At 37.5% G+C, this 127,371-nt stretch overlaps 5 protein-coding genes and 3 long non-coding RNA genes across 16 annotated transcripts; 4 read left to right on the top strand and 4 right to left on the bottom strand.

Annotated features, from left to right (window-relative positions):
* The first annotated feature begins 10,894 nt into the window (after positions 1–10,894).
* LOC108264836 (uncharacterized) lies at positions 10,895–17,017 on the top strand. Its single transcript, XR_008393842.1, has 3 exons — positions 10,895–11,431; positions 12,046–12,115; positions 16,989–17,017. It is a non-coding gene; the product is annotated as an uncharacterized LOC108264836 (long non-coding RNA).
* Positions 17,018–29,988: 12,971 nt separating this feature from the next.
* Positions 29,989–46,070, top strand: si:ch211-136a13.1 (HHIP-like protein 1). 2 transcript variants are annotated; one of them, XM_017466745.3, is made up of 9 exons: positions 29,989–30,267; positions 34,322–34,968; positions 36,337–36,480; positions 40,056–40,384; positions 40,795–40,921; positions 41,633–41,778; positions 42,699–42,780; positions 43,465–43,547; positions 44,403–46,070. In XM_017466745.3, exons 1-9 carry the CDS (start codon positions 29,989–29,991, stop codon positions 45,326–45,328), a joined length of 2,763 nt encoding a protein of 920 aa, XP_017322234.2. In that variant the 3' UTR covers positions 45,329–46,070. The 2 variants fall into 2 exon arrangements, with proteins under 2 accessions (XP_017322234.2, XP_053533849.1); XM_053677874.1 differs by lacking the exon at positions 29,989–30,267 and adding an exon at positions 30,280–30,520.
* On the bottom strand, positions 30,005–47,468 carry LOC124626752 (uncharacterized). Of its 2 annotated transcripts, XR_008393841.1 has the most exons (6): positions 47,187–47,468; positions 43,825–43,938; positions 43,393–43,538; positions 34,730–34,961; positions 34,346–34,621; positions 30,005–30,125 (listed from the first exon to the last, which is right to left on the bottom strand). It is a non-coding gene; the product is annotated as an uncharacterized LOC124626752 (long non-coding RNA). The 2 variants fall into 2 exon arrangements; XR_008393840.1 differs by having other exon boundaries at positions 34,346–34,961.
* A 909-nt stretch (positions 47,469–48,377) lies between these two features.
* On the top strand, positions 48,378–58,895 carry yif1b (Yip1 interacting factor homolog B (S. cerevisiae)). 2 transcript variants are annotated; one of them, XM_017465069.3, is made up of 8 exons: positions 48,378–48,579; positions 50,750–50,970; positions 51,973–52,077; positions 53,355–53,433; positions 54,285–54,342; positions 55,691–55,846; positions 56,588–56,681; positions 58,136–58,895. In XM_017465069.3, exons 1-8 carry the CDS (start codon positions 48,546–48,548, stop codon positions 58,289–58,291), a joined length of 903 nt encoding a protein of 300 aa, XP_017320558.1. In that variant the 5' UTR covers positions 48,378–48,545; the 3' UTR covers positions 58,292–58,895.
* A 3,330-nt stretch (positions 58,896–62,225) lies between these two features.
* Positions 62,226–77,019, bottom strand: LOC108264630 (uncharacterized). 3 transcript variants are annotated; one of them, XM_053677873.1, is made up of 4 exons: positions 76,885–77,019; positions 76,616–76,692; positions 64,432–68,899; positions 62,226–64,120 (listed from the first exon to the last, which is right to left on the bottom strand). In XM_053677873.1, the coding sequence occupies exons 3-4, from the start codon at positions 64,458–64,460 to the stop codon at positions 62,788–62,790; spliced, it is 1,362 nt and encodes a 453-aa protein (XP_053533848.1). In that variant the 5' UTR covers positions 64,461–68,899; positions 76,616–76,692; positions 76,885–77,019; the 3' UTR covers positions 62,226–62,787. The 3 variants fall into 3 exon arrangements, with proteins under 3 accessions (XP_053533848.1, XP_017321843.1, XP_017321844.1); XM_017466354.3 differs by lacking the exon at positions 62,226–64,120 and adding an exon at positions 72,655–72,735 and having other exon boundaries at positions 67,301–68,899; XM_017466355.3 differs by lacking the exon at positions 62,226–64,120 and having other exon boundaries at positions 67,301–68,899.
* A 2,202-nt stretch (positions 77,020–79,221) lies between these two features.
* On the top strand, positions 79,222–80,125 carry LOC108264632 (uncharacterized). The gene is made up of 2 exons (XR_001812480.3): positions 79,222–79,354; positions 79,908–80,125. It is a non-coding gene; the product is annotated as an uncharacterized LOC108264632 (long non-coding RNA).
* Positions 80,126–81,955: 1,830 nt separating this feature from the next.
* Positions 81,956–95,140, bottom strand: LOC124625995 (glycosyltransferase family 92 protein F13G3.3). Of its 4 annotated transcripts, none has more exons than XR_006982359.2 (3): positions 93,516–95,140; positions 92,828–92,945; positions 81,956–83,189 (listed from the first exon to the last, which is right to left on the bottom strand). XR_006982359.2 is itself a non-coding variant. In XM_047152676.2 (3 exons), the coding sequence occupies exons 2-3, from the start codon at positions 92,833–92,835 to the stop codon at positions 84,531–84,533; spliced, it is 1,362 nt and encodes a 453-aa protein (XP_047008632.1). In that variant the 5' UTR covers positions 92,836–92,945; positions 93,516–94,213; the 3' UTR covers positions 81,956–84,530. The 4 variants fall into 4 exon arrangements, 3 of the variants coding, with proteins under 3 accessions (XP_047008632.1, XP_047008633.1, XP_047008631.1); XM_047152676.2 differs by having other exon boundaries at positions 81,956–85,884; positions 93,516–94,213; XM_047152677.2 differs by lacking the exon at positions 92,828–92,945 and having other exon boundaries at positions 81,956–85,884; positions 93,516–93,601.
* Positions 95,141–113,388: 18,248 nt separating this feature from the next.
* On the bottom strand, positions 113,389–118,060 carry LOC124627908 (mRNA decay activator protein ZFP36L1). Its single transcript, XM_047154729.2, has 2 exons — positions 116,121–118,060; positions 113,389–115,669 (listed from the first exon to the last, which is right to left on the bottom strand). Exons 1-2 carry the CDS (start codon positions 116,172–116,174, stop codon positions 114,674–114,676), a joined length of 1,050 nt encoding a protein of 349 aa, XP_047010685.1. The 5' UTR covers positions 116,175–118,060; the 3' UTR covers positions 113,389–114,673.
* Between the last annotated feature and the right edge of the window lie 9,311 nt (positions 118,061–127,371).

Here is a 127,371-nt window from a genome sequence, read left to right as displayed (position 1 = left end):
ACACACTACACACTGACTCTTCAATTTTTTAAATGATTAAAAACTGGCTGTATTCCTGTCAGGTATTTAAAAATCCCCAGCCACAGCAGTAAATTTCCATTGAGGCTGTAGGTGTTACATGTTTGCAGTTTCAGTTGCATGATTGTGAGTCTTATTCAGCAGTTTGCAGAGTGTAGACTTCATGCAACAGTTTTCATTAATCTGGTCTTCTTGCACCATCTTGTTGTTGCTTATATAAATTTCATAAAAATGTTCCCTAAATTCAAATGGAGTAGGCGATAAACAGTAAAACTATACAATGCCAACATCAAACTAAGTCAAATGATGGTTTTACTAAATGTACACAACCAGACATTTTTTTTAATTAATGTACAGTACCCTCCATTAATATTGGCACCCTTGGTAAATATGAGCAAAGAAGGCTGTGAAAAATTGCCTTTATTTTATAACCTTTTGTACTTTTGTTTAAAAAAATCACAAACAATCTCTGTTCTCAAACAATTCAAATACAACATAGGTTTATCCAAAAAATATCTTTGTTAAATATAGGTCTGCAACAATTATTGTCACCCCTATGAATTCATGTGAGGAAAATATATTTAAAGTATATTCCCATTGACGTTTACATTTTTTTAGTACACCTGGGTGACTTGGAACAGGAAATTGTTCAATCATGACTTCCACAGGGGTATAAATATGAGGTCAAATATGGGCCACATTTCCTTAGTCATGGTTGTTGAGCTTCACAAAATGGGAAGTGGTTATAAGAAAATAGCACAAGCATTGAAAATGCCCATATCCACCATCAGGGCAATAATTAAGAAGTTCCAGTCAAAGGGAAATGCTATGAATCAACCTGGAATCGGACGTGTGTCTATATCGTCTCAATGCATTGTGAAGAGGACGGTTCGAGTGGCCAAAAAATCTCCAAGGATCACAGCTGGAGAAGTTAGCTGTGTCTTGGGGTCAGAAAGTCTCCAAAATTACAATCCGAAGTCACCTACATCACCACAATTGTTTGGAAGGTTTTCAGAAAAAAGCCTCTACTCTCATCCAAACACAAACTCGAGCGTCTTCAGTTTGCCAGACACTACTGGACCTTCAAATGGGATTGGGATTGGCAGTGGTTAGATCTTCCAGCAGGACAATGATCTAAAACATATATCAAAATCAATGTAAAAATGGTTTACTGACCACAAAATCAAGGTCCTGCCATGGCCATCCCAGTCCCCTGACTTGAAACCCATAGAAAACCTGTCGGATGTACTGAAGAGGAGAGTCCACCAGCGTGGACCTCGAAATTTGAAGGATCTGGAGAGATTCTGTATGGAGGAATGATCTCACTAAACCTGTGTTATGTATTTTTGTGATTTTTTTTTTTTTAACAAAAGATCAAAATGTTAAACAATAAAGACAAATTTTCACAGCCTTCTTTGCTCATGATTACCAAGGGTGCCAATAGGCACTTAGTGGAGGGCACTGTATATACAGTATTAGCATTTCAATGTAAATTCAGGCAATGAGCTAACTTTAAACTTTAAAGATTTGTTACTATTTCCTTGGAAACACAATGTCAAGTCAAGTACGTCTTCGTCTTCACAGCCATATACAATGTAAAGTACACAGCGAGCTGAAATAATGTTTCTCCTGGACCCAAGGTGCAAGATACATATATGATATACACAGTGCTGACAGGACATAAATAAAGTGCCACAGGAATAAAAAGCATGCATGGAGGATTATGGGACTGAAATCAGTGCAGCAATGCTTGTAACGGAAACCTCAGATGAATGACATTTAAAATGCAGTGCAAATGATAGTGCAGTACAATACAGTAATGAGTCAGTACAATCAAAGTGCTCCCCTATATACAAAGGATATACAGTATATAGCACAATATTTAAGTAATATCGCACAAGCAGGAGTGCGGTTATACTAAATATCTGCACGTCTGTGATTCGGCCATAGGTAATCACAGCCATGGTGATGTTCGGTACAACAGCAGGATTTTGATTGTGATGGTACTCTTATACAACAGGTTTAAAAATAAGAAATTCTTATCGAGTAACTGACATTCCAGACATGATATGGCCAAATAATTTATTGATTTTTGCTCCACACACAGAAATAGATCCCGAAAAAGCCACACTCAGTGATAGCCTATCTATCTATCTATCTATCTATCTATCTATCTATCTATCTATCTATCTAGCTCGCTCACAATGATTTGTACATTCCTGTTAAGTTGTGAAATTGGCTTCCCTTATTCCTTTCCAACTTCACCTAATGAGCTTTTATATTTTAAATCAGAAGTTATATTCGTTTGGCATGTCCCTTGATGATGTCGCTTACTCTACTGTAGTAATGGTTTCACTGGGACTGTTGCTAGAACTGGAATTTTACGTGGCGAACACAGACGAGCGCAGTGATACAAAGAGTGAAATGTTATACTAAATATAAGCACAGTTGGAACGCCGCTCGTCCAATCAAATGAGTGGACCGGAACTAACTGTTGTATAAACAAAGGATGTTCAGTAAATTTCACTTTTCAATCCAATTCGATTTTATTTGCATAGCGCTTTTTACAACAGTCATTGTCTCAAAGCAGCTTTACAGGAATATATAAACAGGATAAAAATCCTGTATGTTTACTTGTGTATTAGTATAGTGTTTTTAACAATAGGTACTGTCACAAAGCAGCTTTACAGAAATCAGGATGTAGAAGCTTTAGATCACTAGTAAGCAACATGAGGAAGAAAAAAGGAAAGGAAACTCAAACGGGAACCAATCCTCTTCTCGGTGACACCAGAAGGTACAGTTATAAGTAATTACTCTTCCACAGATGTATGCTATAAACTCAAACAGTACTCAGTGTGTTGAAAGGATGTTCTGTAAGAGTATCAGGGATTTTAATGATTACAGATGATGTTTTATTTTTAAATCTACATTAACCGAGTGAAATTATCCATTGAATTAGAACAGGTGAAACTTGGGTAACATTGGTAATGATGCATTTCTAAAAATCCTCAGAATGTTTGCTATGTACATGTGAAGGAAAATCGTTTACGTCATAGTGTAAAGAAGCATGGCGTACCCTTTTGTTCGTTAAAATTTGGGACACATTTTCATTGGTTTAAACTTTTACTTTCATCCTGTTTAAAAAGTTACTTATTTATAGCATATGTATTTATGGATACCCACGTGCCCACAGATGTGGGTCAGAACAAGGAAATAAAACTTAACAAAATGCATGATTATGATAACTTTATACCGGGACTAAGATACAAGAGGGTGTAAATAGAAAAAACTAATCAAGGCTGACTTAAGAACAGCTGAGTATAGTTTGGGAAAATACCAGTCAAAGGACAGGGGTGGAAACATGATTCAAAATTAAAACAAAACACACATGTTCACATGCTTGGAACCATGCTACATGCTGAGAGAGGGAATTCATGACAAGTGTATTGTGATGTTGAATAAACACATTACAGTAAGTGAAAATGGCTAAGATAAAAATGACATTAAGATGATGGCCAAAGTAACATTGTGTAATTTACTTCTTACAGACAATTTTTTAAAGATAATATTTTCCAAATTCATAGTCAATCTTTTCTAGAAATTCAATTTGAACAAATGACTTTAAAAAAGATAATAATAATAATAATAATAATAATAATAATAATAATAATAATAATAATAATAATAATAATAAGTTCACTCCTAACTTGATCAAGGTTCTCTAACACAGGTCGATTTAACAATGACTCAATTGGAGTTGTGTTTGTGTGCCATCTAGTGTTAAAAGTAATTTAACGCAAGGAAAATATTGCCTAACAAGCTGGGAAAAGACAATGGAATTAAAAAAAAATCAGTTTTACAATGTTGTGGCTTTTAAGATATCGAGGTACAATGAATCAGATACACGTTTTATACTTTAAAGAGATTTTTTATGTAAAACTCACATGCGTGGTATCTAAATCTGCGGCGCTCAAACTGGGCTCCATAATTTTTTAAACATCTTACACAGGAGGAAATAGCAACCTAACAGTTGCAACGCTATTATGTTTATTAATCAGTTCTTATAGTCATTACCCTATTAGGTCACTTCTGAATTAATCCAAGCCTCAAGAGAATGCTGCCATTTTTTTGTGTTCATTTCATTTATAATACATTTTGTACTAGAAGCCTTGTTATCTGCACAGGTCACCAGTGCATCAGGTGACACTGCCAGCAAGCATTGTCACACCTCCCACACTGCTGCCTGCTGAATTCGCTGTGTCTCCTGGGCAATGCCAACTTCGTCAATGCTGAAATCCATCCATCCATCTTCTGGATCCCATCATCCAAACCTGGAGCCTATCCCAGGGAGCATCGGGCACATGGTGGGTATGTACACCCTGGACAGGGTACCAATCCATCACAGGGCACAATCACATACACATTCATACACTACGGACACTTTGGACATGCCAATCAGCCTACCATGCATGTCTTTGGACTGGGGGAGGAAACCGAGTACCTGGAGGAAACCCCCTCATGAAAACATGAAAACTCCGCACACACAGGGCCACGGTGGGAATCGAACTCACAACCCTGGAGGTATGAGGCGAACGTGCCACCGTGCACCCATGCTGAAAGGTATATACAGATTTAACATATGCTTCAGTCTACACTAACTCTGAAGTGTGCGACATGCATCTGTCAAAACACAAAGCACACACGACTAAAGTATAAACTCCATAGAGATCCATTCAAATCACGTGCATCTAAAGTAGATTTCTTGATTTAATAAAATAAATAAATAAATATTGAGCGGCTGTGGCTCAGGTAGTAGCGTGGGTTACCCACTAATTGTAGGGTTGGCGGTTCGATTCCCGGCCCACATGACTCCACATACCGAAGTGTCCTTGGGCAAGACACAGAACCCCAAGTTGCTCCCGATGGGAAGTTAGCGCCTTGCATGGCAGCTCTGCTACTGTGTGTGTGGGTGAATGAGACAAAGTTTAAAGCACTTTGGATAAAAGCGCTATATAAGTGCACCAGATTCCATCCCTTCTTTACTGAAAGACTCTCCAGGATCCTCTTTTTTACATCCAATCATGTTACTGACCTGTTTCCAGTTAACCTCCAGCTGTTTCTTTTTAGTAACACTTACTTTTCCAGCCTTTTGTTTTCCAACTTTTGTGCTGCAGCCATGTTCCTTTTTTTTGTTTGTTTGGTTTTTTTTTATCTTAAAATGGTACATTTCCTCAATTTAAACATTTGATATATTTTCTATGTTCTGTTATGAATAACGTGTTTATGAGATTTGCAAATCATTGCATTGTGTTTTTATTTACATTTAGTTACATTTTACACAGCGTCCCAACTTTTTTAGAAGTGAGGTTGTAGGTACATAAAGATCTTAGTGAGTGAGTGTGAGAAGGTATGGAAATAAGTCAGGAAGGAAGGAATTAAATCAGTAAATGAATAAAGTAAGTAGGTATTTTAAATAAATAGCCTATAAATATGTGTGAGTGAGTGAGTAAGTGAGTAAACAAATAGGTGCATATGAAAGGGAAGAAAGCAAATAAATAAATAAATAAATAAAGTAAATAAGTAAGGAAGGAATCAATTAAGTCAGTAGCTAAGTTAATACGGCAATGTGTAATCTCGTGTAACACCCGCACGCGCCGGCAGAGGGCGGCGCAGACCTCCTTGCGGTAATAGTGTAGTCCCATGAGAACTACAACATCCATAGCTCACTCCAGTCATTACCGCAACCGATTCTACCTGAGAGTACTCTATTTCAGGGGTTCCCAAACTTTTCCAGGGCAAGGCCCCCCAAATGGCATTAACATTTGACCGAGGCCATCCTTTTGCAAAATGTCTTTAAAACACATTAAAAATACAGACTTCTGAATATGTTCCCCCTTTTTTTATTAACAATAATTACATCTTAACATTACATTACATTAGGAATTTATTGTGTGTGTGTGTGTGTGTGTGTGTGTGTGTGTGTGTGTGTGTGTGTGTGTGTGTTTGTTGTCTGAGAGTGAGAATTTATTTTTCACCCCAAATTGTTGAGGCCCCCCGGGCGCCCCCTGGCGGTCCCCACTTTGAAAAGCACTGCTTTATTTAAGCACACGTGTGACACACTCTGCCGCCGAGTCTTTTAATTAGATGGGGTCGGGAAACAGTATACTTTTTGCTTCGGTGGCTGCAGCAATTTCTAAAAAAAAATACTTACCTCTAATTTAAATTTAATATAAATAATTAAATACAATTCCTTTCTGAGTCGAGATCGGTTGGTGGACTGAGCAGCTGACCATCGCACACTCTTCCTCTCTCTGTATCGCTGAAGTTTTGCCCTCTGTGATTTATTTTTCGCTGAGGGCAAAAATTCCCTGAACAAGAATTTGGACATTTCCCTCTGTCCACAGAAATGACCAGAACTCCCTTATAAGGGAAGCTGAAGTTGTTGAACTCCATCAATGGATGTTTAAAATATTACAGTTACACTGGAACAATGAGACTGTTCTTGTGTGTTTATTGTTTTATCCAATTAATCAACATGTAGGAAAGTTATTCCAGCTTCTCTCCGTCTTGCTCTGTGTATGTATGTGTGTGTGTGTGTATGTGTGCACGCGTGTGTGTGTGTGTTAAACAAAACGTGCAGCTTACGTTACCCTGAAAACCCAACGCACAAAGTCTGTCCTGAAGACTTTCTTGCATCTGAAAACTTAAAAGCGCATCTCTACTTCAAACTATTACAAAGTTCTGACACTGGAGAGTCATTCTAAAAATCTTTTCACAGAAAGCTTCACCATATCAACAATTACATGTTTGAGATGTTACTACCCTGCTGTAAAACAAACAAAAAATCAGTCACAGAAATTCTAATGGTTTGTAATGGTTTCTAATGGTTTCTTCCGTGAACATGTAACTAGCCCCTAAAAAAAAAAACACCTTAGTCTGGCTCTTACACCTCTACTCTGCGCACTTGCTTCTTCTATAACTCAATTAAAGATCCTGTAAAGTAGCACAACTTGTATTGTCCTCTGCTTGAATATCGCTTTGCTTGTATTTCCTCATTTTTAAGTCGTGTTAGATAAAAGCGTCTGCTAAATGAATAAATGTAAATGTAATGGTATTTGTAGTGGAAACCATCAGTTAACCATTAAAACCATTACCATTATTTGTCGTTAAAGGCATCCACTAGACATAACATGCCACCAATAGAAGGCAACAAATTCTGAGTTTCTTTTTTTTTTTATCAGCAGGTTATAGAAACAATAACGCATTACAACAAGCGCAAAGACTGACATTTGGGCATCTGTTCCTTACCTAGCTGATGGAAATGGGCAGCCAACAGATAAGTATAGCTAAAAAGTATCACACTCTTCTAAAAAGCTACACTCCTGCTCTCAGAGAGCCACACTTGATGTTCAATTAACCTTTATCACTGAGAGCTGACAGAGTGAGAAATAACGGGGAGAAAGGCAAGGGCCACTTTCCATCCATCAAACATGCTGTGACTGATAGCAGTGGGACACACATGAGGATTTGCTTTTACTTTAGTGGAAGACTTTGATGGAAATGTTCTTATCTCTCTTAAGAGGTTAATGAAATCTATTGTGTTCTTGAGCTTAGTGGGCTGGAGTTTGGTACGCTACCTACAGCACGAGTGAACAAGTGTGTAGACTAGTTCACATTGAAAGTGTTTGAGAGTTTTTTTTTTTTTTTTAGTTATTCATGTTATAGTCAACACTAACTCTGAAGTGTGCGACATGCATCTGTCAAAACACAAAGCACACACGACTGAAGTATAAACTCCATAGAGATCCATTCAAATCACGTGCATCTAAAGTAGATTTCTTGATTTAAAAAAATAAATAAATAAAGCGCTTGCTCTATTTCATAATAGAAAGTCATTTACAAGAATTTATCTTCCTTGAAATTGAATATTTTGATACACCTTGTTCTGGTTGGTAATCACATTTTAATAATAGGTAGAAGCACATAGTTCCAGATATCACCCAGTCAAAAGTTGGATCAGAATTATGCCACATTGTTCAATCATTTATTTTGTAGGCTTCATCCTGAAACTACATACCGAGAAGAGGTCTGCGGCATCATTCGGTCTGACAGATGTACAGGACGTTTTAAAGATAGGACTGACAAACATGTCAGCTGAGCACATTGCCTGTTTGGTGTCCTTGATGGAGCACTGCTTTTAGTAACACAGATGTCCGTCATTTGGCAGCTACATCAGCACATCAGGAGCTCAGATGCTATTCCGTATTCTTTGGTTTGCAGATGAAATCAAAAACCAAATGAAACTAGATGAAACTGGTTTGCAGATGAAATCATGATTCACAGCATGACTGCTGGGACTTATGAAGCCAAAATTCTTTTAATACGCAAAAGGTTCAACAGTGGGGGCACGGTGGCTTAGTGGTTAGCACGTTTGCTTCGCTTCTGGGTTGGGGGTTCGAATCTCACCTCCGCCCTGTGTGTGTGGAATTTGCATATTTTCTCCCTGTTTCGGGGGTTTCCTTCGGGTACTCAGGTTTCCTCCTGCAGTCCAAAGATATGCACTGTAGGCTGAGTGGTATTTCCAAATTGTCTGTAGTTTGTGAATCGGTGTGTAAATGTGTGTGATTGTTCCCTGTCCCAAGTCCACAGGGATAGGCTCCAGGCTCCCCTGTGTAGGATAAGTTGTAAGGAAAAATGATGCATGAATGTTACAGCAGTGATATACTAACATACTTGTCCCTCACTATAAATCATTACAAACATTCTTCTGACTGATCATTTTTATCTTTCTGATGAAACATTTCTATCCTGATGGGATGTGGTCTCTTCCAGGATGATCCTGCCCCCGTCAATGAGGAAAGAGGACTCACTGAATGGTTTGAAGGGCATAAACATTACTTAAATCATATGCAGTGCTTCATAGTCACCAGATCTCAACCCAATTGAACACCTTTGGGAAATCTATGACCTCTTCAACATCATCAAAACACCAATCAAAGGAATATTCTTTGAGATGAATGGTGATCATGCCTCCAGTACAGGTCCAGAGACTTGTAGCAGCTGTGACAAGACACTTGTGCACTGAAGCAGTTTGGTGGCTTGCGCTGACCCAACACTTTGGTTTAACATTTAATATATCACCAGTCTATATCTATCACATGACACTGCGCTACCATTTAGTGATTACACGGAATATTTTGAAGGAAAATACATCTTAACACAGCTGAATTGTTTTCATAAAACCTGTAGTACTAATCAGAGCAGGTCACAAATGTACAATATAACAGTTAATTCAACACTTGATAAAAGTATGCCAAAGGTGTCATGCTACTGTTTAGTTGACTTTTAGACAGTTAGGATGAATTAGCTATGGTCAGTCCATTGGTCATGTCCTGGCTGTTTACAGGCAGTTGAGAAATTCTTGATTTTGGTGAGTTGGCAGAGTTGCCAGTTCTGCATGACAGAAGCAGCAGTGAAATGACCAAAGGAAACCAGCCCCAAACCAACCAATACCTATATATATATATATATATATATATATATATATATATATATATATATACAACCTGACTCGTGTGTTGTAATACTGTAATATTGTAATATTTAACAAAATATTATTAAAACAAGTCTAACATTCAATCATTACAGTTCATTACAAAGCATCAAATCAATTTCATCGAAAAGAATTGTGCAATCATCTGTGGTGACCTTCTTTTTAAACACAATGTATTTAATGCTATAGCTTTCTGTGTGCCTCTGAATATGGATAAGCCTGAACTGCAGTGTGGAACTTGAGGATGAACATCCCTGGCCCTAACTGTGTAAAATGTTTCAATATGCTGGACTAAACAAAGCTGGACTTTTCCTTTACCTGCTTAGAAGGCATGGTAAGTGAAAGTTTAATTCCTTCCATTGCTAATGCCAGGTTAGACTAGCACTGAGTCCACTAGCTGGCATAATTGGCTAAGCAGTAAGTTCAATTCTAGCTGATGCAAAATATTTACAGGATATTTTATTTCATTGGCAAACTGTGTCGAATTAGTCATACAAACAACCGGCAAACATAACGAGATTGAATGATGTTTTTAGGCAAAGCATACCGTGTAGTTGCTTTATTTATTTATTTTCCAAAAATAAAAAATAAAAAATGAAAATGGCAGTTTTAGATAAGTAATTAAAGTTATTTTTCACATGAAAACATAGCACTTGATTTCATTTTCAACATATAAGAATATATATATTTTTAAATTATTTTTCACATTTTAATGTGGGGGGGAGGGGGGGGATATGTATTTTATATTTGTATAAATTATATGCCATTATATGCCACAGTTACAAACAAACTTTGCAATACAATATTTTTGCCTGAATGACAATTCAGATAGTCCTAATGGATTTTATATATATATATATATATATATATATATATATATATATATATATATATATATATATATATATATATATATATATATATATATTTAAAAAATACACACATTTAGTACTCATGTTGTATACACACATTTAGTAGTCATGTTGTAATAATTACAGTGCCCTTAATATTATTAACTGTGTTTGCTACAGCAGGGCTTCTGATGTCCAATTCAGGAAATGCTTTTGAGAAGTTGTCATGTTTATTTATTGTCCTCACCTAAACTGAAATTAACTTTTCGCGTTTAGGTCCTGGGTGTGAAATAGACATTATTCGTACATGCATGTTTGTTTGCTTTTAAAACATTAGTTTACCTACTTGCAGTCGATTTGTGTAATTAATCTTATGTGTACCCCCCCCCCCAAAAAAAAATTAAATAAATAAATAAATAAATAAATAAATAAATAAATAAAATTAAAAGATCAACCTGCAGCACGAGTTCAGATGCCATTTATTTCCCGCTATACAAATAGGCGGGGAAACGCGCGTGTGCCTGGTCATGAATAAAACGTTGATTGGTTAAAAAGAAAAAGTGGGTGTGGCCACGAACATGACGTTTAGTGTTTATGTCGCTGGTGCTGTGGAGAGGCTGTTCATTCACACTCACTAAAGCACACTTCAGCTTCACTGCTTAAACTCATTGGCTTCAGGCTGTCAAGTCAAAGTTAACTTTTTTTTTCAACGTAAAGGCAAACGAATAGCTTGTTTAGATGTAGGAAGACTAACACAAGACGTGCTGACAAGAAAAACTTGAACGTGTCGTTAACCAGCTGAAACAACAACAACAACAACGTTTGTTTGCTTAAAATTGATAGACGTCGCGAAGGAACGCAAACTTTTCCTGTGCGGTCTTCAAGGAGTAAAAGTTACTCTTCAGCTGAAGTGCAGAAAAGAAAGGAACGGGAGAGAAACGGAGAATAATCAGTGTATCTGTAAAAACATCCAGTATAGGAGATGGAGTTCTCTCTGATCCCAGCGCAGGTAAGAGCACCTGCTATACTGTAATTGCTATTTACATGTAAAGTAGGTTATATTTACGTTTATAACATTTTAAAGTTGCAATAGTATTTTTTTTAAATGTCTGTCTTGTATAAAGAACCTGAAAGATATGTAAAACATGATAAATATATAGAGGTCACACTCGTGGCCTCAGCAGAAAAGTGTGTTAAGTGGCTGAGAAAACCCGTTTAGGAAACTGAACCGGTCCGGAATGCTTGTTTGTGTGTGGATGTGCCTGCTGTCAATCATTTTACAGACACTCTACAGGCCACCTTAGATTCTGTGGGCGGGACTTGGCCTGAGTCCCAATTCGCCTACTTATACAATGCATTAAAACTATGTATGCATTAGCCTACTTGGATATGCTAATAAGTCTGTAATGGAAGAGAAGGTTGTTGACTAATTACACACACTGTCGCTGTAAATTCCTGTCACATTTAATCTTTTCTTCATTCATTATTCCTTATGTAATTTATACTGTCTGATTTAATTTACCATTCCCTTGATTTATTTTTCTGCATTTTATTTACATCTCTCTAAAATGCGTCCTTGAATTCGACCAAGTAAACAGTCACAAAACTCCTTCCTCATTCAAGGATTTGTGGGCGATAGTAGCTGAAAAAGTGTCCTTGGATCCAAATTTACTGCAAATACTAGGCAATCCAGGTACGTTTGGGATACTCATTTACATCACAACATACTATGATTTGGGACACGCTCATTCTAATCTCCGATACTATTTAGGACGGAAATTTGGATGCAGCATAAAGCTTGAAATTGATTTATGATATCTGTCCAGGGCCTAATGAATCCTTTTCATTTGAAGGGTCGTATTAGCTGATGGTACATTAAAACTTACTAGGCTGATTGGGAAGGTGTGTGTGTGTGAGGGGGTTGGTGATGCTGAGAAATACACTTATTAAAAGTTTGTGTCTGCATTAAATATTCTTTAAAAGAGTGACGAGCTCATTTACACCAGCAGTTACACATTCATACTAAGTGCTTTATGCCGGTTAGGGTTGTGGTAGATCTGGAGTCTATCCCAGGATCACTCGGCTTCAGGTGGGAATGCACTCTGAGGAGATGCCAGTCCATTTCCGGACACCATTAACACCTATTGACAGTTTATAGTCACCAATCCATTTACTGGCATGTTTTTGAGAGGTGGGAGGACACCGTAGAACCTGGACGAAACCCACACAGACATGGGGAGGACATGCACAGAAACTCCACACAGATAACCTCGTTACCTTGTCATTTGCATTTATAAAACAAATATCAGCACAAGTCTTTGTTCAGTATTAATATCATAAAACAGTTTTTGAACCGATGTGTTATTAGTGATGTAACAAAAGAACATCTGTAATACCAAACTCACCGAACTCTTGAGTTCGGGTTTATTTATTTATTTGTTTATTTATTTATTTTTTAAGTAAGAATTTGAAATATTTTATAACCTGCTGAACTATGTAAAAATTGTGCTTGTAAAACCTACTGTCAAGTCAGATAGCTTATAATTCTAGCCAAGTCAAAATCTCCTGCCTCATGCCAATATAACGTGCAGTAATTATGTCTAGAACAGAATAATATTAAAATTGTGTTGTACAGTTTACTGACCTTTTTTAAACAAACCATTTATTTAGGTGTTTGAGTTGCTTCTTTTGTGTGGGGGGGAACTTGACTGTGCTTATACTGGGTACATCATTTTACACTGAGGTAGATATTGGCTTTATTTCTTGGTTGTTAATGTATTTTTTCATAATAGTAGTTCTTTTGGCTGAGTAAAGCAGATTGGATTTTATAGGTATAAACAGATGGGAAAAGCTATTTAGTCAAGCTTCTGTTTTTTTTGTACATTATAGCAAAGTCACAGTAATATCAAGAAGAGTGTCAAAATCGGGCACTAGCTCACATCTGTTCCCTTCCCTCCTGGACTGTAATTATAAATGTAATTAAGAGGGTACTGACACCAGTGTGTGATGTAGCTTTGAAAGCCTTGTCCATTCAGGTTTTGAAAATTTAATATGGCTAATTTTGTCACCTCAAGCATTTTACTATACTTAATTGACATAAGATTGACATAAGTGAACCATTTAAATATCTCCTGTACTAAGTGAAGCATCTATCCTACTTAGTCCAATGCAAAGTTAAAATTTGATCCATTCAAGCTGACTGTATCCTGGCATGGCTTTTTGGCACAGCAGGGATCAGAGATGATAGTTTGTGAAGCAGGTGTTCAGTTAGCTGATGAGTGATGAAACTATGGAAAAATATGCTGTCATTGTATTGAATGTGTTCCAAATTGAGTGGGTGGTTGATCCTCAACACTAATATTAATGCTCAAGTTATAATACATTATTTCTATAGTAACCGCTCATTCACAGGGACTTCTATGGTATATGTGCAACATAATCTAAGTCAAATAATAAATGGATTAAAATCAAATGTGTTATTTATCAAGGACAAATGTATAATTGTTGATATGGTAATCTTTTCTGTAAGGAGACATTTTTACATTAATGGAAGAGTTATCTCCAGTGTCAGCCCTTTGAAAGAGTCAGTAAGTTTTCTGACACTGGAAAGTCTCAGGGTGGAGGACTTTGCATTTTCCGGTTTGTCTGTGACATGACAAGTTGTCACTTGTCAAGGAACTAACAGGAACTCACAAACTTCTCAACCTTACATGTAACTATAAATGGTTAAAAATCATGACCTGTCATTAATTAGTAAATTACAAACTGCAGTGGAAAATAGCTGTGGTATAAATTGAATAATAAAAGGTGTTGTCTAACACATCACCCGTGTGAAAAACTAATTGCCCCCTTAAACTTAAAATCTAGTTGTGCCAATTTTAGCAGCAATAACTGCAACCAAATGCTTCTGATAACTGGAGATCAGTCTTTCACTTACTTCTAAGACTGGGATTTATTCATATGCTTTGGATCAATGTCTTGCTGCATAATCCAGTTGCACTTGAGTTCCAAGTTATGGACTGAAGACCGGATATTCTCCTTTAGGATTTTCTGTTAGAGAGCAGAATTCAAGTTTCCCTCAATTATTGCAAACTGCCCAGGCCCTGAATCAGCAAAGCATCCCCAGACCATCACATTTCCACCACCATGCTTGACCGTAGGTATGATGTTCTTTTTGTGGAATGCTGTGTTTGGTTTACACCAGATGTAACAGGACCCCTGTCTTCCAAACAGTTCTACTTTCAACTCATCAATCCACAGAACATTCTCCCATAAGGTTTGAGGATCATCAAGGTGTGTTTTGGAAAAATTCAGACAAGCCTTAATGTTCTTCTGGGTTAGTAATGATTGAACAGGGTTTGCAGTGATCAGGCCTGGTTGTGTGTAGTCCAGCTGAACACCATAATGAATGCAGTTTCACAGATTTGGGGAATTAGTAAAAATGTGGGCAATTTGGTATTGGATAATACCAATTTTTTTCTTCAATAAATAACATTATCATTTAAACCAGAGGACTGATCTTTCTGCAGTCAATTACACTCAAAAACTGAAGCCTGCGGCCAACTCAATCTCCCTTTAAACTTTGAATCCACATACTCTGATCTATCTCTAACACACTCCAGTCCTTTACTATAGTTCAAATAATTATTATTATTTTTATTCCTTACTTGGAAAAATAACCTGCAAAATATGTAGAACGTGATTTTTAAAAACCCAATGGATTATGCAGTGGCCTTAGCAAAAGTTTATAAAGTTGCTGAGAAAACCGACTTCTGGTCCAGAATGCTTGTTTGTGTTTGAATGGAAGATCAAATGTTTGATGAACCCACCTAACTGTTACTAAGCTAATCCTTGAAGAAGATTGGGTCTTGAATCCTTGGTCTTATCTAGTGCACCTTTAATGTGTATATCTCTTAAAGTATATTTCCTGTACTTTTCCTGTGTCTCCATTAACTTTAGTGTCCCTTCAGCTTTACTATCTGACTTCTTTACCAGCTCCGGTACATTTATGTACAAGTTCACATTATTTTGAGTTTTACTGTCTCTGGGGATCTTTCCTTGTCCATGTGGCTTGCCTCTGGGATTCCTGGTTTCCTCCCACCTGCTATTAAAAATGCTAGTACAGTTGGTGGATTGGCTAATCTAAATTGCCCCTAGGTGTGAATGAGTATGTGAATGTGTGAGTGTACTTGGTGCTCTGTGATGGACTGGCAGGGCAGCTCCCACCCCAGGTGTATTCTCACCTCACACCTCACTCCTCACGCACAGTGTTTGGCCCGGGATCCACAGTGACCCAGACTACATGCACCAGCAACACAAAAAAAACAACCCAACTACTCATTAAAAACATTCTTCATCTGCTGTAGGCCTGTATTCTGCATGTAAATGTATTGTGTTTTCATTTGCCATCTTATTGTTGTTTGGTATCCGCGTCCCTACATATCAACATCGACCACTACCATTTACTTATTCTGACCCAAAAATCTTTATTTTAGCAAGAACTTTATTTGTTAACACATTATCTTCATTACTGAAGTTGCATTTCTTCCTTTATTTCAAGCTTTTTGGCAGTTTACATTTTCACCACTTCAAGGCAGATTTTACACAGCAGTTTGTGCTTCACTCATAGTGTGTTTAGTAGGCGATTCCACTCACCGGTTCCGTGATGCGCTACTGCCTTAGTAAATTCAAACTTAATTTTAGACAGATTGCGAGAGCATTTTGAAGCTGAGTTGCAATGTAATGAACTCTCACATTTCGGTTCAGATGGACAGAATTACGAAAACTTTGGTTTACTCACACGTGTCCACTTACATTTAACAAACATTCGGTCACTTCTGCTGAGGTCTGTCCTATTACCAAGACAGCTTAAGAGTCCATCTTTGTACTTTACTGCGTTGCTGTCAGTGCTGTGAGAGCGATGAGTGTGTCTGTGTGTGATGAATGAAGCCTCTTGCAATGGGGAAGGCAGAGTCAATGAGGTAGAAAGCAGCAGGGAAGTGAATCGGACCACGCTGCTGAGGGCGCACCTGTGCTAGCAGACTGGTGTCACCATATGTCAGGCTCAGATGGAAGCTATCAGACATTTGCATGATGAATGGGAATACATGAGGCGTAAACTAAGTTAGTTTTTCCGGTCTGGAACCTGTCTGATGGCTGACTTTCAAAGTCTTTAGCGTCAAGGTGAAGGATGTTGGAATTATTAGTGTGAATGATGATATTGCTTTAGCTGAAAGCATTCAAGCTTTACAGTGAGCAGTTTGCTATGCAAGTACTACAGGATGCTGTGCAGGTGTGGGTTTTTTTTGTGTGTGTGTGTGTGATTTTATTTTATTTTTTTGTTTTTTTATTTCTAACCCATCAGATTTGAGAATTTAAAAGGATTTAAGATGACATGTTGGTTTTTAGATCCTGGATTTTTGAACAAATATTAATGATATAAAAAAACACGAATCTAGCATTAAGGTTATTAATGCTAAGCTTCACAATAGGGCAAAATTAATCAGAACTGTACATTTGGAGATTGCTTTGATTTTATATAATAATCGCATTCTATCTCTTGACAGCATTATCCAGTCACCTTCATGGACTCCCCATTGAATGGCAATACGTCCCTGCAGACATCTGTGTCTAACCTAAACGCCAGCTTTTCCCGGCCTGACGAGCAGGAGGACGAGGGCAAACTCTCTAGCGATGCCATCTGGTTGTGGGTGGCCATCATTGCAACTGTCTGCAACATTGTAGTCGTGGCAGTGGTGTGTGCCTGTGCCTTTTAGACTCCGTAATGTGCAAGGGCACAGCCTGACCTCCTGATTATCCCCCTCATTAAGCCCAAATAGAGCTTTAGAATACGTTCTTACTTTCTTCCAAAGATTAAGTCGTTGGAAAAGAAATCCAGGATTCTGGACTAATCCAGATAAAATAATATTTATGTGTTTTAGATTAGAATGAATTAAGGTCCTGAAAACCGTGAATGCTTTCTACAAATAGGTTATTTTTAGCGAGAAAGTCTATAGCAGGTCGATCAGCAAATTAGGAATTGTTTCAGATGCGGTGTTATGCACCCTTCTCCAAATAAGCCAAAGCTCAAACACATAATTAGATATAGCTTTATAACCAGTTTGGCTGTGTGTGTATGAGGGTGTAATAAATTGGTGACAGATGTTGCTTGTTCAGAAGAGGCTATACAGTCATACAGGGTCAGCTGGCTTTATCTGAAATCGCCCACAGCCATTATGCCTGATGTAACCCTACAGAACATGCATCTGTTGATTGTATTGTATGTATCCAATTATAGTCACATTTAAAGTTGTTGAATATCCACAAACCAAGTTAGATTCTCTTATCACTTATGTTATAGCAGGTATAATCAGTCATTCCCTCACCAGCCTCTCTTCTCTCTCTCTCTCTCTCTCTCTCTCTCTCTCTCTCTCTCTCCCTCTCTCTCTCTCCCCCTCTCTCTCTCTCTCTCGATCAAAGTTAATAAGACAAAAATGCAGCTTGTCATGTTACAGAGAAACCGCAAAGCTCCCTGCTCTGACTGCTTTTCTGTAAGGGAACAATTAAAGTTACAGCTTTACCTTTACCAGATTATTACAAAACGCTGACACTGGAGACCCCTTACAAAAATTGTTAAATAAATAAATGTTAAATAATGTCCTCACTTTAAACTTCATATCACTAATTACACATTGTTTAAAAATCGTGTATGTGTATTCTACAATGATCAAGTAGGGTAAGTACTTTAATATAAACTTTGCTGTCCGATCCATGCAGTTATAGAAAATTAATCAACATTTTTGTCCAATAGGATCAACTAAATAAATAATACTGTTGGTCATGTACAATAAATACACAGTGAGGTTGGTTTCAATGAGTGCATTGCAAGCAGTGCAGTAATATTTGAGGTCTAGTGTGATTACTCCTCGGAAAAACACTCCTTAATTGCTGACATTGAACATGAAGTTGAACTATAAACTAAATACATTTTATGTGCAAAATCATTAAAACATTTCCTCGAGATTACCTCAACTAACTTATAACTCAGTTTAATCTTATATTAAGTACTATTTTTACACAATCAGGAAAGCGTTTTGTGTGTTCTGATATCCCAGATCAGTCAGGCCACAGTCACTGCGCTAATTTGATCATATCAGATCTTAGTTCCAAATCAAAGCACTTCTATTTCCTGTCAGAATTGGTGTTCAAAGCAGATATGAACAAAGCTTGTTCTGTCATTTCGTGAGCTGCTGCTCTGTGTGTCAAAGCAGGAGGATGAAAAGAAGCCAAAGCAGATTAATACTGTATAATCTAACCAGTAGTCATTTTGCATTACCTCAGCCTCTTTTCTTTTTTTTTTTTTATCATTTGTCTTCTTGTTTTAAAAGACAGACAACACAGAGTTCATTCTGACAATCTGACACAAAGAGTTTGTTTAAGAGAAATGGATCTAGGGTGGTAATTGTTAGTGTGTGTGTGTGTGTACTGTGTCTCATCACTACAGCCAACCATACTGCTAGATTTTTAGTGCTTTAAACTGGTAATTAAAGTAAAAAGACACCGTTTTGCATGTGTTTTTCTTTTGAAATGTATAGACTCATGCTACGGCTAGTGATACGGCTAATTAAATGTATGTTACATTTTACCACTCTTCCACATGTTCTTTAGTGGAATGGAAGCTTGGTTATTTTTCTTGACATGATTTGGTCTTAGCCAGTGTGCCAGAGCACACTGCTGCCATGCTGCAGTCAGGCTGTGTGCTTGAATCCAGAGTCAATGGAGGCATAGGTTTTGATCACTGACACACCCCTATATATAGCTTGAAAAGTGCCTTGAGACTCTATGCACAGGAGGAGGTTCAGACCCAGACCTATGCAGGTAAGATTTTCAGCCCAGCCTTCCCTTCTTCACTGATGTATAGCTGTGTGTGTGCGGTCATACTGCTGCATTGCCCATAGGAAAAGACACTCTGATAAAATGCATTGACAACCACCACCTCTTAAGGCCACTGTGACTTTGCTGAAGGCAGGTTAGGGTCTCATGTTTCTCTACCATGATTCTTATTGAAACAAGGTGTGATGGAGAAACAACAAGGCTTTAAGGGCCTGTGTGAGAGCAGGTTTTCATTCTAACCAAGAAACCACACCTGAGGCTATTGAAAGCCAAGATTAACTGATTAAGCAGGTAGAATCTGGTGTGGCTCCTGATCGATTGAATGAAATGAAATGAAAACCTGCACCCACATCAGTTAGACTAAAAATAAACTGAACTATGTAATGTGAAATTGCATCAGAACTTGCTTTCCAAAAATGTGCCTACCCTCAATTAGAGTTATCTGATACCATTCAGTAATCTGTGTTTACAGAAATTCTCTTCAAAGTACAGAAATTGTTTCCTCACGGAGTAGAAACTGAGATGTTCAGAAGATGTGGCTTAACAAGTTATTTAAGGAGTTTAATTAAATTATTCTCTTTGAAGAGTGGTTAATGCTGCTTTCTCCAGAAACAAGGCAGAAGAACCTTTTGTGTTGATGTAAAAAGAAGCTCACATGCCACCAGTAGATTAGGTTAGCCATCTAGATTAGATATATTAAGTACTATAAGTAATGCATCATGCATCATGTATTTTGCAAACCTCCTGCATTTGGGATTTTCTGACATTTCATCGATGTTGATTAACAACAAGGAAGAATTTTTTTTACACTGTATGGCCAAAAGTTTGTGTACACCTGACCATCACACCCATAAGTGATTGTTGAACATCCCGTTCCAGATTTAGCCCTTCATTGCTGTTACAATAACCTCCACTCTTCAGGGAAGGCTTTCCACTAGATTTTGGAACGTGGCTGTGGGGATTTGCCAATTCAGTCACAAGAGCATTAGTGAGGTCAGGTCGGAAAACCTTGTCAAACCACGTCTTCATGGACCTTGCCTTGTGCACAGAGGCATTGTCATGCTGGAACAGGTTCAAGCTTGACCTCTTAGTTCCAGTGAAGGGAAATTGTAAAGCTACAGCATACAAAGACATTCTATACAATTGTGTGCTTTTTGGCAACTTTGTGGCAACAGATTGGGGAAGACCCACATATGGACGTGATTGTCATATGTCCACAAACATATAATCTATCATAAGTACCTGTTTATCCTGTGACATCACTGTTGGTCAGCATTGAATATGTGCGTGGGCAGTAAACATGCAGTGTGCCTTCTATTGCTTTTGTCTTTTAGAGTGTGAGGAGCTTGCACATCAGGACGAGTGGATTCAGCTGAGCTGATGGTGTGACACTCAAAGAATTCTGACACTGAGGATTTTGCCTGCAGATATGGCTTTGGGTAATATATTGTCTCATGACAAGGAACTAAGAAAAATGATAGAGAGTTTGGAGTTTATGACTCGAGACAAAAGCAAGACATCCCTAATTATGTTAGTGGCTTTCAACAGTTATGACAAAACAGGACTGAGTGTGGGTTATCTTCATAAAGTAGGATTCTCACAGTGAAGGATTCAAAAATACCAACACACTTTAATCCTATACACACAGATGGGCTTTTTTTTGGATGCTGGCTGGAGATGCAAAATGAAGATATGGACATTTTATTTAGATTTTTAAAAAGAAATGTAAAGCATGCAGCAGGACCACTGAGCCAGCAATGAATAATTTGTTTTTCTATCAGCCAAAGGAAAATGTCATTCAAAAGTACTAACAAATAAGTACCCTGAATAAAAAGTGCTATAATGACAAACTATAATTGCACCAAATATTAAAAAAAAAATAATAATAATAATAAAATAAATACAATACTGTTGTTTTGTTTTATTCCTTTATGGGTTTTTTTTTTTGTTGTTGTTTTGATAGGAGTCCACAGTCCATCCATTTTACAGACCGTTTATCCTACAAAGGGTCGCATGGGATCCTATAGCCTATCCTAGGGCGCTCGGGGCACAAGAACCCCCAACCCCAGAGTTGCGAGCAAACATGCTAACCACTAAGCTGTCATACCCCTTGTAAGTGGAACAGTTGGTATTTATTTCAATTGGCATTTATTTGGGCTCCACATTTACAAATATTTTACTGTATACTTCACCTCCCGTGTGTTAGTTTAAAGAGCATCAGTTCCAGAAATCCATATGTCTTTCAAAGATGCTTTCTATTCTTCTTCTTTCTTAAGCCTTGTTTATAATACACGACTGCTTCCAGGAATGTTTTGGTATGTGGACCTGATGTTTCCAAAGATGCTTTCTGTTGTTCTTCTCTCTTAAGCCTTGTTTATAATACACAATTGCTTCCACGAATGTTTTTTTATGTGGCGTTGATGTTTCCTATATATTTAAGATAATTCAGGGGTGGAATATTGGGGAAATGTAGTAAATACTGCGTGATTACATAATAGGAATTCATTCCTTGAGAGTGAGAGTAGTGCACAGTGTGTAAAAATGTAAAATGTCATCTTGACTAGAATTATTCTTTTTCATGCCTCTATTAGAAATATTACCTTGGCACTACGCGCATGCTTTAACACCCTGTACAGTAGTACCACTGTAGCGACCATATATTTACATGAAATATTAGCAAGTACATTTAACTAAGGGATGAGATGTTACAACAAATGCAGCTGGTGAGAGACCACAATTGTACTGTTTTAATATTAACAATGATGATCCTTTTTCTAATTAAATAACAGCATGCTTTTTGATTCTTTCATTAGTTTTAGATTATGTGAAGCATCCATCTTACAAGTACCTGTGAATTGCTTGTTACTACAGAAACAGATAATGCATAATATTTCAGTGTGGATGTGTTAATGCAGATGCTTGTTTGCATTTGTGCTTATATTCATCCATTAGGCTACAGTACTATAGATTACTGGTCATTAACATGTAATAAATAAGTGACATCCTTTAAAATTCCCACGATGCTACACATATTAGAATTTTGTCCTTTACAATACTTTCACTAGTTGACATGCCATTAAAAAGTGCTGCATAAATTACAGACAGGGATACCAGAGTATGTTTTTCCCCCACACATGTCCGCGTCAACATGGTGGCAAGACCGCTGTATGCAGAGTGTGTAAATGCTCTTCTCTGTTTTGATGATTGTGTGGTGATTTTTGTCTTTTTTTTTTTTTTTTGGCTGTTTTTCAGAATCCAGAATTTTTGCAGCTAACCACACAATTACTGTATTGTTTCTTTAAGTGCAGCTTTAGTTCATTTCAAAACATTTAATTACTATTCTTTCAATTAAAAAAAATCCCTTGTACCCTTGTTCTCACTTATATTCTTTTCTTTGTTATTTTCTTGCCTATATTCAGATTTGGAGTCAAAAGAGTTTATGAAGATATCCTTGCTTTATAATACTTTATAAATACTAGAGATGCACCAATACTAAATTAGACTCGACGCCGCTTCACTGCTGCTCACTTCCGGTGTAAAATTTTAGCAGTGCAGAGCTTACAAACTGCAGTTTTTTTCGTAATTCCACACAAGAGACATCATCTTTACACACAGCACGAAATCGATGTGTTTACCCGCCCTCTTTTGACTGACAGGATATAATCGGCCCTGGTTTTTAAACTATCAGCCAATAGCCAATAGCGGGAAAAATAGCCTTTATCGGCCGATACATCGGTGCATCTCTAATAAATACTGATTGTTCTTAGCATTGTGCAAAAAGTTCCACCCAAACATATGCCATGACCCTATATTTTACAATGCAGGATCAGTTTCCACGGATCCATCCCCCAGTGTGAATGATAACAGCAAGGCTAAACTCATACCTTTCTTCTGAGTCACCTAGAGAACTCGGCTGTCTCTTTGGAGTCAGATTAATGACTGAGTGGTTAGTGTTTGCCTTTTTGTCTAAGACCTTAAAATTCTTAGTTATCTGTAGCACCAAGAAAGTAACACAAAAAACAGTCAAGGACATTAAATATCTTGACAGTAGCTTAACATTTTTAATAGTCCTCTAACTAGACCACCGGCAATATTGCAAGAACTCTATCAGTAAAGATCTTTCTCTTAGAAGTTTTTGTTTGAGCTTCTGCTAAAATACACAAACACTATTTTTGGGTCACTGTATCAAGTATTTAAAGTCTTCTGGGCCACATTCTCAAGTCATTAAATCACCCATAAGGCCACGTTTCCCAGAAATTCTTGAGTTACTAGGTTTACTGTATTTCCTCCCACAAATTACCCAGAACAATCTCTTCATTCCACAAGGCTATAATAAGTACAGCACAATGACATAATGAGTTTTTGACTAATGGTTCAAGCTAAAGCAGAACAGTAGAAGTTATTTATACTGTTGTGCAGTGGTGGCTCTGCAGCTTCAGCTAGTGATCAGCTCAACAGTGTCGTTATGGATGAAAGCATCTGCTAGATGAATAAGTGTCAAATAAAAGAACTGTAATTATATTCAATTCCATTTTTATAGCACCTTTTAACAACAGACACTCACAACGCAGCTTTATAGAAAGTTCAGATTTAAAATCATTAATGATATGACAGTGACCAGAGAAGACCCTGAGAAGTCATAAGGAAGAAATCTTGAGAGGAACCAGACTCAAAAGGGTCTTCTGGGTGATGCTGGACAGTGGACAGTGTTGTTCCATTATTACAATGCTGGACAGTGTTGTTACAAATCATTCCACTCTACAGGTAAAGAAGAGTAAAGACAGACAGTACTAAGTGTGTTGTTAGAATATGAGAAGTTATTATAGTAATATAGTAATTATAGCTACATGGGTTTTAATTTCGCTTGGCAAATTATTTTGCTCCAAAATTTTAAATGCCCTTTTATTGCACACCACGGCATATCTAAAGACACGTCACTGGTGCATGAAAATGTGATTATTAGTCTTCTTAATGTCTGTAACAAACCACCAGATTTCTGATTAAGCTATATAGTACTCTTATAGCCATATAACCACAACCTAATTAAAAAAACCTCATAATGTAATTATATACAGTAAATAATATATATAGTAATTTATTCTTCAATGATTTTTTATCAATGCTGTATAGCTTTCTAAGTGGATTTGGCATCATGAAAACTGGCAACATTTAGAAAAAAAGGTTCCATAAAAGGTTCCATTTAGCAGCCTAAAGAGTACTTCAGCACTCTTAAAAGTTAAAAGGGTTTTTTATGTAAAATCTTACAACAGAAGGTTTCCCTTTCAGAAAACCATTCAACTCCTGTAAGGCACTAAAACCCAACCAAAGAGCTGTAATTCCTACACGGTTAATGCAATATTTTTGTTAAACCCCTTGTATTAATGCTGAAAGTCTACACTTCAATCACATCTTGATTGCTTCATTTCAAATCCATTGTGGTGGTGTACAGAGGCAAAAATACGAAAAGTGTGTCACTGTCCGAATACTTATGGACCTGACTGGACGTATATAGGATGCTGTAACAATATCATTTCCCTTCACTTGCCCCTGTGCACAAAGCAAGGTCCATGAAGACATGGTCTGCCAAGGTTGGTATGGAAGAACTCGAGTGGCCTGCACACAGCCCTGACTTCAATCCCACTGGACAAGTTTGGGATGAACTTGGAACACTGACTGTGCCCCAGGCCTCTTCACCTGACATCAGTGGCTGACCTCACTAACGCTCTTGTGGCTGAATGGACAAATCTCTACAGCCACGCTCCAAAATCTAGTGGAAACCTTTCCAGAAAAGCAGAGGTTATTTAAGCAATATAGCACGAGCATTAGCACAGATATACTGGTATATGTAATCACAGCCGTGTCAATTGATTGCGAGTGCGATATTTTGTAACGGACGAGGATGTATGTTTAATTATAGCGGCGTGTTTATGTATTTTTGTGTACTCCGTGTTGTATTTGGATGTGTGTTTTGTTCTCTGCACTCTTTCTCTCTCCCTCCACCGTAATGCAGTTACTCTGATTGACCAGCTGTATTCAATTAGTGGATGTTTGAGGTGATTGGATGGCATACGGGAGGAGCAGATATATAAGCAGCATTGGATTTGTGGATAGAGGGGAGAGACTTCCTTGGACGAGGATGAAGCCTTTCCTCTGTTTTCCAGAATTGTGTGTCGAGTTATAATGTTGAGTTGTTTTTGAGTAAGTGAGCTCAGGAGGTTGTGATGAAGTGTTTCATAACAGAAAGAGAACTAAATTTGTTGATTTTGTTTTGATTTTCCTTTATGATCCACTTCTGCTGTAAGTAGTTTGTTTGCTCAGTATCTTTATTTTGTTTTTGTTTGGGGAATGTAGGGGGAGGGTGCCATTTTTGTTTGTAATCCTGATTTTTCTGAGTTTATGGTTGGACAGGAAGAGAGGGAAGGGTTTTGTAATTTCTTTTCTTTATTTTCCTGATCTTTTTCTAGGTAATTTTAAAGAGGTTTCTTGGGTAGCTATTTGTTTTGTTTGTTATTTTGGTTATGCCCTCCCCTAAAGCTATTGTATCCTATTATTATTATTATTATTATTATTATTATTATTATTATTAATAGTAGTAGTAGTAGTAGTAGTAGTAGTTCTGTTATGGTCATTATTACTTCTGTGATTTGTTACCATTCTTTATAACTTTAAGTTAAAAGTTATTTTCATTGAATTAGTGCTTGTGGTGTTTCTGGGACAGGAGGATATCCTGGCTCTCTCTCCAAGGTGGTTTTTGTTTTTGGCTTTTTGTTTTTTTTGTTACTGGCTCTCCAACCCTAGACTGGTAGTCATGTAACAAAAGTTACATATGTAGTAATACAAAACAAGTTAAGTTAATATCGAGTAAGTGACATTTCGGCCACAATATGGCCAAATGCCCTGTTTATTTTTGCTCTGCTAATGTAAATAGATCCTGAAGAAGCCACACTCACTTTACAGCACGTTTGATTTTTACATTGCCATTTAAGGTGCTTCCAGTGAAATTGGCATTCCTTATTCATTTTCATCTACATCTGAGAGTTTTCATATCTTAAGTCAAAATTTCTATTCCTGAAAGGTATTGTTTGCCATGTTGGCTGATGATGTCTCTAACACTACTGTAGTAAAGGTTTTGAACTAAGCAGTGGAATTGTACATGGCGAATACAGATGAGTGGAATGATTCATACAGTGCAATGTCTCAGTGCAGTTATAGGAAATACAGTATAATACTCTTGGAACACTGCACGACCAATCAAATTAGCGGAACTGGGGCAGTGGTGGCTTGGCAGTTAAGGCTCTGGGTTACTGATCGGAAGGTTGGGGGTTCAAGCCCCCTCACTGCCAAACTGCCACCGTTGGGCCCTTGAGCAAGAACCCTGTCTGCTCCAGGGGCACCGTATCATGGCTGACCCTGTGCTGTGACCCCAACCTCCTAACATGCTGGGATATGTGGAAAAAAAAGGAATTTCACTGTGCTGTAATGTATATGTGACCAATAAAGACTCATTATCATTAACTAACTGTTGTATAATATAACACCAAAGGGGCACTAAATCTGGAATGGATGTTCAAAAAGCACACATGGGTGTAATGGTCAGGTGTCCACAAACTTTTGGCCATAATAATGCATCTGTATCCAGATACTGATTGTATAACATTTTAACTGTTTTATTCTGACCCGTTAAGTGGTAGTGTAGGTGTATTCAGTGACTGCATAGCAAATGCAGACAAACATTGTTCTGACATTACCCACAGGTTGTGATTATGTTCACCCACGCCATCAAAGCTTGAATAGGAATCTCCCACATGAAGCAAATTCCTGGTTTTCAAAATGTTTTAACTGCCAATAACTATTATTGTCCCAGGCAGATTCAATGAGGACAGCAATGAAACCATGAAACCCAACAGCTGTAAGCTAACTAAATATAGCAACAACAAACAACCAAGGCTACTAAGGAGGACATCATAAAGCTTGTTTTGACATTAGCCACTGTTTGTTCTTTTAAAGTGACTAGGCTATGCCTTCGAGCTAGATCTAGTAATTCTGACACCACATGAAGCAAATCCCCAAATTTCACGCTCCTTTAACTGCATACCAATGGCACAATATAGTGCAGAATTCAAGAATGAGTGCAAATAAACTAAAAAGAAGTGCAGTAACGATTTTTGGCAAGACACCTGCATCCTCATATGAGCCGTTATAAAGAAACCCCTTCTGTTTGAAACATTTGAACTAAACTTAATTTTTCTAGCTATGCGACCAATTTTATACAGCTTGGAGCAGTTACCAAAAAAAAAAAGCAAACATCTCAAGGATCTATGGTATAGCTCTTTGAATTTACTGCCTTTAGTATATGGCTGAACAGTGAGGAGCATATCATTTTTGTTGACTTCAATGAAGCAGATGGTTCCCTTTAAATCCTTAAATCACTGCATATATTAGAGAATTAGAATGTCACCGTAAGTAAGTGGGTAGTGGGTGGACTAAAGCCTTCAGCTTTAAAAATGTCGCCTGTATAATCTATCCACAACATCATGTTCTTAAACTGTGTTTGATTCAATTCAGGTGACAGTGGCAATAAAAAACTTGTTTGAGACAACCTCAAGGTCTCAAAATGTAAACACTAGAACTAGATCGCGAAACTTTGATGAATATAGTAATATAAAGCATATAAACCAAGTTAATTTACAGAGTCATGTCAGTAAACTCAACAGACTGTATTGTGGGTTATAGTTTTGCATGAAAATGATTAAACTCAACAGTCAAAATAAATAAATAAATAAATACTACCATGTGTCACTTCTTTCCTAATACTTGGTTATGCTTCCCCTAGCCAATTCCAAGACTGCTCCAGAGTTCCTGTCAATCTTGCTAACAAGACTTTGTGGCCTATTTTTGTTATTTCACCTGCTATTCCTTAGTGGGGGTGTTTGTGGTTTTTTGGTAATGTGCAAAGCTGCAATTTTTGTCTTATTTACTTCAAGAATAAGAAAAAAGAGAGGCTGGTGAAGGAATTGTTTCTAACAAGAGGAACTAACTTTATTCTGACTTGTTCTACAACATGAAATGTAACACGTCATGGGAAAAACTGCAACATCATGCTTTAATAAACAAAAAATTTGTTAGCTTTCGCAAGCTTTAGCTGTGGTATAAGAGGAATAAAACACTTTGGGATGTGCTGTTATTGTAAAATAATGAACTTTGAGGTGCTAAGAAATAACTCGTTACACCACGCAGTCAGTGATTTATTTTCCTACAAGGGAACACCCGAGTGTTTTATTCTTTATGTATATCACATTCAGATACAAACTTTCAAAGTGATATAATTCTGATTGTTTCATTATTAACACTTTAATATACACCATTATTTGACCATTTCTGTGGAACGTGTGTGAAACAATAAAATAAATCTCTTAATATGAATTTAATTTCTTTTTCATTTTGTCCTGGGGTACACAGACCTTTGCACACAACTACATTGTCTGTAAAGTGGTGTATGTAATATATTAAGTGAAAGATGAAACATTAGATTAAGACTGCTGGGGAGTAGGGGTGTAATGATGCTTCGTGAAAAAAATGTGATGATGTGCATCATGGAAATCAGTATTCTATTCAATTTTTTTTTAAATCCCTTGTAATAATGCTATTGCACTGTTTGAACAGCAGAAGTCCCAATCTGCACAACCCATAGAGTTAAAATATATAGAGCATGCGCCGGGCCTGATAGCTCCATATCACAATGACCGACACACAATATAGGATATATGGTTACACAACCATGTTGAAAAAGAGCTTTTCAGTAGCTTTCAAGCAACCCCAGCCCCATGCCGCTGTGATCTATCCTGCCCAAGAAAAAAATTGTGGAACTCAGGCATTTTAACCGACTTTGGAGCTCTATTTGTAGTTAAAATGATGCCTCAGGCACTGCTCCAGTGCTCATTATGTTTCAACCAATCATTTTTTTCCCCAGGTCAGAGACTGTGTTTGTTCAAAATTTGGTGAGGATTTATTAATATCTTTATTAAGATATGTTGAACCTGTAATATATTTTGATTACAATATTAATCTGCTGTTTGCAGCAACTTGATTTATTTAGTTTTATACAGACTTTTTGCATTGTTTACACTTCAGAAATAATTTTAAAAAATGGTCACTATTTTTCAGTCATGATTTTCCTTCATTCAAATTTTGTTCAAAATATTCTGAGAATTGAATTGAATCAAATAATGACAAGAGTGTATCATTACATCCCTAATGGGAAGAGATTCAGCATATGGGGGAAGGGTGACTACAAGTTTGTTACAGAGGCCAGCCACAAAGGGTAGGAATGCCTTGAGAATGCTTGAGAAAAGGGAGAAAGAGTAAGAAGGCGGGAATGAGAGGAGGAGACATTGGTAGAGACGAGGAGGAGGGAGTGAAGTGTATGTGTGTGTGTACATGTGGCTGGAGCACAGACTGTTGAATGAGACGGCCTTGTGCGACTTCAATCTGTTCATTCTCTCTCCACTAGAGCACAAGTCCAATGAAAGTGTGTGTGCATATGTGAGAGTGCTGACAGGCATCCAAGTTAGCCCACAAATAATTGAGCATCTGGAGCAGAACACACAAAAAAGGCATTCCTTATAATTCGTACCTTTGTCTGCCGGGACTCCTTCTCTCGTTTTCTTCACTGCCATGAGATTAGTAAGACTCTGGAGAGCTGGGCTTCTCCACTTTCTGCTTTGGCTCCTCCTGAGCTTCTTGCATACAGATGCCCACCCGCAATGCCTGGACTACAAGCCTCCTTTCCAACCTCAGGAGCCGCTGCGCTTCTGCAAAGAGTATTCCAAGTTTGGCTGCTGTGATTTGGAACAAGACAAACAGATTTCATACAGATTTGACCAAATTATGGACTACTTTGATCACTCTGGTTTCATGGCCTGCGGGAAGTACATCCGCAGCATCCTGTGCCAGGTAAGACTCAGACTTAGGCCTGTCATCACTGTGGGGCATCATCTAACAAAAATCCAGAGATATTTATGGGAAAAAACAAATCTGACACGTGTAAGATTTAAAAATACTTCTGTTCAAATAGTGTACAGGAATCAGTCATGTGTTGATCAAATTCAAATGTTTTTGAAACAGTGTCTCACACGAAGTGATGTTTACAGTGAAGACCTTACGTGACTCAGTTTGAATGGAAGTCCTCATGTGTTCTGAATGAATGGTAGGTTTTACGCTTGAGAATGGAAGTTGTTATATATCTTATCTTTATCTGATAAAGTCACTATTATATTAAAATCTTCCACTTGCTCCAAGAAATACAGAATGCTGATAAAGGACATGATCAACAAAAAATTATAACAGCTGGGTACACTTCTTAAGTCCTTCAAGCAAAAAGATAAACACACTTCATAAGGACATTAAATGTTTAAATATAAAGTTATGCATGGTTGATTACAGCCGTCTTTATCTCATGATGGGCAAATAAATGCACATAGATTTAGAACAGCACAGAAACATATCATTATGCAAAACCAAGTCTGACTCATGGCTGTTTTGTGCCTACTTCGCCTTGGTCTATTTGGATCCAAATCATATAGGATAAAACCAGCCATTCCAGCGATGTCTTTAACAGATAAGAAAAAATACTGCTTTGCAGCACCTCAAGCTCATTTGGTTTCAACCCACTTCGATATGGTGTTTTATTTTACCACACTGATGCTACATAGATAGGTAATGTGGTTTTTTGAGGAAAGGTCTCATTCACTTGACCACTTAGAGAGGAAGCTTTGCTCAATGACAGTCTTTGTTGGGACGTTTATCTCAGTTACAGGGAGTTGCTTGTGTGGCAGTGAGACTTGGGGAGAGCCAAAACATCAACTTCCTTTCAAATCTGGATCAAGATCTCTCATATTCTCAGACAGTGGTTGGGGATGTTAAGTAAGTAAGAAAAACAACACATCAAAGGAAGGATGAGGACAGTGAAGAGAAAGAATGGTAAGAGGATGAAGACAGTTGAAGATTAGTGATATGACACAGATGCAGAATTTATGGTCGCTAAGAAAAGTTCAGCCAAAGCAAGAAGATTGGAGTAAGGATTTATTATTTATAGATCCCTTAAGTGCTATCCTATCCTCCTGTTTGTGCATTGTGGCCTGATTCAGTAATGGAGAAAAAAAAATGATCTGTAACTGTATTTAAAAAAAAAAAAAAAAAAAAAAGTAGTGACGAATTAATAAAGTAGCTCACCATCCACTTTAGATAGCTGTTTTCCAAATTTAGTAACCATTCAGCATGTTTACTAGCTGACATTGCTACAACAAACATAACTAGCCGCGACTACATTAAATATAGGTTAATGGGGGCAGCACAGTGGTGAAGCTCCAGGGACCCTGGTTTGATCCTGAACTGGGGTTACTGTCTGTGTGGAGTTTTCCCTGTGCCCATGTGTGTTTCTTCCAGGATCTTAGGTTGGTGGATTGGCTATGCTAGGTGTAAATGAATGTGTGATTGTGTGTTTGCATGGTGCACTGCAATAGCCTGACATCACATCCAGGGTGTGTTCTGGACCTGTGCCAAGTGATTCCAGGATAGGCTCTAGATCCACCACAACCCAGACCAGGATAAAGCGCTAACCAAAAATCAATCCATTCCATCCATTTTCTGTACTGCTTATATTACACAGGGTCATGTGGGACCTGGAGCCTATCCCAGTGACCTCTGGGCACAAGGCATGGAACTCCCAGGATGGGGGCCAGCCCATCGCACACACATTCACACCCTATGGACAATTTAGAAATGCCAATAAACCTATAGTACGAGTCTTTGGACTGAGGAGGAAACCAAAGTACCCAGAGAAAGCCTCCAAGGCACTGGGAGAACATGCAGGCTCTGCGCACACAGAGCAGAGGTGCTAGGCAAGCATGCTGACCACTAAGCCACCATGAACCCCTAGATAACCTATATAGATATCACACTTTGCATATCACGCTATATGGTACACCAGGGTGGAATGACTAATGTAAGCAAATAATCTGTTTAAAGAAATATTCTACAAGTGATACAAGTATAGACAATATACGTAATTGAGTAGGACCAGAGTGGCTTGTAAACCTGCCAGTATCAAACTATAACCTGATTAATAATAACCCTGACTATGAAACAATGTTATCTGAAGGAAGCTGTATTTTAAATCTTTCATTCAGAACAAAGGTTCACAGACTACAACATATATTTCAAAATCAAACCTTGCGTCTATGATTATCATATTTCAATTCAAGAGAAAACAGTCCACAATTGGGTTATGCACACCTCATAGTGGCAGACAGATTCCCACTGACTCACCATATAGAAAGTAACTCATTGGTTTTAAAGGCCTAGTGGAATGCACCAAATGTGGCAGCTGTGAGTTTGGGACTGGGGGACCATGTGTTTTCAATCTCAACAAAAACCCAGTGGAGTTCAACAGACCTGAAATCCCAATCACCTCCAGAGCTTCCCAATTATTGAATGTCAATGAAATGTAAACATAAAAATGGAAAGAGTAGGCCAGTGTGCATATGGCTGTGCTGAGATGACAAACATTGATGAAGACTGGGTTGGCCTGCTGGTTGTAGTAAGGGCAATCATTTCACCATTTTTGTTTTTCTTCCTGAATTTCAAAAAGTAGAAGAGAAAGTGGAGGTCTGGAAAGCATGACAAGGTTTTGGTGACATTCTAGGTGGATAATTGTATATAGTAGTTTAAATAAATGCTTTTAGATGTTCCACATGTAATCAAACACTGTCAACTTTAGGAGTGAGGTAAAGCAGGACGTCATCAACTCTAGTTTTCTCTTCAAGATTTTCACCCAAATATACTAAGGCAGTGACATTACATAATCCACCATATGTGTGGTTTAACACGCACCAGACATTTAGGTTTACCATAAATAACCCTTAAATAGGCTTAAATTCAGTTTCAATTCTAATCAAATAAAGGACTCTTCTATATCTTGGAAATATATAAAACTCTACAATTCTGCCAGCTTGTGAAGCAATAAATCCCAGCCACTTTCATTTAGTTTTATTGTTGTAAAGCCATTAAAGTCATTTGGGATGATGATTTGCTTGGGTGTAGATGTAAGACAATGTTGTTGAGGCCGACCCAGTGATGGGTGTGGAGTTGTGGCCGAAAGGTAATAAGGGCTTGGACTAGCCAAAGTGCCCATGAGCTGCTGTATTTATATCCCAAGTATCCATCACCAGACACTGAACTGAATTCTGGGTACTCAACAAAGACGACGTGCAGAGCAGCACGTTTCAGGAATAAGTTGAGAGAGAGAGAGAGAGAGAGAGAGAGAGAGAGAGAGAGAGAGAGAGAGAGAGAGTGATATAAATATCAAGCTGTATATCATTATGTGATCAGTTTCTTTTATAATCCTTATGAAGTTACAAATGAGGAAATACATGAAATCATATTCATACCAAATATCTGTTTCTATATAACATGCATTCATTTTTTTTAACATGTTTAATGATTTTATTAGATTTTTACTAAAAATGGCATTAAATTATTATTTTTAAAAAAAAATAATTTTTATAACAATGCATGGTATTTTCTTCATTAATTGATAGTAAATGATATTTCAAAGTATTCTGTAAAAGACTTTCCTTTTTTAAATTTAACTCTAGCATCATCCAAAGGCTTTTTTTGTTTTGTTTTATCCAGCAAATTTGCACATTTAATTAGATGAAGCATCATTTATAAAAAGAAGAAAAAAGCCAATACACATTAATTATTTTTAATAAAATTTCCAATACAAAAAATTACAACCCAAAAATTGACATTTGTGTTGTGATATTAATTCTTTTTAATAATTACCCTGCTCAACTGTAGACTCTACACTGGGTATTTTAAGGTAAAATTTTTACAAATCATATTGCTGTTTGATTAAAAGTGCTTGTTTTGATCAGTGTGATATCTGTTGCTAAGTAGTAAACAGAAAATGATGGTTAAAAGGAAATGAATATGTTCTGTCCTGTAGGAATGTTCTCCTTATGCAGCTCACCTGTATGATGCTGAGGATGCGAATACTCCCATGCGTGAGCTCCCCGGCCTTTGCCGTGACTACTGCTCTGATTTCTGGCATCACTGCCGTTACACACTTAGTCTGCTGACAGACAACAACATCACTGCCATCATTGAGGAGGATCGGGAAAAATTCTGTGACCATTTGGAGCTGAAGGATCCAGAGTATTGCTATCCCAACGTTCTCACCAGCGACGAGTTAAATGCTAATCTGGGCAACGTTCAAGCTGATCCCAAGGGCTGCATTCAGCTTTGCCTACAGGAAGTAGCAAATGGCCTGCGTAATCCAGTGGCAATGGTGCATGCAAATGACGGCACACACAGATTCTTCATAGCTGAGCAGCTGGGATATGTATGGACTTACCTCCCAAATGGTTCAAGGATTGACAGGCCCTTCCTAAATCTCACCAAAGCAGTGTTGACCTCCCCGTGGGCTGGGGATGAACGTGGATTTCTCTGTATTGCCCTGCACCCTAGGTTCAGCATGGTCAAGAAGGCATATGTCTATTACTCTGTATCTGTGAGCAAGCAGGAGAGGATAAGGATCAGCGAGTTCCTTTTGTCAGACACGGATATGAACATGCTGGATCACTCATCTGAAAGGTGAGCAGAATGGAGATGATAATGAATATTGATGAATATGATCAAGAAAATCAAATTTGCTAAATATTTCTTCTCCATTTTAGAGTTAAATCTAATTAACGCAGTGCAGTCAGCTAACATGCTTTGTATCTATATATCTCAGCTACAGTAACTAAAAAGGAACGAAAGTTTCAGACCATCAACATAAAAACTGAACACTAAATCATGTAATTTTATAAACAGCAATTTATATATTAGTAGGTATATGATATAAGTAAGGAACACAACATGACAGGGTGTCCTGTCATAGGAAAGTATGCAATGACAAAGTGGTCTGATGCAGCCTAATGTAATGTTGTGTAACAGCCGTGAAACAAGTGAAACAAGCACAGCAGTTATAAACATTCATTCCCTTGCCAGCCTCTCTTTTTTCCTCTCTAAATAAAACAAATAAAGCTTGACATGTTACCTTAAAGCACAACATCCTGAAGAGTTTTCAATGTCCAAAAAACAAACAAAAAACATGTTGCAGCTTTACCTCTGAGAGTTACAAATACTGACACTGGAGACTCCTTCCAAAAACACCATATAAACCTCTCCTCACCTATGAGGAGTGTCCACCATACAAGTCCCTGTGTAAGCTGTTACTAGAAAAATGACAATACAGTACAATGATGTATACAGGGAACACACTCCAGACTGTGCAGTTATATGAAAATTACATACATACACAAACACACATTATATATATATATATATATATATATATATATATATATATATATATATATATATATATATATATATATATATATATATATATATATATATATATATATACACACACACATACACCTCAGCAGTGCCACAGGCTGATTGCCTCCATGCCACGGCGCATCAATGCAGTAATTCGTGCAAGAGGAGCCCTGACCAAGTATTGAGTGCATAAATTAACATACTTTTCAAAACGTTGACATTTCATTATAAATTCTTTATTCTAATATGTTGAGATACTGGACTTTTGATTTCCATGAGCTGTAAGCCGTAATCATCAAGACTAAAAGAAAAAAAGGCTTGAAATATTTCACTTTATGTGTAATGAATCTTAGAATATATGAAAGTTCCACTTTTTTCATTACATTACTGGAAAAAATGAACTTTTCCACAATATTCTAATTTTGTGAGATGCACCTGTATATTATGTTCATATAACTGTACAGTCTGGAGTGTGTAATTCCCTGTATACATCACTGTATTTGAATAAGTTCAAATTCATAACTAATGAAAAAAAGCTACTACAGTGCCATACAAGGTTAATAATTCCAATTGAAACTAAACTGCATGACCATATTGTGGTTTTTTATTATAGAGATTGTTTTCTGTTAACAGAACCCTTTTGGAACTTGTGGAACCGGCATCAAACCACAACGGAGGCCAGCTTCTGTTTGGTTTGGACGGCTACCTTTATATCTTCATAGGAGATGGAGGAAAAGCAGGAGACCCTTTTGGCAAGTTTGGGAATTCCCAAAACAAGTATGTGAACATTTGTCAGACCACAGCTTTTTTATTTTTATTTTAAACGTTTCAAGTATAATAAACCAATGGTCCTTATAACAGGGCAGCACTATTACAACAAAGCTGCTAAATCGTACCTTCCTACTAAATTGACTGACAAAAGTTTGCCAAAGTATTCCTGAGCCCATGTCAGGATATCCATTACAGACTCATGACGGTTTTTAAGACAGTGACATCTGAGGGATCAGAGATCACATGCATTCAGAAGTGGTTTTCGGCCTTGCCTTTACATACCGAGATTCGACCGGATTCCTTTAATCTTAATTATATTGTGCACTGCAGAAGGTGCAATGCCCAAAATCCTACTGATTTGTCTTTGGGGAATGTTGTTCTCAAAGTGTTGGATTATTCACTGACACATCTGTTGACAGATTGGTGAGTCTCGACCCATCCTTGCTCTTGAAGGACTAGGCCTTTTTGGGAGACTCCTTATATACTATGATTAGATGATTGCCTCACCTGTTTCACATCACCTTCTTATTTCAAAGAGAATTTGTGTGAACAAGAAAAAGTTGTATGAATGAAAGTTGCATTTACTTTCGTGCAGGCTGAGTGAGCAGCCAGTTATAAAAACTTGTGGGACAAAGAAAGACCATGTTAATTTGTTAATTCATCCTTAGTAACTGCCTGGTCAGGGTCACTGTGATTTAAATTATACTGGTGGTTAGTTTAATTTATGGGAAAATGGGCCAGATAAAAAAAACAAAACAAAAAAACAGTGATGCTCACGCCTCAAGTTGAGACCAATTATGAACTCAAGTGGTGTAGTTGAGGCTGAGGAACTGTCAGAGCTAGAATTCACAAACCATGTTGACTGTGCTACCTAATCTACCTTTGGCTTTTTTTTCTAGTGTTTTCTAGTGTTCATGGAGGCATAGAGGTAGGGCTAATATTTATGAATGAAAGAAAGAAAGAAAGAAAGAAAGAAAGAAAGAAAGAAAGAAAGAAAGAAAATCCCTTTTCCAGTTTAGGTCACACCCACCTTGAGTTTAAATCTAGATACAGATATGGGTATTTAGATACACAAGGATACAGAAACAAATGGCTTTTCTGTGGCATTTCATTACAGCCCAACCACCCATTCCCGGCCATATTAGGTAAAAAACACCTCTCATGACTTTTTGTTCAGTCCTGCAGGCTCTCAGTCCCAATGCACCCCTCTTAGTCAAGGGTACATCTGTTGTACCTTTAGTATGTATCTTTTTTCCTGACAAGATACATGCAGTATACCTTTTAAATCTTCTGAGAATGCAGAGTGGTGTAAATTTTCTTACAGCCATCAGTACATTGGTAGGCATTAAATTAACTAGTCTCATTTCTCAAATCTGTATAAGTAGATAGGATTCAATAGAATGGACAGAAATGTCTTGTTACTGTTGTACTCAGCGTCAGTATTAGTATCCTTCAGTGATTTCCATATGACCCATTTAATCTATAAACATCTCTACATATTCAAAGCAAGAAAGCCATAACTTACTTTTGGGAAGGAAAATTAGCCATGTGTTACCTCAGCTGGTTACTGTCCAGGGTGTTTGGCAAACATTTACCCGTAGGCACCAATGTACATTCATTCAGATGGAGACATAGCCTCAAAATATTAGTGTTGGCTCTGGCAGCTTGACTTCCCTAGCAATGACCAGTGAATTTACAGAGAGTGGCACAGGGCCACTCTAAAAAAACAGTGTACTCTTAGAAAAAAGGCCCTGCCATATTCACACAGTGTAGACTATGGCTTTAGAACCTGGGTGCCAAGATGAAGACGTCAACGGCCAGCACTTTGGATAAAGTGCAGAGTGGTAATATGGAGACTACATGTTAAATGTCTCATTGTGGCGCACAGCAACTGCTTCAAGGGCTACAACACAAGGCATTGAAATCGCAGTAACTACCTATGGCAGACTACAGCTGCAATATATAGTGAATATAAAAAAATCTACCCTCTCCAGTAGAAATTGCAGGTTTTTATGATGTAAAAGCAATAACAAACCAAAATAAATCAATGTGAGATCTTTTTCTAAAAAATTCAAGTGAAAAACAAATGGAAACACAAGAAAAAGAAAAACAGTAACAGTAACATTAACCAAACACATTCAAACTCATGTTCAAAAGTAATTATCATACGCATGTCATCAAGAATGTGATTCTGATTAACCTCAAATAAGGGCCAGAATTTCCTAAACATTAGCTGTACCATGGAACACCATGAAGGTCATCATCAACGAGTGTAGAAAGTGTAACTTTGTGCGCATAATTTTAAAAGATGACAGCTTATCACCTTAAGAACATACCCATGGTGAAGCATGGTGGTGGCAGCATCGTGCTATGGGGCTGCTTCTCTTCAGCTGGGACTGGGGCACTAGTCAAGAAAGAGGCTCCAAATGGATAGCTCCAAATACCAATCTATTTTGACAGAAAACCTGCAGGCCTCTGTTAGACAGCTGAAGAAGAAAAACTTCACCTTCCTGTGCAATAATGATCCAAAGCATAAATCCAAGTCAACAATGGAATGGCTTCAGAAGAAGACGATCAATGTTTTGGAATGGCCCAGTTAGAGCCTAGATCTAAAGCCTAATGAAAACCTGTGGGACGACTTGAAGAGGGCTGTGCACAGCAGATCCCCTCACAATGTGATAGCTCTGGAGCATTTTTACAAAGAAGAGTGGAATAAAATTGCCAAATCAACGCCGAATGCTGTATTACAAACAAAAGGTGCTTTAATAATTCAGGGGTGTGCACACTTGTGTAACCAGGTTAATGGAAGTTTTTTCTTTTTCTTTTATCCTTAAAACATTTGTTCTTTTTTTTCACTTGAATATTTTATTGGTTGCTATATTACAGTACAGTTGGAAAAATCTCTGACATGATTTATCTTCGTTAAATTTATTTTTTTTACAACCCAAATAGCTGCAATTTTAACAGGTGTGTACAGACATTCTATATACACTGTATGATAGGCATTGTCTCTCAAATTAGTTTTAGCATGATAAAGGAAATTCCATTATTGATATGCAATAATTATCGAAATTTACCCTAGTCTGTGAAATTCTTCCATGTAACACTTTTAGTCATGTCAGCTGTGTTTACTTGCTGTTATACACAACACAAATAAAGCTTCAAACAAAATTAGAGATCTAACTATTTTGTAAAGAGAATATCTTTGGACTCCCTTTATGTTTACCATACATTTACTTAGCAATCTGTAAGTGGTTAAAGACTGACACAATAGTTTTTTGGCTCTGTATTCACTGAATTTAAATTTAAACAATGAATGAGCAGGAAGCCTTATTTGGTTACAAATAAAATGCACACAAATATCCCTCAACTGCCCATCTCACTGTGTACTGCACACCGTGCAAGCATGTCATCTGGATTTATTCATGACATTGATAATACTCGCACAGGCTATAATAAAATAATAAAGTATGTTAGATAAGAGAGATCTGAAAATGTAATTTAACCAACAGGTTCATACACTTTAAAAAAGACTTTATCTTGAGGATCAATGTTCATGAAGCTTTGTTCATGTTTTACAGATCTACTTTACTAGGCAAAGCTCTACGAATTGATGTGGACAACAACGATGATGGTGCCCCATACAGTATTCCCTCTGATAACCCTTTTATTGGGGAGAAAGAAACAAAGCCAGAGATCTACGCCTACGGAGTCAGGAACATGTGGCGCTGTTCCATTGACAGAGGAGACCCGATCACGGGCCAAGGACAGGGCCGCATGTTCTGTGGAGATGTTGGCCAGAACAAGTATGAAGAAGTGGATATGATTGAAAAAGGGGGCAACTATGGATGGAGGGCAAAGGAAGGGTTCTCCTGTTATGACAATAAACTCTGTTTAAACTCCTCTTTGGGTAAGACAAACATTCCAGCTCTGCCTTGTTTTAAATAAGTTTTTGATTCTTCAAAATTTTGTTGCATCAACTCATCCAGGGTTCTGGGTTTAACACCCACGCCATGTACCTTCATTTAACAGCAATTCAATTATAATAGGGAATGGGAAAGCCACTAAACTTGTCTTTTATATTGCCTATTAAAACTGGTCAATCTGTGGATTTATTAGGAACCTTGTACCTAAAATTGATGGTGAAAAAAAAAAAACATTACTGTTGGTCCACTTTTAACACTGTTTAAAAGTGTAAATATGGATTAATCTGGCATGGAATTGTACCTGGAGAGATATTAAAAAAAAGTATTTCTCCTGTACAGTGCATGTATCTTGATCTATACTAATTTGTTTGCCATTTTTGATCTGTTTTTCCAGATGACATCCTACCAATTTTTGCTTATCCACATAAAATTGGGAGGTCAGTGACTGGTGGTTATATCTACAGGGGCTGTGAGATGCCAAACCTCAATGGTCTCTACATCTTTGGGGATTTCATGAGCGGGTACAGTGGCCATACTGTTTGTTTACATAATGTTTGCTGTTTATGTTTCTCATATAATAAGCAAATGCGAGTAAATAGTTGTTGAAACAGTCATGATGCCATGTTCTCATTTTAAAACATTACAATTTTTATAGTAACCACTCCTTTCAGGGACTGTATAGTATAGTACTGTATATGTACTGTATAGCAGACACTTCACACAGAGTTAATTGATTAAAAATATGTGTAATTGTTGATATGGTGAGGTTTCCTGTTACGAGATCATTATGTAGCATTTTTGGAAGTTTCCAGTGTGAGTGCTATGTAACTTTCAGAGATAAAGCTCGATTGTGTTTTCCAACATGGCAAAGTTTTCAGGATATGAGTTTCTCTGTAGATTTTTTTTGTCTTATTAGTGACTCCATGTCACACATCAACTGTTGTTGATTGTATTTAAGTTTCACTTGTCTTAAAAGGTTAACGTCAATGTTTCTTTTCACAACTACAACACAGTCAAGCTAATTCTGTAGAAAACAAACACTTAGCAAATGTAAAGTCAAGTAAAATAATGTAAATTCAGTCAGTCATTAACCATTAATGCATGTGATTTAATTGAACTATCTTGTTTATTCGTTAATAAAACATTTAACCTAGATCAGCAGGGTCAGAGTTTAAAATATGCATGGTCAATTCCCTACGATTAAATAATATTTTGTTTCTGTTTGAACCCAGACGACTCATGTCACTTAACGAGAACCCAGACACTGGAAAATGGGACTACACCGAAATATGCATGGGCAAGGACAAGACATGCCGCTTTCCAAGACTGATCAACAGCTACTACAAGTACATCATATCATTTGGTGAAGATGAGGCAGGTAACCTTGAGGAGTAGGTGTGTGTGTGTGTGTGTCTGTGTGTGCGTGCGTGCGTGCATGTGTATGTGTGTAGGAATCAACAAAAGTTGCTTCTCCCCTCTTTGATGAGAGCAGGGAGAAACATACATCTCATACATAAATGCAGCCATCCAGAGACGCCATGCATTGTTAATTATTTTGGTTTGTCTTGTTATGTAAAGATTCCAAGTACTTATTATAAAAATTAACAATACATTAAGGATAAACTGAATATTTAGGGTTGAAGATACAAGTAGGTGTCCATAAATATGATATACTTTAATCGTCCAGTAATACAGGAGAAAGAGATAACAGCTGTTAAAGAATCTTTGTTCAACCAGTTACTAGAAACTATGCTAGGTATCCAGGTAACATTAACCCTATAGCTAGACCTTTAGCCTTACACATCCATGTGGCATGCAACAAGCTTAGGCTTCCCAACCTTTATTATCCCAAGATCCCAAGAAAAATAAACCATGCTCTCAAGATGACATACTGTTTTCTTATGATTTCGCCTTGAGATAACAAAACTGAAAGAAAAAAAAAATGCATATTGGGCTTTCTTACTTTGCATTCATAATATTAGCCAGATATCTAATGTCTAATTCAATATTCAATCTATTTTTAATATCTAATATCAAATTCCACCATTGGCATTGTTTGCACTGGTTACTGTTTTAATTGTGTTGAAATTTGTCATAGTTTTTTTTGCATCTTGTGTGAAATTGTGCAATCCGTTTTCTGTTCCTTTTACTGTATTTTCTTTGTTAGGAAATTCTTTATATAATAACTTGAATAAATCAAGTGCCATATAATATTTCATCTTTTCAAGAATGAGACAACTTAATTACACAATCTCTTCATTGTCTGCTTGTATTGATATGTACTTCCCTCTGGTTTAGGTGAGCTATATTTCCTAGCCACAGGAACGCCGAGTGCAGCTTCCAGAGCCGGAGTGGTGTACAAGATAGTGGATCCATCCAGGTACTTGCAAAGCAACAGTTCCATGATTCGGTTGTAGATTGCAATAACAGTAAGATCCCCTGACAAAAATTATCTACATACACCAAGAGTGTCATGTCCATGCCACCGCCTGACAAAGAGCAGTATGTTATTTTACAATGGCAACAGTTTGTTCACCTTGATGAAAGGAATTCACTATAAAAGCAGATGGTCCATTTGTTGGCCCATTTCTAACCAAGTAGAACACTGTTTCAGGATGATGACTGTAGTGTATATATGAGCAAATCTGGGACACTTTGATTGGACTGCAAAATCAACTGCTTTCAATCCTACAGACAATTTGTGGGATTATTTGGAACAGTAGAAGGAACACCAAGATAGGTCTAACTGAATTGCACCCAGTCGGTGGAATAATAGGCTAAAATGAACAGGAATTAATGTTAGGACATTTGTCTGAGGAGCTTAAATGGTAAAAGAAATAAAGTATGGAATGGTAAACCTACAAACTAAGTGTAACACATGTATGATAATCTCGACAAGTATACTCCAGATGGTGTGACTCAGATACATAGATGTTAGAGCAAAGAAACTTATAGAACTTCCAAAATTCTTGGGGATGCCAGCATTACTGACCTGCAAGCAGTTTACTATTCCGTGATTATTTTGGTGAAGCTAAGCATGATGCCACGTCTTTATATCTTTTAGGCGAGCACCTCCAGGCAAGTGCAGCATCAAACCCATTCCTGTTCAGATAAAGGGCAAACTGATTCACTTCCATCCTAGAGCAGGTAAGAAGGAGAAGAAGAACAGTCTTTATTTGTCAAATATACTGTACATTACAACACAATGAAATTCTTTTCTTCACATATCCCAGCTTGTTAGAAAGGGTTAGCCATGATACAGCTCCCCTGGAGCAGAGAAGGTTAAGGGCCAAACAGTGTCAGCTTGGCAGTGCTGGGGCTTGAACCCGTTTTTATGTACCACAAAATGGATACAAACTGATGCATAAGGGTTTTCCAACCTCCCATAAACATAAAGTAGTTGAATTGAATACTCTAAATTTACCCGGTGGTGTGAATGTATGTGTGTGGTGCTCTGCGATGAACTGGCATCCCATCCAAGGTGCATTCCTGTCTCACGTCCAGTGTTCCTGGGATAGACTCAGGATCCACCATGACCCTGACCAGGATAAAGGATAAAGCGGTTACTGAAGATGGATGAATTAAAAAATAATATTTGTACCAATCACAGAAACCACAAGAGCACACTCATTCTTTTGGCAAATCTTGCTCCCACCAGCACCGACCTCACCTCACCTTGCTTCCAAACACCCCAAACCTGACCTGTTCAAACACCATAACGAAAAAACTACTGCTTTAGAATTTTACAACAGTAAATATATGGTAAATCCCCCAAATTAAAAACAAGCAAGTTTTTCTAACAGAAACTGGGTTTAATCTGGGTTTATATCAATCTGGGAAATTGGTTAAGGCTTAGGGCTACTATAAGTAGTGAGGTCAAATTGCTAAGTTGTATCCAGTCTCAGTTATCAATCAGTTTGGATAAAAGCATCAGCCAAATCAGCCGATGCAATAAAAATTGTGGGTTTGAATTTGAAATCATCTCTTGGTGTTCTTTTACAGAGTTTGTGATCAACAAAAAACCTACAACCACTGCCTCCCCCAAGACCAAAGCAACTACTAAACCCAGCACAACCATGGTTCAGGCCACACCAAGAAAACATACCACTGCCTCTCCAAGGATCCTTACCCAAAAGCCGAAATTAAGTGCACCAACTCAGAAATCAAGGAAACCTACACAAAAACCACAGATTCCTGCACCGAAGCCAACTTTCAAACCACTAATGACAAACCCTACTGTTCTTAGGAGACATCAGTCACCAACTGGGACTGTGCACCCACTCCAGAGCACTACACTGAGGCCACAGTATATCACCACTTTGAAAGTGAGATCAGAAACTACACCTCGTAGGACTCCTCAACCAACCACATTACGTCCATCTACCAAACAACCACACATTTCCAGCAATACCCATTCATATTGGCCTGCCTCTATAAGCACCACCACCAGACCTGTATACTGGACTTCAGCCTCCCTGAAAACATCCCTACCAACAGAGAGGCCTAACAAAAGAGGCAGGGGGCAAGGCAGAAAAAATGGCCAAAGAAGAGGTAAAGGGGGTGGCAGAAGGTCTCGCAGTGGGAAGGTGAGACTTGTTAGTCCTGATCCGAAATGGTCAGATCGTGGACGAGTGGAGATCTTCGTGAGGGGTGAGTGGGGGACGGTGTGTGATGACCTATTTGACATTAAGGCAGCAACAGTGGTGTGCAAGCAGCTGGGATTTGCTAGAGCACTGAGGGTAGCGAAGCCTGGCGAAATGGGACGTGTGGCCACTAACCTCCGGATCCTACTGGATGATGTGGAATGTGAGGGAACGGAGAGGACACTGCTGCACTGTCAACACGCTACAGTCGGCAATCACAACTGCTCACATGCGGAGGATGTAGGGGTGGTGTGTAGCTCCGAAGAGGAGAATGCTGTCAAGTGATGACCATTTCCCAGTCCACTCTTGAATGACTGAAAACATTGGTCTTGCTCTTGATTTGTTTGTTTGTAAAATGGTTATGAAATACTTCAGCACCATCAATCTCAGCCTAATTTTAAATATGTGCAGAGAATTACTTTTTAAATGAATATTGACAGGTAGTGATAAAGTATGATAATGCTGTTGCTAGGTCACAGTTTTAAATGGAGGTGTTGATCATCTCAGACAAAGACAAGGCTAAGATAGCTAATGTTTTTAAATGTTTAATAAGATTAAAACAATTCACAAATTCAGAAGGGAAACACTTCTTAGACCTTTATATACAAAATCACACACACACACACACACACAAATTAGGACAGATTTTCATGTTATAGATTTCAAACCTATAAAACCCTTATACGAATATCATTTGAGTTTTTTAAAAATATATATATTTCTGTATAATTTTACATTTTATCTAATATCGATACACAAATCAAGTTAACACCCAAATCATGCAGAATTTTCAACAATTGGGACAGGATCCAAAATTAAGATCATCTCCACACCTTATGTCACTAAAATTAAGTTGAGTGTAGTGGCTATCTGAAAAAACATGCATTTATATGGAAGATCATAAAATTAGAAATGACATGGCCAAAAGTTTGTGGACACCTGATCATCACACCCATATGTGGGTCTTCGCTTTGCGCACAGGGGCATAGTCATGCTAGAACAGGTTTGGGCTTCTTAGTTTCTATGACGGGAGATTGTATTTTTTACAATTTCCCTTCATAGAAACTAAGAAGCCCAAACCTGTTGTAGCATGATTATGCCCCTGTGCACAAAGCGAGGTTCATGAACACATAGTTTGCCGAAGTTGGAGTAGAAGAACTCGAGTGACCCATACAGAGCCCTGACCTCAACCCCTCTGAACACCTTTGAGATGAACTGAAACACTGACTGCACCCCAGACCTCCTCACATGACATTACTAATGCTCCTATGCATGAATAATCACAAATCCCCACAGCCATGCTCCAAAATCTAGTGGAAAGCCATCCCAGAAGAGTGAAGGCTATTAAAACAGTAAAGAGGGGACAAAATCTGGGATGGGATGTTAAAAAAGTGTGATTGTCAGATGTCCACAAACAGTTGACCATATAGTGTAACAAGTTCTTTGTATAATGCTGCCATCTTCTGTTCCTGACTACACCACAAACACACACATGCAGTCAAGTAGAGCTGCAGGTCAGATAACTTGCTTCCTTTTCCACCTTACAAAGTTTGTTTAATGTTTAGCTTAACCTTTCTTAACACTTAATAGTACTTTTCATTCATTTTTAATGCTTTTGGTCAGTGATTACTATCTATTATATTTAGGTGTTGGTTGGCTTTACATCAAATGAAAATAATGAGACTAAAATGCTGGACATTCTTTGTTATTCTGAAAAAATATAACTAAAAGAGAAGGATTTAATTATGAAAAGGTTACTTGTGTAAACACTTTGAATAAAAAGACTTGGAAAAGCAGAGGAAGATTTTTTCAGTTCTGTTTATTTGGTCAAATCAATTGTAATAGACTCAAAACACATGACTCATGAACTCGCAGCTCCTACGTTTTGTCCGTCAAGACATATATTTATATAAATTAACACAACACGTTTGAAGCCTAAATACGCCAGAAGTAAATAAATAAATAAATAATTCTAACCGTATGCTACAAACGAACTACACCACAGTCGCATGACTTCAACATCACCATCAACAAGCTTCCGACAACTTTTCCAAACTTGATTGAAAAATATTTTCCATAGCACGGATTTACTCTGTGGATGAATCTTCATACATAATTTTGGGGGGAATTTTGCACAGCATACCTGAACCAGTTTATCTGTGAAGTTTAGTCCTGTTCGGCGTGAAGACGTTTAATGTCCCCGACAATGGCTGTAGTCCCATTTAGCAACTTGTTAGCAACAACCTTTTTCAAATCATAATTTTTTTTTATTATTATTATTATTTTTTTAAATCATTAGTGGGGTATTACTGGTGTATTTTATGTCGTAGGATAAAACGTGAAAATATTCTGAGCTTGTGTTCACCAGAGACCTTATTTCAGGCTCTTAACCAAAATCCCATTTAAAACAAACAAACAAACAAACAAACAAAAAACCCCATTGAATTATGGACGATGGAACCGGAAAGGCTAATATGCTAACTCGTTTCCAGGATTTGGCATACAAAATGACGTAATCCCTGCACCACTATTAGAGTACCTTTACATTGTGTACAATATTTATGCTTTTTTTTAATTATGTACAATTGATTGTGTGTTGCACATAAAAGGAATTGAGGGAGCTCAATTTTCATTTATTGTAAATTATATATTACCCCTGGCCACATGTTTTGTTTCTTTTGCTTTTGTTTTACCTGGTTCTTTGTTTATTTGTTTTATATATATATAAATATTGTTGTTAATATATGGTGTGAGTTGTAAACGTGTATGTGTATTTACTTTTGTATATGCTCAATAAAAAAAAAATATTTCATATGTCCTTCCAGGTGGTTGACGTCGATCAATTTCCGGGTTACGGGGTGGAGGACGGAAGAGAGAGGAAACGAGGAAGCATCAATTTAATGCAAACAAGACAGTCATAAGTGAACTATTTACAAACAAGGACTGAGATTACACTCAATTCTCTTATTACATTCTACACAGCTTACCAAACAATAAAATAAACAAGGACAATCAACAAATAAATAAATAAAGTAGGGTGTAGGAGAACTTTACATTATAAAGCCAAAATTCTCCAATAAAGAATACCAATATTTTGGTTTAGAACTTTTCATCCCTCTCATTGTCTCCAACTATATAAAAAATTCCTCTTTAAAAACAAATAACCTATGAGGGAGGTATTTTGAAAATTGTTACATATCTCATTAAAACTCATCATACGCATACGCCAAACTGTTGGTTCCACCTATACCGTTAGAGGAGTACTTGATTGGTTATGATTTTTCTATGGACCCCCCCTTTTGGTGATTCTTTGCGCTGTGATTGGCTTTGTTAACTGCGTCATATGGGTAAGAAAACGTCACTCGGGTGGAAGGGAAACGAAGCCGGTGTTTTTGGAGATGAATTGAAACTGATCTCATATAAACTCGCTTTATGAAAATAGCATTTTTAACATTTACTAATCGCAGAGAAGTTTAATATATAATATTTATTTTTTGTGAGGATGGATTACACGAATCAGAGTGGGTTCAGACAGCGTAAGTTACGTACGTCATGCTATTTGTGTTGTGATTTCTATAGACAGTTTGTTTTTATTTTTTTGCGCTTGTGAATAGCTAATTCAAATATAGCTTTAGTAAATTAACAATACGTGTATTTATATAACATGAGTAATATTTGTATTTAACCCAGCTGGTAGTTTGTAATGGTAGGCCAGAAAGCAAGATTAGTTAGCTCGGTTTAGCTACGGTTCAATCCGAAATATTTCTCTCCGCCCTATATAGGTGCACTAAATTGGATATGACGTAATGATTTTAACGCCCTTTCACGAAGAGCACTACATTTTCAACAGAAAGCCGTTTGGGATTAGGCCTATTTTTAGCTCCAGTACAGAGAACGTGACACTTCCATACTTCGCTAACGCTAGCTTATTGAATCTGTTAGTTGGCTCACTAATATTATCGAGTATTATAACTTACATAATATAAGTGCAGTGTTACGTGTATCACGTAATAACAAGCTAATTGTCCTGAATGTTTTGTGCAACTCGGTGTTTAGATAAGCTAACGGCTAACACATAAGTGGCTAGGTTAGCGTTAGTTCTTTCGTCCATTCATTCATTCATTCATTTAGTCATTAATCTGAGCCTTGTGGTCTGTTCGAGCTAAAAATTAATTCTGACCATATAATTCTTCCCCTAACATGTCACTTTATGTACTTAGGTGATTTCCTGTAAGATGGAACAGAATTTATTTGCTTTATATCACAGTGCTGCTGAATTCTCGCTTCTGATTGGTCAGAAGGTATTGACAAGTTTTCTATGACAATACTTCCGGCTCCAAGGCAGGATGGTTATATATACTACCCATCAAAAGTTTAGACATTCTTCATTTTTATTAACCAAGTCATCAAAACTCTGGAGTAACACAAATGGAATTATGTTGTGATAAAAAAAATAAAAAAATCCTAAATAAATCAAAATAATTTAGTATTTTAGTATCTTCAAAGTTTACACCTTTTTTTGCCTAGAATTTCCAGAAATATATTCTTGGCATTTTCTCAACCGATTTCTTGAGGGATTTCCCTGAGATGCTTTTTAAACAGTATTAAAGGAGTTCACACCTATGCTGGACACTTAACGGCTGCTTTTCAGAATATTTCGCTCCGAGTCGTCCGATTAAAAAAATATTTTTTTGTAAATAAAATGCTCCCTGGGATAGGCTCCAGGTTCCCCTGCAACCCTGAAAAGGAGTAAGCGGTAGAAGATGGATGGATGTAAATAAACAGTCTTCTAACGAAAGAAATGAATATGTTAGCACAATATTTTTGTCTACAACACAGATTTAAAATCATTTAATCATACACCTTCAGATCAAAAGGTTTTTAAGATCATGAGAAACATTTCAGTCGAGTGTCTCTGAACTTTTGATATATATATATAATATAATATAATATAATATAATATAATATAATATAATCAATCACATGGATAAAATGTGCTGTTACTTACCAAAACAAATTAAATTTGGGGCGGCTTTGCATTAGTTTAAATCTCAACTGACCTGCAATACAGTCTAGCTATATTAATACACTACGTGGACATCTGATATAAACACTCATGTGCTTTTTGAACATTCCATTCTAGATTAATTCCCTTTGCTGTTATAATAAGCTGCACTCTTCTGCGAAGGCTTTCCACTAGATTTTTGAGTTGTGGCTGTGGGGATTTCTGCTAATTCATCTACAAGAGAGCTGAGGAGCTTTTTTAATTTGTTATAACATGGTCATGTAACCATATAACTTACAATGCGAGTTGGTTTGTTGTGATCCTGCGCTATCGGGCTCAACATACGGGTGCAATTCTGTGCTTTTAACTTTGTGGCAGCAGTTTGGAGAAGGCCCACAAAATTTGTGGACACCTGATAAACCACACCCATGCTGTAGTATGGGTGTGGTTTATCAGGTGTCCACAAATTTTTGGCCATATAGTGTATCTGCCTTCTGTTCAGATCTTCTAGACTAAGTCTATACTAACATAGACTTATTTGATGCACTAAATGACTGAGGATGCTTTCCGGAGAGCTTCCTGTGGGACGCATTCATGTCTTACGTAACCTGTAGAATCCATTATTTCATCCGCAGTGTAATGAGCCATTCGGGATTGGATTCAGCCTGTCTCTCACTCCGAGATGTGCGTTTGTGTTTCAGAATCCAGGCCAAGGATGAGGAGTCCTGGCTCAGATTCTCATGAACCCCGTCAGCTTTTTGATGACACCAGTGCTGGTCAACACAACTCTGGACCTGGCAGCATGGACAAAGGAGGGATGGACTACGCAGGACATGCCATCCTCTCAGATCCTATGTCCAATCTCGCTATGGCCTATGGGAGCAGCCTTGCAAGCCAGGGCAAACAAATGATGGATAAAAACGTAAGGGCTCTTTGTTCTAATTTGCTTTTGTGTCCAGAAGTGAATGCACCCATGTGGAGCAAAAGGTGCTATTTGAAATCTCCAGGCAGGGTGGCATTTTTATATCTGTCTTGATCCATAATTGAGCTTAGGCTGCTGTCTCTTGATACCCGCCTTTAGCATAGTCAAAAGGCAAAAACAATATTTTTCTTGTTAGAGTCCACAAATCAGCTTCTGGATGTATGGCTACTTCACCCAACCACTAACTAAACACAACAGACTGAATTGTGTGAACTGAACTGTGTAATGACCTAAGAAAATAGTCCTGGGAGCATCATGCTGTCATGTGCTTGGGAGCAGGCAGTCAGACGCAAAGTTTGCGTGACAAAGAAAGGCCACATTGATTAACATGGGATCATATTGGATGCAGCAAGAGGCTTTTAACGCATTCATTCACTCCTCTTCAATAACTAAAAAACTGTCAGATTAATTTATATTACTTCATAGATTTAATATTAAATACTGCCACAAAAAACTAACACTAGCAGTAGAAATATATTATAAATGTGTTGTGTGAATCTCACAAGGTGAAAGTTGTCTCTTTCTTAATCAAAGCATGTATTGTGTTAATATATTTTAATAAATAATGTTCTTACTTTTAACTTAAACTTTAATTCTACAGATTCATCTTTATTTATTTACCCAGAGTAACATATCCTTGACAATTTATTTAGCTTGATTTTTATTTCTTTTTTTATTTATTTATCTTGAAAGAGTTTTAATATTTAGAAAGAGTAACTTTTATAATTGTATGTGGAACTGATTTAAGAATTGCTCTCGTGGTATAGAAGTATTTTACGATTTAAAAAAAAGTAGGGTCCTAAAGTTGGATCAGAAATACACAACAAAAATAACTTTGGCTTATTGGAAGTGTTTAACTTCATATAAGAGTATTGCAGAACTGAAATTCATGTGATTTTTATTTATTTTTGCTTGGCATTTAAACTCTCTCCAAATTCACAGCTTGACCGCTTTATCCCCATCTCCAAACTGAAATATTACTTTGCTGTGGACACCGTTTATGTTGGCAAGAAGCTGGGACTGCTGGTATTCCCCTATATGCATGAGGTATGACTGATGTGTTCTTTATGTAGCACATAAATTTGTGCATACTTGCACCTGCCACCTGGCAGACGAATGGTCTAAGTTAACAGAAATTCTCCTAGGAAGTGAGTTGTATACCGTGCTAACCCTGCTCCACTTCACACAGGCACCTAGTTTGCTGCTTATTTGCTTTTTTTTCCCATGTTTGTGCAAGTTGAGCAAATTTTAATACATCTAAATATGTTGTTCAAATAGTTACAGGTGAAATAACACTCCTGTAGCACTGCAAGTATGAGCTTATTTGGTTAGGGAAATAATGCAAGGATTAAAAAAAAAAACCCTTTAATACGATTTCTCTTGCAAGCAGTAGTAGTGTACTACAAAAAATACCAGTTCATTCTGCTCTTTAAAAGGGATTTGCTGTTTTCTATTTATTTTAAAATTCATTATATGGAGAACAACATATATTCCTATAATTCAAGAGAGAAATTTATACATTTAAAATTTATATCCGGAATTGATATATTTCTGTAAAGCTGCTCTGTGACAATGTCCATTGTTAAAAGCTCTATACAAACTGAATTGAATTGAATTGAATCATTTTACCCTTAACCTACACATTAGTGCAGGGTTTATTTTTTCTGGACCTCCATCCAGAGTAAAATAATTTCCATAGTCCTCCTTATAATCACTGTACAGATTTAATTTTAAGACTAGGACTAATTTGTACCATCATAATAATTAATTTGATCCATTAGAGATTTTTATTCCTGAACTTTCCGTTCATCAAGTTGTAGATTTGAAAAACTCTCATATTAACACCAGTCAAATCTGTGGACCAGAACTAACAGTTGTATAATATATATAACCGCAAAGGGAGACTAAGTCTGGAATGGGATGTTCAAAAAACTTTGACCATACGTTCGGCCATATGATGTTTCACCAGAGACATAAACTTAACATTTCAGGTTGTCTTTACTTATAATCTTTATATTAATTAATGTTTATATTTCATACGAGAGTATGCCATCATAGTGGTACACCGATAGACCCCTAGACATGAATCTTCTTTGTTTGTGTCTATGCACAACTGCTTTTTCTTTTTCACTCTACTGGCTCTCATTTGTTTTCTGCTGTTTTAATGTCATCTTAACGAGTTGCATTTCAGATTGTTTTAATGTTCATCTCTTAACAAATGCACTAAACTCTGCTTGATGTGCCGTAATCAGGTTAGATTCCAGTTATCTGTGTGTATTCGGAGAATGTGGGTGTTTGGTGTCTCATCAGTGCTTTTGTTACAGAACTGGGAGGTTAGTTACCAACAGGATACTCCAGTAGCTCCACGCTTTGATATCAATGCTCCGGACCTGTACATTCCCTGTAAGTTATTTATATATTTCATAACAAATCGCCCAACAGTATATGAAATGACATCCTTTAAAAAAGAGGAATGATTAATAAGTCCTTGTTTTAGTAAGTATAGATCCCAAAGAAACTGTGGATTTAGGTGTATTCAGCATGGTTTATTTATCATGAGTTATAGCATGAGAGGACACAGGCTGTGTTTACATTAAAAGATTTTCATTGATCCAAATAAATTGGATTGTTCATTTTGAAAGAACTTTGTGTCTCTCTTTCATGTAATCTCCATTTTTTTTTTTTTTTTTTTTTTTTTTTTTTTTTTTTAACAAGTACATTTATATGCAAACTGAACCTGATTTTAACCTCTCAGAGAGAAAAAAAATTGTTCACCAGTTATTGCACAAAAATGAATAGTCAGTTGACTAGACTCAGAGGTCATCTGTTTTGACACTTTCATCTTATAGGATGACGACTGTAGGGTTTCAGACAATCAAAACACGCGATCCTTTACTGTTCGGTCTCATAGGAGATTTAGGATTATTGGGAATGATGGATGGAGCACCAAAATGTCTCAGACTCTAGCTGAATTGCACCCAGTCAATGGAAGAGAGGGTTCAAATTGTCAGGAACTCAATACACTGGTTGCAGCCTTATGGGTGCTTGTATTAAGCCGAGGAGTAATCGGTCACTCTGCTTGTTTTGCTTTGTCAATCTCAACCGAGTATACTCAAAATCTGATCCAGTTTAGTCAGTTTAAACCACCAGTCAGATTATTACCCAATTATTAGGCTGCATGCAAAAGTACATACTTTATATATGGTATGCATGCCGTGTTCTGATTGTCTAATCTTATCCCCTTCTCATTTCAGCGATGGCTTTTATCACGTATGTCCTGGTTGCAGGCCTGGCCCTTGGCACACAAAACAGGTAAGCATAGTTTTCTGCACACTTCTACATTCTTGTGATGGATCCTCATGCACTAGGGAAGTGGTGGTTCTGGATAACTGATCAGAAGGTCGAGAGTTCATTTCCAAGCTGACACTGTTGGGTCCTTGAGCAAGGTCCTTAAAGGGCTGTTTCACCCAAAATTGAAAATTCTCTAATCAATTACTCACGCTCATGTCGTTCCAAACCCATAAGACTTGCGTTCATCTTCTGAACACCAATGAAGATATCTTGAATGAAACCTGTGAGATTTCTGTCCCTCCATTGACCGTCCATGTAACCAAAACTTTCAAGCTCCAAAAAGTTCATAAAGGCATCGTAAGAAGAATCCATGTATCTCCAGTGGTCTAATCCCAATTTTATGAAGCGATACAAATGCTTTGTGTGTGCAAAAAAAGCTAAAATGAAGTCTTTATATCTTCACTTCCACGTAGATCTACGATGCGCGTTCACGAGAAAGCATTTGTATCGCTTCGTAAAAGTGGGATTAAACCACTGGAGTCACATGGATTACTTTTACGATGCCTTTATGAACTTTTTTTGAGCTCGAAAGGCGAGTAATTGATGACGGTTCACCCAAAAATGACAATTCTAACACTTTAACTCTCTCACCTGCACGTGTGCCATATCATTGCTGACCCTGCACTCTGATCCCAACATCCTAAGAAATTCACTGTGCCATAATGCATCTGTGACCAAAAAAGGCTTCTATTTCGGGGCTTCAGAGGAACCACTCTATTTAAAGACACAACCCGAGCATACTCTCTCTTCTATGGGACTCTGTCAGACAGCGTGTTAAATATTTTCTGTTCAAAAGCTGTTGAAACATAAAACCAGTTAAAGTTCTGAAATTGAAATGAAACATATTGGGTTTCTTAGGCTCTGAAAACATCCGAGTGTACAGTGTCAATACAGCTACATTTTACTTTTGTGCTACATTTTACATTCAGGTTTTGTTTAATTGTTGATAATACACACACATCCAGAGCGACTTATAATTAAGGAATAAAACATAACAGGGTGTGCTGTTAATGTAAAAAAAAAAAATAATAATAATAATCAATGGCACGGTGTTATGATGCGAAGCATATTTGTTCTTACCTTGTAGTTGATTTATTTTATAACACAGAGTTTTATTTCCTTTATACCACAGCAATTTGCCAATGTAAACATTTTCTTTAATGACTCGTCATAAATTTGATTTGTTTATATTTTTTATGTTGTGGGATGTTTGGTTTAATATTGTATAATGGAAAATATTCACAAGATTTCCACAGATCTGTTTGTTTACATTATTGACTCTTGCCTTTGTGTGTATCTCTATATTCAGCTTTTCCCCTGAGATCTTGGGGATGCAGGCTAGCTCAGCCCTGGTGTGGCTCATTATTGAAGTTCTTGCCATTCTCCTCAGCCTTTACCTGGTCACAGTGAACACAGACCTCACTACCATCGATCTGGTGGCCTTTTCTGGATACAAATATGTTGGGTAAGGTGGCTTATTAAAGACTGAACAAAATGATCTACTCTACCTCGTGACAGGTTTAGTGCTTTGTTGGGTTTTTTTTGGTGTTTAACGGGGGGGGTGGGGTCACAAGAGATAACGCTTAGGTTGCACTGCTGGCAAGAAACAAGACCTTTTTCACTCAACATTTAATTTCATATTCATGAGAAATACAGTGTAAAAGTTGCAGAGTGAACACACTTTCGACTGAAAGTTCCAGAATTCAGTGCAGCAGTGCGACACTGTTGCACTGAGTTACGGTATAGACTCGGCTCGGCTAGTCTACGAGACGATGACGATGATGATGACGATGACGTGATGACGCATTAGTGTTGACAGTGGTATTAGAATGAATGTTGAAGTTTGGAAGCTAATCTCTTTGAGCAGAGTGCAAAAACGACATGAGAAATTTGGACAGAGTAAAGGACTAAAGTGCTGCTGCACTGCTCTTTTTAAGTACAGATGAAGCGAGGGCTAATTCTGACTGGTGCCATTACAAAATAAATCTTGGGTGACCTTGAGGTTGGCAGTTTTAAAGACTAAGTCATTTGAGGTGGTTTTATTCTTTAAGCCTAAGTTAAAGTGTAAAACATAATGGTCTCGTATAATATAATGTTGTTAAATTATATAATCTAATAGATCATGGAGATATCTCCAAAACTAGTAATATTGCTGCACCTAGAAGTAATTACTGTAATCATTTCTCATCTTGTCTTTTTTCCACAGGATGATAGTCGGAGTGTTAGCCGGGCTCCTGTTTGGAAAGACAGGGTATTATCTCTCATTATTCTGGTGCTGTGCTTCAATCTTTGTCTTTACGGTGAGTGGAAGGTAATTGTTTCATTGTATTTGCTGATGAGATCAGGATTTGTTCCTTGTATTTTATTGCGCACATTTTTTTGATCATTGATGATGCCTTACATTGTGGAAAATCACACTGTTATGTTGTTTTTAGTCTTGCTAGCAAGGAAATTACCTTGCAAGTCTGGCTATAAAATTTAGGTTATGAATAATTTGAAAGGGTATGAATAATTTATGGCTATAGAATTTAGGTAACGGTGACTTATATAAGTTTTATAAGTATATAGTTAACTATGGGTGCGTCTCAGTCAGCTCCCTAGCTCCCTAGGTGGTGAATTAGTATATGGTGTACACGAGTTCGGGCACTAGTAAAGAACCCTGGCTCACTGCACATTGGGACACTGATGACTCAATTTGTCTGTATACTCCCTTTCAAAAAAACGCCATCACTGGCATTTATGAACAGCAGGCAGGACCGATATCTTTCTGACATTATATATCATATACATTTGTTAGTTTAATCACATGCGTTTCTGTCTTGGTACTTCAAGTAGGATCATAGGTTTGTTATTGACTTATTATATTATTATTATTTTTTTATTTTATTTTTTTTATTTATTTATTTTTTTAAATCATTGAACACTTAACAGTTGTAGACTCAAAGAAACCACATATAGAGCGTCAAAACAAAGTTAAGTCGCTAACGGAAGTAATCATTTGAGAGCTACAACAATGATAATAAGCTACTTACATTTTTAGACAAAGGTCTGAGAGTTTGTCTGCCTTTAAAAAAAAAATATTATTGCTCATTTAAATTTGCTTAATCAGTTGCGATTGCAGTCTTGCCAAAAAGCAAATACAATGTCATATGTTTCACTAGTCACAACAGAGAAGGCAGCTGATCATATCCTTGAAGTAAAAACTCCTAAACACTCTGTTATGCTCCTCAGTGCATAGGGTTTCATTCTTGGCCAACTTTTTGTTATGACCCTAAATATGGCCTTGCTGGTATTTTCAACTGCCTATTCATTATTTTTTTCATATCCATGACCTGATTTGTCCAGGTCAACAACCATCTCCTTTGTGTTGAAAGGCGTTCATTATTTTTTTTCCATGTCAATGGATGACCATGTATTTTACATGTGTGCACATTTATACCCCAGGGGAAATAGGACATGGTTAAAGGCATGGTTAAAGAGTTCCTGGGGAATGAGGAATGTGCTTAAAAACAAGCACACTTTTGCATCTGATGATATTATTTATTGTAAACTAATTTTTGCCTAACGTAATCACTAAGTTAGCTGTTACAGGCAATGCTGAAAACAATAGTACAGGGATTGCATTTTCTCACAGACAGTAATGAACTTGAAGTAATATTCCACAAATGAGCTACTTCATATGACTGCAATAATGTTTATTTTGGGCTCAGAGACAACCTTGTGCTTGATGCGTGCTTATCTGTGTGCGCTGTAGATCCGAACACTGAGGTTAAAGATTCTATCCGAGGTGGCTGCGGAGGGCGTCCTTGTCCGAGGAGCCAAGAATCAGCTGCGCATGTACTTAACCATGGCCATTGCTGCAGCACAGCCTGTGTTCATGTACTGGCTAACTTTCCACTTGATAAGGTAAATATGTGGAGATGCATGGCGCCAGCAGTGAAAATGAAGGACACTACCACTACAGCCATGACTGAAGCACTCTCAGTCCTCCTCAGTAGAGACTTGAAGCACAGAGAGTCCATTTGCACAGATGCAAACAAATGAACACGCATTGTGAAAGCTTACAGTACAACAGGAGCTGTGATAATTCAGCTTCTTTCCACTTGTGCATTTATAAGAAGGACTATATGCTTTTTATGTTGGGTTTTTTTTTGTTTGTTTGTTGTTGTTTTTGTATGATGTAGAGTACAATTATTTGATTCATATTTTTTAAAGCAATGTGAACACTTGAAATACAGGCTGAAAAGGTATATTTGAGCCAGTCGGCACAGTTTACTCCAACACCCAGGTACCTGTTAACACCAAATGCCTGTCATGTCTTTGTTTTCAACTGTGTACATTTGTATCGTTGTATGTATGTGCATTTCTCTTCACCTGATTTAAAAAACAAACAAACATAATAGTAAGTCTGTATGTAACTACTGTAAAGTACTTTAAAGGACTGATTCTGAAATTTGGCAAACAAAAACTTGACTCTCTTTTTTTTTTTGTAATTAAAACAATGATAGAATTTCTACTCTTGTTTTCCTTAAAATATCATGAAATGAGATGCTATAACAGATTTTAATTAAGGGTAAAAAGTGCTTGTCTTCATATTTGCATGTACCATGATCGTGTTCCAGAAGACATAAAAGAGCAGAGACAAAAAGCTTCAAAGAACAGGCTGAGAGACGAAAACAAAGAAGAGTTTGATGTTTCGTGTAAGGAATAAAACAACTTGGATGTGCTGTTCTACGAAAATAATCAATGATTCCGTGGTGTGTTGACTGAAGCAAAGTGCAATTATTGTTACAACCCCAAAGTTGATTGTTTTCCAATAACAGGTGGTGCAGAAGTGTTTAATACTTTAATTCCTCATATGCCATGGCAACAATTTTTAAAAATCCATCTATACATGTGTTCACTGTTATTGAACTGCTGCAAAGTTGTTAACAGTTCTTCACAAGAAAGTAAAGTATGCAATCCTGCAGGCTAATTAAATTGGCTGTTATAATTTTATACTCACTTATACACTTTATACTCCGAATATCACGAGTGCAGATTTCTGTAAATATCAATGCAACAATTGTCACCATATTTCTAAAAGTGACCCAATATAAACTTGCTCTGGCTAGTTTAGCTGCCAAATGAAAGAGTCTGATCACTGAGGAGTCATTTTGATACAGACACCACCCTCACTACCATCATGAGTTATTTCTTAAAATAGATTATACTTCCGTAAGTGGTTGGTGGGGGATTTTACTCTTGATAAAACCAGTGGAGGATGTGTTTAATTTCCTGTTAAGCTATAAATGGTTGATGCCTAGCATAACATGACAATGTGAATAGGATAAATACAAAAAAGCGAGTATAATCACTGCAACATGGAGAGTTTGTAAGTGAATTCAGAGCACAGTTTTGAACAGCTGTTTTTGTTGCACTCATGGAAGTATATTTTGGAAAGCACTTGTGAACTTCATACTTTTTCTCATCGAAAACTCAAACGGTCATTATTTCCATAAAAATGACAGAAACATGCTCAGAGAAAACATTTAATTAGAAAATGTGAAGAAATCACCCATCCAGTGACGTTTTACTTACAGTGCAATGGATAAAATCATGCAAGAACAGGTCATGAACTTCAGTTAATGTTTATGTGAATCAACCCTCGAACTTTTGATTGTGGCACGGTGGTTGGTGCCAGACGGGCTGGTTTGAGTATTTCAGAAACCGCTGATCTGGGATTTCCATGTATAATATTCTATAGAGTTCACACAGAATGGTGAGAAAATAAAAACAAATAAATAAAAAAAACATCTAGTAAGCAGCAGTTAATGTAGATGGAATCTCGTCTTGATGAGAGCGGTCAGAGGAAAGTGGCTGAACTGGTCCATGCTGACAAAGCCTACAGTTACAGTTAATCATTCATAGAAACTGCAAAAACATTTGGAAAAGACCAGACAATGTTTTTCCGATCTTCAACTGTCCAGTTTCTGTGATACTGTTTCCACTGTAGCCTAGGATTCCTGTTCTTGGCTGACAGGAGTGGACCCCAGTATGATCTGCTGTTGTAGCCCATCTCATAGTTCCATGTATTGTGCAGTCTAAGATGATTTTCTGCCCAGCACAATTGTAAAGAGTTATTATTTCAGTTATGTTAGCCTTCCTGTCACCTTGAACCAATCTGGCCATTTTCCTCTGACCTCTCATTCCACCCCGTGAACCTGGATGTCGTTTTTGTTGGTTTGTTTGTTCGTTTCAGACACCATTCTGTTAACTTTGGTGAGTGCATACACTCGTGGGCAAAAAAGAAAAATGGGTCAAGCTGAAAATGGTAAAATATTAAACAACAAATCTTTGGTCAGGAAATTACCAAGAATTAAACAAATGCAGTAGGTAAAGTAACTTAAGAAGGGATGGCTTTTCCCTTTGATTTCTTTAAATGTTTAAGCATTGTGGTTAAACATGCAGACAGCTTTTTATTTTTGTTTTATTTCATTTTTTACTATATTTTAATTCTGTACACCCGGACATGTGCTAGTTAGAATTTTGCATCAAACATAATCATTATCATGATATTACCTTTGTGCACAAAAAGACTATATAAGTGAATCTTTTTCTCCAAACAGTTCACTGCAGCTAAATTAAACGAGCAAATGGTGGCACAGGAGGTCTCCAGAGTGTGTTTGTTTAATTCTTGCTAATTTTCTGAACAATGATTTGTTGTTAAGACCATTAAAAGTGTCAATATGTAGATGGTTATCATTTATACAATTAGTCTATAGGAAATTCTCTAACTAACATATAATCCAACAGTATAATTCAAATCAGATGATTTGGTATCAATCTGGATGCCCTCTTATGTTTATTTTTACAGACATACAGTTCATACACCATGAACAACATTTGTTTACATTACACTTGGCAGATGCCCTTATCCAGAGTGACTTACATTTATCTCATTTACACATCTGAGTAGTTGAGGGTCATTTATACATTTGAGTTGCTCAAGGGCCCAACAGTGTTGGGGTTTGAACTCATGACCTTCTCATCAGTAGCCCAACGTCTTACCCACTGAGCTAGCACTGCTATTTGTTTAATAAAAACGTGAACTCGGTGCTGGTTGAGTCAAGAGCCGTGATTTGAACATGAAGTTTGCATTGTGCATGATGGCTCAAGTTTCCTATTTGCATGATGCAAAAAGCTTGAGAGCCTAAATAAGCAATCTTTACATTCCAAATGTAGAACTGATTCAGTGTTGCAATGTTAAAGGAAAACGTGCACTTCTGGTGAACTGGTAGACATTAGAACGTTTTCTTCCATTCACATTTTTTTCTCAATTTTTCATGAAAGATTTGCTAGTACATCCATCACCGATGCGTCCTGAATCTTGACTTCAGTCATAAGATTTGCTCACCTGATCAAAACATGACATTTCATGCCAGGTCTATTGCTTTCAGATCTTACATATATTACAAACATAATCCTTACTCCAAATTACGCAACCTATTATGTACAATTCACACACGGCATTGACAAGCAGAATGGGAAGATCAAATGAAGCACTACATTCTGTATTGTCCAGGCTAATATAAAGTTTAGATTTCAGCATTTGTTTCAGTATTCACTGATAACTGAGGCTCTGTGAAACTGAGTACTGTATATGTGGGGAATAAAACACTTGTGGGTGTGCTGTTAGAGGAAAATAATCATGTAATGCAGCCTGACATGATGCATAGTTAGCATTATAACTCAAACGTGATTATTTTCCAAATCACAGCACATCCCGAGGTATTTTGTTCCTCGTATAATTATATATATATATATATATATATATATATATATATATATATAAAAAACACGAAGCGATTAAAAACTTTTTATTAAATAAAGAACACATCCATGAAAAGTTCATTCCTGATATCCCTTACATTGTAAACAGTTATTTTCTCAACATCCCCTCTTTTTCTCTCCCTTGAAGTTAGTAAGACAAAAAAAAAAATGCAGTTTGTCATGCTACTGAAAAACCAGAACATCCTCTGACAAAAGCACTGACACCAGAGACTCGATCCTCCTTATAGAAGACTTCATATCAACAGTGCTGGTTATCTTTGTTAAATAACAACACATTTCAAATCCATCTTAGATTAGGTGGAGTGTCCATCATACAAGTCCTACAAGTCCATACAAGTTAAATGTGAATTAACTTTTATTATAGAAATTATAAAGTATCTGAGGAGCACATTATTATAAACCTTTTGCCTAGGAGTCAGCACTATTGTTGAAGAAAATAAATCAACAACTGTTGACCAGTCAGAATCGAGAATTCAACATCACTGTGCCTTAAGTAAATATGCTAAATACAGATACAAATTGCCCCACTGACAACAATTCTGATTAAGCACAGATCATACATGTACATAGACTTCAGTAGACGTCCAGTGCCTGCTGAAGCACTTTAGAAACAGCAGGGATCAGCCTGTCTGCGAAGTCTCTGAGACGTGTGTCTCGTACGATGGAACGTTTTGTTAAGATTTCACCCGAAATGTTCCTCACGTGGTAAAGGTGTGCGATCGCAGGGTCCACCCTGATGCTATCATTCACAGACTGCAGAAATCCATGCACTGTAGTACTAAAGACTAAGCGAGGATTTACGATCACTTTAAAATTATTGAACTCTTTGGGGTCATTGCTTAACCTATAGACATGTTCTAAGATGTTGACTCCCGTAACCTTCTTCCATGAGGCTGGTGAATACTCTGGCTTCAAATCCATGATAGAGAGTGGGAAAAAATATGCCTCAAATTCAAAGCCCAGCTTGCGATTGTATTTCCTCTCCAATTCAGGTAGGAGTTCTGGCCAGGTTTTGTTGTTAATAGGCAGAATTAATTCATCCAAGTCTTGCAGAGCTACATAGCGACTCTGGTACATGTAACGATACACACAATCATTGAGTGCCGCAATCTGCCCAAAGTAATGCAGCTCTCCTGATGACAGCGTCTTATTCCAGCCTCTGGACACATTAACGTAGGACGCTACATGCCAGGGGATGAGTTCCACAAAGTTCTGCCTGACGTAGTAATCCAGGACCTTCTGCGTATCAGGATGGCAGCTGGTTTTGTAAATAGCTACCTTCTGGACTCCGAGTATCTTGAACATCTCCATGGCCTGCACAAGCTCCAGGACATTATCATAATCATACATGACAGAAATGCAGACTGTAAAATTATAAGGAAAGACTTCCTGCTTCTGCTGATTCCTGACAGGTTGGAAGGTGTGGATGTCTTGAGAGTATCTATCCTTTTTATGTGATTGAGAAGTGATAGCCAGATGTGTCGGTGTTGTACATAATTCTGGTAATTGGCAGGTAATATCAGCCGTGCCGTATTCAAACCCAAAGTGGTCAGAGTGAATGCTGTAATTCGCAGGTATGGACACATTTTTACCGTTGCAGCACAGAAAGCAGTGATACTTTGTGCTTTCATTGCGAAGTACTATAGCAATCGTACGTATATTTTTCTCCTCTTGACGGTGCTCTACGTAGGAGCCAACCAGATATGTTTTAAGATTGCTGACTTTAATGATAGGATCATTTTGCACTGGCACGCCACATGCCATCAGCCTTCTTCTCCAGTGAGGGTAAGAAACAATAGGCTTGTAATTCTTGATGTTAATTACTCCAGTGAGGAAGATGGGCAGAATAAGGATGAGAGGGAATACAAGGATCCTTGGAAAAACAAACAGCTTTGAAAATACTGCCCTGTAAAGTATCAACAAGAAATTCAGTAATTGGAACTGAGTAGAACCGGTGCACTTTATTTGCAGCATGGTTAAAAAAAAAAAAATCTCTCCTAATTAATCCCATGCTAAAACATGTTTTTCCCGCCTTTTTCATGTATTTTCACACATATGAACTTCGGTTCATTTCAAGCCAGCAATTAACTAGAAGAATTTAAAATGTCTAGAAATGGATTAAGTACATAAGACAATAAATAAATATATACATTTTGGCATTAATGTACATTTGGATTTAAATATAAGCAATTATAAATAGCTTTTTTAGCCCAATACCTGTGACAAGCTGCAGTCAGATTGCCCATCTGTCCAGTGTCAACCTCCCACAGTACTCACACGCATACGCACACGTACACTCTGTTTCTGTGTCTCCGAGGGCGGATCTTAAACAATGTGACAAATTCTTCCACACACACACACACACACCTTTACTCAGCTTCTTGATTTTCATTGACAGGGGCTGAGACAATGGGCCTCATTTATCAAGCTGGATACAAATGGATTTGTTTGCTCGCAAGAACCTTTACCCAAGAAATTTTGTGTTCTTTAAAATCCTGTAACTTCAGAAAAACATCCATATTCTACTCATGCACCGGAGTGTGTTGAAATTTACACATGAAAAGACAAACCTCTATTGACTCTTATCGACTTCAAATCATGTAACTTGCAAAGATTACTGTGTGTGTGTATATATGTGTGTGTGTGTGCAAAAGTTTGTATCGCTGTGTAGTGGGGAAGTCGGTTATCTTCCCTAATAATTGTATTGTGGTTGTAAGCCAATTAGCTGTCACCCTTATGATATAAAAGCGGAAGGATCTGTCTCTCAGACGTGCGTCATCATCAATGTCACGATTACGTCACAAACGCAGTATTGCTGCCCCTTCCGGCATCAGATGTGGATCATTCTACATGACAAGATATATGCGTTAGAACATGGATGGGATTTGGAATGGATTTTAGGGATTCACTCAGGAAACAGAGGCCACGGCCAAAGAGCTGCAGTCCAGCTCCGGTCACCATTGAACATATAGTGAATGACACCCTGATGGTGTGTTTCATTATTATTATTATTATTATTATTATTATTATTATTATTATTATTATTATTATTATTATGCTTTAAAAGCACTAAGGCCATAAACTAAGCTTGTGCTTTTGCGACAGGTAGATTGCCGAGCACACACTGCTTCTCCTTCATCTCGTAGGATAGGATGCATATATACACTGGTGAGTTTGACAGAAGATCGCTCTCCGTCCAGAATGTTTCATTTTAGAAGCAAGAAAACTGTTCTGTTGTAAAAAGTAGAATGTCAGTTGCGCAACCCATGGTACTTTGGCAGCGCAAGGTAAAACGGAAGTACGTATACATTGCTTTGCGGAAAGGCAGAGGTTTTCTGACGTCATCTGATGTCATCGGCCTACGATGAATAATTTGCTACATATTCCTTTTTAAACGCTAGCTATTTACATTGATGAATAATTAGTTAGATTTGATGGTAATATTAGGCTACACAGTACAGCTTACAATATTAGTCCAGCACAAACGTGCACTTATTTTCAAACTCTTTTGTAAAGTGTAACCCTGCCATTTTATACATAACTATATATCATTCAATAGAAAAGTGAGAGAACTTCTAAAAATCTTCCACAGTATCATGGATATGTAGTATTTAAAAATATTAACAGTTATTAACTGGTATGCATTAATGCTCTGATATAGGTTTTAATTTATAGGGTTCTTTTTCATTATAGATCTAACTTTTTACTGTATTGGCAATAGATTGAACAAGAAACAGGCAGGTTGGCAAGGCAGGACAGGAACATACCAATAACAACAGAATAGAATAGAATAGAATAAAGTAGTGTGTGATTATACAAATATATATTATATAAAGTGTGCTATGTATATGCAATACAATGTACACTGAATACAATTTCCATCCATCCACCCTCTACCAGGGAAACCTGGAGCCTATCCCAGGGAGCATCAGGCACAAGGCAAGGCAGGGCACACAAACACATACACACATTCACACAATACGGACACTTTGGACATGCCAATCAGCCTACCATGCATTTCTTTGGACTGGGGGAGGAAACCGGAGTACCCGGAGGAAACCCCCGCAGCACAGGGAGAACATGCAAACTCCGCACACAGGGCCACGGTGGGAATCAAACCCCTGAACCTGGAGGTGTGAGGTGAACGTGAGGTGAACATGCTAACCACTAAGCCACCGTGCGCCTAAATACAATTTGCAAAATTTAAATAATACAGTGCAATATACAATATAACATGCAAGTACAGAATCTTAAATTGCATATTAAACCAATTAAGAGCAAGAAGAGATGAAATCCACCAATTAGGCCAAGGTCAGAAACAATGAATACCCTTGATATTCTGTCCCCCCCATCTGAAATGATGGCTACGCCCCTGTCTTCTCCCTTGTACTTCCTCCAAGATTTAAATAGACCCATCACAGGACTAAAACTGACCAGACATCCAAATAATAGGTGGTCAGCCAATAAAAGGGCAAAAGCTTCAGCAGAAATGTTTAGTACAGCAGAAATGTTCTGCAGAAATGTTCAACAGATATACTCAGCAGAAATGTTTAGTTCAGCAGAAATGTTCAGCAGAAATGTTCAGTAGAAATGTTTAGTTCAGCAGAAATGTCCAGCAGAAATGTTTTGTTCAGCAGAAATGTCCAGCATAAATGTTCAGCAGAAATGTTTAGTTCAGCAGAAATGTTATGTTCAACAGATATGTTCAGCAGAAATGTTTAGTTCAGCAGAAATGTACAGCAAAAATGTTCAATAAAAATGAAACTGGAAAAAAATAGGGCAAAAGCTGGGGGTGCCTAATAAACTGGCAATTAAGTTTATGTACTGTTTATGTATTGTTTATGCATCTTACTGTCATGGGTTGTTCTTACCTTCTACATTGCTGAATAGTTGCGTAAATCTTTGCATTTTAATCATCTTACCATTCAATGACAGAATTTCTGTCAGATACTGAATTAGTATATAGCTTAATAGTGTTTTACACTTCACAGGAAGTTGTGTGCATATCATGCTTTATGTACAGGCATCACAGGATTCAAGAAGACTACAAACTGAACAGAGTTTCACATATTTAACTGATAATTCATATATTTAAAAGCATTTTATTTGTCTATAAAAACTGCAGTAAATGTTACAAGAAAGTCCTGTCTTATGACATTCAGCTAATCATTGTTCCAGCTAAATTTATTAGAATGCATTTGGAATTTTTAGACAGTGGCATGAAATGTTTATATAAAATTTATTGATCATATATATATATATATATATATATATATATATTAATTATTTTCACACATTTTCTGGTTTAATACAGATTAGTTATGCATTTTATTAAATGCCCAGTGCTTGTCGAAGAACTTCAGAAACAGCCGGGATCAGACTGTCCGCATAGTCCCTCAGATGTGTGTCCTGTATTTGGGAACGTGTTACCCAGATTTCTCTTGGAATGGATCTCATGTGATACATACGGGCAATGTGAGGGTCCACTCTGACACTATTCCTCACAGTCTGCAAAAGTCCGTGGACTGTAGTCTGAAACACTAAGCGAGGATTAACAATCACTTTGAAGTTATTGAATTTCGTCGGATCATTGCTTATTCTAATGATATGTTGTAAAATGTTTACTCCCGTAACCTTCTTCCAGGAGTCTGGAGAATACTTAGGGCTTGAATCCGTGATTGAAAGAGGAAAATAATTATTCTCAAATTCAAAGCCACCAATCTGATTGTATTTCCTCTCCAGTTCAGGCAGGAGCTCTGTCCAGTTTTTTAAATTCATAGGTAGAATAATTTCATCCAAGTCTTGCAGAGCTACATAGCGAGTCTGGTACATGTAACGATACACACAGTCGTTGAGTGCCGCAATTTGGCCGTAGTAATGCAGCTCTCCTGATGAAACCGATTTCTGCCAGCCTCTGGACACCTTGATGTAAGAATTCACTTTCCAGGGGATAAGTTCCACAAAGTTCTGCTTGATGTAGTAATCCAGGACCTTCTGTGTTTTGGGAAGGCAACTGGTTTTGTAAATAGCTACCTTCTGGACTCCGAGTATCTTGAACATCTCCATGGCCTGCACAAGCTCCAGGACATTGTCATAATCATACATGACAGAAATGCAGACTGTAAACTCATAAGGAAAGACTTCCTGCTTCTGCTGATTCCTGACAGGTTGGAAGGTGTGAATGTCCTGTGAGGATCCATCCTTATTAGATGATCGGGAAGTGATTGCCACATGTGTCGGTGTTTCACAGTTTTCTGGTAATTGGCAGGTAATATCAGCCGTACCGTATTCAAACCCAAAGTGGTCAGAGTGAATGTTGTACATAGCGGGTACGGATGTCGTCTGTCCGCTGCAGCACAGCAAGCAGTTATACTTTGTGGTTTCACTACGAAGCACTATAGCGATCGTCTTTATCATTTTCACCTCCTGACGGTGCTCTACGTAGGAGCCGACCAGATATGTTTTAAGATTGTTGACTTTAATGATTGGATCATTTTGCACTGGCACGCCACATGGCATCGAGGGTGACGGCTTCTTTTTTGGGAGAGGGTACAAAACAATAGGCTTGTAATTATTACCATTTTCTCTAGTGAGCCACTGGATGAAGTAGAGAAACACAAAAATAATGAGTGGGATGAAGAGTGTCCTTAAAAAAGCAAACTGCTTTGAAGAAACTGGTTCTGACCTGTGAAGTATGGAAATGAAAACAATTATCAAACTATCGAGCTCAAATGATTGGCTTCAGACTGAAAGGGAAAAAAAAAAAATTTCTTTTTCAATCAGATTTTAAACACACTGGCATTTGCAATTTCATTATTAGGGGTACCTCTCGATTTGCAAAAACAAAAATTTGACCAAAACCAATCAATCAGAGTCAGATTATTGAAGGAGAGTACCTAGGACTGGAGTAATGACAGGGTGGCTAGCTCCTTTCTTTATTTACATTTTCTTAAGTTTTTGTTGTTGCCATTGCCAAATATGTTCATCCATATTAACTGTAGACTATATTAATATTAAAACTTTCACTATTCAGTGGATGTCAAGAGGTTCAGGTCAACAGGTTCAAACATCAAAGTGGGGGAAAAATATGGGCTGGTTGGAGTATGTCAGAACATGTTGGGATCTCCTGGGATTTTCACATACAACAGCCTCTAGAACATAGAATGGTGCGAAAGCAAAAAAAAAAAAAAAGTGGAAGTGGAAATATTTGATGTGAACACCTGGGATTTTCTTTTATTAATACCATGACTAAGTATTCTACAAATAAGTAACGTTTTAAAGATGTTTAAAAATAAAAGTAAAGGTCGAAACCAATGAAAATATGTATTGCAAATAGCAAACGTGTCATTAAAATGATTTTCGGTCAGTTCTGGCAAAAGGGTAAGTTACAACCCATGACAAAAATTATGGAATCACCGCAGTTAGAGGATGCTCGCCCGGGTTTTTTGCGTCGTGGCGGAACATTCTGGCATTGTGAAACAAGTTAAATGAAATAATTTTAATTAATGGCATACTTTTTTCCCCATATCAAGTAGAGGGAAAAAATTATGGATTCACTCAGTGTGGAGAAAAAAAAATGGAATCACCTTGCAATTTGCCTACAAATTACAAATACTAAAACAAATGATTAAACAAATACCAGCACATGTATAAAAATGCAAATTAGTCAGACTTAAAAGGGAGTGCATACAGACCTTAACCTTGGACTTTTTGAAAGGAAACATAGCCCCACGTGAGTCATCAATTGAAACAATGGAAAGGATTATAAAACTCCTACAGGAAGCAAATCTGCCACAGAGTGTGGCAAAAGATGTTGCTTGTTCCCGTCAACTGTGTTTAAAATTTGGTGCAAGTATAAACAAAATGGGAAGATTATAAAAGGAATACGTACGGGAATACCGAGGAAGACGTCAAAGCATCAGGATAGAAAACTCAAAGCAATATGCCTTGAAAATAGAAAATGCACAACAAAACAAATGAAAAACAAATGGGAAGAAAAAGGAGAAATAGGCTGAAAGACATGGGATTTACGTATAGAAAATCCAAACAAAAACCAGCACTAATACCTAAACAGAAGAAAACCAGGTTACAGTGGGTTAATGAGAAGCATTCATGGAGTGTGGATGATTGGATGAAAGTGAGATTCAGTGATAAATCTGCATTGACCAAGGAGATGATGCTGGAACTTTTGTCTGGTGTCGTTCTAATGAAACATATAAAGATGACTGCCTGAAGAACATGATCAAATTTCCCCACTCATTTATGATATGGTGCTGCATGTCAGGTAAAGGACCACTGGACACCTCAACAGTGGCACGTTGAAATTTTGGACACTTCTCTCATTCCATGGATAGAAAACAGGTTTGGTGGTGATGAAGTCATTGTTCAGGATGATAATGCATCTTGCCACAGGGCAAAAAGTGTTAAAGCTTTTCGTTAGGAAAGGCAGGTGAACTCAGTGACATGGCCAGGAAACAGTCCGGATCTCAATCTGAAAATTTATGGAGGAAATGTAAAAAAAAAAAAAAACTGGTCCATGGCAAGGCTCCATCCTGCAAAGTTGATCTGTCGACCCCTAATCGAGAAAGTTGGAACCAGCTTGATGGAGAATGTTTTTCATTAGTGAAGTCTATGCCTCAAAAAATTCAGGCCGTCATAAAAGCCAGAGGAGGAGCAACTAAGTGCTAACTCTGATTTTTTTGTTGTTGATGATTCCATAATTTTTTTCCTCTACTTGATCTGGAAAAAAATATGCTATTAATTACAACAATTTAACTAAATTTGATTGAGGGTATGTTTCATGAAGGCAGAATGTTCAGCTATTAAACAAAAATATTTTTGTGTCATATCTGTGATTTGTTACGAAGTAAAAAACCCGGGTGAATGTCCTCTACATGTGGTGATTCCATAACTTTTGCCAGGGGTTGTTTTTTTGCCAGGGGTTCTTTTTTTTTTTATAATACAGTCCCCTCTGAAACTATTGGAATGGTAAAGTCAATTCATTTGCTTTTGATGTAGACTAAAGATATTTGCGTTTGAGATCAAAAGATGAATATGAGAAGAGAGTTAAGAGGTTCAGATTTTATATGTAGATGTGTTAAATGACATAGTACTTAGCACATTGTAGGTGAGCAAAAATAATGGATCATGTGACTCACGTGTTTCTTGTCACCCAGGTGTGTCCTGTTAGATTGATTGTTTAAACAATAAATAGCTCTGAATATCTACTCTCGGTTTTAGCCTTCAGTTTGGCATGGCAAAGCATCTCAAGGGAGTAAACCTAGCATTTGGTGATGTTCATGGGTTCCAGACTTCAGGATGTATTAAGTATTAAAAATAAGCCTTATATTTATAATTGTTAGTTTTTCCAATTACGTTTGAGCCTGTGAAAATGGAGGAACTCTGTAAAAAAAAATGGCTGTAATTCCTAAAGAGTTAATGCATTTTTGAATACTTTGAATTAAAGCTGAAAGTCTACACTTCAATCGCATCCTGACTGCTTCATTTCAAACCCATTGCAACATGTTTTAGGTCATTATCCATCTGTACTGTGAAGTGCCATCCTATGGGTTTTGCAGCATTAGACTGAATCTGTGCAGAAATTATAGCTCTATATGCTTCAGAATTCATCCTGATACACTTCTATCAGCAGCCACTCAACTCCAGACCTTTTATCTCCTTAATTTTTCATGAAATAAAGAGGAAATAGGCCGCAACTGACCTTGTAACTGCTAATCAGTCAATTGTCCAGCTACTTTTGAGCCTGTGAAAATGTAGGGACTGTAATTCCTGAACGGTTAATGCAATATTTTCGTCACACCCCTTGAATTAAAGCTGAAACTCTACACTTCAGTCACATCCTGATTGCTTCATTTCAAATCCATTTCGGTGGTATACAGAGACAAAAATATGAAAATTGTGTCACTGTCCAAATACTTATGGACCTGGCCGTATAGCATGTGTTAGGTATTTTGGATTATTTATGGTAAGAAATATCCCAATATATCAGAATTCACCCTACATAACCAGTCCATACAGGATTTCTCAGGGTTTGCTTTTTGTGTTTCAGTCAAAAATGCTTGACTGTGCTGTGGCTTTTTTCAAAATTTGTGATTTAATTTGCATGTTTTTGTGATTTTTTTTTGTAGAAAACCACTTGAATTGGAGAAATTGCAATTGCACAAAACTGTTTTGCATGGTCTATATTTATATATATATATATTTTTTTTGTTCACACACACACCTCATATATATATATATATATATATATATATATATATATAAACTTGAAACAAAAACAAAACTATATCATAGATGGATAGAAACTTGCACATAAACCAATACATGCACAGAAATGTATATAAATATTAGTTTGTTAGTAAGCTGATCAAATAGAAAACTTGGAGATAGCAATCTTAAAATGCGTCAAAAGCCCAATACCTGCTGAGAGCATCCGCGTGTGTGCCCGTCTTTTCCTGTTCTAGCCTGTGAATGGGCGCGATACATAGATGTGTCCAATCACTATTTTATAAGAAAAAAAATGATAAAAATATAGAAGCTGACCCAAACAATTTACAAAAATACCTTAGTCATATATATATATATTTTATATATAGCTGATAATATAAAATTATACATAATTGTGGCATTAATTTAAATAAAGTAAATATTAGGCACCTGTTATCCAGCAGCTTGCAAGACCTCGTGTCTTGGCTTCTTTTACTTATAACGGTAACCAACCATATCAGCTATACCAAACTGTGCAAGCTGCAATATGAGCTGCAATTTTCTCATGTAATAAGACAATACTCACAGCCCACGATTACCAATTTTAACGCTAAGTAGAAACTTAATATTAGCTAGACGTAGATAAACCTTTTTTTTTTTTTTTTAGCTTAAATGTTGTACATCCATTCATCCATTTTCTGTGCCGCTTAACCTACACAGGGTTGTGGGGAGCCTGGAGCCTATCCCAGGAGACTTGGGGCACAAGGCAGGGGACACTCTGGGCGGGCATCGCAGGGCACAATCTCTCACACACACACACACACACACACACACACACACACTCTATGGACAATTTGGAAATCCCAATCATCCTACAATTCGTGTCTGTGGACTGGGGGAAGAAACCAGAATACCTGGAGGAAACCCCTGAAGCACAGGGAGAACATGCAAACTCGACGCAAGGTGACAATCGATCCTCCAACCCTGGAGGTGCGTGGCAAACGTGCTAACCACTAAACTAATCCTCATCATTGCACAGAGACAGCCTCTGATCAGGGTTGCTTGTATTACTTGACCCTAGTGCAGCTTTTGATACTATAGATCATACTATTCTCCTTGATAGACTAGAAAACATTGCTGGCATTAAGGGAACAGTCCTCACCTGGCTCACGTCTTATTTGACTGATCGTTATAAATTCATAGATGTAACTGGCGACTTCTCCACACATACCGAGGTTAAATTTGGTGTTCCACAAGGTTCTGTTTTAGGCCCACTGCTTTTTACTTTATATATGCTACCTCTAGGTCAAATTATTTGTAAACATGGAATTAGCTTCCACTGCTATGCTGATGATGCACAGCTGTATATTTCAGCGAAGACAGAAGACAGACAGCAGCTTAATAAAGTTGAGGATTGTGTAAAAGACATTAGATAGTGGATGCTTATTAACTTCCTCTTACTTAATTCTGATGAGACAGAAGTACTTGTACTAGGACCACGTGTAGCTAGAAGTAATTTCTGATTACACAATAATGCTGGATGGTCTTTCCGTTGCGTCATGTGCAGCAGTAAAAGACCTTGGTGTGATTATTGACTCCAGTCTATCATTTGATGCTCATGTAGATAATATTACCAGGATAGCCTTCTTTCATCTCAGAAATATTTCGAAGATAAGAAATATATTGTCACTACATGATGCAGAAATATTAGTTCATGCTTTCGTCACCTCTAGACTAGATTATTGTAATGCCTTACTGTCTGGATGTTCCAGTAGGAGCATAAACAAACTCCAGTTAGTCCAGAATGCAGCTGCTAGAGTCCTAACTAGAACCAGAAGATACGACCACATCACCCTGATCTTATCAACACTGCATTGGCTCCCAGTGAAATCTCGCATTGATTATAAAATACTATTATTGACCTATAAAGCACTAAACGGTCTCACGCCACAGTATCTAAGCAAACTTTTGGTTTTCTATGATCCGCCACGCCTACTTCGATCAAAAGGTGCAGGCTATTTGTCGGTACCTGAAATAGCGAAGGCTACAGCAGGGGGAAGAGCTTTATCTCTTATAGAGCCCCACAGTTAGGGAACGGTCTTCCAATTAGTGTTTGTGCTTAAAACATATTTGTTTATTCAAGCTTACCATGAGTAGACTTTCTTTTACGCAAAGCACAGTCTTACCTAACAATCTCTCCCTCTCTCCTTCTGTCAAGCCACACAAGATTTTATGGAGATACTAGTGATCCTGATCCTTTCTGCTCTCCGGACCTGCCGGATTCATTCGGATGCCCTATCTCTGGATGGAGCTCTTATCTACTCCAATTCCACATGGACATTCTCACTGTGTTTGCTGGGACTACCCATGGAGACACATTTGGCAGTAGTTTCCACGCTGAGACCCGCGGCCACAAAGGCTTCGCCCACCAATACCGAGATGGTCTTACATGGTTGGATGGCAAAACCGGCCCCCTGATTTTGCTGCCGTTGCTGGAGAGAGGTGGCTGGCAACCGCCTCCTCCACCTTCGGCATAGCAAAACAGCCGTACTGTATAATGCTTAATAACCCGACATCATGGAGTTATAAACACGATTTTCCCCAGAAGCGTGACACTTCATGATGCACTTCCATTGAGTTCCCTTTGAAAGGGAGCTAGCATGAGGATATGTTTTTGATAGAGAATCTAAAGAACTTCAAGTCTAAATGCTGTAAATGTAATTTTAAATTGACAATACATTCCATATCCAAAAGTGATAAATTCAATTTTTTCATTCATGTAGAGCTTTACATTAATTAACGTTCCCATGTGTAAATTTTCACACACTTAGGAGCACGAGTAGAAAACAAATGTTTTTTTTCTGAATTTGTGGGATTTACATGAATACCAAATTTCTTGTGTAAACCCTTGTACGAATGATTTACGAATAAATACATTCGTATCCATCTTGATAAATTAGGCCCATGTAGCAGGGCTCAGGGGGCTGAAGGACACCACTGGCACAGGGGAATACCATTGCCACAGAGGAGTGTAACTGGTCTGCAATCACGCAATCAGCAAATCATACAGATCAATGTTACAGATCATGTTCACATCAAACATCAAACATCATAACAGGGAAAAATGTGATCTCAGTGACTCTGACCGTGGCATGGTTGTTGGTTGGTCAAAAGGGCTGGTTGGAGTATTTTGGAAACTACTGACCTCCAGAGATACTGCACGTACAACAGTCTTGAGATTACAGAGAATTGTAGAAAACCAAACAAACCATCTACTGAGCAGAGATTCTCAGGAAGGAAGTATACTGTTAGTGAGAGAGTATAGATGAGAATGACTGATTTGATGATAGATGACTGATTTGAGCAGAGAACTATGTCACTTTTTTACCATTGTGACATTTGAGTCACAATGTGTGTGTGTGTGTGTGTGCGGGGGACGGACGGACGGACGGACCATGGACGAGCAGTGTATACCGAAAGTTGTTTTTTTCTTTCACTATGCCCTGTAAAAATAATGACAAAAAACAGGGCTGCTGGTAAAATAAGTATATATATATATGTGTGTGTGTGTGTGTGTGTGTGTGTGTGTGTGTGTTTTTATCATATAACTTTATCCAACTCCTGAAGATGTCTTGTGGAACTTTCTGCTTTCTGGAAAACTTACCATCTTCTCCCTAATGTGATTGAGTTAAACAAGCTATGTTTCAACACAACATCTACCCCAGTAGGCCTACAGAAGAACTTTGCAGTTAAATTGATGTGAGATTGAAACCAGACAGTAACCGAAGCTGTTTACTAGACAGGGTTCAACTTTTACCTATTTGCATTTAACTTGCCAACAAACATAGAAACAAATAGGTTTTTACCACCAAGACAACTGCTAAATATATACATAAACGTAGCTTTATGTTTAAAACGCTATAATCCTGCCGCATATAATTAGTCCCAGGATAAAACAAGGACTAAATAGTTATTAATAACAGCTTCCAAACCGGAATAGACTATTGTAAGGACAGTTATAAGCCGCTGAAAACGAAACTAAATCTTATATGGATAGGCACGTATACCTGAGCTCATCAATGTAAATATTAGTTTGTTAGTAAGCATTAATGGGGAGTGCTCAAATAGAAAACTCGGAGATAGCAATATTTAAAATGCTTTAAAAGCCCAATACCTGCTGGGAATGTGCGCGTCCATCTTCTCTTGTCCTAGTGTGTGTGTATAGGCGTAACACAGAGACGTGTCCCATCACTTTTTTTCATATGGAAAAAAGAGAGAAAACAAAACATATATATATATATTAGGACTGACCCAAACGTTGTTGTTTTTTTTTGTTTGTTTGTTTTTTACTCAAATAAGACATGATAAAATATCACAATACATTTATATATAGGCCTATTTAAAAACAACTCTACTACTAATAAAATCATTATTGTGGCATACGTAAATATTAGGCACATGTTATACAGCATGGAAGGACCGCGCGTCTTGGCTTGTTTTTCCTTATAACGGCTCTCAACCATATCAGCTACAACAAACTGTGCTTTTGGCATTGAAAAGAAGTTACGCCCATCTGAGAGAGAGAGGGGAAGGAGGGGGGAGAGGGGGGAAGAGGGGGGGAGGAGGGAAATGGGGGGAGCGTAGGGGGTGGTGGTGGTGGTGTTTATGCCTGTTTTAGAATACTTGTTTAGGTTTTTGAAAATACCTTCTTTTTTCCCCCATTTATTTTTCCTGTAGGCAGCACACACTATTCACTCGTGGCAGAAGATTATGCAGCTGACCACACAAACCTCACAACATTATTGGATAAGTACACATGATTGACAGGAGCTTCCAACCAATTAAAACACAGCCTAGAAGGCGATGGCAGCGCATGGGCTATGGATTATGTGTTGCTCCGCCTCAGCGAGCTCCCCCTTCACAGCCCCGCCCTCCCCTGCACAGCCCCCTCCCCTTCACAGCGACGTCACCGTTAAACTAAAAATAGGCTTTTCGACAACACCACAGACTTGACTAACAGCATATTAATTGTGGAACGAGGGTAACAATAAATGTGATTTTTTTTTTACCTGCTTTCATTTGAGAGTAAGGGTCGGTAACTGTGAGGAATTACAATGTAACGATTTATCATTGATATACATAACTACTTATGTAAGGAAATGTAGACTCACCACCTCAAGGAAGGGGACCTGGTGAGGGTAGGAAAATGTATGTTTCAATACTTTTTAAATTGTTGGCATTCTCTCGCAAAACTTTTGCGTCGTCCCGTCCATACAAACAATACTTCTGGGGCTCTGGAGAATTCAGATATTTCCTTATTCAGTTTCTTTCTTGATTTCTTTTATTGCAAGAAAAGAAAAGAAAACAGCACTGCATTGAAATACAATAACATGAAAGAAAAAAGAAGAGGAAAAAAAAACAAAACAAAACAAAAAAACAATAGCACCTCAATCAGTAAGAAAAATATGATCATAATTATTCTGAAACTTTGTATTCTTATTGTTATCAATGATTTTAATAGAGTTTACGATAAGAGAAATCTCAGCAAGAAAGACATCAAATCTAGGCAAGATGTTGAGAAATACGTTTTTGTGAATAATTTATTTATAACACAAAGAAATTAACAACAAGACAACAATAGTCAGTGTCAGAAAAATAAAGAAATATATCCATCCATCCATCCTCTATACCACTTATCCTTTTCAGGGTTGCTGGTAAACCTGGAGTCTATCCCAGGGAGCATCGGGCACAAGGCGGGGTACACCCTGGACAGGGTGCCAATCCATCACAGGCCACACAGACACATTCACACACCCATTCATACACTATGGACACTTTAGACATGCCAATCAGCCTACCATGCATGTCTTTGGACTGGGGAAGGAAACCGGAGTTCCCGGAGGAAACCCCCGCAGCATGGGGAGGACATGCAAACTCCACACACACAGGGCCATGGTGGGAATCGAACCCCCGACCCTGGAGGTGTGAGGCGAACGTGCTAACTACTAAGCCACCATGCGCCCTTTAAAGAAATATATATTTCAATGAAAAATTTGAATCATATTTTATAAAAGATAAATAACAACTTAAGTCCTCCCAAAGAGATTTAACCTGATTGTAATGGTAGAGTAAATAAATGATGCAAAGGTTCTTCCTCGACTTTGCAGTTCCCTTGATTCCCCTTCAGGGCGTTTGTGCAAAATCACGCACGTGATGACGTTTTCTGATTATATGCTTTATCATCGCGTGTGTTCGTTTATAGCGTTATTATTTTTCTTTTCATCAGCATAAGGTAAATTTCACATTGTTTGTTAGATAGTTTGCAAGTAAATACATGCTTTAAAAGTATATAATGTATTGTTGTCAGAGGTTCTATTGCTCAGTCTTTATTCTAATATACTTCCGCTTTTGAATTCTCGATTCTGATTGGCTGACAGACGTTCTGAGGTGTGCAGTTATTTATTTCTCAGTAAATGCACAGCTAAAGTAGTTCCAGTCAGGTCTTGACCACATTACAGTTCCGTATCACTTTGTCAATTTAACTGGAAAGTTAGGCTGCGCCTGACATCGCATACTATGACACTAATCAGTGTTTATTATGACTACAATCCCGGATATACTACATCCGCCATCTTAGCATTGTCATGTGACCTTCGATGTCATCATAAACGCAAAAATCTTAAACAAGTTAACAATTTATTCGGGTATTGTTAAACAAGTTCTGTTTAACCAAGGTTTAATACTTAAAGAGAGCCGACGCTGTCTTCTGCTTTTTTTTTTTTCTGAGCTCGTCCGCACCAGTCACGTTGCATCATGGGATTATTTGACTTGCGTAGCAGTACGCCATCCGGGTATTTCTCGCCTACTGAGAATTCGGATACACTACACCTCTGACATGGCCACTATATAGTAGGTAAGTATGCGATTTCAATTTCAGTAGGCTTAGCCTACTGTCCACCACAGCACAACAAAGAAAATAACAGACAATTTCGATTTTCCAGAAATAAGTAAGTAGTAAATGATGATGGGCCTTTTTTTAAAATTTTATTATTTTTTTGTGTGTGATTTGTGTCACACAACTTGAACTTTTGTTGCAGACACAAATAAACTATATTGCATGGCACAATAAGTTAGTCCTTATAGGATTTCGCAGTCTTTTTGTGATTGTTGTGCCTTTTTTCAAAATTTGTGATGCAACTTGCAGTTTTTTGTGCTTTTTTGTGGAAAACTACTTGGATTGAATAAATTGTTTTGTCGGATGGCGTGGCACGGGAAAGTAATGACGTGTGCCATTAATCGGTCTATGTTCTATAGCATGTAAAACGGAAACATGAAAGGAATATTCTAAAAGCAACTCATGTAAACACCTTAATCAGAATATTATCTTATTCAGAATATGATCAATAATTAGATTATTGCTGTCCATGTAAAAGTAGTCATTGAAGAGCTTAATGTTTTCCCCTCAGAGCTGGGCAGTTTTCATCAGACTTCTTCACAGATCCAAACGTTTTGCCTCTTCTTATGGCTGGTCGACACACTGGTTTCCCTCATTGGACTTTGTAATTTACAGGTTTCCCTTTGACAGTTTTTTCCTCTTAAAATGTTAACACACTGTTAAAAAAAAATGTACAGTGTACAGTGCCCTCCACTAATATTGGCACCCTTGGTAAATATGAACAAAGAAGGCTGTGAACAATTGTCTTTATTGTTTAACTTTTTGATCTTTTGTTAAAAAAAATCCTCTCATGGATATCAAACAATTGCAAATGAAACAAGGTTATAAAAATATTTGTTAAATATAGATTTAAAAAAAAAAAATGTTTATATTTATGAAAGATTTTGATATTGTTTTACATTCACAGGATCACCACAAGACTAAAACTGACCAGATAGTTCCCCGAACAATATCTGGCAATAAAATAAAATTATATGCTCTGTTAATTTTATTTCATTAATTGGTTAATATTTTCAGGTTTATTTTTACCCTTGAAAATGTCAATATCTGGCAATAAATGGGCCAGTAAATGTAGGTAAAGCTGGATGTGTCTCATAAACTGACTATTAGTTTTATATACTGTCACCTAAACATGAAGTAACTAAAAATTCTCTTTTTCATACTTTCATTTTCATCCTCCAACCCTTCAAAAACAATTTCTTTCAGATGGCACATTTGTATTTACTTCTTTCGTAAGAAGTTTTGCACATATCATATTTTACACAGAGGCATCATGGGTTTAACGAATTTCACACATTTGGTAAATGATTACTATATTTAAAAGCATCTTTATTTGTCTATAAAATAGGTTTTGCATTGGGTCAAGTTTAAGTCAGTTTTTTTGAAAAGAAGGAGGTGGGGTTGGGGGAAATCCAATGCTCTATTGCCAGGAGTGCTGAAAAGGCTCAAAGGAAATCTGTTAATCCTGCATACAGGTACGTCTGAGATCTCATACAGTGGGAACCAGGATTATCCACAAAGAAATATGTTCTTAAATAGTATACTTCATTTGTGTGCAGGAAACTGGCCCTAATAGGTTTCAACCTTATCATAGACAAGCAAATATAATTCCTCTAATGTAAAGCCTTTATCGATATTTTTCCAAATGATTAATAAAGGGGATAAAGTTGTCAGATAAAGTGTTCTCCTTAATAGGTATTTACCACAGATAGATTTAATAAATACTTACAACTGCTTACAAATATACAAACACTGGGTTAAACACAAACCAACGGCTGGGTAAATATAAGACAGAACACATTTTGGGCTAAACTAACCCATCACATAGGGTTGTTAATTTTAACTCATCAAATGATTTGTTTTTTAAACCCATAGTTGAATTTTTACAAAAACGCTGGGTTAATTTTATTTAAAAAATGGGTTAATATTTTCAGGTTTATTTTTACCCTTTGAAAATGTCAAATATACCACATTATAAACAAATATGTCAACTTGATATCTCCTTTATTTATACACAAGATGGTGTTCAGAAATGTACTGCTAAAGTGGTGTTTATATATAGACCTTGAAGTTAAGAACTCAAATAAGTCATATATTTAAGACAAAAACATCTGATTTTGATCAAAGGAGACGTTTAAAGCATCCAAAAAAAAAAACTGAGTAACCATCTTACGATCCAGTGGGCATTACAAACAGGTAAGCCCAAGCTAATGAAATAGCGGTGCATTTAATGTCCTGTAAACTGGACTGTTATCGCACATTTTTACTTTTTCTAGTGTACAGTAATGGTTTATGGATAAATATATTGATATCATTCACTCAATCATGTGTTCATTTTTAACACGTGTGTGTGTCTAGTTAAGGACAGCGCATTTTGTGTTGCTTTTAACACAGTGTGTTAGTACATTTAACACATGCTGTGCGTTAAACATTTCCACACAAAGATGTGTTAAAAAAAATAGCACGAAAGTAACACCGATGTGTTGTTTATACTTTTCCCCCTACAATTATCCTAAAATGCTAAATTATACTAAAATGCTCAAAAAATAATCAATTGCATGAAATTCAGGTGACATTTTATTAAAATCATTAAAACATTTGACAGATTTAAGAATTGGAGTTGATGCATCTTACAAATCTCCCTGCCATCTGGGAAGACAGGAGTCCCACTCCCTTCCATTTGAAAAGCTGTAAAAGAGCAAAAAGAGTGTTGGTTAGTTGTTAGTTACAAAATATGGATAAATGACTTTGGGCTTTAACTGAGAAATTGCATTACAGAATCCCAAATTGTGTCATTTTGGAAATGTGACCTCCACTCTCCTAATGAACAAAATGGTGCTGTAGACTCACCAGGAAAATCTAGCTAACTAGATAATATTTATTGTCCAGCCTTTAGCACCTCACTACCAATTTTTTTGCACAACCTAATTAAGTTACAGAGACATCAACATTACAGAGATCGGGGAAATCATTTCAACCTACTGTAACCCCCAACCTCTCTTGTTGTCACGTTAACCTTGTGAAGAACTTTTGACCTTGACATTACTGAGCTAGCAAGTTTCATTAGCCACTGACTGTCTGCACCTGTTCACCAGCATTAACGTTCACCGAACACACGAAGAAACATGGCCCTAACCCATCCTCCTAATGCTAATTACTACAGCTTGCCTTGTCCAAAACACTTGCTAAATGTATTTAACCTTAACCCACTCTCTATATTACATCATGGTGAATAGCTGTAATGCTACGTTATTGTTAACTTTCAAAAAGGTAATGGGAATATCTAACATGGAGACGAACCAGACTCAAAAAGGGAACCCATCCTCATCTGGATGACACCGGATTGTGTAATTTAAAATAATTCCCTTCCATAACTGTGTGCTATACGATAAAACAAATAGTGCAACTGTGTAATCAGGAAATCACCACAATCTCAACATGAAGTCTATTCCGCTGGAATTATGAACTGTCCACCGATGGAGACCCGGGCACAAAGTCTGTGCAATTGTAGTCCAAAACAGTCAGCGCAAATGCAGTTCCAAGACACCGCACCAAAACTGCCCGCATCAATTGCAGTCCAATGCCTTCTCCACGGCTTCAAAGTGTCCCCAGGTTGTCCATAGGGGGCCATCCTCGGCAACAGTGACTGGCCTCCAAGCAACGAGAATTCCAGAAGCAGGGTACCAGGACGATCAAAGCCGGCCCGGAGAGCAGAACGGTCAGATTTTCGTGGGTGTTGGTGTCATCTGGAATCTTCCTAGAGGCTGGTTCTGAGCTGGAGTTGTCACATTCACTGATTAGGAAGAGGAGACAAATGGAGAAGGATTAGCGTAGCTGCTGTTCAGTGCATTTCAGGCAGAGATGGCCATGTACATTTGTTATTGTTTTATCAGACATGACTGCAGTACAACATTATGGGAAGCGTTATGTGAATGTTAGACTAAAGAAATGTGTTTTTAATCTGGATTTAAACTGAGAGAGTATGTCTGAACCCTGAACATTATCAGGAAGGCTATTCCAGAGTTTAGGAGCTAATTGTGAAAAAGTTCTACCTCCTTTAGTTGACTTTGATATCCTCTGTATTATCAAAAGTCCAGAGTTTTGTGACCTTAAAGAGCGTGAAGGATTGTAATGTGATAGAAATTAGTGATGATATAATTGGGGTAATATGTTCATATTTTCATGATCTAGTAAGCACTCCAGCAGCTGCATTTTGTATCTACTCACGGTAGTATATTTAAGGAGGATGCAGGACAACCACCTAGAAGTGCATTACAATAATCCAGTCTTGAGGTCATGAACGCATGAACTAGTTTTTCTGCATCAGAAATTGAGATTATCTCATTCCATAAGGTTGAAGTACTTACTGGGATCTTCTGTATGCTTCAACATGGTGTATGCAAAATACTAACAAATGTAGTTTTGCAGTTTTGATTACATTTGATTACAGGTGGAGAGAGTCTGGATGAGGAGGAAAGAAGTTACTTAAATTTCTGTGTGTTGGGAAAGGTAAACACACACACACACACACACACACACACACATACACACACATATATATTATTGTCTATTTGTCCACTGCCAATATAAGTACTATTCAGATGGAATATGTGTGTGTTAAGTATTGTTGCTGAAGGACATCTGTTGTAATTATAAATGTTAGGAATCAGGAATCAACACCTGAAGATAAAACCATTTAAATACTAATTAGGATATAAAGGTTGACATTCAAATAAGCTGTTTTATTTTTGCAAATAATGTGCTAAGGGACATTCACATGCTTTGTGTTATTTTTGTGTTTCCTGACAACTTTCCCTCCATTTTAACATTGCTAAAATAAATGCTTAGAACTATCATTTAAATTGCCATGGTCTGCTGGTTTCATTTCCTGTGCAAAAAGAAAAGGGGGAAATGACAAAGTGAAACAGTTCTTACAAGGCATTTATTGCTTCCTATCTCGTACAATTCAGATCAATTTCCCTCCACCTAAACTTATTACAGTGATTTTGGCATTTGTAAACAGTATCCTGGCAAGTTTAAATAAAATAAATTTTATACTCTTACCACATCATGCCCCTAACCATACATTTCACAAATAGTTTTCTGGTTTAACACAGATTAGTGATGCATTATTTTAAATGCCCAATGCTTCTCGAAGGACTTTAGAAACAGCCGGGATCAGACTGTCCGCATAGTCCCTCAGATGTGTGTCCTGTATTTGGGAATGTGTTACCCAGATTTCTTTTGGAATGGATCTCATGTGATACATACGGGCAATGTGAGGGTCCACTCTGACACTATTCCTCACAGTCTGCAAAAGTCCGTGGACTGTAGTCTGAAACACTAAGCGAGGATTAACAATCACTTTGAAGTTATTGAATTTCGTCGGATCATTGCTTATTCTAATGATATGTTCTAAAATGTTTACTCCTGTAACCTTCTTCCAGGAGTCTGGAGAATACTTAGGGCTTGAATTCGTGAAGGAAACAGGAAAATAATTATTCTCAAATTCAAAGCCACCAATCTGATTGTATTTCCTCTCCAGTTCAGGCAGGAGCTCTGTCCAGTTTTTTAAATTCATAGGTAAAATAATTTCATCCAAGTCTTGCAGAGCTACATAGCGAGTCTGGTACATGTAACGATACACACAGTCGTTGAGTGCCGCAATTTGGCCGTAGTAATGCAGCTCTCCTGATGAAACCGATTTCTGCCAGCCACTGGACACCTTGATGTAAGAATTTACTTTCCAGGGGATAAGTTCCACAAAGTTCTGCTTGATGTAGTAATCCAGGACCTTCTGTGTTTTGGGAAGGCAACTGGTTTTGTAAATAGCTACCTTCTGGACTCCGAGTATCTTGAATATCTCCATGGTCTGCACAAGCTCCAGAACATTGTCATAATCATACATGACAGAAATGCAGACTGTAAACTCATAAGGAAAGACTTCCTGCTTCTGCTGATTCCTGACAGGTTGGAAGGTGTGAATGTCCTGTGAGGATCCATCCTTTTTAGATGATCGGGAAGTGATTGCCACATGTGTCGGCGTTGTACAGTTTTCTGGTAATTGGCAGGTAATATCAGCCGTACCGTATTCAAACCCAAAGTGGTCAGAGTGAATGTTGTACATTGCGGGTACGGATGTCGTCTGTCCGCTGCAGCACAGCAAGCAGTTATACTTTGTGGTTTCACTACGAAGCACTATAGCGATCGTCTTTATCATTTTCACCTCCTGACGGTGCTCTATGTAGGAGCCGACCAGATATGTTTTAAGATTGTTGACTTTAATGATTGGATCATTTTGCACTGGCACGCCACATGATATCAAGGGTGGCGGTTTCCTTTTAAATTGAGGGTATAAAACAATAGGCTTGAAGTTCTTCATATTTTTTACTCCAGTGAGGAAATAAAAGAAATACAGTAGCACAAAAAAGATAATTGTGATGAAGAGGGTCCTTTTAAAAACAAAATGCTGTGAGATGTGTGATGCCCTGTGAAGTAAATAACAAAAAACAAAACAACTGTTAAACTTGGGAGTTCACTGCTGTGTGTACACTCATAAATATTTAAAAGGCTGTATCAGACTTGAGAACCTTTATGCATTTTGTGCAGGAGCTCTGCAATTTTAATATTAGAGTAAGCTGGAACATATGGCATAATATACCAAAAGAGCAGTCTTTGTATAATAAAATTGGCAGCTAAGCCTCCATTCATTCATTCACTCATTCATTCCTCATGCTGGGTCACAGGGCGGTGTAACTTACCCCGAGGAAAGCATTACTGCCTGCTTCTCCATACATGATCTCACAGATGCCTGCAAATTGCCTAGTGTCGTTGTGATTGACAGGGGACAGAGAGCAAAACATCACTCCCACCCAGATACCAATTTTGTTCCCTTGTCTCCCAGCCACTGATTGCTGTGGAATCAAATTTGACACCTGACAAAAGGGCAAACGCTACTGTTGAGGCCTCCCTTTGCTCTCCTGTGGTGGTCAGATGTGTTCAAACAGTTTGAGCAGCAGATCAATAATGCAGGACTATGTATTCTTCTTCTTCAGGATTATACTCTACACTACTTTTACATCTTTGCAAAAGTTCTGTAAAATGCATGTATGTCAAACAACAAAATACATTCTGTAAAAAAATATTTGAGATTTTCTTTCAAACAAACCAAGAAAAAAGTTCAACTGTTTCAGTTTCAATTCAAATCCCTCATCTGGGTCCCCTGCGCAAGTGACCGATACTGTAAACAACTAATTCGGTCATGCAAAGTCATGTTATTTTCATAGCAATCTCTAAGAAAAAAAAAAAAAAAAGCGAATGTACTTTAAATGGTAAGTGACAGATGTGCCAGGGAAAAATAGCAATGCACAAGCTGGTATTTATGTATTTATGAGTCCTACTTCACATATTGTCAAATCTATTCTAATAGTACGCTAGGATTTGATGTGTTTTTGTTGGACATTTTATTAATCTGTTAATTCTAAGATATTATATATGTAATGCTGCGTTGCTTTGCAATGAACTGTCCGATTCAGGTTCAGTAAATCATTTGGGTGTAATAGCATGGAGCGACATACATCCTTAAAAAGTGGGTTGTACGAAATAAGACAGGACTTTTTAAGGCTTCACTTGAAATTGAAGCACCTTGTTTATAATACGAGTCGGTCTGAGGCAGAGATATCCTAATCAGGTTCAAAACTACCACTGCAGCATCAAATTTACAGTAGTTACAAGTTAAATGAATGCTTACATGCTTTATATGCATATATTTTAAATAAAGTTATGCACTGGTAATGCTTCAAACCAAGTGACTCATAAATGCAGCAAGACTAAAAACTCAACTCAATTACATGGTTGGAATCCTGGAGTTGTTTACAATTCAGACAGTCTGGCATGATGGTATGAAGGACCATACATTATTATTATTTGGTAGTGGCAGTTGTCATACACAGTCCTGACACTAGGGGGCGATTGAGGACCTCTTCAGGGTGTAAATCTCTTAAAAGATTCTGCATCGATGCACAAACCATTATCAGACGTTTACATAGGCTTACTGAAAACTGAAAAACAATATTAAGCTTTACACTGGGGTTGTCATTAACCCCATCCTTAGATTGTTCTTCACCAGTTTACAGGGGCATCTATAATTAGTCCATTGCAGCAAGGGGAAACCTACCCAATTAATAAAAAGGCTTCCAAATGATTTTTATCTGCATGCACCAAAAAGAAGAGTTCCCCAGAACAATGTAAATTATTCAAGGTATGGATTCCACAAGGTGTTGGAAACATTGCTTGGAAATTCTGGTCCATATTGATATGATGGGATCACATAATTGCTGCATATTTGTCAGCTGCCCATTCATGCTGCAAATCTGGTGTTCCACCCATCCCAAAGGTGCTGTACTGGATTCACATCTGATGACTGGGGAGGCCACTGAAGTACACTGAACTCACTGTCATGTTCATGGAACCAATTAAAGATGACTTGTTCTTGTTGACATGGCACATTATCATGCTGGAAGTAGCCATTATAAGAAGCCATTATAAGTAGCTGTTATGTGTGTAAATTGTGGCCATAAAGGAATGTGTGCCCACAGTAGCCTCAGATTCCTGTTCTTGGCTGACTGGAGTAGACCTTGATTAGGTCTTTTGGGGTTGTAGCCCATCTGCCTCAAGGTTAGATCTGTCACGATAATTACTTGACTTTATTGACTTATTATACTATATATGGACATGACCTCGATCATTTTTGCTGACCTTGATATTGCCCATTGTGTTTACATGTGTGTTTGTTTACATAAGAATAAACATCATCATGCCATGTCCGGTGAGTAGAGATGCAGTTTAAGCATTTTATTTGAGAGGCAAGCAGACAAATCCAAATTGTTAATCCAACTCATTAAACAAATCACAGGAACAGGTCAGGTGATCAGCGAACAGCAAATTCAGGGAAAATACACAACGAGAAAACGGAACTAGATCAATAACTACGGCTGTTAAACTAAATTTACTTTGAATATTTGTCAAATTTAAGATAAAAATGCACATTTGAATGCAAAAACTGTGCATTCAAATTTATGATGTGTAGTAAGCACTAGCACCAATTTAATTAAAACATACTGCTGAAAAAATTATAAAATATAACCAATGCACTAACAATGTTTTTTTTGAAGAAGAAGAAAAATTTAGAAAAAATAAAAAAAAACGTGAGTGTTTAAAATAATCCAGTCATACTCAATAATGTCTGGGATTGAGCTGCTTAAACTGCGTGTGCTGAAGCTGAAGAGTGAATGAAAAGAGGTAAACTGAAGCACTTAACTAGCTGGGTACTCACCCAAACAAGACATTTACACAACATAAACCTAATACTACAACTCGCTTCTGCACAAAATGACGTGAATGCACAAGTGAACTAAAGCAATGCGCTAGGTAGAATGGTATCACGTTGTGAATACGTTCTTTCCGTATCAACACACGAAAATACGGACAATGAATAACTAAAGTATAAAGAATTCACAATATTGCATTACAATAGTGTACTCATTGTTATTATTTCACAACGAGTGCAGTATTCAGAGGTTTTTGTTGATACATGTTTAAGTTAATGTATAAAATGTGTGAATATTTGCTGTAAGTTTTGCATTTTCTCAACTTGCGGTGCCATTGACTTATATTTGATGCCATTTTAGTCAGAATACATTGACTATAAAATGAATGTCATGACAAAATATTGACTAAATTTAAAGGATATTTTCGTCAGAAGACAAAAACTATGCTATTACAATATTGTTAAATCGGTGGTATAAAATGGTTTTAAAATGACAATAATATGGTTTATCGCAATTATTTCTGGTTCAATATATCCTCCAAGAAAAGTAGTTATAGTAACAGTCCTACTCAAGGTTCAGTTTGTTGCTCATTCTGAGATGCTTCTTCTCACCTCGGTTGTAAAGGATGGATATGTAAGCTATTGTAGCCTTACTGTCAGCTCGTTTCCGCCTGCATGAACCGCTGCTTACTTTTTTTTCTCTCTCTTTTTGCACCATTCTGCATAACCTCCAGAGACTGTTATGCATGAACATCCCAGGAAATCAGCAGTTACTGAAATAGTCTAGCCTACTTTTGCTTGTATTTCCTCATTTGTAAGTCGCTTTGGATAAAAGTGTTTGATAAATGAATAAATGTAAATGTAGCCTAAATCACTAACAACCATGTCAAGGTTAAACAAACTGAGAGCACATTTCCCCCATTTTGGTGGTTGATGTGAACTTTCGCTGAGGCTCTTGACCTATAGCTGCATGGTTTCTATTTGTATTGCACTGCTGCCACATGACAGCATTCATGCTAAATTCAACTAGATATTCTCCATTGGCTACAAATTAACAAAGCTTTCGAAGGTTGAAAAGGATGTCGTAAAAGGGTATGGCACTAATGAGGTACAAAGAATGTATATATAATTCTGAAAAAGCATCCAGGAGGTTACTGCAGTACTGTGCTGAAAAAACGAAACCCTCATAGAATTTGTAATGATTTTAATGTTTATAATGGGAATTATATTGGTTTTAATGGAAACTATAATTTTTTTTTTGGGGGGGGGGGGGGGGGGGGGGGGGGGTCTTCTATTAGTGGCATGTTATGTCTAATGGATACCATTAAAGATCTATAATGGTATTAGTTTTAATGGTTAGCTGGTGGTTTGTAATGATATTTGTAGGGGAAACCATTAGAATTTCTGTGATGGTTTCTATTGTTTTTTTTTTCAGCAGGGTAGTAGTAGTAGAAGTCGTAAAAGTTCAGTGTGTAACACAAGGTTTCCAGAAAAGCAGGATGTGTGGATATATGCATCTAATGTTTCTGCTATGTTCTCATGCTTTCTGAAGCATGAAAAGGCATGAATACAAATGCACCCTGAATGGTAATTTTCTGGAATCAGTTTGCTCAGTTGTGAAAAAGATTTTCATTGACCTTGAGGATGACAATGAAACCTGTTTGAAACCTCTTTTCTGTGAACACTAATGATATGTGTTGAATATAGTAAGTGAGCAGTGAGTGAGCAGGCAAGCCTGACTAATGTGATCATTTTGATTTCACCAAAGTTATTTCCTCATCATGAAACACATTTAGGTAGACAATCCTCGTGTATAATGTTCTACAAGTTCTATAAAAGCAGTGATTATATTCTGCTGTTGCTTCTCATTGTTTCTCTCACATGCTAATCTATGTAGATACTAGGGATGTCACGATACCAAAAATTTAGGAGTCAGTACCGATACCACCAAAAGTGCTCAATACCAAAGTCGATACCACGGTGTGGTATAAAATAAAATAAAAAATAAAATAAAAAAAACTCTCCAGGAGGACATCCTACTCTGGCTGATACTGGCAAAGAGAGAGAGAGAGAGAGAGAGAGAGAGAGAGAGAGAGAGAGAGAGAGACGGGGGGGGGGGGGGTATTTTAATTATCAAACACTGTCTGACAATGAGTGGACGTGTACTCCTAAACGCGCATGCGCACACACACACACACACCTTATACTCTGAATGCAAGCATTAGTTTAAATTCACTGATATGGTGGCAGGCCAAAAAGAGTTATCAAAAGCATGAACATGTGAACAATTATTAGCGACATTAGGCTACATTTAGCTGAAAGGACACGGGCTGAATGGCGATGCATGGTGGCCCATTAGGAGGTAGTTTATAACACTGCAATGTGTTAGCGTCGTTAACAAATAACTGGCTATCGCAAACATTACATGGAGCATAACATTAGCTGGTTTCACGGCTACAATGCCAGCTGCCACAAACAAATATAATATAGGACCGTCTTTCAGGTGCTTCGCCAAATTCCAGGTGTTTCCTCACTTTGTTTGAAATGAACGATAGCATCGGTTGCACACCGGAAACCGATACTAGCTTTCCTCTCTTTTCCTCTCAACGAATCGGGGCGGAGCTAACTTGTTAAGCTAAGCTAATCTTCTGTAGTTTTTCCCGTGTGCTGGTAGGTGTTTTTCCTTCTTCTTCACCACTTGTGGACCAACTAAAACACTTGCGCGTATTTGCTGCCCCCATCAGGTCCGGAAGAACCGCAACCACGGTTCTTTCGTTACAACCGGTATCAATGGTACTGCAGAAAAACAAGTACCGTCACGTTGTAAGAATGTTGGTACCGACTTCGTACTGAAGTATCGGTTCTCGTGACATCCCTAGTACATACAGCTAGAATCAAATACATCAAAGTATGTACATCTACCATCAAGTAGAATCAAACCATTTTTCCACTCAAAATGGAACAGAACAGATTGTTGACACCCCTAAATATGAAAACAACCACCAGAATATTCTATGCTCTGGGACTGGTTTATGTTTGTTGTAAAGATAAATTTCTTCATAAAATCCTTTATCATAGCTAGGCTACAAGTGTTTCCAAAAGAAATGGCATCTCGTTTACATTGCATTGAATGCCGTATCAGTTCTTGGCTGCGGAAAGGACCAGCCTCTACGCAGCCCCCCCCCGAAAACATTACCATTAAAAAAAAAACCTGTAGCGTTTCTCTAGACTATTCTGGTCCTGAGCGACTTCTGGTTTCAAACTCACAGAGAAGCAATAGGAATTCTTGAAAAAAACAAACAAACAAAAAAACACTTGTAGAGGTGGATAGTTGTATCATGTAAATTTGCATGTTGTTTTCGGACAGAACTAACTTTAACAGGCTTTTTTTTGTCCTGTGCTAAGGAAATGTCCCAGCCTGACCCTACTGCATAAATTCATTACAGATTGCATGCGTTATGCTTTGTTTCCATAGCGTTTACCCCACCATGCTAATCCACAAAGCGGTTCGGCAGAGATGACTGCTGCTGCACTACATTTCAGGTCTCTGGGAGATCATTGTATGTAGATACTTTATAATTTCAGCTTGAGTTTGCAAGGTGTGAAAGCTTGCGAAGAGTGGAAAAGGATGTGGTAAAAAGGTGTGGTACTAATGAGATACAAAGAGGGTGTATGTAATTCTGAAGATGCAGTAATTCGGTTACTGCAGTACTCTGCTGGAAAAAAAAACAATCATAGAATTTGTAATGATTTTAATGGTTTTAATAGAAACTATGGGGGGGGGGGTCTTCTATTGGTGGCATGTTATGTCTAATGGATACCATTAAAGACCAGTAATGGTATTGGTTTTAGTGGTTAGCTGGTGGTTTGTACAGGTACATGTAGTGAATTTAGAACATTCGAATTTCTGTGATGGTTTCTATTGTTTGTTTTTGTTTGTTTTTTTCAGCAGGGTAAATAATAGTAGAAGTAGTAAAAGTTCAGTGTATAACACAAAGTTTCCAGAAAAGCAAGATATTTCAGACAAAAGTCATCCATCAGCTGTGAAAGCAAGGTGCTTCGGTGCTGTAGGAGGTAAAACCAGTAGATAATCAAGTACTTACATCAACATGTCCAAAACGTTTCTTTTCTCTGGAACAATTGTGTACAATGCTGCACTTTTACAGTTTCTACTTGTATTTTAGAAATTCAGTGAATTCCTCAAGAAAAACAGTTTGAAATCTGAAAAAAAAAGAGAAGTACAGAGGTGACTAGGTTGAAATGTGTCGGAAACCACACCCTTGGTATTTACCACATGTTCAGCAGGTTGTACTATTTTGTAGCCACAGGAATAAAGGCACAGTTTTGAACTCAATAATAATTATGGACCTACAGATACTTTTCTTTTAAGAAAGCTGTAACGTTTGTTCTTCAGGAGATAAGTTGTGGACCATGTAAAAAACACAAGTTCATCTAAAGTTCAACACGCGACAGAAGCCTCCTACCACCATCGTCATGATATACAAAAATAAAACAAGTTCTTTCCCTTTGTTTTTGTTTCTTTTCTTTTTATTTATTTTTTTATTTTTATTTTTTTCCAGTGAAGGGGTGTATTTCAGCAAAAATATTAAAGTCGCCCTTAGTACTCTAATACGGAATGTCTAGTTAGAAACCGTTATACGCTTCTTAAAACGAAAGCGAAACTGCCTAGAAAGTAAGATATATATGTATATATATATATACAAAATAAGTTGAACATATTTTACTACAAACGGAACACTTTGTAACGAGGGGAACATTAAAAGGCTTTACCTGCGAAGAGCAGCAGCAATCTTCTTTTGTTGAGTAGTGTGTGTGTGTGTGTGTGTGTGTGTGTGTGTGTGTGTATGCGCGAGCGCGCTAGAGAACGTGCGGAAGGAGTGTCAGTTCTGCAAATAATCCAAGGCAGACACCCACTTTAGTGACCCATATCCAGAAATGTAATTGTGAAATGTAACTGTGTTTCATATCCAGAAATGTAACTGTGTTTCACTTAACTGCGTTAAGTAGAGTACTTACCTCGGAGGTGCTCTGAGTACGATTCGCTTTTGGGTCCTTTTTGGGGTGGGGGGTCTGAGATCATTTGGGTTGTTCATAGATACATGTTGAACCGTTCCGAGAGTGTTCGTACGGCTCAGATGAACCAGGAGTGAAAACACCATAATCCCCTTCGGGATTTTAATAGAGAACTATTGCTGTTTGTGTGGTTTGGGGTTGTGGTAGTCAGTGTGATGCTGCTGCTTGCTTAAATAATAACTTCCTGCCAGTTTCTTGTTTCTTTTTCTTTTTTTCTTTTATTTATTTTATTTTTTAAATTCCACTCAAAATACTCAACATGTCACTGAACAGATCAACATGTCACTCTAGCTCTTCATTTCTGAAGCAGCAGGAAGAGCAGAAATAGCAGTGAAGCGAGGAACAGAAAGCTGTCATGTATTGTAAGACTAAGTGAAATGATTTTTCTGTAATCTCTTCACAGATGGACAGGCTTGAAGGCTGCTTATATTTCTAATTACTGTATATACTATATTGAGACATTTAAGACTTAGCTGTCTATATCTGTACGAAAGATATAATATAACTATTAGAAGATAACTATTCGTTGTACCATGAGTTGAGTCCCTCCTCTTGGTATTCTAACACCCCGCCCCCCATTTCTTTCTACGCTTGGGTTGCGTTTGACTTGACCGCATAGTTCATGCTTTACAGAGTGGATAGTCACTTAGTCTCAAGGCAAAGTTGGGCACCAGCAATGTGCTCGTAAGCTTAGTGTCATTGTTCCAGCTCATTAAAATGAACAATCTGGAATGGCGTTCTGGCACCCGTGGTAATTTGGGGAAGATCACTTGCAGTACAAGTTGTCTGATTGCACTGCATTGTGATGGACAGCAGGAACAAAATAAACGAAAATTTTTAAAAAAAAATTAAAAATCATGGAAACAATAAGGTCCAATCATGTTTCATGGGCAAAATGTAAGCACCAATCATATTTCATCTTTAAAAGATATTGTCCACAGTGTAATTTAATGTCAGATGAATGCTGATCCCTGAGAGGCAGGAATGTAAATGCTCAAAATCACTCAAAAAATGTTTATGGTGCGTTACTGAAAACTAGAAAGGGATAAAGCTGCGCATTGGCCCAGTTAGCAGCAGCAGCAGCAGCAGCAATGTCAAAGCTCACAGTCAGTTACAGAAGATAATTTGACCATCTGCTGGAATATTTTCCAATATGAACACCGCAAGAAAATCGATCTATTTCTGCGCATAGCATACCAAAAGCTGGGTTGTTTGCAAAGAAGCCACATGCTTTTTCAACACTTTTTTTGAAAAGTGAATGGCAAAACGGTAGAGTTAGTTCATAAGGATATACAGAAGAGAAGCAACTTGCATCATTATGACAAAAATTACATAAACATAACCTTCTACAGAGCCACAAACTGGCAGTTTCAAAAGAGACAAGAACAACCATTGAATTCAAGCTTCCTTAAAGCACAAGAACAAGCCACTGCATCAACAAAATCCTTGTGCAGTACTGCTTATTGTAACACCAATAGTAATAGGACTTGTAAATTGGAAAAATAAATAAATAAATAAATTTGAATGGAGTATCTCCATAATGGAGTAATGGGATGAGTACTATATATATATTTTTTAAAAATATATATTTTCTGTGCAGACATAATCAGCCCCATCTCAAAGGAAATCCTTATTTGTTTGACATCCAGCATTATATTTTCCAGACCTAAGATTACAATTCACATTTGATGAGAGCATGTCTTTGAGCGAGGCAACATGTTTAAAAGTGTATCTCAAATGTGCAAATAACAATTCTGAACCGAAAACTTTCTTTCTAGACCTTGTAGAACTGTCATCCAACAAAGCTGAAGGAATCACTGAAGTATTACTTAACTGCTTACTCATTACCTGCTCAGACATGGCTTTCATGATGCATTCCTTAAAGATGGCTTTATTGGATTTTGGTCAGATGACGCTTCAGTAATTCTGTTTTTACAACATTATAAATGATGTACCCTTCAATGTACAGTTTGCTGAATCTTTAATGTCAAGTGGGTGGCATCATCATAGAGAAGAGTGAAAGCTGTATGGAAAATGAACAATGACCTCTACTTGCACTTTACTACTTCTTGGTTTGCATACCTCACAAACTTCAAAACTGCAAGAGTTTAGTCCATGGTAACCCCTGTTCGGTGTTTCTCAAAGAAGCAGAATCAGCTATCAGATAAGCTTGATGGTTGGACAAGGCTAATTTTTATTTAACCCTGGATTCAACCAAGGGCTATTGGCTGATTCTGTTGTCACCAATGTCCAAGGAAAAAATATAGCTTTGTCCAAACTGTTCGGTTAACATCTATTTGCCACACTTCTATTTGGGCTTTTTGGGGTGTCAGCCACGGTTTACTTACTGATGGATCAGGTGTTAATGCCTCAAGGTACACTGCATATTTAAATAATAATATACAGGAATGATTGGTAGAGACATATGCAACACATGAGTGTGGTCCTAAAGTTCTTGAGGGTGGGTCTCATAGTGAACCCAGTGAAGTTTGAGATTGGACAGGTGGATTAAGGTACGTTATCTGTGCTTCCACTTGGGTCATGGGCAAATGTGTAACAAATTTAATAATACTGAATAAGACCATGTCCATATCCACCACTGAGGTCACCAAGGTCCTAACATCGGCATTTTTCCCAAGGTTTATATTAAAAGTCATAAAATAATTGCCTAATAACAACTCTGGTACCGCAAAGATTGTACACTGCAAAAATAACTGACCTTCTCAGGTGACTGCTTGCTTGAGTTGACCAATGAAATCGGCTGGGGGTCGGGCGTTGCTCTCCACTGTGCTGGGCTATGTCAAAGAACTGGGCACGGCAGGAACCTTAATCTGCCGAAGCATTATGAGGTAACTAGAGAATTTTATTAGTTGTCTGCATGTATTCAGACATCATCTGATAAATAGCTCTTGTGCACAAGAGTGGCTGTCCATCATGAGTGAATTAACTAGCTAGTGCAGGAAATTTTGGACCACTTCAGCCTGCACTGGCCCTCCTAGCTCACAAACTTAAACTATAAACTTAATTAAGCAAATCTGATGAAATAACATAGCAGAACTCACGGAGACTGGATTCAGAAGAAGCAGGTTTATTCAGCAGACAGCAAAAGGAACCCAGCTGGGCCCAGGGTTACACACCTCACTCAAAGTGAAACATGCAACAAAATACAATCGTTTACACTGTGTGTTATAAACAATTAAAGCATCCATGTACCTTTAGGGAGTGCCCTTATCACAATTCTGCACACCCTTTTCACTTACGTCTTTCTGATGGGCCCCTGGGTTTTTTTTGTGAAACTTTTGCCTGCATCTGCTCTTCTCCTTTTGCTGAGTCATGAGTGCAAGTGCATGCGGTCCTTATCTATTTCCTAGGCGATGGCCTCTGTCTTTTTTCCCCTACTGTGTTCTGGGTGGGTGCTTTATATGTTTCATTTTTAATGTCTTTTAATGTTATCCTTGCATCTAAATGTATGATCCAAAACCATCTACCCTGGTTCTTCTAGGCAGAACCCAGGACCTCCCATTAAGAAGAAAAAGATAAATAGTTTTCCCCAAACATACTTTACTGTGCCTTTCATAAAGAAAAGATATGCATATATCATATGGTACACAGCCTCTCAGTAGACATCCATCCATTCATCTTTTATACCACTTATCCTTTTCTTCAGGGTCACAAGGAACCTGGAGCATATCCCAGGTAGCATGGGGCACAAGGCAGGGTACACCCTGGACAGGGTGCCAATCCATCGTAGGGCACAATTACATACACACTCCCACATCTAGTCATACAATGCCAATCAGCTTACCATGCATGTCTTTGGACTGGGGGAGAAAACCGGAGTACCTGGAGGAAACCCCCGCAGCACGGGGAGAACATGCAAACTCCACACACACAGGGCCACGGTGGGAATCGGACCCCTGACCCTCAATGTATGAAGTGAACATGCTAACCACTAAGCCACCATGCGCCCTTCCCAGTAGACAGTGAACTATAAAATTATGTATCCCCAAGATCTTATGTAAAACCCATGATTGTTAAAAAAAGTAATTTTTTATGTGTTTTTATTTAAGTACACAAAGTTTTCGAAACTCTTTTTCTGTGTGGGTGTGAGTTGTGTGGGCGTGTCTATTTTACATACGCACAAATTATCTATCCCTGCAGGCTCACCTTGCTTGGGCCCCTTTGACACTTAGTTTTTCAGCTCTAGAAAAGGAGGGTTTTCCTTTTTAATTTGTCTATTTCCCATTTTCTTTAATCTAATAATTTCCCAACACTAGCTGCCAGCTAACATTAATTCCATCCATCCAATGACGGACTGATAATGATATGCTTTTCTTTCATATCAGTTTGTGTATGGTTGAAATGCATGAGGTACTATATATACATATATATACCACTATATATTTTTATTTTCATTGCAAGATTATCCTAGCAGAGGCCGGAAACATTTACAAATTTAAAAAAAAACATCAATTTATCTTTACTTTCTTTACTGATACAGACGAAAATGAAAAGACAGCATCAATTAAAGATCGGCTTTGGGATGGGAAACAACAGGGAACAAGATGAGGCTGAGAGAAAAAGAAAAGGAGAAGATGATGGAGATGAGAGAGGAAGAGCAGCTACTACCCAATGTGCCCAGAATATGATTAGCATTGTTAGCTTGATTAGTTTGTTACTGTGCTGTTTCACACAAACAAATTCTGACCTGATCTCATTCAAGCAATGTAAGCCTAATTACCACTGAGATATATGTTATTTGATAATTCCAATGAAGCCTATAGGTTCAATTTCTTTTCATAAGTATAGTGTCATAATACAGTACAGTACTATTGTAGAGATATCATTATGTACTGCTTGAGACACATTTTTATAATTCAAATCCAAAATGGTGCAAACAAAAACACAAAGATGAAATGAAGATGTTTTTAATTTGCTACTGCACACTGATGCGGTTATACAGTTGTTATTATTCAACGTCTTAAAATGCACATATGTCAATGAGGGAAATCAATATTTTTCGCCCCCCCCTACCCCGCTAGCAAACTTAGTTTTTGGACCGCTGTATTTTTTAAACCCTGCATACGGCCATGAATAAGACCTAATTAAAAAGATGTTGAGACAGTTCTGGGGGGTGACAGGATTTTATTAGGTCCTCATCCTTGACCAGATCCAATGAAGTGGTCCAAACAGTGCAGACGAGCATTTATGAGTGTTAAAGCAGCTCTCTTTGGGGGCCCTGTGCTTCACTCACCTAACTTTTCTCTCCCTTTTATGTAGCAGACTGATGCATTGGACAAAGGGCTCAGGGCCATTCAGTCCCTGGTGGTGGAGGGTGAGGATCACCTTGTGCTGTCCATCAGCTGAAAACTCTCATTGTGGGAGTCCAAAGTGCTGAGTGCAGATGCACTGATGGCACCCTGGTGAAAACTTACAATATTGCATATGCACTCTGCCCAATTGTAGACTGATGATGCCTTTCTGATGATGCCCTTATGAAAACCTGATTCCATTACATATGGCACACATTAGCAATAAATTGCCTCTTCTGCTGCAGATGTCGACCCCTTTGTAAGGAAATAAATTTAGACCTCAATCCTGGTGGTGGGACACCTGAGGCAGAATATGTAGCAATTCTCTGCTTGATGCTCTGCCTGATGTGCGTCAATTAATCCTGCAGAATGTACCTTGTGTGACAGAGTCAGTTTTTATGCTTAGATTAGCCATAGATTTCAAAGTGCAGTTTTCAAAATCACAAAGCTTGCTCAGGCAAACAGACCAATTGTGTGGTGCCTTTAGGGCAGAAAACCCAGTCCTGTCCTCCAGTGCGTACAAGAAAAACTATCCTGCCTAACACTACCTTTAGGCAGAAGGGGCCTAAAGGTCGTCTCATGCCTTCATGCTCTGCGGATGGGATATTTTCATTTGAATGATTTGCACTGATTTGCATTAATTATATTGATTTGCATTGACTCTTCTTTCTAAGGCAATAAGTGGACCCAACTATGCTATAAAATGCCCCTCAAAGTATAACAAGGCCATTAATTTTATATATGTATTACATAAAGTCGTGGTGCTTTTTGATCTGTGTGATGCAGCTAATTTTGATTTTTTTTTGTCAGAAGACAAAACAAGCTTAATGTTTCAGTTTCATTTGAAGCCTATGTATCTCAAAACAGCCAGGATGCATCATTTGACTTTCTCTTATTAAACATTGGTTGCTAAGCAACATAATTAGGGTTTTCTACAGTAGTTTCTGTCCTTGAGTTGCAAATGCTGGGTGTAAAGTCTTAACCAGCCTTTGAACAGCTACACAAAACAAGTATGCAAGTAAAATGTTCTGTTAGATATTAAAATGGAAAAATAATCTACAGCTGTGGAATATTTTTTTTTGGTCTAGATTCCAGGCTGTTACAGTGAGGGGAAAAAGTATTTGATCCCCTGCTGATTTTGTACGTTTTCCCACTGACAAAGAAATGATCAGTCTATAATTTTAATGGTAGATTTATTTGAACAGTGAGAGACAGAATAACAACAAAAAAAAAATCAAGAAGAACGCATGTCAAAAATGTTATAAATTGATTTGCAGGGGATCAAATACTTTTTTTTACCTCACTGTACTAAGCTGTCTATTAAGCTTGTATATTCTTCTTCTTGTGTATATTGGATGGAAAAAAATATTATAATGTTACTATTATATAAAGGAAATTACCACTGTGCATGTGAATATTATTTCATCTGACCCTATCATGCAGTTTCTCTGTACAAACCACTTTAACTAAATGGCATGGGAACTGATTGTGAAACTGTAGAAGAACTCTGAGAATGGGGGCTGAAGTTTCGGGGCAGTTTCTGCTCTGAAATAGACAGCCCGGCGTTTTTTTTTTTTTTTTTTTTTTTAACTATTAGGAAATACAGTATGTTCTGGCACACTAGAATGTGGGGAATTTTCTGATTTCACAAAAATGAACTGTGCTACATTTAGAACAAAAGGTCGATGTCATGTTTTAAATTAGTGCTGACTTTCAGTAATAATTAAAGTTGTGGAGTATTCTAAAAACAAGAAATGTTTTAAGCGAACTAATGTTTAATGTTTGTTCATCACAAATGTGGCACTGTGATCTTGCACTAAAGTTTAGTGCAAGGTCACAATGCCACATTTTATGAAATAATACACAATACTTCCTTTTGTATCTCAGGACGCTAACATGTCATTGTCCAGCTGACAAGTTTATATATATATATATATATATATATATATATATATATATATATATATATATATATATATATATATATTTGACTTTGGCTTTATATTGATTTTCATTTTCAATATCTACATATATAGTACTACAACTATACGGGACTCAGTAATATATATATATATATATATATATATATATATATATATATATATATATATATATATATATATATATATATAAAGACACAGACTTGGACATATTGCCGGCAGGGAAATATTCTAGTTGCAGTTATTTCCTCACCATGAAATGCATTTTGGTAGACAATACTTCTGTATAATGTTCTACAAATTTTTATAAAAGCAGTGATTATATTCTGCTGTTGCTTCTAATCGTTTTTCTCGGGTGCTAATCTATGTACATACATCTAGAATCAAATACATCAAAGTATGTACATCTACAATCAAGTAGAATCAAACCATTTTTTCCTCTCCATATGAAATGGAACAGATTATTGACACCCCTAAATATGAAAACAACCACCAGAACATTCTATGCTCTGGGATTGGTTTGTGTTTGTTGTACAGATAAATTTCTTTATAAAATCTTTTATTATCTTAACTAGGTAACAGTTCTTGGTTACTTGTTAGGTAACAGTTCTTGGTTCTTGGATACTGTTTCAGTTTTTGGCTGCCGAAAGGACCAACCTCTATTTTCCCCAATCAACTCATTACCATAAAAAAAAAAAAAAAAAAAAAAAAAAAAAAACCCTGTAGAGTTTCTCTGTACTATTCTGGTCCTAAGCTACTTCTGGTGTCAAACTCAAAGAGAAGCAATAGGAAACACTTGTAGAGGTGAATAGTTGTATCATGGAATTTTGCATGTTGTTTTTGGACAGAACTAACTTTAAGAGACTTTTTTGGTCCAGGGCTAAGGAAATGTCCCAGCCTGACCCCTCTGCATAAATTCATTACAGATTGCATGCGGTATGCTTTGTTTCCATAGCGTTTATCTCACCATACTAATCCACAAAGCAGTTCGGCAGAGATGACTGCTGCTGCTCTACATTTCAGGTCTCTGGGAGATCATTGTATGTAGATACTTTATTAGTTCAGCTTGAGTTTGTAAAACCAAAGCTTCATATGAATGCAGCCTTGTGAATGTGAGAGTAGTTTTAATTTTTACAACTGAACAGTTTTCTGTTGTACTGCCCCCAAGTATTTGGTGTTCTGGCATCTGGTCAAAATCATACACAGTCAAGTTCAGTTAAAGGCACAGTGGTTTCATAATATTGAACCATTAAGGAAATAGATTGTTTCTTATTCCTGTGAATGGAGCACATAGAACAGATATGACCAAAAATTCATCACTAACTCAAAAAACAAAACAAAATCCCAAACCAAATAGGACAGAAAGCCACATTCCACATCCCAAATTCTCATCAATATCACACGTCATTATGGAGAGCTTTTTGAAGGCTACAGTTTTGACAACCAGGTCAGTAACATCTTCAGAGCAGCACACATTCCTCTTCAACTGCTAACAGGGAAAAACTTGTGCATGTTTTTTTTTCTTTTTCTAATCAACTTAGGCTCTTATCTGGCCTAGCTCATTTGTCCAGGATGCTGCTGCCAGAATCATCATCAATCAAACAAAAATAACAGAAAACAAGAACCCAGTAAGAAGAGGTTTTAGTTACTGCAGCCCCAGTGTCAGGGATTTTCCTTGTAAATATCCCAGAGCTGTTAATACTATGAACAATTTGTCAAAATGTAGAAGCAAGTCCTATTGTGTGTGTGTGTGTGTGTGTGTGTGTGTATGTGTGTGTTCTTAGTATTCCTCAGTATAGCTCTGTGTGTATTCTTTTGTAACTGGTATGCCCGAGAGGGGGGTTTTTGCATTCATGCAGCTACGTTTCCTGTTTCCTAAAAAGTTCATTGTTCTTGAAAAGGTCTTCCTCTATCTCTTGCTCCAGTTTAATGATACTCTGTTGCTTATATTATTAACCCTCTGGTGAGTAGGGGTTCAGCAAATCAGCATTAATTAGCTAATTACAGATGTTTTAAATATAGGGACACACTCATAACCTACAACACAGGACATGATTACAGTGGTTGTATGTCCAGGCATGGGAAATATGGCTATGAGTCTGTCCTAAATGTTAGAAATAAGCTAACAATCAAACTTGTTGAGAAAATGTGCAAGAATTATATATGTAGATACATAGATTGAAGTGTTAGCAAGATTTACATACAACCCCAATTCCATAAAAGTTGGGCCATTGTTGAAAATGCTAATAAAAACAAAGAGAAGTGATTTGTAAATGTACCTTGACTTATATTTAAACAATAAACATATAAAGACACAGTATTTGATGTTTTATGTAATCAACTACATTGTTTTTTTGAAGGTGCACGTTTATTTTGAAACTGATGCATGCAACACGTTCTAAAAAAATTGGGACAGGGGCAATTTAGGACTAATAGCGATGTGACAAGTTGAAATAAGAAGGTGATGTGAAACAGGTGAGGTGATCATCTAATCATAGTATATAAGGAGCCTCCAAAAAAGGTCTAGTCCTTCAAGAGCACTGATAGGTCGAGGCTCGCCAATCTGCCAACAGATGCGTCAGCGAATAATCCAACACTTTGAGAACTTGGCTTGGCCTCATGTGAGATGGACGAGTCAACATTTCAAATAGTCAATGTGTTCTCCGGGCCAAAGAGAAAAAGGACCATCCAAGTTATCAGCGTCAGGTCCAAAAGCCAGCGTCTGTCATGGTATGGGGGTGTATCTTGCACATCTGTGAGGGCATCATTAATGCAGAAAATTATGTACCCATTTTGGAGCAACATATGCTGCCATCCAGAGCAGGACAACGCCAAACCACAGTCTGCACTGATTACAAGCACATGTTTGTGTAAGCAGAAAGCGCGGGTGCTAGCATGGCCTGCCTGCAGTCCTGTCTCTAATTGAGAATGTGTCGCAAATTATGAACTACAAAATAAGGCAACGAAGGCCTGTACAGTTACGCAGCTGAAGAAATGCATAATGGATGAATGGGGGAAATTCTGCTTGCTAAACGTAACCAACTGGTGTCTTCATTCAGCGCCCAAACACTTAATAAGTGTTATTAAATGAAAAGGTGATGTTACACAGTGGTAAACAGTCGACTGTCCCAAATTTTTTGGAGTGTGTTGCAGTCATAAGATTTGAAATGAGTGAATATTTTCCAAAAATAAATTTAATTCACAAAGTAAACCATCAAATAATGTGTTAATGATGTGTTTTCAATATAATACAGGGTGAAATGAAGTTTCAAATGACTCTTTTTGTTTTAGAATTTTTTTTCATTTTCCATACTGTCCCAACTATTTCAGAATTGCTGTTTTAAATCACCTTACATAAATCACACAGTTAATGGCTGACAGGGGTGCTAAACACAGAAAACCTAAATGTAAATGTTACGGCACATTTCTTCTCTATTTTTCAAGTATGGCTTAGTGATGTTAATAATTTGTGGAACTGGTAGGTCAGTGGTGTGGGAAGTGATAGTTCAGTGTTTAGAGCGTTGTAATTCTGATCCGACTTCTGAGTTCAAATCCAAGCACTGCCAAGCTGCCACTGTTGGGCCCTTGAGCAAGGCCCTTATTAATTCTGCTCAGTTGTATACAAAAAGAAGAGATAATTGTAAATCACTCTGGATAAGAGCATCTGCCAAATGCCGTAAATGCAAGGCGACTTCACCAGCTACTGAATACAACTGCCTGAATTAATTTGTCCAGTACAAATATCAGTTGCTGCTACTACATGCAATTCAGGCAGTTCACACATCATTACACATGGCGCATGATATGATTAACCGAATCAATGATAATCCAGATTATATAACAGAAACAAGGAAGACACTTTTGTTGTCTTTTTCTTTTTTCTCTGCTCTAGGGTGCTCAGACATGAGTCATTATAAAGTACACAAAGAGACAAGAAAGACATGTAAATTACCAGCTGGGTGCCACTACAATGTTGATGTAAATTATAAGATAATCAAGTTTTAATGGTATGCATAAGTTTTTACGAGAACCAGTGCAAAAAAAATGCATATTACCACCCGAGATCCTTCCTTGTTGTTGCTCCTCTGCAGGGAGATGTTTGTGGCAATATTGACACAAGTCACAGCTGCTTTTGACTTTTTTTTCACTACCAGGTCTTTACAGCTACTGTACCTGGAACTCTCCTGGAATGACTGCTCCGTGAAAACGTTTTAGGCACCCTTTTTTTAAGGCAAACTTTGTTATAGATTTTTATTTTATTTTATGACTTCTACATTTTACATGTATTCATTTAGCAGATGCTTTTATCCGAAGGAAATATTACAATATTTCATATTACAAATGAGGAAATACAAGCAACTCGAGAACAATACAAGTAGTGTTGTATTAACTTGTACATTATCAAGTCCATCCATCCATCCATCTTCTATACCGCTTATCCTCTATAGGGTCACGGGGAACCTGGAGTCTATCCCAGGGAGCATCGGGCACAAGGCGGGATACATCCTGGACAGGGTGCCAATCCATCACAGGGCACAATCACATACACATTCACCCACCCATTCATACACTACGGACATGCCAGTCAGCCTACCATGCATGTCTTTGGGGGAGGAAACTGGAGCACCCGGAGGAAACCCCCGCAGCATGGGGAGAACATGCAATCTCCGTACACACAGGGCCATGGCGGGAATCGAACCCCTGACCCTGGAGGTGTGAGGCAAACGTGCTAACCACTAAGCCCTCACATTATCAAGTTTTCTAGTTAGTTCTAGTCTAGTTAGTTTTCTAGTACAAAATTAAATATTAGAGAAAAATGTTTGTATGTCATTAAAGAAAGCAACATATTATGTGAGAGATTGCTTTTCAGACAAAAAAAATATATAATTAAAAAATTATTGTATAAAATTATTTTATTCAATATATATATATATATATATATATATATATATATATATATAAAATAAAATAATAATAATAATAATAATAATAATAATAATAATAATAATAATAATAATAATAAACACAATGATGGTTTTGCTCAAAAATAAGAAAGAAGTGTGACAAAGTCTTCAGAAGAACTTTGGCTTGTTCATTTCCTTATAAATTGGCACTAATTGTACCGGAGACTGCTACTTTAATTTATATTTTTTTGTCACACCAAATATTGACTTTGTTTCATTTATTACTGTTTACCGCTCTTATCTTCATAACTGTTTGTCTCAGCCTCAGTCTCCCATGGGCCACAGAGTGCCTGATATTTTTTTTAGCCACACAACTCAAGATTTTGAATGCCATGAAAAGTTCTTGTGAATTATTATGATGTAGTCACAGGACAAAAAAAAAGTATACATAACATATGTCTATTTCATGCCTCTTAACTTGCATAATTGGAGAGCGCTTGACATTGACACTTCCTCCACAGGGGTTGAGTGTGGTGGCAAGAACCTCCCCATTTTGAGATTAAAGAACATCATCCAGGTGAGACTGAGGTCAGTCTTTCTGGTCCTCAAAGACTATTTACATGTGCCGAGACACTGCCACATGTGAACAGACAATGTAACATGGGTGCCACAACGTCATATGGCACTCTCCACTTTGTGCCAAAGCTTGGTGTACCCATGGTTAGCCACTTACTTACTGGGATGGCACAATGGATGCGCTGTTGAGGCAGCACATATGCCTGTGACAGTGGCATCTGCACCCAGAAGTGGTCTTACAGATCTGGGGAAGATTTGGCAAGGCACACAGATGGGACTCTTCACTGATGCCAAATCAACTCATTGTCAACTGTGTTTCTCCCTGGCGAATCCCGTTCTGCTGGGATTGCTACACAGTGGTTGTCAACTTTTCTGAAGGGAGCAATGGGCCAGACATTCAAACAGTTTGATGTTCTCCTTCTGCTGGAGTCTGTTCAATAAGTCTCGTTTGAATGGAGTCTATGGATACTAGTGTTTCAATGCTGATGTGCTAAGAATAAAAATTAGGCAGGAATTGTAGCATTTTCAACACTGAAATGAAATTATTAATAAATACACACACACACACACACACACACACACACACACACACACACACACACACACACACACATAAACACACACACAGTGCCCTCCACTAATATTGGCCCCCTTGGTAAATATGAGCAAAGAAGGCTGTGAAAAATTGTCTTTATTGTTTAACCTTTTGATCTTATGTTAAAAAAAATCACAAAAATTCTCTGCTCTCATGGATATCAAACAATTGCAAACACAACACAGGTTTATCCAAAAAATTATCTTTGTTAAATATAGGTGTGCAACAATTATTGGCACCCCTATTAATTCATCCATTAATTTTCCTTACCGCTTATCCTTACTGGGTCAGTACCCCAGGAGGCATGGAGCACAAGCCGGAGGACATCCTGCATGGGGAAGCATGAGGAGAACATGCAAACTCGGCACACACAGGGCTGCGGAGTGTATATACACACACATGCTAATGTGCCACTACCATTTCAATGTCGTCAAGGAGGGCATAGAAATTGTACAAAGTATCAGATTTCCGCTGTAATCTACAGATACCATTCATCTGTATGTGCTTTATTAGGTACATGAGGCAAGGCAGACAAAATGGCAGGTAAGGCAAGCAAAATCTGAGACAGAAACTAAAGTGCAAAGTCAAAAATGTCTTTTCAAGTTTTAACCCGAGACACACAGTGAAATAAAAGCAAAACCTTGGGACAAGGATAGAAAAACAATACAAAGTCAAAAACAACAAAAAAGTATAACACAGTTCACTGATGAATGCCAAACAACAAATGACTGTGTGAGAGCAAGTGGGTTGGTTTGCTAGTAGGCTGTAACTGAGAGCACTCTGTTGTCATAACAACAACCAGTACTTTGGGGAGTGCGACCTCTGCTGGGATACTGATGTATTAGTGTGGGTGTAATCTTCTATCAGCATTTTTTGTAGGAAATGAAAGAGGCTGCATGACTCTAATTGGTTGACTGACCTTGGACATGGTAGTTTGTGGAGCAGACGATTAAGCACGTTTGATAATAGGCACAACAGTGAAAGATTAGCAGTACAGACAATCGTCTGATCAGTAGGCTAAGAGCTTAATTGTTTAAATGTAACCACTGAAAAACCACTACCCCACTGCCACTTTTTATTAAGTGATGAGGTGTTATTGCTTCAGGTATCAATCCAACTAATCCAATAAAAGTGATTTTTCTACCATTAGAGCTAAGATGAAGATATATCAGAGGTTTGAGCTGAATGATAGAGTCTTAAAATGCCAGTGGAAGTGTTTCCTGTACAATAAAGGTGAAGAAATTGGGTCATTCTTCCCTGATTAGCCTGTTGTTCATGCTACTGACATACTATACTCCTGTAAGAGATTTAATTGTTTTCTTGTAACAATTTCTTTTCCCGTGGATGAATTATGGTTTGTAAGAGTCTTATTAGATATTATCATTGCAATACTTAACTGGTGTATGTCCAGAAAACCTATCCCATCTGAATGCTAATTTAAATTCTGAATGAACACTAAAGGAAAGAATCTGACTGAAAAGATTACTAGACTAAACGAGAATTATGATTGGTATACACACAATTACAAATATAACACAATGAACAGATGCTTGAAATCACTGACGGGTAACATATTATGTAGCCTACATACTGAAGCTCTTAAACATTAACTAAATGAAATGTACTGATTTGTTCACCTTAGTGACTCATTTAAAAAGACCAACTTCTTTGTGAATGCCACCCAGTCGGCTAACGACTGCTTCAACAAAGAAGTAACCTGTGTCTTACTCTCTACAGAAATTTAACTGCTGTTTTGAAAATCAAATGGTAGCTGACTGGTCCAAGTAACATGCACGGTCACTTCTTTGGATGCTGCTGGGTCAATGTCTGATTTACAAAGCTGGTTTTGGTTGGAAAATGTGGATTTACTCACAGAGGGACTCCAGAGTCCATTTGGCCAAAAACACATACATATAAGTTTATTGCCAAGCATGCCATGCACCAACATTCTTAGCTGAAGGATTGCTAGTAGAGAGGTAGTTTTTAAAACACCACTTATAAACACAGCATAAGATATTCCAACTTAAGGGGGATGCCACATACAGGGCTCTGAGAAGACTGTTGTGAATGGAAGCATCTCGCCCCTTTAAAAAGATAATAATAAGCATATGGGATGCCAGAGTTGCCATCCATGGTACCATGGTGTGTTGTGATAGCTGCCACATACACATTCATGGCAGATGGAGACTTGTGACTGTTCAGCAATGAAGAATGTTCTAGATGCTAGAAATTGGAAAGTACACAGGTATCAGCCAATAAGATGGATACCATTCGCAGAGCAATTTTCTGCTTAGAACATAAGGTACATGGTTTGAATTGATACAGGCCATTGCAGTCAGAAGTGTTTCCTGGGCTCTCGATCACAGTCTTCAGCTGGTGATTCAGTCCAAGGGGACGAACCACAGACATCTTGGTTGGAGATACCAAATCTCACTGTCCATCTGGGACATTAGATCTACTTGAGGGGAAACATGATTTCCGACACTCAATGAAAGTAGCAGAAGTAACCAAGGAATTTCTGTCCATCTCAAGTAGGGCTCTGTGGTCTAGTTGCTGAATCCTATAGATTGAAAGGAATCAGTGGTAGAGAAGAAAAGACATATAACTGGGGGATATACCTCATTATACAGAGCAGCTTTACCAGGGAGAACCACAACCAGCAATCAGTTAACTTGGCACTGGTGAAGAGGTCAATGTATACCTTACCAAACCTTTCCTAGATCTGAGATATTACCAGCTGGTTGGTGTACCTTACACCTGAGGGGGGGGTGGGGGGGGGGCAACCACCCCCGTGAGCACTTCTCCCCAATGCCTGTAGTTTGAGCAAGCCTAAGGATTACTGATGCAGCTGCTGTCATCAGTCCAAGCATTCTCAACAGAAACTGATCTGCAGGTTGTGGCCTGGCTGAACCACACTGGCAATCGTGATGATATTCACCACACACTAGCATGATGGACGTGTTCTAGATGGCCTGCTCTTTCCCGAGAGCATCCAGGAGGCAGGTTAATTAGCTCCCATACAGGTCAAAACCTGCAGATTGAGGAGACTGCTCCAATGCTAGTAGCAGAATATAAAATGTATTGCAATGTGTGCTACATGCACTGTTATATCTTTTCACAAGAGAGTCAGTGCATCTGTATTCAGCATACCTGCTACATAGCATTTTGTCTGGTAAAAAGTAACAGTGATGCAACACACACATGAGCAGCAGGGATATATCCAAGGCTCACCTGCTTTTCATGCATAAAGGAACCCAGTCATGGATAAGCTTAGAGTCTGCTCATTACAATGTCGAACCACTCAAAAATGAAGGGCTGTTAATTGAATGAGCAGGTATCCCAGCTAAAAATAACAGAATCAGAAGTAAACAATATGTGGTATGAACATGGAGAACCCTTAAAAAAACAGAGTGAGAACCAAACTCAGTGAATGTCATAAATAATATGTGCATTGCATGGATGAGACCCAGAATCTGTAGAGATGTATGCATTTCCAAAATACAAAAACAGCTACGCAGAGCTACAAGCACCGGTACGAGTCAGTAGCATTTTAAGATAATACTCATAACAACAACGCAGAATGAAAATAAAAGGAGGATAGCCTTGGAGGATACCTGTAGCACCAAGAGTTAGCACTAGCAAGCTGCTAGTGAATAGCTCCATAACTCGTTTATTTAGACAGTAAGGCACAAATGAGGAGCAAACAATAAATAATTATTGCATGACAGCAGTATATATACAGCACAATATATCACTGTCACCTTATATGAAATAGAATGGAGGCAACTTGGTGCCAGTTTTAATTGTTGTTCAAGGTTTCAGGAGCCAAGATTTAATTCTGACCTCTAGTTACTGGTTTGAGAGAGAGAGAGAGAGAGAGAGAGAGAGAGAGAGAGAGAGAGAGAGAGAGAGAGAGAGAGTGTGATCGTGCTCGTGAAGCCTTGCAATTAACCTTTAGCATTTTGTTTCCAAAGCAGGCCACCAGATGTCCTTCAAGTTCTTGAGTATGTCCCATTCCATCAATAGATGTTTGGATCTCCCCAATCTTTGGCTTTTGAATACTGCAAACAGAATGGAGTCTGTGCAGAGGAAAAAAACAGGCTTGGGAAACACTAATGATAAAATGATGTGAAGGTTTTTTCAACTCTATTCAAGGTCAAACCACAGGGTTGAATCTTATTCATGAAGGTATGATAACCATACAAGTTAATTTCACAGTTCCTGTTGAACTGTGAAATTTCTTTATAATTAACTGGATTGTGCTTATGCTTAAATGGTGTGTTAAAATGTAGAAATAGGATCTATGGTACATATAGTACTATGTGTGATTGTGTAAAGAAACTACTTATTTTACTGGAATTTCCTAGAATTAAAGCATTTTGTGTTTGCCCTCTAGTGGTCAGCTGATCAACTGTATATTACTTTCTCTCTGAACTGCCATACCATATCAGAAGGATTCTTTCACATAGCTTCATTAATAATCTCACAACCACACCTTATGTTTAAGTCATTAGAATAATAAACTACATTGGCAAACAAGGAAAGCCTGAGCAAACCTTTGTGAACGTAATTTCTTTTGGCCTAAATGTAGACAAGCACATGTATGCTTTTTACTCTTACGATGTCAGCTACATATCTCTTATCAGAAGGCACTTAGAGACTATTACTAAATGTGTAACATGACAGAGTGCATGGTGTATATAATCATGGTTTTATTTAGGTTATTTGTTTACTATTCTTTCTTTTATAGTTTTTAGTGATAGTGGCTGCACTTCCAGATTATACAGGCAAGTATTCTGTATATAATACACATTTTCCAGTCTATTTTCCATTGAGAATATTCTAGTAATTTCATTGTTTATAACATAGTACAAAATATACAACCATTTTAGATAGAACAAAATATACAACCATTTTAGATTCCATTAAGGGCATGCTGGTATCTTAACCCTTTAAATTTACAGTAAAAGTTTCTTTAATCAACTGCTACATTCTATTAGCTGGAAGACAATAAAAATAGATGATTTTCCTACTAAGGGCCATCTGATTTAATAAATGAATTACTGAACAGGTTTAATAGGATTGTTAGAGCAGATTGTTAAACACTCCAGATATACAACACTGCAGATCAAACTCCCTGTTACTGAAATGATTGAGCTCCACTCCATTGGAGGCTTTTACTGTATATACTGTACCTGTTTATTAAAAAAAAAAAAAAAAAAAAAAAATCTGCTGTGTAATTATTATACTTAAATGATGCTTATTATGGCTAAGTTAATAAGTGTCAGCCCATTCTGTTGATCTTAAGGGCAGAAAGGTATCAGAAATTCATCATATGATCATCGTAAAAACCCAGCATCAATTTCATTATTTCATATTAAATGACATTAAAATAAGGTATAACATACAATAATATATTTGAAGTTTCCAGGACATACATAATAGCAATAAATGCTGTATTGAACATGTCCCAGAAGATAATGAAACTGAAAATGATGCATGGTGTATTGCAAGCTAAATGTATCGCATGTATTGCATTAAATTCATAGTGTCTGGATATATAGTGGATTAGTTGTACAGTCTGATAGAAATAACTAACATACTATTATAACTATTTCAGATTTCATCATCATGTTGTGTCATTACACCCCCATATATCAAGTCCTTTTCCTTTATCTTGCATCACTGCATTGCCTAAAGACCCTGAGCCCTCCAATAGACTTGCAAATCGCCCTTCCCTTCTGTCGCTGCATTAGCATACAGATGTTGTTAAAAAGAGAAAGTTCACTCACAAAAGAGCCATGCAGGGATAGGTGGCCCTAGATTTTATTACAGCCTCCGACCCCCATGACCAGAAAGAAAGGCAGGGATGGTTGTCTTTGGACAAGTGACAGTGGGATGTTTCTTAGTCTGCTGTGCACAAAGAGTTGCAACAAAGAGTCGGACTACACACAAAAGCTCTCATCTGTCCATTCATCTTGAAGTCTCTCTCTCTCTGTGTGTGTGTGTGTGTGTGTGTGTGTGTCCAGCTGTCGATTGTTTTCACTTCTGCCATGGAATAAATGTGAGAAATGTCTGCATCGTGTTAATATAGAGACTTGGTTCAGGGTGACATATATATATATATATATATAACATATATATATATATATATATATATATATATATATATATATATATATATATATATATATATATATATATATATATATATATAATAATTATGAACTGAACAAACTGATGTTGAATGTAAAGTTTCTGAAAGTTTATTTCAAAACAATCAACAATATATTATAAAGTGGGCAATACAACCCCAATGAATGTAAACAGTCCATTTAAATTAGATATGAAACAACACAATACAAAATCATAGCACATTATACTGTCTTTTTCTTGCACTGAAAAAAAGAAAATAAATAAGTTTAAGTTAACAAAAGGCAATAGCTTACACAGGAAACTAAGAGAGGAACTTGCAGGGTTTTTTTTCTTTCTTTTTTTTTTTTTTTAAAAAAAAAAGATCAACTACATTGTAAGCTTTTAATCAAAGTCAGAAAATGCACTTTTCTTCTACATGTATACACTGCGAAGAACATTGCATCTTTTAGTCTCTATAATACAGATTGACAGTGCAAGAGACTAAGATGATGTAGCACTATTTCCTGATACATTGTCACACTGCCACTTGCACACATACTCACACACACACACACACACACACACACACACACACGTTTGAAATGATTGAGCCCAAATACTGATCTTAGTGAGCGTAAGAGAAGCATAATAGAAAGTGGTGGAATTTTATCACTTATGATCCTGAGATTTCTACATTCAGAGTCCGTACTGCTGGTCTCACTTAAAGCTGGGAAATAGCTCAAACTCAAGAGATGTGTAAAAATGCATAAAATTTATATCAAAATGCAATCACAAAAGAATAAAATGGGCAATAAATAGAATTTTAGACAAGAAACCAGTTCAAACTACTTTGTAAAACTATCAATTTATAAAATGCCTTCACTAAAGGCTACACTTTGTTTACAGTACATGTCTGGGTTCAAGGTTAGGGGTCGGCCTACGGTGAAATATAGAGTAAAATTGTTCAGCTTTGGTTAAACCACAGATGTCTGCATGTAGTGGAACATGCTCATCTGCACTATTACGTTACACTTTCCAAACAAAATGGGTACAGAAAGGTTCTCAGAACATTTCCTTGCATCTAGGAGACCCAAATGTGTGTGAATCTAGAGTGAAATACCCAGTACAGTTTCAACTGGTATACAACAGTATACATTGGCACACAGCAAAAAGCCAGTGTTGGATTAACACCTATAGGGGTCAGATCAGGTCACGTGGTCACAAATGAACACTATATTCAGTTTTTATATCTAAGTAATGTGCGGTTGACAAAACTATGGGTCTTAGTACAGAACTATGGGATATTCTGTGTAAACTTCTGTTGGATTTGATGAAGAAGTAAAATATATATATAACAAATCAAAACCATTATGCAATATGCACAGATCGTTAATTAATCGTCTGAGACAGACAGGCGGCTGAAGATGGGCAGACGCCTGCATAATTCTACACCAGGCGAGTCGCAGCCGCTTAGGCTCCCGGAGCTCGAGTAGCCGTCGTGATCAGAGAGCGAGTCCGCAGACGCGCTGCGCTGCAGAGCCGCGATCCGGTCGCTGAGCGCGATATCTGCTGTGAACCCGAAGCCGTGCTTCAAGGCTCCGTGCTCTGGGAGCAGTGGTGGAGACGGGAGATCAGGGCTGCACGAAAAGGAAGATGATGGTGGAGGAGACACTGAAGACGCTCTGGTGAACGCGAGCGGGTCTGGCAGGGCCTGGAAAGCAGCCACGGTGGCTCGGGAAGAAAAGCCGGCGAAGCTGACGCTCTGGCGCAACAGGCGCGGGCGCTCCCTGGTGGTGCTCGTGGCCTGCCGCTGTTGCTGCTGCTCGTCGGCATTGTGGATGAAGTGACAGCGCGCGCCGTAAGGACAAAAGCCCACGGTGTGGAAGGTACGGCACGGCTCGGTTTTGTACTTGGGGTGCCTGCTCAGGCCGCGCAGCTCGTCTGTGCCGTGCGCAAACTGGCACTTGGCACCGTACTTGCACGCTCCACTCTCCTCGTAGGTGCGACAGAGCTCGGTTTTGTAGCGCGCAGATACAGCAGGCACCGGTGTTGCTCTTGGGGAGGACGGGGAGACGCTCAGGCCCGGCGGGGAGATACACAGGCCCGGTTGAGGCGGTAGGGTGGACTCGCCACTCACGTGTCCTTCGATCATACTCACAGAGCGGTCAGCCCGGAACGGGATGCGCTGTAGGGCAGAGCGCGGAAGCTGTTCCCGGCTCCATGGCTGGTTGATAATGCTTGTAAGGGACCAGAGGTCATCTGTAGGGTCTATGACTCCTCCAACGATGTTGAATTTGGAGTTGGGAAGTGTGACCGGGCACAGGGAATGTCTACGCTGGAATCCGACTGCACGCCGCGACCCATCCTGCACTTCTAGACTCTGAAAAGTCTGCGGGACAGAGAAGGAGTTTAAGATTTGTTTTCTACACAGCATTACTACCAAGGTTAGCACAACTTTTTTTCCACAACAGACTTCCACCATTTCTTACTCCAAATGCTAAGGAATTCCGGCCACCCTGCAATCCTGAAAACTCCCATAATGCTGAATGAACCCATATAGTGCTTTAGGTCGAATCAGACACATCTTAATTCATTCACTTCATTAGGCACTGGGAATAAGCAAAACTATGGTACAAAATGACTCCCAATGTGTATGAGAACCGCCTAAAACTTCTAAAGTTTTTCTAAAGTGCCTTCTTTTTGTATCAGAAGTATTTGATTTTTTCTGTAAAGTCTAGTAATTTCCCTTATAGACTGTAGTAATCCAAAACATTTCCATGAACTGCATCTGACCGAAATAAGTGAAAAATAAGTTAATTAAAACATTATTGATTACTCACCTTGCAAAATTCCTCATCCAACTCAAGAAAAGGTGTAAGGAGATTTGATGGCATTGCGAAGATGCCTGAGACAGTAGGCCTGAGAAACTGCAGCCAAGAAAGTATGAAGTTGGTTAAGGCTTGGGGTGTGAGGCACTCCTACGCTCTACCTTCCATCTGCTGGAATCCCTTTTTATAAGCAGAAACTTTGGAACCCCGCCCACATTTTGGTAAGATGGTATTTCACGCCCCTTTAAGTGTGATGAGGGATCCATTTACACTCTTCTCCCAGTCTTAGTCACTTCTATTGCATTAAAACACAAGAGTTGAATCAGTCTTTGCTACATTCCAGTGATTTACCATATCATCATTTTGAATTTGCATTGTATACAAGCCATTCTTGACCTGGCAACACCTAAGGATTATATACACTTAGAAACACAGAAAGCTTTAGAAGAAAAGTCTTGTATTCTATTGTGCACCGCATTGTGCATCAGACTATTTTAATTTAATTATAATTCATTATAAGGCATTGTTAAGGTACTGTATAAAGTAGAGTGTGACTATAATGTCCTGTAGTTTCAACTGTAAACCAAGATCTGTACTTATAAAGTATGGCTTAGCATTTTAGGAATACCTCAAATGCTGTTGTGATTATTTATAACCACTATTCATTTGTTTGACAGCAAAATAATTTGCGTACATGTTATTCTTTTAAATAATCAGAAAAATGGTCTTTTCTTTCTTTTGTTTTTGCACATTATAATGCAATATTCCTTTTTAGTAGCCTAAACCTTTTATTAGATCAAAATAATACTCATCCATAGTCACAATGAGTATCTATTCAAATATTAAATGTAAATACAGTATGGCTTGAAATAAATATGCTGCCAAACTTAAGACATATGAATAATAAGCTTATGAGAAAATGTGTAAGAGTGAGTAGAATATTACCAAATGTTAACCAAGTCTCTAATGTTAACCAAGCTCATCAATATCACAGTTGATTATTTTTCAATTGAGATTACCTGTGTATTATATTATTGTATTAGAATTTGAGATTGAACATTTATATTTTAGTCTCAGCTAAGAGGTAGATTCCAGCACACACATTAGACGCACCAGTTCTTTTGTGTTACACTGGTATGAATTGTTCATCTCTAAGGCAGTTCACTGAAATTGTTATATCTTTTCCCCTATACATATATTCTCTCCCTTCATCATCTTGCCACTAATGGGTTTTTAAAGTACTTGATGTGGAGTTCATTTGGGTAATCTCAGTAATATTGTCTAGTCATCTCAGAAATGGGTGTCCATAAGCACCCTGGCTCGGCCCTGATAAGGTAAACTGCAAAATATTTCATAACAGCGTTGCATGATGCACCATGACCCCCCTTGATTGCACTTTATTATTCATTCCTAGTGTTCAAGTGTTACAACCTTGCTCTCGGTTTCAAGCTGTAGAGCTTGAGTTTCGTATGTTTTCTTTTTGTATTTCATGTTATGAGGAGTTTCATGATATGGCGTGTAGTTTAGTCCACCAAATTTGATTTTGTTAAATAATCAGATTGGATTTTGTCACAAAAGAGCTTTAGAGAGATTCAAGACACCTAAAGTGTAGCTTGTAGTTTGATCGCCGTCTTATGTTGAAACGTGGTTATTGCTGAATGGATGCACTGCTCCAGTGAGACAACATTATTACTTATCATACATGTGCGCTTACATTCAAATTTGAAAACATTATCATGATGTTTACAATTTTTTTTCCCTCTTCCATTAGTTTTCCAAAGGATGCAAGCTTTGGCACCACTGTCCCCAGGGAAAAATACACTGTAAATGTTAGCATAAGAAGCTCTAGTCAATAAGCAACACTATCCCTTCAACACAATAAGGCCTTATCTCAAAGGGTCGTGTCAACACCTCTTCCAGTTCAGTTATTGGAGGGATCAGGCAGCACAAATTGTCCACTATCCACTTGTTGACTTCTGGTAGATAAAGCACAGGGATGTTTAATTTGGCCTGAGAGACAAGCAACTGAATCTGGGGGTTGTATTTGTTTGTGGCAAAGTGTCTGCAGAGGAGATTAAAGTCCATTTGAATGGCAGAGAACGAAAACAAGCAACTGCCTTTGTCTTTGTCACAAACAGCAGTAGGAGCCTGATGGCCGTTTAAAGCACTACTGACTTTCAGAAACTGCTTAACTGCTTCTTTGCTAGCTGCTCATTCAGCATATTCCCTCCCTTTCAAATGAAACGCTCAAACTGGAAGTTTTCTAGTGGGAATTTGGTTGCAGGTGTTGCTGTCTGTAGAGTTGAATGGAAACTCTTGAAACATGGTATTAAAAGGCATGAAAAGAAAAAAAAAATGGAGGAGAAGCAACACCTTCTTGAGAATAATAAGAGGAAGACACTGGGAAGTCCCAGCTTCGAAAAAGACAATTATGAGGCACAAAGGCCTCCTGGAGGTCTGCTCTGGCTGTAGCGACTTGAAGAGAGCCACGGTGATCGCTTGCTCAACAATAGCATTAGGCGGATGCTGTTTTGCTCTCTAGCCATGTCATGGCTTACCGAGTGTGAGACACACCAGTGCGCCTGAGTCACAGGGTCCAGGCCCTGAATCTGTAATGAGGCAGACGAGAATTGAAGAGAATTGTTAATGATTAGCCTGGGCGGTGGGAGCACACTGAGCTAATAAAAGTGGGAAAAACAAATACATGCTTCGTAGGAGTTAGCATGATAAGTTAGTTAGTGTCTGCTTTGATAACATAGTGTAATCGGTTTGGAAATTCTTATTTCAAGGGTTTCTCAAACTTTTTTTGTAACCAGGAACCCGTTTATCGGTAAAATCAATTCTACAGACCTCTGCAGTATGGATTTATTGATAGATGTGCATTCATTTAATGTGTACCATAATATTTTGTCTATTTGGAGCCATAGACATTTCTATTCTTGAATTTTTCCCCTGACAAAACACATTAGGTTCAAGCTGACATTGCTTTTAGGCCTGTTTGCTTACAATAACTTTGTTTTGTGCAGACCATTTGAATTATTGAACTTTGAATTAAACCCATTTGATTAAGTGGACTAGTTAAAAAAAGTCAAATGTATATACTATTTTATATGTATTATATATGTATATAAAGTCTGAGCACTTTAAAAGAACGGACACAATTTATACTGCTGTGGTTACCAGACGGAAGCTGAAACTCTGCTTTAGCTTGCCCACCGTTGTTTGGTGGCAGTTTCTTTTTTTTTCATCAGACAGGAAGGAATGTGACTGTTACCCTGTTGCTTATGGGTCTTTTACATAACCCAGAAAAAAAAAACAAAACAGTGTGGTTATCAGTGCACAAACTGTAGCCGTTTGAGTGCTTTAACTGTAAGTATGAGGCTTGGACCAGTTCTGTGTCTGATTGATGGCAAATATTGTTGGTTTTCTCCTCACCACCATTAATTCTAAATGCTTCTGCCTAAGACTGTAAAGCCTCAATAGTTCTCAAATGAGAGATAATGCCCCACTTAGCATATGCTTTTGATGTTTTTTTATTTAATGTATAAATCAAAGACACTTCTAAATTAAAAAGTGAAGCAATGGTTAAAAAAAAGTCTGTTTGAAATGTAAAATTGTTGGATTTCATTTGTCTTTCATTTGAACCATAACAGACCAATAATTTTATCTTGTTCATGTTTAATTTGTAACAGAATACAGTTTCTAGTTAAAAAACTAGCGGTTTTCACCACTACCCATTCAATCAGTCATGTTTATGTGCATTTTAACATCAGAAAAAAACAGCAAATTTGTATTTAACTCTAGGTTAGTACAATATTAAAAAAAAAGAAAGTAATGCTACATTGAAAGCATTAAAAACATTTCACTTTCAGTGCAGATAAAGCTAATCAACTCATTCAATTCGACATAAAAAAAATCTAAATCTAAATCCTAGCAGCATGAGTGACATGTCCTGTCCACGCCCCTTTCTTCAAGACTCCACCCATGAAACCTCCCACCCAGCATGTCACTTGTGCTTGATTGCTGATGTGGCTCCTCCCCTTGTGGGAAATGGATCGCTCTTCTTTGTGTCCCCCTTCACAAGAGTCCTTTTGTTGCAGGCCTCCATATGCCAGGCTGTAGAGTCGAGGAAGCCCTGCACTGCCGGCTCAGGCCATAAACACGTCTGGATGGAGGGACGGGGGGATGAGAAGTCCAGAGCCATGGGTGGGGGTATATTTCCTCATGGACGCACAGGACGAGGTTTCAGTGGCATGAATGGGTTTAGGGTCAGTGGATGGTCCAGAAGTGTAAACTCCACCCCATGGCTCAATCAATATGAGGAGCAGAAGGCCTGCAGAAACATTGGCCTGTGTGTGTGCCCCCTCTGTTCTGGGGATAAGTTACAAAGCAGTTCCCACACTCATTCACACACACACACACACACACACACACACACACACACACACACACACACACACACACACACACACTGACCAATAACCTCATTTAACATGAACGTAGTGCTATGGGGTGAATGTACGCTCCACAACACACATTTTACAAACATGTCAGAGTGAAAACACAACTGCTCCTTTCACAGAAACACACTTAGGCAAAATTTTATACACATATCTACTATCAAATAAACACAGTGTATTTATACACTACCGGTCAAAATTTTAGACACATTCATTCTTTATTTTAATTTTTCCCCACATTTTTGAATAATAATAATGTCATCAAAACTCTGGAATAACACGTGTGGAACTATGGGAATTATATTGTGATAAAAAAATCCAAAATAAAACAAAATAATTTAGTATTTTAGCATCTTCAAAGTAGACACGCTTTTTGCTGAGAATTTCCACAAATGTATTCTTGGCATTTTCTCAACCGATTTTTTTGAGGAATCCCTCTGAGATGCTTTTTAAACAGTATTAAAGAGTTCCCACCTACGCTCGACACTTATCGGCTGCTTTTCGGAATATTTTGCTCCAAGTCGTCCGTTTAAAAAATAAATTTTTTGTAAATAAAATGTTAGTTTTCTAATGAAAGAAATGAATATGTTGGCACAATTATATTTTTGTCCACAACACCGATTTCAAACATTTAATCATACACCTTCAGATCAAAAGGTTTTTAAGATCGTGAGAAACCTTTCATAGTCTATATACACTAAAAACTCAATAATATCTGATTTAGACAATTACAAGATTATTATATGATCAAATAAAGCATATTATATCTTAAATTGTAAAATGACTTCAGTATATTGGATAAGTACCTGGATTTTATCCCAATAATCAGATTATTAAAACTAGGTACAATGTCGATCTGATATCTTTCATATGTCTAAACAAGTGTGTGTGTGTGTGTGTGTGCAAACATCTTAGGATCAAAATATAAGCAACTAAAAACAGGACAACAAAACAAAGTCATCAAGTAAAAGCAATTCTAAAGAAATACACTTTAAGAGAAGATTTTAATATACTAGACTGGGCTTCTCTAGGATCAGATGGTAGTGAGTTCCATAGTTTTGGAGCAAAAGAAGAAACTGGTTATTTCAGTTGTGAGGTTTCATGTGAACTGAGTCACAAGTTAAGGTACAAACCTAAACCATGCTCATAACCTCAAAAATGGTGTCTTTTCGTATGACTTTGGTGTGAATACATATTTGCAAGTTTTAATTTCATGTATACTTACGTACATTTACGGTAAGTGCAAACTTTTTTTCATTCACACAGTTATAATTTTGACTAACTGTTTTACATTTTGAGACAACAACAAAAACAAACGTTATTTTACAGTACTTTTTCCACCTCTGATTATACATTAAAATACATTTTATGTATGTTTTTTAAATGAGTCTTTCTCAACACTACTTGATAAGTACAGAATAAACCATGATGGGGTGTGATGTTACGGTATGTGGGAATAATCAGCAATGAGCTGGTGAGCAAAGTGGAGTTACTGTTACCAACCTGAAGTGGATATTTTTCTACAACATGTCCTGTAATGTTTTATTCCTCGTATACCACAGCAAGTTGCCAATGCTCACATTTTTATTTGATTAATGAACAACTTTTTAACAGTTTGTTACATTTAATGTTTTAGACAATTTAGTTTCTGCTATCACTTATGATGTAGCTGCTATAAATAGTCATTTCCTCACCAGAATCTTGTTTTCACTGAGCTGTTAAAAATGCCAAAAGCAGCTTGTCATGTTACTGAGAAAACACAAAATAGTGCAAGATCCTGAAGACTCTCCTGAAGACTCTCCTGTGGTAGAACTTTTTTGGCCTTTTTTTTTTTTTTTGAACAAAGTGCTAACATTTGAGGTCATTTCTGTAAATATTAAATAAACATATCTTTACAGATAACTTATCCATATCAGTGATTTAATGTTTTCCTTTGTTAAATAATAACATATTTTTCATTTATTACTAGACATACAATATATTATATGGCACATCCACCATACAAGTTGCTGTAAATTAGTTGTTACTATAGAAACGATAATGTAGTCAGACAAGCACATTAATATAAATATAAAAGAACATGACTTAAATATAAAGTGACATACACACACACACACACACACACACACACACACACGCACACGCACACGCACACGCACACACATACATACATATATGTGTGTGTGTACATTAAGACACAAACACAGGAGGAATTTGAGAGCCAGGATAAGGAAGCATTGGAATATATCACATTACACATTTAAAGTCTGCCATTTATTCCATTGCATCAACAAGCACACATTTTGCTCAGTGAATCACATGCATTATATGTGTTATATGCCTCATTTTGTCCAAATAGGGGAAAAACCTCCATGTCAGTTTTTTTGGAACAGATCACTGCATTTAAAATAGAGCACACTACGCCCTTCAGTCCTCAGGCTCTTGTAATGCACATATGTAATGTGCATGCCTGCTTGTTATTGTGTGTATCATTGCTAGTCCTGATGGCTCTGTTTAACACACATTTCCTGGGTTCTCTCAGTAGCTGTCCATTCACACACACTCAGATACAATTAGCACATTTCCATGTGTAAAGTCGCACCAATGGCCCTGAGTGCTGAAGTGTTTGCATAGATAACAGCCGCTGTTGTTATGCTGCGTGGGTACTGTAGCTGGGAGGGCTCAAATCCTTTCTAACTCTTCTAAAGTGTGTGTTTTAGCAGGCGTTGGACTAATGTTGTCATAACAGTGGCAGAGTGTAAATGGACTGAGGAGTGATGAATCATGGGGGGATTCTTTGAAAAGAATGCTCTAAGGGTCACATTTATACCCAATTTCATGCATTTTAGTCTGGTAGATATTTATTGTCTTCACATCCATATACAGCATATGGGAAATAATATACCTCCAGGACAACAGTGCAGCATAGAAGATGGTAAATTGCAAGCAATAAAGACTAAAGCCAAGCATTTGCAGACTTTCAACAGAGAACACCATAACATTAGAATCAGAATAGAAAGGCGAAATGGCATAATCGTTTAAATCTGAGTAAATGAACTGCATATGAATGTAGAAGCTATGAGCAGCATGAATGTAGGCACATATTAAAATGTTAGTTCCTATTATCATACATTTGAGCATTTATAGACAGAAAATTGGAGCTTCTCATGTTACCAAGAAACCAAAAAGCCCAAAGTCATGTATCCCATGGCTGAAAACTTAAAGGAACAACTTTACCCCTGACTGTTGCAAAGCACTGACACTGGAGACTCCTTTCAACAATGCTAAATTAATGTACCAGTATAGAAATCTTCACCATACTGTATATATCGTATTTTTTGAATACTAAATAACGACAAACGTTTTATTTAATCCACTAATTAGGAGACTCGAGTATGTGAAACATCCACCATAATGTACAAGTACTTGTAAATTAGCCGTTAGTAAAGAATCTGCTATTTGAATTACAGCCTGTCTGAGAACTTCTGTCTGAGCTGCTGATTTAGAAATTAATCAACACTTTCTGAACAATCAGAAGTGGTATAAAGGTATTAAATGTAAAGAGCTGGGAAGACATTCATTCATGTTGGATATTCCAGAAAATATTTGCCTTTAGTTTTATTTCTCACATAAAAGGAGACATGCAAACAGTGTATAATTTGTTTAGTCTTGATAGCTGGTTCCAGAGCTGTTCAAGAACCATGGCACAAGGGACATGAGACAGCAGTAAAGTGCACGCTTAATGCAACGTGGCAGGAGAAACACTTTGCATAACATACAGTGAAATCTTCACTAAGCATTCATAAATACTCAAATACAATAGGCCATACGCAAATAAAAATTCACACATGCACATGGTGCAATACACAAGGAAATATGAAAACAACAACAACAACAACACAATGTGCACCAATTAAATGATCAAATGCACACAAAATACACTGCTCTGCAACAGAATAATACATATCAACACAGCTGTATTCACATTTGAGTGTGTCCTACTGATGGTAAATGATGGGAAAACAGTTCTAGTGATTTGTCATGCTTACATGCATACATGAGTCAGTCAGTAATAGGATTTATTTCCAAATACATGCACCTCTACAGTTCATTTCTAGTAAAGTTATAAAATTCAAATGCCAATTATGTCAGGTAAATATATTGTTTTTGTTATTACACATTCAATTCTTTTAAATACAATTCAATTACGGGTCTGTTTTGATCTAAAGATGGAAATGAGCTTTGGATCCAGCATCTCCATCTCAATTCATTATTACATACATTGTACCTACATCACATACATTTGTGGTTTCAGATTCAATTCTTTCAAATTAATAATAATAATAATAATAATAATCATAATAATAATAATAATAATAATAATAATAATAATAATAATAATAATAATAATAACAGCAATAATAATAAATAAATAAATAAATAAATAAATAAATAAATAAATAAATAACATAATTAAATTAAGCATTTGTTCTGATCTAAAGATGGAGATAGTTGATCAAGTGTTTGGATCCAGTATCTCTATCTCAGTCCATTATGAATACCCATGCATTAATCGATGAGTGTAAAGGCTGCCATAGAGTTTCTTTATGTGCAGATTTGAAAAATAAGAATAGCAGATTAAAAGTGTATATGCACCGAATAACCCTACTATTTGATAATAATCCATGTGTTTTATAGGATTTCTGGAAATCTGATTTAACTTTAATCTGATTTATCGTAGTTTGTAGACATGACTACTTAAATGATCTGAAATATGGACCAGATTCTCTCCCAGAGAAAAGCAGTCACACTGAGGAACAGGTGGTGGGCTGTACTGTGATTTCTGTAGAGGAATTTTGGATATGGTAATGTGTTGCTGTGGCACAGAAGTGGAGGGCAAACACATTGGATGCTGAGACGTGGATTTAGTAATCTGTGCAGGTTCCACACAATGACACTCCCTCTCCCCTTCTCTCAGCACATTGTCCTTTCTTATTCTTTTCAATCACTGATCCACAAAATCCTGAAATGGACTCTGGGGCGAGAGAGCAGGGGGGAAGGTGTTCAGTATTCCTAAGAAAATCCTGAAACCCCCATCCATCTCGCTGTCTCATACATACACAATCTGTGAAGGAATTCCATGGTAGCTTGGTGGGTCTTGGCCTTCTGAACTCAAATGTAACAGACAAGAGGCGATAATGATAACAGATAAAAGCTGCCTTTTAGTGTTTATTATTTATATGCATTTGGCAGAGCAGTTGAGTTATGCTCATGTGTTTTGACTATTCAATTAATTTTTCACATGGATGGATAGGAGTTGGATAACTTTTTTTTTTATTTTTTTTTTTACATCATTAAAAAAATAAAGAAAAAAACTGTATTGTGTATTTACTCAGGTGACTTTGTTTGTTTTGTTTCATTCGAAGATCTAAAACCAATCCAATCCGAATGAGGGCGAATTCTTTTTCACAGCACTGTAAATACTAAATACCGCTACCTTAAACAACATTTTAATCTCCAAATAAAACTTGTATTTTGTATTCAAACACACTACTCCTCACAACATTGAAATGTCTCCACAGCAACAGAAGATACCATTATACTTCTCTCCTATATTATTTATGTTGCTATTATCTCGCAAGGCATTTTAATCTGAATGATTACTAATGTGTTGTTATGACTGTGTGCTACTCTCTTACTAACACCAGTCATCTGTTCTTGGCACATACACTTCCTGTTAAGGTCTAGACAGAACAGGAGGGAATGGATGGTCAAATGGTCACATCCTGTTTCCTAAATGAAGCCTCATAACAAACTGGGCTGATATTTCTTAGATGTAAAAATCTGTTTGGTAAAGGAAGCAAAAGCTAAACAGATGTAAGTCCAATCACTTTGAATAATTTAAGTGTTGTAGTATTATAGTAATATCCACTACATGCAGTTCTGATTAAAATGAATTTGAAATGTTTACTAGTCAAAGATATAAATTCAAAGCTGTAGAAACAACTCATGCTCTAACGTCACTAATAAAAGTTATTTGGTCAATAGGACATGATAGAAAACTACAGAGCACATATAAAAGGCTATGAAGAAGACTCTACTCAGTATAGTAACATTCTAGTCATTGAAAGCCTTTCATCGTTTTGCAGTGTTGTTGTGTGTCCAGGTTTGTAGTAACAGCAAGTATGTGGTTCATGAAGCATATCTAGTTTGAACAGAGTGTGCAAGGATGACTGTTCTGGGCTGATAAATAATCCTTCCTCACTGCGCTCATATTTTCACTGGTGTCATCCTGCAAACTCCTCAGCCTTTCTCATGACATGGACGGCTGCTGTTCTTGGCCTCACTGGCCTCACATTCCAACAGAAAAAAACAGAGTGCTTGCTTTGTTTTGTTTGCACTCATCTCTGGTCTGAAAGATCTTAAGCTTCACAGTCTTGTTAGATGGAAATCCTTTTCTTCAGAAAATGGATGAGTAATGAAGTTTACCTTCATAAAAACACCTAAATGTGCATGGTCATTAAATTAACAGGGAGATGAAGCAAGCACCCTGTGTTGTTTACATGAACACAACTACAATGTCTAGGATATTCCAGGTTTGTTTTTTTTGTTGTTGTTTTTTTAACAACCAGTGCTAGAAGTTTGCATACACACAATATACACAAACTTAATGTCCAGGGCACATTTTTGTATGATGCCAAACATGGTATGGTGTGCTTCATTTAGAAAAGTTTGAATAAAAGAAAAATAACAACTATGATAAAATACTGCTCCAATATCAGCTAAACTCAATAATCACCCAG

The sequence above is a fragment of the Ictalurus punctatus genome, chromosome 4 (assembly GCF_001660625.3).
Source record: "Ictalurus punctatus breed USDA103 chromosome 4, Coco_2.0, whole genome shotgun sequence".
In the NCBI taxonomy this organism is placed as follows: Eukaryota; Metazoa; Chordata; class Actinopteri; order Siluriformes; family Ictaluridae; genus Ictalurus; species Ictalurus punctatus.
This window is presented reverse-complemented; position numbering and strand designations above follow the sequence as displayed.

Bases quoted from the DNA above. Each gene is read 5' to 3' on its own strand.
- si:ch211-136a13.1 (XM_017466745.3), top strand. From the start codon at position 29,989: ATGAGATTAGTAAGACTCTGGAGAGCTGGGCTTCTCCACTTTCTGCTT. The intron at 40,922-41,632 runs GTACAGTGGCCA...GTTTGAACCCAG, and splicing joins TTTGGGGATTTCATGAGCGG to ACGACTCATGTCACTTAACG. The intron at 42,781-43,464 runs GTACTTGCAAAG...TATATCTTTTAG, and splicing joins AAGATAGTGGATCCATCCAG to GCGAGCACCTCCAGGCAAGT.
- LOC124627908 (XM_047154729.2), bottom strand. From the start codon at position 116,174: ATGCCATCAAATCTCCTTACACCTTTTCTTGAGTTGGATGAGGAATTT. The intron at 115,670-116,120 runs GTGAGTAATCAA...TCTGTCCCGCAG, and splicing joins TGGATGAGGAATTTTGCAAG to ACTTTTCAGAGTCTAGAAGT.
- LOC108264630 (XM_017466354.3), bottom strand. From the start codon at position 76,638: ATGGACGCGCACATTCCCAGCAG. The intron at 72,736-76,615 runs GTATTGGGCTTT...CTTATAAAATAG, and splicing joins GACGCGCACATTCCCAGCAG to TGATTGGACACATCTATGTA. The intron at 68,900-72,654 runs GTATTGGGCTTT...CATACTTCACAG, and splicing joins CACGCGGATGCTCTCAGCAG to GTCAGAACCAGTTTCTTCAA.
- LOC124625995 (XM_047152675.2), bottom strand. From the start codon at position 86,189: ATGGAGAAGCAGGCAGTAATGCTTTCCTCGGG. The intron at 85,885-86,157 runs GTAAGTTACACC...TTTACTTCACAG, and splicing joins GCAGTAATGCTTTCCTCGGG to GGCATCACACATCTCACAGC.
- yif1b (XM_017465069.3), top strand. From the start codon at position 48,546: ATGGATTACACGAATCAGAGTGGGTTCAGACAGC. The intron at 48,580-50,749 runs GTAAGTTACGTA...TTTGTGTTTCAG, and splicing joins TCAGAGTGGGTTCAGACAGC to AATCCAGGCCAAGGATGAGG. The intron at 55,847-56,587 runs GTAAGGTGGCTT...TTTTTTCCACAG, and splicing joins TCTGGATACAAATATGTTGG to GATGATAGTCGGAGTGTTAG.